Source organism: Sorex fumeus, unplaced genomic scaffold (genome assembly GCF_029834395.1).
Source record: "Sorex fumeus unplaced genomic scaffold, SorFum_2.1 ptg000037l, whole genome shotgun sequence".
Classification (NCBI taxonomy): Eukaryota; Metazoa; Chordata; class Mammalia; order Eulipotyphla; family Soricidae; genus Sorex; species Sorex fumeus.
In genome coordinates, this window is record NW_026606094.1 from 33225400 (window position 1) to 33369578 (window position 144179).

Here is a 144179-nt window from a genome sequence, read left to right on the forward strand (position 1 = left end):
ATTTCAAGGCTGAGAGAGAACATTTGGAAAAACACAAACTAAAATTACTTGCTAATCCAATACATCAGGTTTAATTTCTTTTCTCCCTCAATTGAATTGTGTACTTCTAAGATCAACCATGACAGTGTACCTGCCAAATCCTATTGATTACAATTTTCCTGTATTAAATGTGTGTCAATTATACATTATAGAGTAATAAAAATAGCTAAAAGTAGAAAGAATTATTTAAAATCTCTCTTTCATCCATCACTTTATGGCTACAAATGCTATCACTTCATTTTTTGTTATCCGGTAGTTTTCTCTTTCATTTTTATTTTCACTGAATAAGATCTGTTTGTCCATATCTCTAGCATATTTCTTTATCTATCTTTATATATCTGCATATATAGAGGTATCTATATCTGTAGATCTGTATTCTGATAGATATAACACAATATAAGCATTTTATATGCAGACTTGGCATTATAACTTTTGAATAGAATGAAAAATATGTAGGATAACATTGGTTTGTCCTTTCTCTCTTGCCACAGGGAGCTTAGGTTTATTGAGATACACCCATTACAGTGCTCTTGAGGCACTCCCAGTCCTCTGTGTTTATCTTTAACTTCCCTATGCTCTGCTTCCCCTATCTGTTAATCACCTATGTCCCCAAATCAAACCCTGTGACTTGTAAGATCTTTCTAAGGGCTCTGGATTTTGTATTTGTAAGTGAAATACTGTTTTTCTCTTTCCCTTATGTCCTTTGCATAGTTTACTGTAGAGCAATGTCATTTTTGTGTAGACACAGAAAGACAGTTAATGCTATGCTTTTGTAACTTGGGAGTTAATTGACTCTGAGTAATATTTACTCCTGACATCTGTCATATTTATTCAACTTACACATCAGTTGCCCTTAGTTCCTAGCACCCCAAAAGCCAGATCCCTACAAAGGGACTGGATGGACCCGGGACAAGCTATAAGCTACCCTGACATAGAAACAGGCCAAGTGCCATAAAACTTATAAGTTAAGAGCACAGTTGTGGACAAGCTCTGTCATGACCTAAAGAGAAGTGACTGGACAAGGACCCTCCTAGGGTTAGGAAGGATTAATCTGGTCTGAGACTATAGTTCAGTATCTATAGCAAGATGTCCCAAGGAGAGCCATGCTTTAAGGTTAACATATCTCTTACTGCATCCATAAAAAATGACTAGAAAGATTATTAAGAAGTAAATCTAAAATGGACTAAGGAAGGATAGTATGCCTTTGAATGGAATTATGCCCTTGAGCAGATCTCCTAGCAGGAGGAGATCTTTGTCTTAGAAGAGCTCCCCTCCCCCCACCAAGGAAGGGTTTTCATATGTTGATTGTGACATTGAACTATGTGTAGTTACCCTCAGCCTTGGAGGTTGGACTCTTGACTATAGCAGTGAGACAGGGGCAGGGCCACCAGGAAAGTAAGAAACGGGAATGAGGGGCATTGTGAGACTGGCATGGGTGCACAGTGAGATTGGAATAGGCACAGGGGGGAGAATGGAATAAACAGCTGGGGGTGAAGATTGGAATAAACGGCAACTGATCACCAACCAGCTTGGTGGCCCTGTTTCCTCCTTCAAGGGTCTGTTGTCAGCAGCTGCAGGCCCGAGTGGGGAAGATGCTCATGGCCACCAAACCCATGGCAGGAGAATGCCACACACACACACACACACACACACACACACACACACACACACACACACTTTGTAAAGACACAAAATATATCTATGAGGTTTTTCTGTATATTACATATGTTTTGCCATACATTTTCCCCTTGACAACAGCTTTACTCCTATGCAGCGATGGTTGCCTATGATGCAGACTAAGGCTCTTCCACCAGAGAAGACTGTCCCATTACATTTAGAAACAAGTGATTCTCAAACCACAGCCTGCAGGGCTCTACTTTGATTATCTGGCTCTTTTCTTCTAAACCATTTCTTCCACTACACTCCAGATTGTTTTTTTGACATGTAAATCTCCTTGATCCTCTCATTCTCCAAATAAATGTAACTTCTTTATTCTTCTCTCTGGTTCTATGTTAGGCCTCATATTGTTCATTTCACATGTCCTCTCTCTGCTTGTAGGAGATGTTGCCTCTTAACTCTATGAGGTCCTCACACTTTCTTTGACTTACCCACCTACTCCTTTTTCCCCTTATTTATGAAAGGATTTCTTTCAGTCTTTGTTTTTTTTTTCTTTTTGGGAGACCACACCTGGCAGTATTTAAGAGGCTACTTTCAACAGGGTGTTTGGGGATCATATCTTGGGGGACCTGTGGTGCTGGGCATATAACATTGTCATCTTGCTTTTGAAATGTGCACTCTATCCCTTTGAACTATCTCCCTTGATTTTACTTGCATTGTTTGTAATGTGTTTATCCACTCTCTGGATCTTGCACTCTATATTCTCAGTGCACAGAAAATACTGGCACATATCATCTGTTCAATAACTATGAGGAAATTATTATTAACACAAATTAAATTGAATAACTTAAAACAGGGCCAAGTTTCACATTCTTAAATAAATGGTTTATTGTCTTTCTATAGGTAATTTTCAAAAGTAGCAACAGCAAATGACTCAACTCCTTATGATTATCTGTAAAAACACAGAAGACAGGTATAGCAACAACACTAGTATATTTGTCAAAAATAAGTTTTAGCTATCCCATCTTTGCAATATTAAAGAATGGAAATAGAAACAGAGAGGTAGTACAAGAGCTAAGTCATGTTTGCCTAATTTTGTAGGTATATAAACTGAACTGAGAAAAACATGTCTGTCATTATTGCTTAAAATTGTATGTGACTTTGTTCCTTGATTTTGTGTGTGTGTGTGTTTTCAGTTCCTGTTATTTACATTAATTTTTTATTGGGTTTAGGCTGATACGTGGTGAATTATTCCTAATTCTGAGCTCAGGAGTCATTCCTGATTATGCTTGAAAAGACCATATGCAATGCCATGAATAAAACCTCAGTCAGCCACTTACAAGACAACTGCCTTACCCCTTGTACTGTATCTTTGCAACACATACATGTTAACTTAAAAAATTAATGTTACTATTTTTGTTTGGGGGATTGAGGAGATAATACTGGTGTGCTCAGGGCTTATTCCGACAGAGCTCAGGGAATCATACACAGTAACCAGACAAGCGTGCAAGACAAGCACCCTCTAACACTACACTATCTTTCTTACTCCTCTGCCAAAAAAGTAGAGGCTATTTTAAAAACCTATAAAGAAATTTGCCATGAAGTCTTAAGATAAGTTATACTTGATAACCTGTAATAAAGTTGTTTATGTATGTATGTATGTATGTAGTATGTAGTAAAGAAATTCCTATAGAGGATCAGGCTTTAGTAATGTTTTTTTTCCCTTTAAGTCAACACTGTTTTATATTTGGAGAGGGGGGTCACATCTGGCAATATTCAAGTGTTACTCCTGGCTCTGCACTCAGGAGTAGTGATTCATTTTTGATGGGCTGCTCTAGCACAAGAATAAAACTACATTTTATTTAAACTGAAATTGTTGCTTCAAAATGCAAAATTACTACTCTTCTTCCACTCCTGCATAATATTCTATTCTGTCATTAAATACATGGGTGTTATTTGTAGGACTCATGTCTAGGTACCAAATAGTGTTTTGTCAACTATAATTGTAACAAAGTATTTAGGTTTTTTAATCTTTTGTAATTTTATTGATTGTATAAAATATTTATCCTCCACAAATCTCCTTAAATAGGAGTATACATAATAGAAAATTAAAGTATGCTTCAAAAAATTTTCTTCAAATCAAAGAAAATAATGGAAAATACGTATACTCTAATTTGAGGGATTTGAATTTTCTTCCAGATATTTCCATAATTACTGTGGATCACAGGAATTACTTACATGAACCTCTTTTAATACCAGTTATTTATATAAGATAATCCTGTCACTTTAATAAAAAGCTAATATCACTAGGTGAGTTAGACCATAGCTCCTTCATCTAAGTATTATAATAATCTTGTTTTGCAGTATTTCTGTCTTCTCTTCTATGACGTAGTCTACAAGTAAGAGAGTAATTTGTGCTATACATTTTATACAAAGTTATGAAAAAGGAAAAATGTTTATAAAGAATATTTTGTATTTAGAGAACTTAATCAGAATTAAATCAGTGTGTGCTAGTATTTCTCTAAAGCCATTCTGTATTTGTTATTTCTTAGTATTAAAACTTCAACATTAGGAAGACCTGGGATGCTGGGATACCACAGATCCTAGTCATTTTTTTCACACTGAGTTTGGTCATGACCAAATAAAATCTGGGAAGCATTTTTAATGTGTTCAATTTTTTTGAGGAAACATTGTTTTATCAACTGAAAACATTTACATTTTTAGAAATGTATATTACCAAATGACATGCACCAACAAAGTGCCAATTGCCATTCCTCTTCTGACATATTTTTCATTGCATGAGCTCCTCCACTACTATCTACTTTGAGTAAAGGGCAACAGTTCATTTTTTAAATAACTGAGTACTATTCCATTACATACTATTCTTTAACCACTTACCTGTTTTCAGGAGCTTGAGTTGTTTCCAAATCTTGACATTTGTAAATAGTGTTGCAATGAGCACAGGTGTATGTGTATCTTTTTTTAAGGGTGTTTTTGTACTTTATGATATGTAAAAATTTGATGGAAAGTAAGAATAGGAGTGAAACTGCTGGAACATTTGGTATTTCTGCTTTTTTTTTCTTTTCCCTTCCCTTTGTTGTTTGTCTAAGATTTACATACTTAGTTGCATTGCTTAGACATTTGGTCGTGGTATGAAAAAATAACACATTAACATGACTTGCAGTCCCAACAAAATGTTTCATGGATTGCACTCTGCAGTGTGGGGCAGTGCAAGGGATTGAATTAATGGTTTCATACCTGCAAGTCAGGCACTCTACTACTGAGCCAATGTCTACCAACAGCCATAAAAGGGTTCTTTATCTCCACATCCCTGGAAAATGCTTAGTGTTTTTGGCCTTTTGATATAGATCATTCTCAAAAGCATACAGTGATTACCAACTTGACATTTTGATTTGTATTTCCTTGACAATATGTCACTACAAGCATTTTTTCTTCTACCTCTTGGCTAGCTGTATATCTTTGATGAAGAAGTATCTGTTGACTTGTCTTTTGCTGATTGGCTGTTTTGGTGTTGTTGTTTAGTCTCATGAGTTCTTTGTGTGTTTTGAATATTATAAGCTCTTTGTCAGATGAATGGTGTAAATATCCTCTCCCATTCAAAAGAATGTTTTTTTAAGCAATAGTTTTCATTGTTCAGATTTTTTTCATATTAAAATGTGTAAATGTTTTATTTTTTAATCATTTTTTAATTGAAAACACCATAATTTACAAAGTTATTCATTACACAGTTGTTTCTAGAATTTAACATTCCAACACTACCAGTGTAAACTTCCCTCCACTAATATCAACAGTTTCTCTCCAAATCCAAACCTGCCCCCTGAGGCACACAACAAATTTACTTTATATGGCTTATTCCAACAAAACTTTAAGAAATGGTGAATAGAATGACCAGAAAATAAATTAATAAGTACCAATTTGTGATCAGTACATGATTTTGACCTATGTAAATAAAATTAAAGCCATTGAATGCAATGTAATACAATGCGTATTCTCATTTACATATACACATTTGCAACTCTAGAATCTAAAGTATATTATAGTAAATTTTCTTTTTATTTGAATCTTGTTATGGTAATTAAAAATCATGTTTCATCTGTCATTAGTAAAACTTTTAAAGCAACTCTGTGTTATTTTATTTTGGAGTTTACATGAAATATGTATCACTGTATCACTGTCATCCTGTTGTTCATCAATTTCCTCAAGCAGGCACCAGTAACATCTCCTTCGTCCTAGCCCTGAGATTTTAGAAAGTGCCACATTAGAGACTCTTTCAGGGTCAGGAGGATGAGACCCATCATTGTTACTGGTTTTTGGCATATTGAATATGCCATGGGGAGTTTGCCAGACTCTGCTGTGTGGGCAGGATACTTTTGGTAGCTTGCCAGGTTCTCCAGAGTAAGAACTAGATAATAAGACTAGCTAACTTGGCTTCCAGGAGCTGGGTTTTATAGTCTCTGGGTCTTGACTGTTGATGGAATTACGCGGTGCCAGGGGCAGTTGGTGTGTGTAATGCCTACATACTGGAAGATGGAGGATCTGGGTGGAGGAGGCCCAGTCCCAATCCGAGCAGGCTTGGAGATCTATGCCCCAGGTCCCACACACCTGGGTTCCTCTGCCGGTTCCTTCATGTGTGAGGCTCATCTGAACGTGTGGAGAGTGGACCTAAGCATGGCTGTGGCTGTGGCTGGAACCAAAGGTCTTTTGTTGCCAGGGCTCTGCAAGGGGTGGGGAGGGAACTCAACCCACCCTCCTCCAAGGGGCCCCAGTAAGGACAGCCAGGCACAGAGGCAGGAGACTCTACACTGTTCTCTTCCAGGAGCTGGGTTTTATAATCTCTGGGTCTTGGCTATTGATGGGATTATACGGCGCAGCTCAGATGTTTAGTTTGATATAATTGCACTTGTTTATTTTTGCCTTTTTTCTTTGCTAATAGAGTCAAATCACCAAAGTCACATTTAAAGCAAATAGTATATTTTGCCTGTTTGCCTCTATTTTAGGAATTTTATTTATGTACCTTATATTTTGTATATTCAGGTCTAATATTGAAGTCTTTAATTCATTTTTCAATTAACTTTGTAAAAGGTGCAATACAACTATGGTGAAGTTTTATTCTTTGCATATTTTCAAAGGCATTTTTTAAACATTTTTCTCTCTCAATTTTTTTGCTTTGACTCTTTTATTAAATGAGCTGTCCATATCTATGAAGCTTTTCTTCTGGAATGTCCATTATATTCCATCGATCTGTGTATCTGCTTTTATTTAACTACTACACTATTTTTATTACTATGACTTTATAGTTTGGCTTAAAATCAGGGAATGTGATGACTCCTATACTCTTTTTTCTCAGGATCACTGTGAGTATTTGGGTTTGTGTCTCCAAACTAACTCTACTGGTATTTTTCCAGTTATGTGAGGAATACTGTTGAAATTTTTATAAGAATTACATTGAGTCTGTAAAATGCTTTGGTAAGATGGACATTTTGATGATGCTAATTTTTCTAGTCAGTTAATAGTGGATATCTTTCCTCATGCTTTCTATTTCTTTTATAGGAGGGTGCATTTACATCCTTCTATTTCCTGCTATTTGGAAAGCAAATGACAATGGATCCTTGAGCAGTCATTTAGATATGAAATGGAGCTAAGAATAATGCAAGGATAAACTCAAGTCTGAATTTCTGATGAATTCCTGAATTTTCTAGGCTATCTCTGAATTCTTACCTTCAGATTGCTTTTGGATGAAAGAGAAATAAAATTACTACTTTATTCTAATCCTTAGTTATTGTCAAAACTATCAGAATTATAACTGATAAACCTTGACCTCCAACATTTCCTTTATAAAACAGACTTACAATCAGAATATTTAACATTACAACAAACCATAAAACCTGCAAAGGTTTAGGTTGCTGAGCACCACAAAGTGATGTTAAATATTTAAAAGGAGAAGAAATTTGAGAATTTCAAAGAGATTCAGACTGCTACTGATTATCTAAAAATACAATACTAAAATTATAATGAGCTGAAGGTCATAATTTTTCTTAAGGAGATTTAGACATATGGTTTTCTAAATTCCATTTCACAGAAAGGAAAAAAAAAACATGGTTTAGTGGTAAATACCTGTTCTCTCTACAGTTAGTGTTAGTACTTAATGAGGAACTTGAAGCTCCAAAGAAGAGGAGAATATCACAGGGGTTTTACATGTAATAGCTGTCTGAGCTCTAAGGGCCTAGTTCACAGCCACAGAACTAAACTCTTGTTGACTGGAGGAAAGTAGGTTCTTTAGGGATATTTATCTTCAAACAGATGGAACAGATCTAGAGCTGTGTTTTGCTCCCAGACAAGAGGGTTGGCAGGAACTGAAACAAGAAAGTGAGACCCAGCCAGCCAGCTGGTTGGGATAAAGGCCAAGAGGCAGCCATACCTAGGGTCAAAATCCAAAATAAAGTCAAATTTAGGAAGGAATAAAGAAGGTAGGCAGCTCTATTTCAGAAAGTCAGAACACCATAGTGAAAATATTGACGCAAAAAAAAAAAATAAATGAAAAAACAAAACCCCAAAGGAAACCATTATGCTTTCAAGGAGTTTCCATGGTATCTGCTTGTCTAAACCAAAATTGATGAAGTCCGTGTGGGGGTAGGCACTGGGGGTTGGTAATGAAGGATAAGCTCTGAAGTTATTGAGAAGCTTAGAGTCTAGACCCTGGACATGAGAAGTCATAGGAGAACTATATATGGACTGCAGGCCTGGGCTGCCTCTTTCATGTGTGCCTTTACCCTTTTCCCTTTTCTGTTGTTGATGATGTTGTGATGACTGGGATTGCATACTCCTAGCTCAGGTGCTCACATACTTTAGTTGTGATACTCTCTCGGGGTCCTACAATATCAGTTGCACTGTTCACACCCTGAGTCGTGGGATTCACTGACACTGAAGGTAGTGGTGCTATACAACACACATTGGGGTTGCACTTCCCAGACGTGGTGCTCATCATTGGCTTTTGCTATGTCTTACTTTGTGGGGTGATAGCACAGCAGGTAGGGTGTTTGCCTTACACATGGCCGACCCAGGTTCGATTCCTTTGTCCTTCTCGGAGAGCCCAGCAGGGTACCGAGAGTATCTTGCCCACTCAACAGAACCTAGCAAGCACTCCGTAGCATATTTGATATGCCAAAAACAGTTACAACAAGCCTCACGATGGAAACATTACTGGTGCCCGCTAGAGCAAAATCGGTGAATAATGGGAGGACAGTGCTACAGTGCTATATTGTGAAATGTACACCCCAATATCATGGACTTACATACACTTGGCTGCAGAATTGCCAGAAATGGTCTGCAGTTCTGGGCGTCTCAAACAGCAAAGCTGCCAATTCACTCAGTGTGTTTGTGTATGCCCCAAGGATTGAACCTTTATGCTTGTGTTTATATTTTCATGGTGCAGACACCAGAGCCAGATGTCTGTGCCATAAAAATATGTCTCAGGCTCCACATGTGCCTCTTCCATACACCAACTTGATGGTATGGAAGACCATGACTAAAGCTAAGTTAATTTGGAGTTAGAATCTTAAGAGACGGGTGCAGTAAGAAGAAATAATGACTTTATCTCCACAAAAGGCGCTAAAAAGGTATGCTCATTTTCAATTTAGGATGTAGTTAGGTGGCAAAATTAGCAGCACCAGCAATCTGTGTAGTGGTGAACTAGAAAATGAAAAATGCGATTAACTAGAACTCTAGAACCCAGAGTTCTAGGCCGGGTGGTTTTGTAATGAAACTGCAAAAAGAAAAACAGACTTTAAAAAAATGTGATCTGGGTTTTAAGATATTATTTTGAAGGATCTACTAGACATTCAGGTGGAGAGAAAGACACAGTCAGATAACTTTCCATATTAATTCCAAAGAGTATTTGGAACTCTAAACACAATATATTTGAACTATAGCACCTAAGAGTCCAGAAAAGCACTATAATTGGAAAAATTGTGATGTTAATAAAAACAACAATTTATCAGTTTCTTTTTATTCTCATATGTACAGAAGCCTACAAATTTTAAACTCATTCAACGGCAGATCATTGATCACATGCCGAAATGATAATACAGTAGGTTATTAGAAGATCATATTTGTCAAATCAACTTCCTGCCCCATCATATTTATTACCTGAAGGAAAAACTTGCCATTTCCAGATAGACTAAAAAGGACTTCTATAATGTTTTTAGACATATGAGTGTTCTCACAGTAGTTGAAACTAGTTACATGCACAGAGTTTGAGGATTCAAATTAATGAATTAAGGAGGCTAAGAAGCTTATAAATCATGTTATGATATTGTGACTATAAGTACTTATCTTATTTAATAAGTCTTTAATACTAATACATAACACTGTATTTGTAAAATGTAGAGCTAAATTATCAACCATTTTTTTCTCACAGAATATATAGCTATAGATAACACCCAGTCGTATCTGAGGAACTGAAAACAATTCTAAATCTGGGGGTAGGGTGGGGGAACTAATCTACATCTTCTTTAAAGAAAGACAAAATGCTATCCATAGATCAGGAACTCTTGCAGATTTCTGAATGGATTAGCTGAAACAAGTTTACTTTCCTATGGATTAGAAAGAAGAAACCTAGTCTCATCATTTCATTTATGCTATTTCTTGTTCTCCTGCGCTTTTGTTTCTTCTTTTTCTTGCATTTTTATTTGATTTGTGCTTAAATAATAGCAGTGATTCCCAGTTATAATAGGAGACTTATTCATAGCCAAAGGTAGGGTCCAAAGACAAAGTACAACAGAGAAGGAAGCCAGATGACAACCACTGTAACTTATTTCTCCTGAGGAAGTTTATTAAATGTCTGATACTAGTCACTCTGGCAAGGTTTTGCTCTGATCCTCTTGCCCAGTAAGTGAGAGTCAGCCTCGCTTTTGCTTGGTGAGTGTTTTTAAATTGTTCATTCTTCTTATAAATTCTTTTTAGTTCTACCTTTCTTTAAGACATTTTACTAGACTTCTTTTTATCTATTAATTTTTATTAGACTTTCATGATTTAAAATCCTAACTTATTATTTTAAAACAATCCTAATGATTGTTTTATGTCTATAGCACACTGTACTATATCCACAAACAAATAAATATTCCCCCATCATTGTCCTTCCATTTTCCCTTGGCAACTCAGTTCTGTTATCAATATCTCAGGATTTATATTCAATAGAGACTGACCTTTGCCTAGTCTTTTTCTGTTTCTTTATATTTCACATTTGAGCTAAATAATCTGTTATTTGTCTTTCTCGATCTAACTTAGCACAACACCTACATCCCATTTGAGCTGAACTGATTTCATGTTTTCTCATTTCTGAGTGGTATTCCATTGTTTATATATACCATTTTGCCTTTATTCACTCATCCATTTAAAATATTGCTAGATGGGGGCTGGAGCGATAGCACAGCGGGTAGGGCGTTTGCCTTGAACGCAGCCAACATGGCAGACACAGGTTCGATTCCCAGCATCCCATATGGTCCCCTGAGCACGACCAGGAGCAATTCCTGAGTGCATGAGCCAGGAGTAACCCCTGAGCATCGCTGGGTGTGACCCAAAAAGAAAAAAAAATATTGCTAGAGTGAACATAAATGTACATAGATTTATGTATTCATGTTTTAATGTTCTTAGTATGAACACTCAACAATAGGATTTCTACATCACATAGAGACTATATAGAATAAATTCTCACAGGAGTGAATGTAAGCTTATTTTAATCACATCCCCAGCAGCATTTATTTATTATTATAAAATTATTCTTGCTGTCATTTGGTGATGCCTCACTGCTATATTGATTTGCACTTATCTGATAATCAGCCATGTTGGAAGACTTTTTATTATGCTTCTTGACCATCTGTATGTCTTCATTGTGTAAGTGTTTGTTCAGGTACTACCTCCATTCTTTAATGGTATTGTATCTTTTTTATTGCTGAACTTTGTGAGTGCTTTATATATCTTGAGTATTTGCCATTTGACAAATGTATGGTGTGTGAAAATTTTCCCTCAGTAGCAGGGTGTCTTTTCATTTGAGTTCTTCTGCAGTGCAGAAACTTTCTCATTTGACATACTCCACTTTCTAAAAAAAATGTGCAGGAACAAATTAATAGAAAAAGGAAGAGCCTCATTGAAATAAAAATAATTTGAGCTGTGAAGGATTTCCACCAGCATGGACTAAAGAACAACTTTAAAAAGAGAGTGGTGCTGTTGGTTGAGTTGGGGGGTTAGGGACTGTCTCCATTTCTATCCCTCAGACAGAGTGTTATAATATTCCATCTATATCCTAGCAAATTTTTAAGGAAACTCATGCATATACATGAGGGTTAAGCTGTAAAAGCAATGGGGGAAGAAGCATCATCTAGGGTACGCATTTTTATATGGTAATGAAAGAAACTAGAAGTTTGGAAGGTCTTCACTGCGCAGTCCCTGGAGCTCACATTGGTAGGCCAGGGGCCTGGGATTCTTGTCAGTACAAAAGTGTTCTTAAAGTTCTGCCTGAGTCTAATCAAGGCTAGTAGAACGAAACCTGAAGCTGTATCCTCCAAACTGCAAAATTCAGGCAGTCTGATTCTGCTTTTCCTAACCCCAGTCTCTCTCTCTCTCTTTTTTTTTTTTTTTTTGGTCCGGAGATTGGAGGAGTAGGAGTGAAGAAGAAAGTGAGTTAAGTTGCAAAAAGCTCTTTTATTTTTCACTTGTTTTATTTGTCAGTTGTGTCTTTTCATTGAAGACTTATTTGAAGTCATTATAGAAGAGTGTGAAACCTGTATGTTCCTCAATATATTGTTGGATTCAGATAGAAGCCTTTAATCCATTTTTAGTTGATCTCTGTGTACAGTGTGGAGAAAAAGGACCTTTCTTTCCTTCCCTCTCATTCCCTCCCTCCTTCTTTCCTTCCTTTCTTATTTCTGCCAACTGATTACCCCAGAACCATTTTTGGGAAACACTTTCTTTCACTTAATGCAGACAGCCCCTTTAAAGAAATGTGTGTTGATTCTTTTAGTTTCTGCTTTTGCATCATTTTTGTGCATCTCTGGCAGTGCTTAAGGGCTATGTCCAGATTGGTCTTTGTGAGAACCATGCAATGCTGAGGAATGAATCCGCCTTCCACATGCAAAGCATGTGCTCCTAGTTTTTGAACAATCTTCCTGGCCTCTGATATTACTACATTTCAGTATTATACACCTTATATTTATTAATCAGTTAAAAATAAGTAAATAATAAAACTGAGGTTTTGAATTTTAAAAGTGGAGTTTGTTTGCAGAGTTGACTGCCTCTACATGTGTGACCCTAAGCAAGTCATTACAGTTTTCTTATTCTCTGTAAATCAAAGAGGTGAATTTTAATACTTTGCAGCTGTTCAAGTCTATGGTTTCATCATACATAAATATGTAAATAAAAAATGTCCAGAATTGCATTTGCCCTATGATATGATTGCAATTCCTTTGGAAGTGATTCTCTTTTTTTTATTAAACACTCTTTCATATCTTGAATAAAAGTCAGAAATTATTATTGCTTTGTTTGTAAATAAATTGAGTGTTCTTCACCCCACCCCCCAGAATCCCTGTGAATCCTAACCACTGCATGCTTATTATTTGTACTGAACAATTCTGTTGCTCTTCTTTTTTCAAAAGCTATTTCCTTCCCTTCTTTATAAAAACAAATGAAAAAATAAAAACAAAAAAAATAACTACACTCATCCACAACCCTACTTACTTTCTTAGTTTTAATAATCACCATCTCAAGCATCTTATATTTTTAACAATTCAATATACTTAAGGGTGAGAAGCCAACATGCTTTAGACAATGCCTCATAGAGCTTTGGGCAAAGCTACTTGAGCAAACAGTTTGATCACTGAATAGTTTCTTGCTCATATCCTGCCCTGATGATGACAGATCCTATTTTCTGGTTTAAATGGGAGGGTTTTTTTCTATTCTTCTGGAAAATAATCAAGTGGGATAGAGAAAAATGGTTTGGCAGAATTAATATTGAAAAATATACCTGTGTCGTCTTCTTTATTTCCTTAGTTATAGAACCTGCTTGAACATTAAAATGATATTTAACTGAAATAAAACAGAGCATGGCAAAAGGGGAACACTGGATTAACATTATCTACTGTTATTAGGTCATCTTCAAATATAATTAAAAACTTATGACCATAAAACCATTTCAGTTGCACTAACAAAATAAACTTTAAGAATTTTGTTTTAAAAATTGGTTGTGTTCTCCCCATTGAAAAATTCCAGCATTTCTTTCATGACTTCATAGACTTCTATCTACTAAAAGTGTCATAAGATTATTGGGAATGTAAGGAAGAAAGATTAGGAACATGAAAAGATTGATGAAGAAAGTAGATAAAAGTAACTTTATGTTTAATTAAATAATTAGCAATTATTTAATTATTTAATCTGGTGATGCTAATGTTCATAAAATAGAAAAAATAATATCAAACTTGGCAGGACCTAATTCTATATTACTATAGAAAGATTAAAGGGAAATGATCTAAAAACTAGTAAAATCTTGCTATATGTTCCAAAAATTATGAGTCTTAGCTAAAACATTAATGTTCTTGTCTCTTCCTCTCAGAACTGTCTATTAGGCTGTGGACAGTGTTAAGGACCAAGTTTTGCTTATATGCTATTGAATTCCCAGCATCTATTTATAGGTGCTGTTTATTTATATTATAATGTAATAAACAGGTCTATTTATTAATAGGTGAATTATGTAAATATTATTTAATAGCAAATATTATTTTATTATTATATTATTTAACATTATATTCTATTGTGTTAATAGTAGCATTAAATATTATATTAAATAAACAATATTTATTAATAGACTTGTTTAGTGTATTATCAATAAATAAGTGCTGACGTAAAAGTGAATATCATAGGCAAGTAGATATAGCCCTAGTACTTTTACCAAGGAAGTATAGAGATAGCAATGTTTTAATAGTAAAAATAGTTTACAGCTATAAAGTGACTGAATTTTTGGAATAAGTGAAAAACTTCCTGAAATATCATTACTCATATAATTTGTTCAAAATTAATTATTCTGAAGTACTCAGTTAGTATGAAGATATCTGATTCAACAAAGTAGAGAGTGTCCATGTACTCATGGAGTTTATAATCTAATAGGAAGGATTATATTCCTATGAACTAAGAATAAATATTTAACTGAGGTAAGTGTTCTGAAATAAAAACACATTACTGAAATGTGTAATTCAATCATGATTGGTGTACAACTAGACAGATTTAAACTGAAGAATGAAGTAGGCATTAGTCAGACAAAAACTGGTGGGTGGAAGAATGATTCCAGGAAGAAGAGCAGACAAAAGCTTTTTCTTCTTTTTTTTTTCTTTTTTTTTTTTTACTTAGTGACCAAAATAATTTTTTTTGAGAAGAAACTAATTCTAAAGAGAATGTGAACTCTCTAGAGAGAGAAAGTACACTTGAGAAAAAAAGGCCAAAGGTATTCATGCCTTAAAGGCCAGGAATAAACCAGGAGTGCTGTAAAGTACAGGAGAGATTAGGTACCCAGTGTTGGGATGATACTGGCAGCTTTAGAATGGAGAGCCGAAGATGGAAAGTTTTGGAGAGAGGAAGTCTGGTCTTTAACCAGAACAGAAAAGTCAGATGCAGCTGGGATATAAAAGGCAAAAGGTGATGGCTAGATTGAACAAGTGTGAAAGTCATACAGATATTAGTAGGCCAATTGGAATCATTGAAGGTTTTTATGTAGGAGAATATGAATTGTGTTTTTAAACGTATGCTTTAGAAATTGGACAAAACTGGATTAATATACAGATGAAGATTAATTTTGGTATTTTACTGAGAGTAGAATAAAATTGTGTTAAATTAAAATAGAGCCACTGGAGATTCAAGAACATGAGAGATTTAAGATATTCAAAAGGTAAAATTGATGGTCTAGTGTTTGTTAGGAGTAGGAAAGGACATGAAAATAGGTGAAAGAGATGGATTGTCAGAGAAATAGTACAGCAGGTAGGGTGCTTATCTTGCATACAGATGATTCTGGTTTAATTCCAAGGACCCCATATTGTCTCTCAAGCCCCAACAAGAGAAATACTGAGCACAAGGGCAGGAGTAATCCCTGAATGTTGCTGGGTGTGCTCCCCACCTCCCCCACCTTAAAAAGAAAAATGTATATAAACAGGTAAAATGGGACTTTCTAGATTTTTGTTTTGAGCAAACCTGATTAATGTACCTTTAATTGAGAAGATTGATGAAGGAAAAAGGATTGAGATGCAGTTTTGAACACATTTAATCAACTCCAGCTAGCACGTCTAGGTAAAAAATATTAAATAGATTTGACTTTTGAAATCTTTTCCTTTATGTTTCCACCTGGTGCTTCAGTTCTTTCCTATTTAGTTGCCTTACTGAATTTCCTGCCATGTTATGTCAAGCATTGAAAAGATGTGGAAATCTTCCAAGGTGAAAAGGGTATTCTGTGTAATCTTCTGAAAGCAACCCTTGAAAGGGAAGGGTATATATGTGAGAGTGGCAGCAAGTGAAAAAGAAATGAAGAAGAAAGAATACAAGTGGGAAATTGGATATGAATGTGGAAGCTCTGTGCTCATGACCAGTGTTTTACAGGGAGTCTTACTGTACTTAGTGTTTTCAAGTGGATTTGGAAAATCCAAGTTAACTGTGACTAAGAAAGACAGAGACTAATAGAAAATAATGCTTTCCATTTTTTTTGCTGACTTTATCTAGGGGAACTGTAAACACCTCCATACAACTACCAATTTCCTCCAGTATTAAAAAAAATGTGATGTTGGGGTGGGAAGGAATGCAGAGTGGGACCCTGAGACATTGGTCAAAGGAAAGGGACACAGTGGTGTCCTAAGCTACTGAACAAAATATCAATTTTGTTTTCCCAAATTCTGTTCTTTTTAAAATGACTTGATAATTTCCTTTCAAAATGACTGGTCAATCCAAGAAAGCTATTAAATCATGAATTCCCTTCTCTTCATTATTCTAAGTTTCTTTAATCATATTTATTTTTCTATCATGTCAAAGTTTTGCTCATTAAGTTACTTCTTATTTTCCTTCACAGGATATATTGTTTTTAGTAAGTCATGGATTCTAAATTATATCTATATTTGGATTTTAGCTACCTAAAACAAATCAGAGACATTGACATTGGACAAAGTTTTGCCTAGCTAAAAGTAAATGAAAAATTTAACATGACTATCTTCTCCTCACTTCATTTCAACATATTACCCATGTTGATTTCTCTGTTAAGAAAGCTTATCAAATGAAAACCTATTCTAATGGAGCAACAGTATTGTGAAACTTCTCAATGGATAGTAGATGCCATATTTGTACATAAGTAATAAGTAGACTATTGTTGACTCAGAACTTTTTATAATAATTGATATGATCCTTTCACCAACCATTTATGAAGAAATCCCAATAGAAAAATGTTAAGCAATATAATATAAATATTAGATTGTATAAACACTTATATCCATTAAAATTAAATTCTTTTATTTTTAGTAACCATACAAATACATCAACATTTCAAATTAATGATACCTTTATTCAAGTTGCATGTTTAATGGTATGATAAAATTTCAAATTATTTACACTTAACAATTAGAATCTAATAATATAATTAAATGAATCCATAAGATTCTTATTTTTCATAATTGATTGCCTTACTTTCTTTTTTTTTTTTTTGCTACACAGCAGTGTTCAGGCTTACTCCTGTCTCTGCACTCAGGGATCACTCCTGGCAGCATACTGGGGAATTATATGAGGTGCCAGACTACAGCTGGAAAGCAAAGGCCCTATGTGCTAGGCCCTGGCCCCTAGAAAATCACAGATTTTTGATAACACCAATATATCATCAAGAAGAAGATGTGCTGAGGATATAGTTCAATGATAAAGCAATTCTTGGATGTATAGGACCCCAGTTTCAATCCCCAACTCCAGAAAAACAAATAAATTGTAAGGAGAGTGGATGCTAGAATGTTAAATAAAATAAAATAATGGAGTATCATAATGTTGAATCTCTGTGTAAAACAAAGAGTAGATAATATTGCTGATGTCTCCATGGAGGGAGACAGTGCATTAAGAACAGTGCAGAATGGGTGGTAGAGCAAATGTCTAGCATTTGCCAGGGTGTGAGTTCGATGCTCAAAACCATGATGCCTTCAAGCATCTTCATACAAGCCTTCATGAAATACTCAGATAAAAATCAGACAGTATATATACATATATATGTAGATATAGTCTTTCATAAGTATCTTAATGACATATATTATTTAGATAAATGAAAAATTAAATATTTCAATTTATTTTTATTTTTGTAATTTGGAGGCCAGCAAGCTAGTTTAAGGTGCTGGGACATATGTCCTTCATGTACAAGCCCCTATTTGAATCCCAAATCCACATGAGCCACCCTAAAACCACTATGTTCGGCCCTTGCAGTCCCTCAGAAAAACAGACCTGAGCAACAAATCACCAGGTTAACACCCTCCCATAGCTTGGGGAGAAACAACACTAGGGTTGCTCTTGTTAATCCCCCAGTACCACTAGGGGTGTAGCACTGTAGCACTGTCCTCCCGTTGTTCATCAATTTGCTCGAGCGGGCCCAGTAACATCTCTACGGTGAGACTTGTTGTTACTGTGTTTGGCATATCAAATACATCACAGAGAGCTTGCCAGGCTTTGTCGTGTGAGCGAGATACTCTTGGTAGCTTGCAGAGAGAGGTAGAGGAATCAAACCTAGGTCTGCCAGGTCAGCTGCGTGCAAGGCAAATGCCCTACTGGCTGGGCTATCGCTGGGTGATTTCCCCTTTTTAAAAAAAGAATAGAAATGGGGTGCTATTTCAAAGGTTGGAGCACATGCTCTGCATAATGGAGGCCTTAGGTATTGTAAAATATAATATGTACTATATATAATATATAACATACAGCATATCCATTATATTATTACATATATTATGTATGACATACCCATTAGATAATTATATATATTGAATATTATACAATATAGAATTTGGCTGATAATATAATACATATTATTTAATATTATATGATATTATATCATATTATATTATACTATACAAGGTATATAATACGTCCACTCCCCTGCATCACATGGTCTCTCAAGAACCACTAGGAATGACTCAGAAGTACTAGGACCAAATTCAATAGGGAAATTAAATGACAGTTAGTTAAGGCCTTTAAAATATTGAAGACATGCATGTTGTCTGAGAGAATCTGTGAACACGGGCATGAAGTTTAAATATGAAAGCAATCAGGCTAGAGACAACTCTGGAGGTAAGGCACTTGCCCAGGACCACGTATCTTACATGAGCACCACCAGGGGTCGCTCCTAAACACAGAACCAGGAAAAGAACCTGAGTACCAGAGGCTGTGGTCCAAGCCCATCCACTCCCTAAATAATAAAATAAAGTGATGAGAATTCAGGAACATTTGGGTGGGAAGAAAATTCAAAGTTAGAGTGGTTATAGAAAGTTGATAGGATTTGTTTTATTTTATTTGATGTTGTTTACTTTTTAAAGCATAAATATATACAAATATTTATACAGACTAAGTACATAAATACATAATATGTATTATCTTTGGTATTTTCTGTCCCTCTTCATGTACTTTAGGGAAGATTATATTTCTGTGGACTTTTTTGAAGGGTGGAGGTCATACACATGGTGCTCAGAGGCTACTCCTGGCTCTATGCTCAGGAGTGAAGTTGGGCAGTGCTCAGGAGAACATTTATGGTGCAAGCAACATGGGTTGGTCTTATGCGTGGCATATGCCTTAATTCCTCTATTTCTCTGGCAATAGACAATAGAATATCCTTCATTAAAACACACATACACATATACATATATACACACATCTTTTTTTTTGGGAAGACTATGCTTGCTGGTGGTCAGGGGATCATGTAGTGTTGGGCTCAAACCTGGGGCTCCCACATGCAGACTATACATTCTAACTCTCTGAGCAATTTCCACAGCCTCTACACATTTTTAAAATTAAAATTATAGTAAAATTTTATCTTTCCTACATGTGGAAATAAAATTTTTGAAAGAACAATGATATATGATGTCTACTATAAGACTTTTATTAAGGTGTTACATTATAGTGCTATAATTTGAGGAAAATGTTTAGAGAAAGCACCTGTACTGTTGTTTAGATTAAGTTTGTGGCTGGTTTTCAACCATCCTACAATTGAAAACAGGTAGCTGCCTGTGCAGAGATACTAAGAACCAGCACGTCTGTGGGCCAGAGGTTGAAAACAACTAGAATGTGGAATGTGCTTCGAGTAGCAGAAAATAAATTCAACTGGTTATAAAACTGTACAAAGCATAGAGGAAGCAGATACCAAAGTGATTTGAAATAATTATGTTATGGAGCTCTTGTTAGATCTATCCAGATTGCTTAACTGAGTCATTGCTTAACTTATGATAATGATATGGTAAAGTGATTTAGCTTATTGTTAATGACACATATATAGTGACACATGTATATAGTGACATATGATATAATGACTCATGTATGTAATGATACATTGTATATGTATTTGTATATGTATTTATTAGAAAATTTCATCATTGCCATTCTAGCCGATAGGAAGAATGACTAAATAATTAAATACTGCAGTGGGACAAATGAAGATCAGTGGCGTATTTAGAGTTATTGTCATTGCCATGAATAGAAGCTGGATACTTTTAATTCTATGAACTTAGTCTATAATGCAATAACATTTATTGCAACAAAGTATATGTGATTTTTGGTGGTGTGATTTTGTTCTTTCCTACTTTAAATCATAGAGCTGACTCAAATATGTCCACATAACATTATAATATGAGAAAGGGACCATTTTGATAAAATATTTTATTATTATTCAGAATAATAATATAATCATGGCTATAAAAATAACAACTTTATTAACTACAGAAACTTTATATACAAGTCAAAACCACAGTGTCACCTTCTTGGGTAAGCATCCAGCTACATCACAATAGGCAGCTTATCAATTTCCTATTTACACATAAGACAGTCAGAATATCCACAGTATTCCATTTCAGTTTTCTAAAGATAGAAACTCTCTGTGCAAATGGAATGATCTACTTAAAATTATGCTGTCAAGATATCTTGGGTAGAGTATTAATATTTTTTAATTAGTTAATTCTTCATTGAAACTTAGTTGAAGATGAAAGATAACTAAGTTCTTTTGAACTTTATTGTGGAAAGTAATTTATAAGTAGACTGTCTTATTAATTTTCTTTCATAAATCTGCTTACAAATGAGATGTATTGATTGAAAATCATTACTTTTGAACCTCAGTAAATTAAAAGCTTTTAATATGAGTTTATTAAAATTAAGATATTGCATCTTATTTTCTCCAAATTGCAAAGTAATATTTTTAAAACATTTAGAAAAAAAACAAGAAAATATCTGACAGCAATTTGCATTTCTTAACAGTGTCTTTTTTTCCAAGAGAATGTTGTGGCTATTCACTTTGTACAGTACCATTGGTACCAACAAGAAATATTCACAGGAATAAGTGAAACACAATTTCACTATCACATGCCATTATTGTTATTTTTCTTGCCTTCCAGTGTCTCACATTTCCCATAATTTGAAACACTTAGATAGCAAGCAAGAGCCTGTTAACACTAGAGACTGACTCAATATAAACCATTTTACTGAGGACCTGCCTACAGCAAACAGGTAAAAGACATTACATATTTTACAATAAAATTAAAGATGTATAAAAAGGATTATCATCCCTTCTGCACAGCAGAGGCATTATGACAAATATTTTAATTTTACATTTCTGTTTGTAGACATAGAAAATATCCACAATTATTAAATTGACTATTATTCAAACAGCCACAACAAAAATAGCTTTGGAAACTTCTAATTTAAATGATTATTTTGTCCATGATGTAAATAAAACAGTTTTTTTAAATAAGTTGAATATTTCTCTTTTTTTGTAGTTTCATAAGAAAAGAATGCCCAGAAAATAGTTAATTTCAACCAAATAAAAATGTTTATACCCTGTCCTACCAGCTAAAATACCATGAGTTGTTTCCTCATTTTCAATGCTGGTTCGACTGATCATAAAACAAAAGGAATCTCCCAGTGAGAGAGCTGCTTTCTTCACTAAATTTAATGGTTTTATTGGTTTCATTTTTGCAATCCTTTTAATAAAATGGAAAACACTGAGTTTAAATGACAAGAGTTAGCTACATCTTGTATAGAGATAATCTATCTCTCCACTGAAATTTCGAAGAAAAGACAAAAAATATTTTAAATGTGAGTATTTAAAACTATTCCTTTCTTTTTTTTTTAATGTAGCAGTACTGCTATTTATTCAGCCACTGATTAGCTGATTTAATTGGGCATGAACTCCACAAAACTATTACCTTTCTATGTTTTATAAATGTCAATAATATGATAATTAAGCAACACAATGATGGAAGTTTGCCAAGGAGAAACTGAAAAATATTGTTAGTGCAATATGCCCTTGAAAAAATTTTTTTTATTTTAATGCTGCATTATGAGAAACAGAAATACAAGCTAATAAGATGGTGTGGAGTGACAGCTTGTCGGATATTTTTGCAATCATGCTTCTTAATACCACCACATATCTTCTTAATTTAAAAATATATGGTGCAATTTGAATGACATTTCTGGAGTTATATTCTGTGTACTGAGCTCTTGAGTAAATTTTAAAATCATTTTACTTTAGCTACAAGTGTTCTATTGTGTTTTTAATACATCATTGAGTTCTGTTTTTAATATAAATCATTATTAAAAAGGTAGAACAACTGCGAATGTGGAATTCAAATTTTTCAAATACTTATTTTTAAGAGCATTAGTACAGGAAGATATTGTAAAACTTCAGATCCTATTCTATCAGTTCTTTGCCTTTTAAAATTTATTTTTGGTTTTAGTGCTCAAGGATCACTCTTGACAGTGTTTATATGAAGTACTAAGGATTGAACTGGGACTGGCGATATGCAAAACAAGTACCTTAATTGTGCTAACTCTCTGGCCACCCTATAATCCAACTTATTACAAACACATGATCTTTAGCTAAACACAACAAACTCAATAATAAAAACGGTGGTATGTCTATGACCATACAGAATATAACGTCTGAATTACTACATCACGTGATAAAAGGATGTACATAAAATGAAGTAAACAAGGATGTTTGGAAAGATTTTCTCTTTCATCAGGTTCCAATTTTTTTTAAGAAAATAACTAAGCACAGAGTTTAGATAAACTAGTTCCTTTTCCATTCCTTTTGTATTTTTTCATTTATTTCAGAGATTTTTTTAGGCTAAACATCATTCAAGTTGAGAAATTAATTTTGATTTCTCTTCTCTAATATGTAATGCATAATCTGATGAAAGTTTATTTGCAAGTTATTGGGGCTATAGAAGAATTTCCCTTAAGTTTAAAAAAATTAAAGATCTCGAGCCAGAAAATCTTAAAAAAAAGTCTACCTAAACATATTTTAAAGACAATAGTTTTAAACTTCTTCAATTAAATAGTTATCTGGGAATTTAAACAACATTTAGAAAACAAATTGAAATATTTTGCAAAATATTTTTCCTAAGTTAGTAGAAAATCAATAATACCGACATTTTTCTCCTTTTTTAATAATTAGAAATTACACAAAATACTAGGATGAAAAATCTATTTACGCATCTAAATTTAGTGTTACATAATTTTTGATTCATAACTGAACAGATCTTTAATGCCAGCCCCAAAAGATCATCTACTAATTATGTATGAAGAATGAAATGTCTTTTTTATTTCACTTTATATGGCACTTTGCTTAAATATTTCTACTGGTATTTTCTAAAAAGAATTCTTTTTTTCTTTCATTAAAAAAGACTATAGGTACACATGTTCAGAATACTCAGTGGTTACATTGGATACTCACAATTTTTATTCTAGTCCATGCACATGTGTAACCAGGCAAGTGTATATGGGTAAGTTGCTTTTGCAAAAAGTGTGTACCATTCTTATGGGATACACAGTGAGGAGGAATGAATAAAGTATAATGTATGGAATATATAAAAGGTAATATAATTCAATATAAAGTAACAATTTAAGGACACAGCTTAAATTTTTGTGAGATTAAAATAATGTTTAACTTATGTTTTATTAATTATTAAGAAACTAACCTTGGAAAGCAGCATGGATATTAATTGATCTTTTCTATTAAATCTTTTATCATCCAGCAAATTACACCTTTGCATTTTTTTATTCCATTCAAGTATCTTCAGGAGATTTGTTACTACACTTGCATGTACCTTAAATCACTTCAATATTTACAAAATAACACTGACAAACAGAACAACAGAAAAAAACTCATAAATATCAATGAGCATCTTAACAAACTTAACACTCAAGTAGTTTTCTTAGGATAATTTTAAGTGACATTTTAATTCCATACTCTCTGAAATCTTCATGTAAAGGATGTATTATCTTCATGTATTGATGGAACTTCAGTCAGACATCAGCTATGACTGTGATACCTTATATGTTAACATAATTTTATGTATCCATTTTGCATAATACGCTACTCTGACAAAAATACCAGGACGATTTGGAATAGCACATCCACGACCAGGAACAATGACACCAAGAACCATTCTCATTTTATGTTGTTCACAAACAAGTGGGCCACCATAATCGCCCTAGAAAGAAGAGAGGAAACAAAAGAGTATTATTTCAGAAATAATCATTAACATTTTCTATTTTAAAGGGATACACACACACACACACACACATATATGTATACATATATGTATATATTTTAAAGGGCAATGAGTACAACTGAGCTATAAGAGTCTATTCAATTGATGCACAGAACCATTTGTTTTCTCTTACAGACAATTCATGTAAGACTGATATATGTACGAAAGCTCAAAGTGTGCTATTATCTATAATATTTATTTTTAAATTTCTTTTTAAAAATAAATTACTTATCTTTTCCAAGACACTTATTCAAACTATTCATGCACACTTATCAAACGTATCTTGTTGAATGCAGACAATCACTAAATCATTTACAACTATTTGAAATATTGGATTTAATATTTATTTTTGCTTTCTTTGATGTTTAATACATGATCAGTTCAGGGAGTTTAGAAAATATAGAATATACAAGTGCAAAAGAAACTTATCTGTAATTATACAGATTGAATTGCTGCATTAAAATATACCTTTTATTTTCCTTCTCTTAATCTTGTCCCAGAATGATCTTATTAAGTTAAATAAAAATTTATGATAAAATACTGATAAAATACTCCTAGTTTATTATTTGGAAACTACCTTCTAATTTATTTTTCCAGGTACACTGAAAAAATGTTCCTCTGTTTGCTCTTGGTATTAATAATTAATAGTTACATTTGTATTTGATAATCTCTCTTTTGTAGAAGATACACTGTAATTTCATGACATATATGGTTTTATTGCTATATAATAATAGGTAGATAATAGACAAAAGTAGATCATTTTCTTTATGCTTTTTTCTGCACATACTATGTAATAATTACAAGTTTTTCAAAAACATGCACCCTTTTAAATATTGTAATAAATAATGCTTGACATTTTTGTATGAAGATGAGTATTTTGAACTATTCTCAGTGTGACTAGATGAGATAAAAATAAACTTCTGCAAGATTTTACTCTGTGATGCCCATGGAAAGAAAAGTGCTAACAACATTCTTGATGAGGGAAACCAAGATGGGAGTGAAGCAGAAGGTTAAATAAGAAGGAAATGTGGTTTATTCTAACAGACTTTATACTAACTGTGACTTCTGAGTTAATTAAGTTAACTGGGGTGAGGGTAAGGAAAGGAGATCAGTGGAGCCACACCCAGTACTGATCAGAGGCAACTTCCAGATCTTCCTGTTGGCCACTCCGGGGGTGTTCAGGGACCATGTGGTGTAGGGGATACCCAGTGTTAGCCACAAGCAAGCTAAGTGCCTTAACTCCCCTATCCTCAATATGATTTTGACCAATAATTAGTAATATAAGGTATTTTAATTGGGATGTCATCTTTATTAAACAAACATTTGAGAGATTAAAAAAATGATTAAATACTAATGGTTTCAGAGGTTAAAGCACCCTGTTTTAAATATCAGTGGTGTTAAAAAAAAAAACATTCTGGAGGAGGGAGGACTGCATTTTTGAGAAGTGGCAGAATCAAGTTGCAGTCTTGTCAAGAAAGATAAAGATAACAAGCATATGACAATGTAATGAAGACAACATTAACATTAAGTTAAAATGTCTGTACCATAAACTAGATTATAGGCTACTCCTAAAGAGCAGTTGTAAAAGAATTTTTAGTAATGGTAGTAAAGCAAGGATAAGTGCAATGCTTCTTAAATGACCTTTAAAGATTAGATTTTCCTCAAGACATTGTGTTTAAAGAACTCTTGAGACATAAACAAAATAAATGAAAGAATAAACAAAAATAAGCAATCAAAACTTTCTTCTTGGTATAATAATATAATATTATATAATAATAAACACAGTAATGTTGATTTACTAGAAACACCAATTTTGTAAGTAGTTATAAACATACAACCTATTACTGATTATAATTTTAAAGCAGTTCTAAAATTTTTTCACTTGGTATTATTTTTCATTTTAGGAATAAAGATTTCAGAACAATATCTGCTATTTCTGTATAAAACATGTATTTCAATAAACATTATGTTCCATACTTAGGATATTCCCTAACATGATAAAAGACATTTCACTATAATTGTACTATTCTATATTTGCTAAACATATGATCTACCAAACCACAGTTCCCAGGCTTCGAGACCACGTCTCTTTTATTCAAAATACCTCTGAAATAACTTGAACAGCTTGTCTGTGTAAAACAGAAATAGGAATTTTGCCAAGTTGAAACTATAGTTGTCTAAGAAATGAAAACATTCAAGCTTTAAAAGTCACAAACTTTGACCTTTTAAATTTTGCAGATAGAATTTGTTTACACATACACACACACAAACACACACACACACAGAGGACACATGCATGCATGGCATGTTCTGGCTTAACCACTAGCACATAATCTGAAAACAATATTATTAATAAAGTATATTCATTTAGACAGAATTTTGGAAGATGAGATACATCTAGAAAAATGCCAGTTATTTTATTAAATGGCATTTTAGATATTTCTATTTGAATAGCTTTTCATTACATTTGTGGTTGTATATATGGAATAGTTTTCCTTTTTGTTTTTAGAGAGAGAAGAATGTCATAGTTCGCTGCTAATGAAACAGGCTGTGTCACTTCTTATTAAAAGAAATCTACAATGAATATAGGATTATTCTCTAATTCATCTCTGTAAGAACAAAATGGTATATATGAGAAACTGTTATCTATCACATACTCCTTATTTTTAAAACTTTTTTTTACCTCACATGGTCCTGATACAATATTTTCAGCCCCAGCACATATTTCAGATTCATTCAGAGTCACCTTCCCTTGATGATACTGGCTACATTTCTCATTGCCCATAATAGAGAGATGTGCTACTCGTAGTAAACCATCACTGTTGATCACTAGAATGGTGAAAAATGTAGTGAAAGTTATTACCATGTTGTACGGGAAGAAAAACAATAAGCAAAAATTGTCTTTATAAAATAAACATAATGCTGCTATGGCTTTGTAAAAATTGCTTACATCCAGTGTAGCCCCAGCCATAAACACTGCAAGTAGTTTTTTCAGGAATTGTGCATCCATAATTAGGTAAATCAATGGTACTAACAAAATCATCCAGGATTGCAGGCCTGCAAAGAGAAACCATTATGATAAGCACCCTTTATTGCAGAGGTTTCCAAACTGATTTGGCCTATCATTCTCATTTCAAAAACAAAATTACTAAGGACCCCCTAGGACTCTAACTTCTTTAAGAAATAGACAGAAAATGCCCTCTCCACCCGCCTTTCCCCATATGAGGCTAGAATAAAGCCTCTGAATCCTTCTAGTTTCATACAATCCGCCACTACCATTCAGCATCTTACCCGCCCATCCTCTTGTCCCAAGGAAGTATTACAAACTTTGGAAACACTGTATACAATAAAATTTTATTGTATTCAAGTGAACATACTATGAGATAGTGTTAATATTTAATATTATATACACAGAATAAACAGTTATTAAAATTAAGGTTTTACTGGAAATACTGGTGGAGGGAGATTGACACTGGTAGAGGGATTAGTGTTCAACTGGTATGCTTGAAACAGTTATCAGTAACTGTAAGTCATGACTCTTTAATAAAAATTTAAAAATAAAAAAGATTCTATTAATATGACACTACAATGTTTCAGTTGCACTCAAAAAATATCAGCATAGACAGCCCGCCCCCCAGCGCCATCTTTACAACATACAGCCTAAGAGAAGGACCACATGGAGGGCAGGAACCACAGATCCCGGAGGAAAAAAAAAAAAACAGGTTCCAAAAAGAGCCGAGATCACCGGCAAGTCCCAGATGGGGTAGGTACCGCATCCCGCCTCCCCCAGATGGAACCCCGGTGACCAGAAGCCTCTACAAGCACAGCTCGAGTATGCGGGAACTAGAACTTTTTCTCAAAACCACGCGGCCGCTTATGCGGCCCTGCGACATCTCTCTATATACAAAGTGATCAATGGGAAGTAAACCACCCAATCTTTCTCCCTGAAAATCAGAGTTAAGTTTGGAGCACGGCCACAGCCCCAGAAGCACAAGGACTTAATGCAGAACCCAGCAGCTTGGAGCAGAAAAGTGAATGGACTATGCGTTAATCCAGGCCATCATGTCTGCCCAGAGAGGAAAGGGTGTTGTCCCATTCGCCCTCTCTTCTCTGGAAAGAAAGATGGCGACCACATGGGAGCCTTGTGGACAGCAGGTATGAGCTGGGGGTGTGGGGACGACTAAAACCTCATGGGAAGGGGGGCGTTCCAGTCCGTCCTTCACGCCCTACCGAGGTCACCAGTTGCCCCCACGAGCGGCTCTCCAGCACGGCCACAGCCCCAGAAGCACAAGGACTTAATGCAGAACCCAGCAGCTTGGAGCAGAAAAGTGAAAGGACTATGCGTTAATCCAGGCCATCATGTCTGCCCGGAGGGGAAAGGGTGTTGCTCCCTTCCGCCCTCCTCCCTCTGGAAAGAAAGATGGCGGCCACATGGGAGCCTTGTGGACAGCAGGTATGAGCCGGTGGTGTGGGGGCGACTAAAACCTCATAGGTCGGGGGACGTTCCGGTCCGTCCTTCACGCCCTACCGAGGTCACCAGTTGCCCCCCGCGAGCGGCTCTCCAGCACAGCCACGGCCCCAGAAGCACAAGGACTTAATGCAGAACCCGGCAGCTTGGAGCAGAAAAGTGAACGGACTATGCGTTAATCCAGGCCATCAAGTCTGCCCGGAGGGGAAAGGGTGTTGCCCCATTCGCCCTCTCCTCTCTGGAAAGAAAGATGGCGGCCGCATGGGAGCCTTGTGGACAGCAGGTATGAGCCGGGGGTGTGGGGGCGACTAAAACCTCATGGGAAGGGGGGCGTTTCCATCCGCTCTTCACGCCCTACCGAGGCCACCAGTTGCCCCCCAAGAGCAGTTCTCCAGCACGGCCACGACTCCAGAACACAGAAACCAATTTCTTAACTATCTGACTTTCAGTAGAAATACTTCCAGGGTCAATAGGTAAAATAGCAGAAATCCAAAACCAACATTTACTTCTTGAACCCAGGTGTAGAAAGCTAATCACTTCACAATGCTTTTTCAGCATGTCTGATTTGGGGGGGGGGAGGTAAACTCTAAATAATAGTGGTGAATCTTTTATTGAAACAATGAATCTAATCAAAGCAGATAGAGTGTTAACTAGAATTCATCTACCTCACAGGGACTGGGAGGGGTGGGGAGTGTGGTTTCATTGGGGTTCTTCATGGTAAAAAATAAGTACTGGTAAAGGGAAATGTGTTTGATATTTGCATGACTGAGACCTAAATCTGAAAGCTTTGTAACCTTTCCCACAGTGATTCAATAAATAAATAAATAAATAAATAAATAAAAAATATCAGCATATACATAAACTACATTGCTTGCCTATATCCAATTCTATTCTTCTCCATAAACTTGACTATTCTAGATAAACACTACAAAGTCCAATATATAGTCAATAATGCAAACATCTGAAATAGGCAGTGAAGAAATGAGTAACTTATTCTTTAATATATAAGAACAAGTAGTTAAGTTGTTTTTTAAATGGTTTTTACCTGTTAAATACAACAAAAATTTTCTCATTAAGTTTTTATTTTAAAACAGGTTAATTAGACTGCTAGTCTAACTTCATTTTTTCATTTTTGAATATTTGAAAATACCTCAGTGTGTGTGCAAATCTGCATGTAAGAAATGTATACATACATACATAGGACACGTGACCTATTTTTGCAGTGCATTTACATGAGGAAGAATAGCCACCTGGCTGAAGGTAATGCTTCAACTATCTAATTTAAATAAAAATCTTGTAGAAAGGAACTAACCTAGCAAGCTTCAGTAAAACCAGATCTGATCCTTCAGGCCCATATACCATCTGGGAAACGTTTAGAACCTGTTTTCTTTTTTCATCTCCTCTTCCATGGACATCATGAATTCCAAGCCATGCTTCGTAATCTTTCAGGTCTTTATTTCTAAGAATGAACACAGAATGTGATTTGTAATTGTGTAATGCAGTTCACATATATATGTATATATGTACATATATATGTACATATATATGTACATATATATAGTTATTTGAGTTTATAAAGGCAGATAAATAACCAAAATATAAAATGTAATTTAAAATGTAATAAAGAGCAACAGTATGGAAAGTCCTGAATGCTAATCACATAGGTAACTGAAAGTACTCTTGCATGGATAGAATGGGCTTGGAGATGAGTCAGAGGGCTAATGCACAAACAGTAGATACTAGAGACTGGGCCGGAGTGATAGCACAGCGGGTAGGGCATTTGTCTTGCAGGTGGCCAACCTTGGTTTGATTCCTCCTTCCCTCTCAGAGAGCCCGGCAAGCTACCGAGAGTATCCTGCCCACACAACAGAACCTGGCAAGCTACCCGTGGCGTATTCGATATGCCAAAAACAGTAACAACAAGTCTCACAAAGGAGACGTTACTGGTGCCCGCTCGAGCAAGTCGATGAACAACATGAGGACAGTGCTACAGTACTACTAGAGCCCTGGTCTAGATACCTAGTCCACATGGTCCCCACCCAGTCACTGCATCAAATAATCATTCCGTACTCCTGCCTCCAGCAGCGTGCTGGGAATAGCATCTGAGCAGCTTCATGTGTGGCCTAAAAACCAAAAACATTTACAAAACATTTTTTAATTGCTAAAACTCTAAATGGTTCTTAAAAAGATCTGTTCATTGTGCTCGTTAGGCAATAAGTCTTTTCTGAAAAAAAATCACAGGTCAAACATACAAATGGAATTTTACTAGAGATTTCCATTTTATCTCAGCTATGTGTTTGGTTTCTTAAGTGAGAGCATGAAGATTTATACTTAAAAATCAGCATGGGAGAAGCATGCTGTAAGTAGACTATAGACCAAACATGATTGCCACTCAATGCCTCTTTTGGAAACCACAACAACCCAAAGGAGAGAGAGAACAAAAGGGAATGCCCTGCCACAGAGGCAGGGTGGGATGGAGGAGATGGGGGGTGGGATGGATACTGGGACCCGTGATGGTGGAAAATGGGCACTGGTGGAAGGATGGGTATTTGATTATTGTATAACTGAAAGCCAAGCACAAAAATTTGTAAGTCTACAACTGTACCTCATGGTGTTTCACTAGTAAAAATTAAATATTAAAAAAATCATAGAAAATTAGGAAGATTATAAATGCTTTCTACTTATTTTTCCATAGATTGATTGTCATTGAAAATTATTATCAGGATAATTTTGAGGTTGGTTCTGCACAAGAAGAAAAAATTAAGTTTGTTGACAATACAAAAATATTTTTTGGTAGAAATTTTTTTTTAGAAATAGAGTGTAAGTGAGAGGTGGGGGCAAAGAACACTTGAATAGTATTTTCAACTCTTTCCTCTAAGTAAGAAAATTCATTCCAGTTAATAAATAACAATGGAGTCAAAATAATTTTTGCAAGCTAAGTCTAAAAATGTACTTTTTTTTTTTACCCACAACTAGTAAATCACTGTTAAATCAAGACGTATTCTAAGCCTAAAAGCTAAGTGAAACCCATACATATTTTTAAGGCTAAAAATAATGGTTTCAAAAATACTTTACCGAGAAGGGAAACATTGTCTTGCAGTAAGAATCCAACTTTCCTTTATCAATGATCCTCCACAGATATGTTTATTTCTGTGAGAAAGAGGAAAGAGAAACAAGTACCATCTGTGCAGAAATGGAGCTTTCCAATTAGCGCAAACCTATGCCTCTATTTATTAGACATCAAAGTATCTGAGAAGAAACTGTAGCAATAAACCCAAATGAATGAAATGGGAAGTCCTTTTAGAAAAATGACATTTCATGATTATAGCCTTAATTTTTAAATAATACAATTACAATTTTATGAAATCAACATTAGTTTTGTATTATTCCCAGTTACTACCCACAGAGATCTAGTACCTTCAGGCAGGGTTACATGTACATCCATTCTTGTGAGAAAAACATGTGTTAAAAATACAGGATAATAAAATAAATCAAGTGGGGGGGGGGGGGGTAGAAGAGTACAAGAAGTAATGGGTTAACAAGCATCAATACTTAGTTATACCAGTGATCTGAGTGTGGGGTATAGCCATACACCCAGAACACAGATTCAACAAAACTTGAAAACAGGAGCCCTAAACGGCAGATACTGAAACTTTGTAATGTGCAGAGTGGGGACTGGGGAAGGGAGGGAATCTGAAAAAACTGATGAAGGGAAAGTGACACTGGTGGAGGGATTGATGTTGATTTATTTTATGTCTAAAATGCAACTATCAGTAACTTTGTCAATATAGCTCTTTAATAAGTTAAAAAAATTTAGGGCATATATATGTATATATAGGATAATGAGAATGAACAAAAAACCCACCATACAACAAAAACAATTAGCCCTAATTTAAATTCAGTGTTTGATTATGAGAAAATGAAAATGTGACCTTTGATACTGTATATTTACATACTATTCCTTTCTTTCATGTCATTATTTTATTCTGATAACTTAGAAGTCTTAGAAAATAACTGAGATTAAATAATCTTAATCGCTCAGCATATGACCAACAATATAATATTTCACTTATAGAACCAAAACTTTACTAGCCAACTAGTAAATGATAAAACATGTGTGCAGAAAATACATACTAGTACACTTATTTGACAATATCCAAATTCTGTAAATCCATTATTTTTGGCAGAGACATAAAAAAAAGTATAACTCCTTATAATTTACATTTCCAGAGATTGCAGATGTTCAGTGTCGCAGAGGGTAATAGAAGATTCCCAGACTAAGACCACACTTATTTATGACCTGTACCACACAAGAGGATAAGAGTAAATAATAAGTTTTAATTCTTATTCTTCTTGGTATGTGTTTTGGAAGAATAAACAGCTGTTGTTGCTAAGAACTTAAAGTTTTTTTTTTTTTCTGAAAGTTTAGAGTACTCTGGTGAACAACTATTTCACCTGCTTCTTTAAGATAGAGACTTAGAAGAAATAGATACTTTCTTTCTCTCCTCTGAAAGAGGTTAGACTCAAAGGAAGAGAGAAAAATTCAAAACAGAAGACATTGTTTTGCTACCTGAAGAACAGAAATGATTTTCCAGGCATAAAATATGGAGGAAGAAAGCCACAGAGTGCAGTGGGCATAACAGTATAAAAGTATAGATAGGAAGAAACAGTTTTTAGAAAACAAGAACAAATATACTAAATCTCAGGTGCATTTAGGCCAGTGTTTCTTGGTGAAGAGATATTTCTATTTCCAATAGATACAAAGATCAACAAACATATTTTTAATATAATAATAATAGTAAGGGCTGGAGCGATAGCACAGCGGGTAGGGCGTTTGCCTTGCACGCAGCCCACATGGCCGACCAGAGTTTGTTTCCTCCGCCCCTCTCGGAGAGCCCAGCAAGCTACTGAAAGTATCTCACCCACACGGCAGAGCCTGGCAAGCTACCCGTGATGTATTCTATATGCCAGACACAGTAACAACAAAGTCTCCAATGGAGACGTTACTGGGCCCGCTCGAGCAAATCGATGATCAACGGAAGGGCCTTTTACTTTACTATAATAATAGTACAACAAATTTAAGACTTAGTCAAGAGGTAATTCTTAGAGCTGCTAAACTTAATTTTTCAGTAACATATTTTTCAAAATGCTTTTACACAAAACATCTCATTTTTCTGAGGTCATTCAGAAATAGAAGTGCTGAGGTCTACACCAGGCTCTATGTGTTAGGACTGCCCCCAGTTCTGCTCAGGAAGTATGCATTGCTGGGAAAGAATCATGGTTGGCTGCACATAAAGCAAGCTGGTGTTAGGGCTGAGAGGACAAACTACTGTATCTCCAGCACTGGCAAGAAATTTTTTATTCACAATAAATAGCTAAGTGGAAAGTTGCAAGGCTATTAAACTATAGTGTCAATTTGTTTACTTTTTATTAATGAGAATGTGTTCTACAATATAAATTTTTGCTATTTTTCATTAGAATGGCAATGGAGGAAGTCAGAAATTAAGAGCAAGTATAAAATGCTGATATGATTATATATAGCCATATTAGAAAATAAGCTCTTAATATTTTGGTTTGGGAAATTAAAAACAAGTGTGTTTAAACATCAATAGTGATTTTAAGGTATAAGAAGTACAGTTGTCTTTTTCTTAATCAAAATAGAGTGTCACATGTAATTAGGAACAATCAGCACATAAGGGACTTTTGTGAACATTAAAAAAAGATTTTTCTCAAGGTACAATTTGCAAAATACAGGTGTACACTTTAGCAAGCAAAGTTGTGATTCCCTCAGAGAAGTGTTTGGGCCAAGATCATAACCCACTGACCACACATTATCATAATTCTGAGAATATACTTTTGCTAATAATCCAAATCATTTTCATGCATTAATAATTACCTGTATTTCAAACTAACCATCCATCCTACATTTGTTCGCGTTGGAATTCCATTTACAACACGCAATTGTTTTGTCTTGGCACAAGATATCACAGGATCTAACAGAGAACCAAATGCAACATTTTGACAAATTATTTTTAGATAATCAGTGACTCTTAGCTTACTTAAGAACAATGGATTATTACACAAATGTAACTAATTTCATTGTACCAGAAGAACATTTTGGGGGCTGGGACTGGAGATAGTACAATTATGGCAGGCCTAGATTCAATCTCTTGTGCTGTATATTGTTCCCCAAACCCCATCAGGAGTGATCCCTGAGCACAGAGCCTTGAGCACTGCCAAGTTGAAACCCCCAAAACAAAACAAAAAAGAACATTTGGTGGGTAAAAAATAAATATTAGGACTTCAAGGCTAAATTAGTCTCCAAACACTGTAATCCACATCTAATTAAAGAAATTAATATTAAAAACCCCAATGAGTTTAAAGATAATGTATTAACATGATAGTGGTATTGTCTTTGCTCACTAAACACTAAGTACACATCCTACAGACCTTATGTTAATTCTCACTCAATAACAACAATATAAAGTAAAAAATGTTATGCATAGCTATAATTTCTAAATATCAATGAAAAACAAAATACTGTGTTAAAAAAAGTTATTTGTTTTTTACTTATCAATTTGTATCTATGACTGAAGAGCTATTTTTGACACCATACCAATATTACAAACACACACACACTCACACACAGAGAGAAATATAGAAAATGCATCCAAATGATGTCATTATTTTGTCAAAATAATTATGCCCAGAGGACACAGTATAGAATTCTTTGGAATAAATTTTTTCTGTGTTCCTTTCCTTATCCTTTATGTCCCCATCCATGGTCTAGAATAGTTTTCCATTTGCTTCCTCAATTGGGACATGGCAGGTGGTCTCTTAAATCAAAAGTTGAGTAACTTCCTTAAGCTTAAGAAATACATGAAGGGGGTATGGTGCAGCAAGCAGGTCAATATGTACCTGTGAGGCAAGTGCATCAGCAGCCTGATGGCGCATTCAGACTTCCACATACCTCAAAATTGCTGCTGTGCCTTTGGCCAGACACGAAAAACTTGGGGCAAAGTTTACCAAGAAAGTAGATGGCCAAAAGTTAGGTATTTGGGAGATACACCCACAAACCACCTCCGGCTCATCTATGTAATTGGAGACATGGCCTCTCTGGTTCCTGATTGAACTACTTAACGGCCATGATCCCAGAGACTCAGAAACGAACAAAAAGGCTGTTGGCAGAAATGCGTCCTGTTTCTGCAGTAGGTTACTGGTGCTGGGCCACTCCAGGTGGGAATAGGTTACATGCCTTGGCCTGTCCCCCCTGGCGGCCCGGTGACTGCCATCCTCCAGAGGCCACTGGGCAGTCAGGTTTGGGTCCACAGTGATGAGACATGCGGGACCTCACGGAATGAGGGTGGAGGCGGCCCTTTCTTCCCCACCCCAACGAGACCCCGAGTCGCCGTCCACGAACGGCCTCTCTGGCTCCCGATCAAGCTGCTTAATGGCCATGATTAAAGAGACTCAGAAACAAATCTTGAAACCCAGTCGCTTTTGGCAGAAATGCGCCCGGACCAAGCAGTAGGTTACTGTCACCAGGCCACCCCAGGGGGAATAGGGTGCTGTCCCTCCGCCTGCTCCCCCTTGGCGGCTCAGTGACCACCATCCACCAGAGGCCATTAGACAGTCAGGTTTGGGCCCGCAGTGATGAGACACATGGGGCCTCATGGGATGAAGCTGGTCCTTTCCTCCCCATCTCAACAAGACCCCGAGTCGCCACCCATGAACAGCCTCTCTGGCTCCTGATCAAGCCATTTAATGGCCAAGATCCCAGAGACTCAGAAACAAATTTCTAAACCCAATGGCATTTGGCAGCGATGCGTCTGGTCCCTGCAGTAGATTACCGGCGCTGGGTCAACCCAGGTGGGAATAGGTTTCGTGCCTTGGCCTGTTTCCCCTGGTGGCCCGGTAGCCGCCATCCTCCAGAGGCCACTGGATAGTCTGGGCCTGCAGTGACAAGACACGCAGGGCCTCATGGGATGGGGGTGGAGCCGGCCCTTTCCTCCCCAGCCCAGTGAGATCCAGAGTCACTGCCCACGAACAGCCTCTCTGGACCCTGATCAAGCTGCTTACGGCCATGATTCCAGAGACTCAGAAACAAATCTCAGAACCCAGTGGCTTTTGGCAGAAATGTGTCCGGACTCACAGTAGGTTACTATCGCCAGGCCACCCCAGGGGGAAAAGGGTGCTGTTCCTTCGCCTGCTCCCCCTAGACCACTCGGTGGCTGTCATCCTCCAGAGGCCATTGGACAATCAGGTTTGGGCCCTCAGTGACGAAACACGTTGGGCCTCATGGGATGGGGGTGGAGCCGGCCCTTTCCTCCCCACCCCAACAAGACCCCCCAGTCATTACCTATGAACGGCCTCTCTGGCTCCTGATCAAGCTGCTTAATGGCCATGATCCAAGAGATTCAGAAACAAATCTCAGAACCAAGTGGCTTTTGGCAGAAATGCATGCAGACCCTGCAGTAGGTTACTGTAGCCAGGCCACCCCAGGGAAGAAAGGGTGTTGTCCCTCCGCCTGCTCCCCCAGGCGGGTCAGTGGCCGCCATCCTCCAGAAGCCATTGGACAGTCAGGTTTGGGCCCTCAGTGATGAGACAAGCAGGGCCTCATGGGATGGGGGTGGAGCTGACCCTTTCCTCCCCGTCCCAATGAGACCCCAAGTCACCGCCCAAGAATGGCCTTTCTGGCTCCTTATCAAGCTGCTTAAAGGCCATGATCCCAGAGACTCAGGAACAAATCTCAGAACCCAGCAGGTTTTGGCAGAAATCCCTCAAGATTTAAGTGTTAAAATTTCAGAATTTCAAAATCACGCTGCCACTACTGCAGCCACGCAACATCATATGTTATTCTTAACCAGCAATAGAAAATAAATTGTCTACTGCTGCCTTTTCAGCAGATATGAGTGTTGGGGCAAAATCCCAAATAATAATGGTGAGTCTGGTGTCAAAATAATGAATTTGATCAAAGTAGAGAGAGTAATGTGGAAATCATCTGCCCCACAGGTAGGGGGAGGGTATGGGATGGGGGTACACTGGATTTTTTGGTGGTGGAGAATGGGCACTGGTGGAGGTACGGGTGTTTCATTGTATGATCATGACTTAAACCCAAAATCTTTGTAACTGCTCTCACGGTGATTCAATAAATAAAATTATAAAAAATGAAAAAAAAAGTAAGGTGGAGTTCACGCCCTATTCAATCAGCTAATCAGTGGCTGAATAAATAGCAGTACTTCTACATAAAATTAAAAAAAAAAAGAAATATGTGAAAATCAAATATAAGTAGTTCCCAAAAGACTTTCTGGAGTTGAGGATTAACTGAACCTCTCAAATTGTGTCATTTTTGCAAAAAGTCTTAAAGACAGTGCAGGATAGAAATGCCATATAACTTTACAACAATCTGGCTTTATGCTTTCTGACTTAGCTTCCCCGATTTAATTTAAGGGGTAGAGAAGTCTCACTTGGACAAATTTAAAAGAAATATAGATGTCTTTTCCAAAATCAAATATGGGCGTATTTATTTTTCTGATCAAGACTTCAATTTTGATGTCCAGTATGCAGTTGCCTTCAAACACCTTTACATATATATGTAGGCAAAGATAATTATAATTAATATATTTTAATGATGGGTGGGAATTAATATTCACAATAACATATTTTGTCATGAATTAAATAACAGCATCATTTCAGACACATACAGATTCATATATATTTTAAATTTTGAAAGAATACTTACGGTCTAAGTTGACTATTGTAGGTGTGGTATCACCTTCACCTGCAAAATAAATATATATAAATTCAATCACATAAATTTCTTTTATATAGAATAAAATCTGTATGCTGAAATTTAAATATGCATGAATTTTATAATTTTTGTAAAGTATTGATATCTTATTAAATGATAAAATAAAATAGTATTTCTTTGAAAAATATGTCTCACTCTTACTGGACGGGCTGGAGCAATAGCACAGCAGGTAGGGTGTTTGCTTTGCACGCAGCCAACCTGGGTTTGATTCCTCCATCCCTCACAGAGAGCCTGGCAAGCTATGGAGAGTATCTGCCCAAACGGCAGAGCCTGGCAAGCTCTCCATGGCATATTCAAAAAAATAACAACAAGTCTCACAATGAAGACATTATTGGTGCCCGCTCGAGCAAATCCATGAACAAGGGGAGGACAGTGCTACAGTGCTACTCTTACTGGACAATGTTAAAAGTTTATACCAACTGATAATGGATGATCTGAGAAAAGTCTTTTCACAACTCTGCAGGCAAAGTACACTCATGGTATTCTTTGATGGGTATTGGCTTGAGTTATTCAGCTGGCATTACAGAGCTGGCTCAAGATGCTCAATGTTAGAAATCATGATTACTTCACTCAGTATCACAAAATGCTTATTATTATTTGCAGAATATTCACACAGATACTTTTCCTTAAACTACAACATGGACTACTTTTATTTTTCATCAAATTTAGTTTCATATTTAATTGCTGAGGATAACCAAAATATCATACTCCCTCCAGGAATTCATCAGGAATAATAAAGATAGAAATCAATATTATCCGTGGAATGTGAAATAACAAAGTATAGCCATGTTTTCTTAGAATATTCCAGAGATTGGCTTTTTTATATGGTAGTTCAAAAACTATGGGGAAAAGAGAACACTGAAATTTCATAACCTAATCGTTTTCATAACCTCCCGTCTGGGGTTTAATTTACTAAAAAGAAAGAGTCAAAAGATGTGAGGATTTGAAAATACTTAGATCCAATAGTGAATGAGGCAAAAGATCTTTCCTGGAATTTAATGTCTGACAATTCAAAATTGATGGCATAGAATTTAGTCAGAAACCAGACAGATCGAACTGGTTGTTGATCCCAGAGATGCCCAGAACTCGAAGCAGCAACAAAATAATAATGGCTATGGATTCCTTTGTTTCAAGACATATTTGATACATTTTATGAGAAATAGCAAGAGATTTAATACATGCTACAGTGATTTTATTTATGCTCATTTTCCTGGTCCAGGTATTTTAAATGAATAGGGTAAAGACAAACATAAATTTCATCTTTTTCCTTTTCCTTTAGCTTCTTTGGGAAGAGACTTTTTTCTTAAAATGAGCTGAAACCAACATTTTAGTTCATTGGACTTTGATGATAATTGTGGTCATTAAAACATCAAGATTTTATCACACAAGTCAATTACTTAAAATTTCTACAAAAAAGCCCAAAATACAAAAATCAGCTCTAGATATTTATTCCTTATGTTTCTGTAACAATAATGTTTCTGGCAATGTAATTGCATAGTAATAAACTACTTATGAGTATCAAGTAAATAGATAACTAAGACTTATTTCCTTATCATTCCTCAATGAAATATTTTAATATTTGAATGTGCATACAGAATCTGAATTTGAGGTTTTGATAATAAATACCTAATGCATTAGTTTCCTGTGAACAATTCTACTTTGCATTTTAATATGAGTTCAAAATCAGATACCTAAAGGATTGAAGATTCTGGTTTAGTAGATAGGTTATGATTTTTTTAAAAAAGTGATTCCAAGTTCTTCTGTAACATGCTTTTTAATTTAACTTTTTGGCAGTATGGCACGAAACTATGTGTCTAAGCCTTCTCTATTTGACCCTTAAATGCCAGTCTCACTTACAGCTTCCTTTGCACTATATTTAAAACAGTATTAAAGTAAGGAAAAAAAACACAGACAATACAAATAATACTCCATATTGCTTCAACATATAGAGACAGAAAATATGTCAATCACAAAAGTTTTACTTATGACAAACACTTGTCATTTGATGCATGTATGTTTATGTACCCTCAGGAAAAAATATGAACTCTCACTAAAAACAAGTACATATTTCAAAAAAACTTATTCGTGGGGGCCAGGAAGATGATGCAAAGAATTGGAGCAAACACTTTGCATGCAGGAGGCCCAGGTTTGATAATCAGTGCCACATTGTCTTGCAAGCAATGTTGAAAATGAAAGTGACCCTCCCAATTAGCAAAGAATGGGATAGCCCATGAGCATCTCAAGAAAATAGTATAGCTGAGGCCAGAGAGCTAGTTTAGCAAGTAAGGTGTAAGGTGATGCTTGCCTTGCACTCAACTGATCCAGATTCAACCCTTGAATGACCACATATGACCTCCAAAACTCAACCAGAAGTGATCCATGAGCATAAAACCAGCAGTAAAAACTGAGAGCAACAGAGTGTAGACCAAAACCATAATAATAATAATAATAATATCAATAGGTATACACTGGGCTGGAGTGATAGCACAGCGGTAGGGCGCTTGCCTTGCACGCAGCCAACATGGCCGACCCGAGTTTGATTCCTCCGCCCCTCTCGGAGAGCCCAGCAAGCTACCAAGAGTATCTCGCCCGCACGGCAGAGCCTGGCAAGCTCCCCGTGACATATTCGATATGCCAAACACAGTAACAACAAAATCTCCAATGGAGACGTTACTGGGCCCGCTTGAGCAAATCGATGAACAACGGGAGGGCCTTTACTTTACTTTCTTAGGTATACACACCATGATATGAAAACAAACGTTATATATTCTTTATTGTTAGATGGAGTTTCCTAAGTTGCTAATTTCCAGTATGCCAGTAGTGTTCAGTGGCTTCAGAACTGAACCCAACAATACCTGGTCACATGTACATGTAGGCATGTACCTTAGCCCACATATTATCTCTTCATCCCCTATATATGTGAATTCTTAGTTTCAATGCAAGTCAAAACTTTATGAACATCACCTATATCTTCAAGCAAACATTATGTTCCCATTCCCATCGAAAAATTTTTTGTAAATATTAAATTATCATTTACAAATTACTCATAATTTGTAAATTATATGAGTAATTGCTCAAATTGCTCTCTTTAGAGACCAATTAAGGGTTAAAAACATTGTTTATATATAGGATGTTTTATAGGATTTTGAATATAAAAGCATTTCAATTAAAAATACACAAATGGATAAATAAAAGAACTGTAAATAATAAACAGAAATTATTGTCTAAGACATTGTACTTGAAGCTTTTATCTACTTTGATACCAGTAGTTAATACTTGAGATTGTTCTAAGGTCTGCTGTGTATTTATAAGAAAAAAAATATAGTATTTCTAGTTCTCCATTTTAGCATATGTGATCATCTTGAAACATCTTAAATATTATTTTGCAGTTACTTTTTAAAATAAAAATATATTTTTCAAAATATAAATGTATAGTGTGAATATGACATATACATTCTCTGTGGCTGAATAATTAAAATGTTGATATTCTAAAGATAAATTTTATTAGGCTTTCATCAAGAGGAAAATGTAAATAAATCCTGGCTATAAATATTCATTACAAATATGACAGAGTAAAAATATTTACTGAAATTAATGTTCAGAATATATTGAAAGAAATGAGTTATCTGCAATAGCATTTAATCAAACACTAGAAACACCTTAAAGTCTTTCAACAGCACATTATTAACTTTTAGTTTTAAAATGTTAGTTGAAGATATTTTTTGAAAACTTATAAATTATAAGAGCTGTGTGTCAGTTAGGTATATAAACTAAATCATAGTTCTCTGGGATTCTAGGGAAGAGTTTTGCTCTTAACTATATTTTTTAAGTTATAATAAAGCCAGTTGCAGATTTTACAAATCTAAAATTCTATCAGTACAACAATATAAACAGTTCTAGAGTCAAATTGCCTCTTTCCCATCTTTCTATATCACTTTATATTCTATGATATTCCATTATTCTTAATGTTAAATGAAGATATAGAGAAATAAACCAGTATTTATAAAAATAATCCTTTAGTTACTTTTAAAACATTACATTTCCAGAGAGTTAGATTTGTTTGCTTGTTTGTTTTAGTGAGTGTTAAAACTTGAAAGATAACTTCCATGAAGGAGCTTGTATAGGACCTGCACAATTCTAACACGGGGAATAAGATGGGCATGAAAAATAGGCTAATGACTTTGAAATGGTATGATTGTAGCTAATTAAATAAGAAATATAATATGAAATGGAACTTATCTGAAAACAGATAAAAAATTTATTATTATAAAGAATTCTTGATTAAAATTAGGAAAGTTTCAAATGAATAACAAATATGCTTGATCAATATATCTGAGAAGTTTTATTTTATGTTAAAATTTAATGAACTAGTGTTTCTGCTATTGTTGAGAATTTATTTCTTTAATTTCATGTAAACTATGGAATATATGGGTTTGTGTTTTATATTTTAAAACACAGTATTTTAATCTCTATTTGAGGTGAGTGAGTGTTTTCCTGGTGACACTCATGGTTTCAGTGGCTAGTCCTGGCTCTTTTATCAAGATGGTCTCAAGGCAGTGCTTGGGAGAATAAAATGCAGTGCCCATGTGCAACATGGCGGAAAGATGCAGGGATCAAATCATGGTTGGCGTCATGCAAGGCCCTGTAATCTTTTTTTCTTCTTCTTTTTTTTAATTTTAGGCATGATGATTTACATATTAAATAGGGTTCCATAGGACATTCCAGCACCCTACCCTCTGCACAAGTGTCTGCTTCCCTCCACCACTGTCCCAAAGTCCCTCCCCTTCTTATGTGGTAAACTTTCTACTGAAGACTAGTTCTCATTTTCTATTGCCTTTTGGCATTGTTATTCCCCTACTGTGATTTCTGTACTTTTTATGTGTGTTTTCTGGACTATATCTGAGATGCGCAAGTTTACTTATCCCCTGCTCTACGCTCAGAGGTCACTCCTGGTTGGCCTGGAGAACTATATAGGGCGCCAGCAATCAAACCCAGCTAGTAGCATGCAAGGCAAGTGCCCTCCTACCTCCTTCACTCTCTCTCCAGCCCGTTTTAGTATTCCTTTTTATGTTGATCTTTTAAAAACTTATTTTAAAGGATTTGTTAGTGATTTTCCCTCACAGAAAAACTATCTTAAGTCAAACTCTACTTTTGATATTTGCTCCTTGAGGGGCGAGAGGAAGAGGACAGGCTATAACCAGCAGTGCTCTGGGAACATATGGAGCGCCAGGAATCAAACCCAGGTCAGTCGGGTACAAAGCAAACACCTTCCCTACTGCACTATGACTCTGTCCTCTCAAACAAAACTCTTAAAACAACTGTAGCACAGTCCTCCTATTGTTTATTGATTTGCTCAAGCGGGCACCAGTAATGTCTTACAACAAATTGTGAGACTTGTTGTTACTATTTTTGGCATATCAAATACATCATGGGTAGCTTGCCAGGCTTTGGCGTGTGGGTGTGATACTCTCGGTAGCTTGCTGGGCTCTCTGAGAGGGGCAGAGGAATCAAACCCAGGTCAGCCACATGCAAGGCAAACGCCCTACCCGCTTTCCTATCGCTCCAGCTTAAAACAAAAATATTATATAAAATAGTGTTTAAAGATGTTTTCTATAAACAGTGTTAAGAGATACATAGTATATTAAAATGGTCTCTTGCCATTGAAAATCTTTGTAAGAACTCTGATGACATTCTTCCATTTCAAGACGTTATTATATACTATACTATTCTCGATACTTGATGCAAGTGATTTTGAGTCCAACTCATATTTGGCAATGTCTGGAGGTGTGTTGACTGTTGTGACTGGAGGAATACGCAGTGGATAGAGTTAGGAACACCAGTAAACACCGTACAATGCGCAGCACAGACTCCTCCAACCAGATTTATCCAGGCCAGACTTCTATGATTGCCAAGACTGAAAAGCCCTGATTCATTTCCTGAAGTTATTTCCAGACCAGATTTCTAATTCACACTCAAAAGTAGCACTGTATTGAAAGAGCCTAATTATTCAGGACCTCATCAGATTTGCCACAAATAATCATTTTCTTCTTCTCAACCAAGTAGGTGAAAATGGTTCCTTCTATTTCCACGATCTCATTTTTATCTTATTAGTAAGTTTAAATGTTGTTTCTATTTTATTGAAACATCTTACTAGTCATCTAATATTCTAGATGACTCTTTTTATTTATCTTTATAATTGTTTTATATTCTAAATACATGAGTTAATTTATAACGAAGTATTTCAGGCATACATGTATAATACATATCTTTTACTGTACTGCAGTAAAATTTTTGTAACTATGTCATCCTGAGCTCGGGGAGGTGGGTGGAATGTGCCAGACTTCTTGGACTAGAGAGTGACTATGGGGGTTAGTTGCTTAGTTTGTAAGCAATCAACCATGATTTGATCCGTGGTGCCACATGTGGTCTCCTACTTCCCCAAACAATGCCAAGAGTGACCTAAAACTTACCTCCCCACCCCCAGAGAAGAAAGTTCCAAGTTTACAGTCTTGAACTAAAGACGTGAAAAGGAAATGGAAGCCCTATGATCTCAAGTCTGTTTATTGATCTCAACAGAGAGCTCTGTTACATTCAGAGACTGAACAGGTAATAAGTTGGTAACAGGCTACTGTCTTTCTAGCTCGGACAATTTTAGAATCATGGTCATTTATTTCATCTGGCTTCCAAATGGGAATTTTTAAACATACGCAGAATTTTTCCTTGTCAGGAAGAAAGATAAAATGATATGTGTGGATGTGTATTGCTGTCCTAAGTAGCTCAACCCACCTATATTATTTGCACTTCTCAAAAAGTTGCCAATGGAAAGAGATGCAGCATATTTAACACATGTCACCAAAAAACTCACACTAAATATACTTACAACGAGAAATAGGGCAATAATCCCAAGGAATGAGAGGATTCCCTGTGTAACACCAAGGACCGTGGGCATCATCATCAGGATTTCGGCAATAATTCTTATTCAGCTTACTAGCATCTGGTTCCCAGAAGATGTGTCTGCATAAACAATAAGCTCTGAACATCACAAGATACTCATTCCATCCAAGAGAAACAAAATACTACTGAGAAGATACAATCTTAAAGCATAACTTTCATAGAAGATAAAACACAAGCTGCAAGTTGGTGTGAATATTCGTGATGTTGTTTGAAATTAATTTGTTTTTAATTTTTACAGTTTAGGAACATGTCCTCTAAGCTAATAATCTGAGATGTGGATTGCATACTTACCAGAGATGCAATGATAAGCTATTTTGTTCCTTTGTTATATTTAATAAATACAGAACTATGGTAACAAAACTATTATGCACAGACATTAGAAACACTGTACAAACAAGGACACAGAGCAAAGAAGATCAAGGTTATAAAAATGCTAGAAGATACAAGCTACTGCAAAAGTACCTCTTCATATCTCAGAAGCTTAACAATTCACTACCCTCCTCATTATGTCACAGTTCAGGAAGAAATACTAAGAGGACTAATAATATGCCAGCAAAATAACTGAATTCTAACGTATTATGGAGCATATAATCATAAAATAGTTAATACATGATAGACATTTTACATATTACATAAAATCTCATTTTACATCTTGTATTATAAAGAAAAATATAACCATGTCCATTCAGTATTGATATTTACTTTAATGACATAAATTAAGTCAAATTTTACATTCTGAACAAAGAAAGAAAAAGTATACATCCAACTGAATTTGTTTTGAATTATTAAGTGCTACTTACCATACATGAATGTAAAGAATGTATCATTTATTTAATTTTCAAGAGTTTATAAATAGCCTTTGGGTCTATCTTTCCAAACACAAGTTTATATTCTGAACAAGTAATAATAGCAAACCTATCTATTTACTTCATGCACAATTTACTGAGACAGATTATGCTCTTTAAGAAAACTAAAATTTGAAGAACTTAATTTGTTCAAGGTCATATGACTTAGTAGTTGAGCAAGAGTTTGAATACATAGTTCTTTCATGAATCAGTGTTCAAAATCAGCATGCAGTTTCACTCTCTTACAAAATTTACATGTCAATAATAAAGATACATAAGAAAGTATGATTTTATGTTTCAATAGTTAAGTAAATATTTAAGGTATGTATATAATTATATTTATTTTATAAATTACTATTAATAAGTAGTAAGTAATTATAAATACACTATATAGCAGAAACTCTTAAAATACTATATTTACCACTTAATGTACATGATCTTTCAAATTATTGTCAATTTTTTCTATGTACATATAATCTCTTTTGTGTGGAATCTTGAATGTGGAATCAAAATACACGCCAAATTTTTGTTGGTAATCCCTGTAGTACCTACCACAGTATATGAGTAAAAATATACTAAATCGAATCACTTATTGAAATTTTTACCTTGCAATGATATATAAGAGAATTATACTGAAAGAAAGAAATCTACACACCTGTGTAAGTCTTCCATGTTCTTGTTCCACATTGAACATGTTAGTCCAGATCGTGTTTTGGATAAATTGCCCATATAATTTTTGCCATTCCCACGATAACAATCTAAACATAAATTATATCAAAAAAAGAACAATAAATACTGGAAAACATACAACAAAAGTTTTTTTTTTTATTTGTTTAATTTTGTTTTTTGACCATACCCAGCCACGCTCATGGCTATGTTCCTGGCTCATGAGTTGAGGGATCACTCCTGGTATGATTCAGGGGGCCATATGGAGTGCTGGAGAAGGAAAATGTAAGGAACATGCAAGGCTGACCTAGGTCAATCATATGCAAGGAATGTGTCCTACCTATTGTACTATCGCTCATGTTACAAATATATGAATTCATGAATATTGATATTGACAAAAAGATTTAATCAAAGCACTCTGACATCATGCAAGTCAAACATTAAGATAAGTCAGATTAATGTGTACTTTTAGCCATTTTTTTCTTTTCACAGATGAAAATGTATGCATCAGATTAAAGATGTCATATTTGTTTTAAAAATGAAAGCGTGGCAATGTCATGTGCATACGTTTCTACAGAGCATTCTAGGAAAAAAAACCTGAAAATAAAAAGGATAGGATTTGCTTGACAAATTACAGAGAGAACACATAGTTATTGTTGGCACAGAACAGTCAAGATAGATATTGGCCAGAGATGGGGTCAGAGAATAATTGGGCTATAATTATATAGAACTTGTAGAAAAATGAAGGGGTTTAAACTGTTCAGGATAGACTGTTATCCAGAAAGAGAAGAAACCTGGGCCAGAGAGATAGTACCATGCCCAGGGCACTTGCCTTGCACGCAGCCAACTCAAGTTAAATCCCTGATACCCCATATGTTCCCTGAGCCATGAGTGACCCTTGTGCTCAGAACCCGAAGTAACCCCTGAACACTATCAGATGTGGCTCCCCCCCCAAAAAAAAAACAAACAAACAAGCAAACAAAAAAACCCAACAACCAAAACAAAAAGCGAACAAAAACAAAAGAAAAAACTCTGTTATAGAGATCCCGTGTGAGAAGATAAATAAGTTGATTCATGAGATGTAAATTGGCAGGGGCACCCTGGAGCTCCTTGGGAGCCCAGGAGTCACCATTAGTGTTAAGCTGTTATGTGGGGCAGTGGTGCAGGGACTATCAGGCCCACACTGTGATGCTGTCCTATGAGTGATTCCTCCAACCCCACATCACTTAAATTTTTACAGATTATTCTGGCTGCTGTCTAGAAAATAACCAGAACTTCTGACAAAGATCAAAACAGAGCTTAGATTTTCAATAATTCACGTGCGATTGCAAAATGATAGGAATGTGGATATTAGCAATACAGTGATGGAAGGTGGAATAAATTACTTTTGTACTTAGAAATATGGATATCAATGAAGAAAACAGCTGTGGATAAAGCAGAGGAAAGTCAGTTTGAAGTAGGTTTTAAAAAGAAATAATTTGTTAAAGATTAATAGTAATCATAGGCTTTAGACATTTCTTGCATAATGAACTGGAAGTAACAATTCTTGAATAAGTATGCTCTTTCATATAAATTTACCATGATGATCATGGTAATAGTCAACCTTATATCATCCTAATAATACTAGGGAAACTTAAAGCTTCACTACTTTAAATTTGTAAATGCATTTACATATTTTAACTTTTCATTACAGCCATTTTTCATTAACAATTCTGAATGCTGTTATAGAGGACAGAGGGGAAGAGTCTCCTTTCAATCAGTTTCACTGTTCTTTGGCAGATTTAAAAGGTCAGTTAGAAATAAATTTGAAACCAGTAATTAAGAGATTGGGTACCAGCTGGATCTTCTGTTTCTGTCTTGCCCTCCTATTTGCTGCTAATTTATAAGGGTGTGAGCAGATGAGAACAATGGCTGTAAAAGCTTCTGCTTTATATTATATATATATTATATATAAAATGTATATTGTTTATCATACATAATATATATAAACTGATACATGAGTTTCTGATTTACACAATATATATTTGTACATGGGCCAGAGCAACAGCACAGTCAGTAGGGCGTTTGCCTTGTACGAGGCCGACCTGGGTTCGATTCCTCCGCCCCTCTTGAAGAGCCCAGCAAACTACTGAGAGCATTCTGCCCCCACGGCAAAGTCTGGCAAGCTACCTGTGACGTACTCAAAATATCAAAAACCATAACAAGTCTTCCAATAGAGATGTTACTGGTGCCCGCTCGAGCAAATCGATGAACAACGGGAGGACAGTGCTATATTTATACATAATATACTTATACATTTATACATAATCACTGTCACTGTCATCTTGTTCTTCATCGATTTACTCAAGCGGACGCCAATAACATCTCTATCTGTCCCAGTCCTGATATTTTAGCAGCCTCTCCTTACTCGTCTTTCCCAACAATTGGAGGCTCTTTCAGGGTCAGGGGAATGAGTCCTCTTATAGTAACTGGTTTTGGCATATAAAGTACGCAACGGAGAGACGGAGAGCTTGCCAGGTTCTGCCCGTGTCGGTGGGATATCTCAGTAGCTTGCTGGGCTCTCCGAGAGGCATATATATATATATATATTTTTTTTTCTATGATTCGTTGCCTACTGTCTGAACTCCATCAAACATGGTGTGGTAATCTTGGAAAATGGGTAGGAAGTGTCTTACGATGTGTTGTACAGGGTCTGGGAAGCAGCCTGGAATGTGGCAAGGGTTGGGTAGTGGAGGTCGGCTGCCGAGGCTGGGTCCCTTGGGGAAGGGAGGGCTCTCGGCTGCCGCCTCTGGGGTGCTCCGAGTGAAAACAGTCTGGCGTGGAGTCTTATATATAGATACATAATATATCTATTTATATATAGATAATTCTAGAAATATATTGTTAGACGTGTTTTATTAGGTTTTTTTATAATATATTCTTAGAAAAAGTAACTAATAAAATATGAGAATTTAGACTTTAAATGTTAACATTTTATTACTGATCAACTCATTTAAGTCTATACATTAACAAATTAAATATCTGGGGAGATAGTACAGGGAGTAAGGTGCATGCCTTTCATGTGGCTGGTCTGAGTGGCCCCAGCACCACATATGATCCTCCACCACTGAGCAAAGCCATGAATACCCCTGAACACTTCCTGATCCTCAAAATTCCCAAAACAAAAAATAAATTAAATAGAATACTTTTAAAGTTGATGTGCTTTTACACTTTATAATCAAACGCAATTTTCATTGATCTAACATGAAGAGTGTTTAATAGTCACCTCTTAAATATGGGATACCACTTCAGAATAATGGACAATGATTTAGTTTGTTTTGGGTTTGGGGTCATAATCAGTGATACTCACAGTTTACTCCTGACTCAGTGCTCAAGGAACTTTATGTGGTGCCAGAGATTCAACCACAGAGGGCCAAATGTAAGGTAAGCACCATAACTCCCATACTATAGGAATTATTTATACTATTCTCTGGCTCAGGAAAAGTATTTTATCATTGTTATTATTGTTATTATTGGTTTTTTGCTTGTTTTTTTAAATGTAGAACTGCAACATAGCCCAATTATTCTCTGACTTCATTTCTTGCCACCTCCCTTGACTGCTCTGTGCCATTACAAATATATGCTGTCTCTCCAAGTTTTCAAGGAGTCTCGCACCTCATATCCTTTTCATTTTCAGTTTCTTCCTAGAATGATCTTTTAAAATGTAAGCACATGACACAGGCTATCTCCTTACTTGTTACATGTCCTCATACCATGTTACATACCATGTTACGTGTCTTTATACCACGTAAGATCTTCCCAAACCACTTAAATATAAAATAGCAATAGTCAGTCTCCTACGCCCTGTGCATTTTTCTTTCTAGCACTTACCACAAACGAGTGTTCTCACCACCATGCTTGCTTTTTTTTTCTTGGGTCACACCTGGCAATGCACAGGGTTCACTTCTGGCTCTGCACTCAGGAATTAATCCTGGCAGTGCTCAGGAGTCCATATGGGATGATGGGAATTGAACCCGGGTTTGCTGTGTGCAAGGCTAACGCCTTACCCGCTGTGCTATCGCTCCAGCTAACACCATGCTTGTTTTTCCTGTTCTGTTTGCTGAAAATTAGTTCCATAGGACTTTTTGTATTTATTGATTTAACCCCAGTGCCTAGAACTGTGTCTGGAACTACTGTATATACAGAGAAATGTTGAGCAAATAAGTGCATTTAAAAAATACGTAACACATGGTGATTTTGTTTGTTGATCAGCATCACCAGTGCATTAAGAAGTAGAACTTTTGATGTTACGTGAGTCCTCAAAGACATTTCCCCAGAACTGAATCAAGCCCATATTGCAAAAGGTCAACTATTACCTTGTCCACTTGACACGTCACATTTTGGAATTTGGGAACAGTAGCCAACTCGGTTGTTTGGATCAGTGGTAAAACACCAGGGTGACTCAGCCCCGTCTGGATTTCGGCAATAATTTTCTCTTAAGTCCCTAATGAGAACAAGCATGTTAATGTGAGTGGCTGAGTTCTTCTCATTACTGTGAAGTCATCACTATTATATTTCTAGAATTTCAGAATGTATGGAGATATGTAAACAGAGTTCTAAGTTTTAGACTTAAGACAGAGAAATTTAGAATTCAGTATATACAACTGACACTGACTGCATGAATGTAATAAATGCTGCCAGATATCAGTATTCTTTTGTTACAAACACTTCTGCTTCCTGAAAGAGAAATATTATTACATTCTTCTAACTCGTTCTCAGACTTGGACTCCTAACTGTTGGAATTTTTAAAAAACTAGCCTGTTATTTATCACATTTCTCTCTTCATATATAATGTAGAACAAAATACATTCCTCTTGGCAAAAGAAAAGCTATTATTAATAATCATTTTCTACTCTCATTTAAAATAGCAGTGAGCCTATTTAAACTTGTACAACAAAAAAGAAATATTTCTTCTTTGAATTTTGTATTTAATTTATTTAATTTGTTTTTTTTTATTTGTTAGTTACAAAGTCACTCTTTTAATTTGAGGGGTTCTTTTTTTGTCAGACCATATGATGCTTATAGGTTACCACGGAACTAGGGTCACTGCATGCAAGGCAAGCATCTCAAGTCCTATACTATCTCTCTAATGTAGTAGATTTTTTAATAAGAAAAACTACCTAAGAGTTTATAAGCATTAATATAAAATCAAGGCATAATTATAACAAAACTACTATATGAATTGTCAATATAGGACATGTACATTACTTTACCAATTAATAATTGAACACTTAAAGTTCTAAATAAGAAAATACTATATTCTCTCTGTGTAAGCCTAATATAAGGTTCACATTGAATAAAATGTGGAATTTATGATTTACTTTCTTGAACTTGTATTTGACTAGGACAAAGCATATTCTTTCCATAAATACCCCCCAGTAATCTAACTAAATTAATATTCAATCTTTTAAACTACAGTTTTTGCATCATTTAGGTCCAATAGAAGTATTATAATTTGATTAATACTCAAAGGAATCATTAGAAAATGAAAATAATTTAAGAAAGAAGCTTGCATTGACTAATAACAAAATCAAAAATACTATTTAGCTATATTGGTCCTGACACAAGAATGTTATTGATGGTTGTTAGAACACTGATTTCCAATAGTTGAAATCATTGTATATAATGTTCATTATTATAACTCATATTGCAGTTTTTAGCCTTGAAAAAAATTTTTTTTAACTAGAAAAGTTGAATAAAATATACCATTTATTTTAACAAATTGGTATTAGCTAATGTTTTAAATTTAGTTGGTACAAAATTTGCACAATAGATTTTGTGTAATATTTATACAATTTTCTTTTTAATGAGCAACAGCACTGTCCTCCTATTGTTCATCAATTTGCTCGAGCAGGCCCAGTAACGTCTCCATTGTGAGACTCCGTTGTTACAGTGTTTGGTATATCAAATATGTCACGGGTAGCTTACCAGGCTCTGCCATGAGGGCGAGATACTCTCGGTAGCTTGCTGGGCTCTCCGAGAGGGGCGGAGGAATCGAACTCGGGTCAGCCATGTTGGCTGCGTGCAAGGCAAACGCCCTACCTGCTGTGCTATTGCTCCAGCCCAGAGTTAAGTTATTTTGGCTTGTTAATTTAAAGCAACAAAATAAAGATAAAAAGTTATCAAAAACCTTTATGCTAATTTCCTTTTTTATGTATATTAGATGGGAGACAAACTCAATAGTACTGAAGGCTACTCCCAGCTTTATGCTCAGGTCTTGCTCAAAGGAACCTGGGGTGCGGAGATCAAACCCAGGGCTCCCACATGCAAAGTATGCACTCCAGAATCTGCTATCTTCACAGCCTATGTCTATTTTAAAACCTGTATCTTTAAACACTTCATTAATCTAGATTAAGCAAGAATGAGAATTGAGTTTTGTTCAAGTATTTTTCTTAGTTATTTCTCTTCCCTTGAAGAATTATTTATAATTACTTAGACAAATTGTGAAGTATAAGATTCATGTGGATTCATTAAGACAGTATTTTTCATCTCTAGTATTTAAAAGTGGTGTCATTTTTAAGAAATCTAAAGGATTATGGCAAATAAAGCTATATAATTTACCAGTATACTATTCTCTGCCTGACTACAGACAGTAACTCTGAGAAAAATGTTGAGTTAGGTTTTTACCAGTTTTATAACACTGCTAAATTTTTCCTTTTGATATGTATGTGTTTGGGGTTATTTTGCCAAGTAACCAGGAAAGAATGTCTTTAATTCTGGTAAAATGAAACAGTTAAATGATTGAAAATTACATTTCAACTATGAAGTATATGAATCAAACACCTATAAACATTTTTTCTAATGGTAAAAGTATAAGATAAGTTTCACTGGGTATTTAACATATAGGTATTCTTATTTAAGAAAGACAGTCTTTTAAAGTTAACAGTAAGTAAAATAAAAGACACATTGTTTCATTTTTCTTCACTAACAAATATTTGGTTTCTCTGATTTTTTATTGGTGAGGTGGAAAACACATGGATCTGAAAGAGAAAGTTGTGCATTAAATGAGAAAAACAAACCCAGAATCACAAGTATACATTTGTTATTGCGCAATAATAAAAGATGGATACGTACTATCTAAGCAAATATCATGAGTTAACCAAAAAAACAAAATGCCATAAAATATCTCTCCTCTGATGGATAGACCAAATAATACTCATAGTTCTCCATCTTGAAATGTTAAGTTCTCTTATTAAAAGCCAATTATATAAGCCAATATATGTTATTTATAGTTTCTATTTTAACAAAGTCACTATGAATGACAGGTGTGTTATACATTTTGAAGCAATCATTTTATGTTCCTCATAACAAGGTGGACAATTTAAAAACATATGGCAGTGTGGCCATGTCTGCCAAGTGGTAAAATAAAAGCAGCAATGACAAAGGCATGAACTATAAAACTGACATGTAAGGGCAATTTCTTTCATGTGATAGACCCTAAAAGTTCTTGTACTGCCCTGCTTTGTAACGCAAATCTAGAAATAACAGACATTCATGTACAATTTTTAAAGTAATTTTTTGGTTCAGGGCACAATTTTATTAATTTGCAGTGTTGGCTGATCAAGTATGCCCCTTCGTACAAGAGAAAAATCTCCCTAAAGTTAATCTGAAAATTTAAGAAGACACTTCTTTAAAACTTGCCTGATTATAATTATCATGATTTGTGATCAGATCAACTGTGATCGAAACCTAAGGACGTTCACAGTTCACAGTATGGTACTGGAAGCTGACTTAGAATCAATTAGGGAGCCTACTAAATAAACGCATGTCTGAGATTCAAATCACAGACTTAAGAAATTCTGGTTTGCAGGGGTGTGGAAATGTGAGAGCACACATTTTACGCATATAAGGTCCAGATTTGATCTCCAATTCTGATGAGGAGATTTAAAAAAAAAAATGAGTCTCTGGACCCAGTCATGCCTGACAACCACGAGATTCTTCAGTGTTCTCAGACAATCAGAGAGCCAAGGATAGAACTCAGCAACAGATTATATGCCTTACACATAGAAGACCCAAGTTCAATCCCTTGCAACTTTCAAAAAAGTCTCTGGGTGCATGAACCTGCCTTTTAACTGCTGATCGTCCCTGGGATGTAGATATTTTAAAGAGCCCTAACACAGATGTAAGTAAAAAGTAATTCCTCGGTCTCATTACCCCAAGGTCCTATGGAAATTTAAATCCATCCCATTTACTCACTTGCACTTGAAATTTTCAGGAGTTACGGAATGCTGGTGAGGATACTGTGAATCCCAACGTTGACATGGGATTCCATTCCAGATGGTATTGATGGTTCCCCGGTAACCTTCACCTTGACCTTGAATACATTCAGTCGTTTCTACTGGGACATTTGTGTCATTCACAGTACTGTGAGCTATTAGCATGAAGAAACAGAATTTTAAATAATACCCTTCAATTTTTCATCTACCTCTTGGATTCATTTGCAACTGTATTACCAGAGTTTTCTATTATGTAAGTTTTTATAATAGAGCACTAAAACTTTTATCATTATGACTATGTCACTCAAGTTTAAATAAGACAATGCAATAAACACAACTATGAGATTTCCCCATTTATAAAATAGAGTTTGGAAAAGTCTCATCTATTAGTACTTGAAATTCCAAACTTACATTAGTTTGAAAAAGTTTCATCTATTAGTACCTGAAATTCCAAACTCTATTTAGTTAAACACGACTTGTAAAGTTTCTCTATCTTTAATATTTAATTACGACATACATTTTCTACAAAACACATTTGTTTAGCACTGTAGCACTGTTCTCCCATTGTTCATCAATTTGCTCAAGCGGGCCCAGTAACATCTCCATTTTGAGACTTGTTGTTACTATGTTTGGCATATCGAATATGTCATGGTAGCTTTCCAGGCTTTGCCATGCGGGTGAGATACTCTCGGTAGCTTGCCGGTCTCTCCAAGAGGGGCGGAGGAATCGAACCTGGCTTATCCGGGCTGAGTTGGCTGAGTGCAAGGCAAACATCCTACCGCTGTGCTATCACTCCAGCCAACATTTCTTTAGAAATTGAAAAATATATAAATTTATATAAGACAATAAGGATATTTAAAACACTTTGCTGCAAATTTTGTCACAAAATATTAGGAAGTTCACCGAGATAACTGAAATGGTTGAGTACATGCATACTATGTATATAGCCCAGAATCTGATAGCCAGCACTGTATCAGAGCACCATGACAATGATCCCAAGAACAGTCTTGTGGTGACCCTGGTGACCCCCAAGCACTACTGTGTCCAAACTCCTGATTGTAATATAGGCTGCTTATCACTAGAAGCGGTCCTGGGCTCCCCAGCAATTGCTAGCTATGGACCCTTTAAAAATAATAAAGCAAATAAAATTAATGTTAGTACAGACAAAGTATTTATAATAATTTAAATCTCCAATATTTAAAAAAATTATGTATTTGTAAATTTATCTGGGGTGGGGATGGGAGGATTGAGATACATCCAGACATGCCAGGATGGAGCCAGGGTTGGCTGCAAGGCAAGCACCTTAATCCCTGAGCTAACTCTCCTGCCCCTTCAATTAAATTCAGAACACCAAACTAGTATATTCTTAAAAAAATTATTTGGAGGCATTTCCCCCCTGTATTCCACAATAACATATATGCTGAATAAAAAATATTTCTAAAATGAATTCACAATTATATTTTAAATTGTATTGATTTAATACATACACTAGTAATGATACTTATTATTAATTTACTCCACTCACTTAAATATATTCAATACTACTTATTTTTTCTTTTTAACCGACTAATATTTTTAAAAACACAAAACAGTTGTTCCAGATAAAATTTATTTCTTGGGACCGAAAGATAGTACAGCCGGTATAGTGCTTGCCTTGAACATGGCTGGCCTGGGCTGATATCAGAAGCACTGCCAGGAGTAATTTCTGAGAGCATGGACAGGAGTAACCCTTGAGCATCACCAGGTGTAACCAAAAATACAACAACAACAAAAAAATACATATCTCTTTCTAGTCCAACAATTTGAAAATTCTACCATAAAGATCTTGAAACTCAACTCAATGTAAAAAATTTGAAAGTGCCAACTTAAATTTTCTTTTAAAATAACTTTTATTTATTTGTTCATTGGTTAGTGGACCACACCCAGCTGTGTTCAGGGATCACTCCTGGCAGTCTCGGTAGACCACTGTCATGCCCGGAATAGAACTCGGGTCAGTCATCTGAAGCAAATATTCTACCCAATATAGTATGTCTCAAGCTCCGAAATTAAATTTTCAACAAAAGTGATCTCATTATGTTTTTTTTCCTCAAGAAAAAAATACCTCAAAAATTCTAGAGAAATTTAAATTCGCATATTTTTCTAAAGCACATAAAAATGTTAATGGTTCAACCATGAGAGCCAATGTTATTATAAGTCCCAGTTATCTCTATAATTTCAGTGGCCATACAGGATATCTCTAGATAAAACTCGAGTAGACATCCTCTAAAGTTTGAATAACTATCTTTGATAAATCCTTTCTAGTACTGTTGTGCCATTTCTCCAAGAGTGTGGTCAGAATTAGACATGTCATCAAAAGTGAGGGATGTCTTATGAAAGTGTTTCATATTTATTGGTATAAATTATTTTATAGTGACTCTCCAATTACATCTAATAGATTTTATTCTCACAGATAAGTATTACTTTATGCAACTGAATGCTCAGTTTCATGGAGTTCCATGAAAATTCAGTAAAGCCCTAGTTTAGAGTTATCCTATGAATCTGCTTGAAAGGGCAGAGGGATAAACATTCCAACTACGTTGTATGTATAAATTTCCACAAATTATCTTTAAAAATTTTACTTCAGCTCATTTTAAATGTGTTCAGTTTTTTGGCTTGATTTCAGTCAAGAAATGTTGTAAGTGAGAAATACCACCAATTAAAAGAAAATTCAAATAGAGAAGAGGACATGGCCAGTGTTGAAGCCTAAAATGGTCAGTGACAGGTGATGGCTTAGGGATTAATTTATATTGCTACCAAACATACATATGTATATATATTTGTGCGCATGTACATATGTATATATACATATAAGGGCTGGAGCGATAGCACAGCGGGTAGGGCATTTGCCTTGCACGCAGCCAACATGGCCGACCCGAGTTCGATTCCTCCGCCCCTCTCGGAGAGCCCGGCAAGCTACCGAGAGTATTCGATATGCCAGACACAGTAACAACAAAGTCTCCAATGGAGATGTTACTGAGCCCGCTCGAGGAAATCAATGATCAACGGGAGGGCCTTTTTACCTTTATAATCAGTTCTATAGAAATAAAATTTACTAAACTTAGAAACATTTTATATATACAAAGTTATTGATGATTAACAAATCCACTATGATTTGGGGACCTTCCAAAGCAGTGCTCAGGGAGTTGAGGGGTTACTCCTAGAGATACTTGGCCAACTAGACCAGAAAGTTTAATGCTAAGGGCCCAAGGATGTAGGCCTGGCAGTGCTGTCACTGTAGCAGTATGGAAAGGCATTGGGGCGCAGTGTGTGTGTGTGTGGGGGGGGGGAATATAGCAAGGGATATGTTTCTGGGGATCAAATTTCCTCCTTCAAGGAATGTATCCATGATCCCCGTACTATCTCTCCCACTAAGTCATCTATGATTTTAATATTATCTAAAAGACTTAGGTCGCTTAGATAAAATAATAATGAATAGTCAAGCCTTAAGTCATTTAAAGAGACTAAGCAAGTGTGTGTGTGTCTGTGTGTGTGTGTTTATAATGAACTTGTGTAAATAGTGATGACCCTAAGATAAATGGTAAAACTTTCTATTCACTTATTTTGTTATAAAAGCAAGTAATTATCCCTAGAATTTTATCAAGTAATGCTTTGCCGTTTTTGTTTTTATATTTGGGCCATTAGTTGTGCTCAGAGCTTACCATTCCTGGCTCTGTGCTCAGGGATTTCTTCTGGTAGACTCCAGGGACCATATGGGATTCTATAGATACAACCCAGGTTGGACATGAGCAGTGCAAGTACCCTGCCCAAATTGCTATAGCTAGTCTCTAGTTTAAACTTTTCTTAAAGAAGAAATGTTTTAATTTCCTTTTTCCAAGGACTTGTGCTCATGGGCAGCAAACCTATAATCTGAGGCCAGACATAGAGTCTAGACATTGGAGACAGCAAGAAATCAGCAGCCATACAAAAATATTTCCATTTATCTCATGAACTTTTGTTGCTTGTTAGTTTTCCGTGTGTGTGTGTGTGTGTGTGTGTGTGTGTGTGTGTGTGTGATTTGTTTACTGCTTATCCATTTTCCTTAAGCATTATATTACTCTGTGAACAGGTATACGAGAAACCCAATTGTGATGAGTTTCAATGTCATTCCAGACCACTTTCAGCTAGTCATTGGCCCATCATATCCCTCTGAGAACTGAACTGAAGACTAAGCTCATGAAAGATAAATATAATGTGCTTCTTGAATACTAGCATGATTGGCAACACACAAAAATAATGAAAACAAATGTTGTTGGGAGCCTGTGCTAGTTAAATATTAAGAAAGTTCTTGTCCTGGGGACGTGTTGTCTAAAGTCTGGTTTATAGAAACCATTGTCTTGGGGTTACACATTCTAAGAGCTGACTTTCTACTTTTTCTAGTGGGCTCTTTCTTTTGTGGCAGAACATGTTGCTCCGCTCCTCTCAGACAGCCGGGCAAGCTACTGAGAGTATCTTGCTGCACGGCAAAAACTGGCAAGCTACCTGTGATGTATTCGATATGCCAAAAACAGTAATAACAAGTTTCACAATGTTACTGGGCCCACTGGAGCAAATTAATGAACAACGGGAGGACAGTGACAGTGACCAATATATAACCAAGGAAAATATCATTGAAACTATGTAACTATAGAAAAACATCATTGATGTCTAGAAACCCAGTACATTCCAAACTTATGTATCCTGAACATTCCTGTATATTTTTCCAATGTATGCTTCCTTCTAGAGACCTATGAAAGTCTGTTGCTTGTTCAATAAAGATGCTGCATGAGCATTGCTTGTCCAGCTCTCCTTACCCCGTTGCCCTTCTCCCTTTGCCTCAGAGACCCTGTTCGACTTACCGGGACTTGGTAAAATATGACATTTAAATATGATAAAGTGTTTGGTCATTGTGTAATGGAATTTCCAGGAATGAAAGCAAGTTGAGAGAGTGGTTTCATCTATACATAAGGCAGGTTGGAGTCAAAACTTTGTGTGTGTGGGAGAGTGTAAAGTCTTATGCCTGTAGTATCAATATAGGATTATAACCGGAAGAGTCAGTAACCATAGGTAATCACATGATTATCAAAAACTATAAAGATAAATTATAAAATGAAAATATGATGATAGTTTTCTAATTTGAGGGTAAAGCTTACAAATTTGAAAAGCTTCTGAAAAAAGACATCAATATTTCTAAGTCAAAGTAAAGATCACTTGGGGGTACGGTGCTGTCAGCAGGTCTGTACCTGTGAGGCGAGTGTATCAGCAGCCTGATAGCACTGTCAGATTTTCAGATACCCCAAAATTGATACTACGCCTTTGGCCAGACCCCAAAAAATTGGGGAAAAGTTTACCACGAAAGTAAACGGCCAAAAGTTAGGTATGTGGGAGATACACCCACAAACAACCTCTGGCTCAACTATATAATTGGAGGCATGGCCTCTCTGGTTCCTGGTTGAACTGCTTGACGGCCATGATCCCAGAGAGTCAGAAACAAATCTCGGAAAACAAAGGCTTTTGGCAGAAATGCATCCTGTTCCTACAGTAGGTTACTGGTGCTGGGCCACTCCAGGTGGGAATAGGTTTCGTGCCTTGGTCTGTTCCCCCTGGCAGCCCGGTGACTGCCATCCTCCAGAGGCCACTGGACAGTCAGGTTTGGGCCTGTAGTGACGAGACACGCGGTGCCTCACCAGATGGGGGCCATCTCATGACCTCGGTAGGGCATGAAGGATGAGCTGGTACCACCCCCCTCATCCCAATGAAAGCCCAAGTCGCCGCTTACAAACGGCCTCTCTGACTCCTGATCAAGCTGATTAAGGGTCATAATCCAAGAGACTCAGAAACAAATCTCGAAACCTAGCGGCTTTTGGCAGAAATGCATCTGGACTGCATACAACGTGGCCACTGCCTCAGAGCTTATTGGAAAGCCAGGTATGAACCGGTGGTGATTGGGGCAACTGCAGTCTCATGGGAAAGGGGGTGGTACTGGCTCGTCCTTCTTGCCCTGCCGAGGTCACGAGTTGCCCCCCACAAGCAGCTCTCCGGCATGGCCATGGCTCCAGAGGCAAAAGGACTTAATCCAGAGCCCGGCAGCTTGCGGCAGAAAAGTGAATGGACCATGCCTTAAACCACGGTGCCATGCCTCCCCGGGAGGGAAAGGCTGTTTCTCTGTACCGCCTTTCGCCCCACCCCCACCCCCCGGACGGCAGCAAGGTGGCCGCCACCTCAGAGCTTATTGGAAAGCTAGGTATGAGCCGGAGTTGACGGGGCAACTGCAGTCTCATGGGAAGGGGGGTGGTACCGGCTCATCCTTCACGCCCTACCGAAGTCATGAGATGGCACCCATGAGTGGCTGTCCAGCAGGCCATGGCTCCAGAGGCAAAAGGACTTAAACCAGAGCCCGGCAGCTTGCGGTAGAAAAGCGAATGGACCATGCATTATACTATGGAGCTATGCCTCCCCGGGAGGGAAAGGGTGTTGCTCCCTTCTGCCTCCCCCCCACACCCCCAGCAGCAAGATGGCCACCACCTCAGAGCTTATAAGAATGCCAGGTATGAGTTGGTGTTGAGGGGGCAACTGCAGTCTCTTGGGAAGGGGGGCGGTATCGGCTCGTCCTTCACGCCCTACCGAGGTCACGAGTTGCCTCCATGAGTGGCTCTCTGGCACAGCCATAACACCAGACACACAGAAACCAATCTCGTAATTATCTGGCTCTTTGCAGAAATCCAAAATCACAAGGCTGCTATTGCAGCCACACAAGATTATATAATTCTCATAACCAGCTATAGAAAACAAAGTATTTCACCATGCCTTTTCAGCAATTCTGATTTTTTGGGGTGAAATTCTAAACAATAATGGTGCATCTTTTGTCGAAATAATGAATGTAATCAATGTAGAGAAGAGTTAAGTAGAAATCTGCCTCACAGGCATTGGGAGGCGTGGGGGTGGGAGGGGAGGTATATTGTGGTTCTTGGTGGTGAAAAATGAGTAATGGTGAAGAGAGAGGTGTTTGATCATGACCGAGACTTAAACCTGAAAGCTTAGTAACTTTTCCCACAGTGATTCAATAAATAAATATAAGAAGAAAAAAATAAATAAAATTATGAAAAAATAAAAGTAAGGTCAAGTTCATACCCAATTCAATCAGCTAATCAGTGACTGAATAAATAGCAGTACTCCTACATTAAAAAGAAAAAAGTAAAGATCACTTGTTCTAAAATATCAAGAAAAATATTTATCTGCTCATTGATCCCTCCCTGCCCCAAGCAGAGAGTCCCAGCAGCCGAAGACCTCCAGAACCAGTCACAACCATCATGAGTCCACTCTCCACACACATGAAGGAACTGGCAGAGGAACATAGGCATGTGGGTCCCGGGGCTGAGATCTCCAAGCCTGCTAGGATAGGGGCTAAGCATCCTCCACCCAGATCCTCCAACTTCCAGTAGGCAGGGGTCACACCCACCAACTGCCCCCAATGCCAGGTAATATCATCAAGGGCCAAGACCCAGAGACTATAAAACCCAGCTCCCAGCTCTCTTATTATCTCATTCTTACTTTGGACAACCTGGCAGGCTACAGAATGTAATCTGCCCACATGGCAGAGTCTGGCAAACTCCCCATGGCATACCCAATATGCCAAATACCAGTAACAATGATAGGTCTCATTCTCCTAACCCTGAAAGAGCCTTGAATATGGCACTTTTTTAAATCTCAAGGTAGGAAGAAGGAGACGTTACTGGTGCCTGCTCGAGGCAATTGATGAACAACATGATGATTGTGATCGTGATCGTGATAGTAATCCATAAAAACTTTAGCACACCATTCAGAGACTTGAATTGCTAGTAAAATATGCAAATAAATTTTATTTCAAGTTTTTTACTTTTAAAAGTAGCATCAGAAAACTCTCATCATTTGAACCATAATGAAGAGGTTCTTCTCCTAAACTTGTACTAATTATATTTAATAAAGTATAAAATCTTGAATATATTAGACATTCGATAAAAAGAAACAAGTCAAAATACTTAAAATGAAACCCAAATATTTGGAATTAAATTATTTGCTTACTTGATTCTAATTTTGAGGTAAAAAATGAAAACTTTTTTAATTCCCCACAATTATAGAACATAAAACATTACTACACTTTAATAAAATACAAATCATATTGAACAAATATAATTTTTCTTAGGCCTTAATATGTAGGTTTTTTAATATTATGTTACTGTAGTGGAAATTCCATCAGTCTGTTGCATTCTCTCAAAAAAGCCTAACTTATGAAAGACTCTAAAAACTGATAGACTATTATAAAAGAATGTAAAATATTGTAATTATTTTTGTCTTTCGTTTTAAGAATATATAACTTTAACATTTCTAACCTCAAACAATGACATTTTTATTCTTGTCTTTTAATTAATTGGAAATACTTATGGTTTTAACTGTAAAATCATAGCATTCAGCTAGCATTTTTAACTAGGATCGAGTCTTCTGAAGTTACTGCATCTGTATTTATCACAATTTACATCAGTTGCTAGAAATGATGCCATAAACAAAAACTACATATTCTGTTGGCAAAGCATGGGAGAAATCATGAAGGCAAATAAAGATATATTAGTATAATAAGCTGACGAATTTTAACCCATAAATAAATGTTAAGAGTTATGACACTTCATGCAGCTTTTTAATAAATATTATCTGATGAGGACTCTGATGAATGATTTATCCAGAAAGCATTTAACTGTGATATAAATGTGTTGTCTTTGCTGCCCACATACATACTTACTACTCAAGCAAAATGAGTTATTCCTGAATTGCAAAACAAGAGGCCCCTTTGCTGCCATAATGAATAAATATCAAAACTTGGTGCAAAACCAAAGCAAATGCTCCATGGCATTTTATTTGGAAAGGATTATTAAATGTGAGAAAGCTACTTCTTGGCTATAATATTTTAAGAAGGAACCTGACTAAGGTAAGGTTTTAAAAAGTCTCCATGGAGAGGGCCCTCCCGTTGATCGTCGATTTGCTCGAGCAGGCCCAGTAACGTCTCCATTGGAGACTTTGTTGTTACTGTGTCTGGCATGGAGAGATAGCACAGCAGGTAGGGTATTTGCCTTGCACGTGACCGACCCAGATTCAATTCCCAGCATCCCATATGGTCCCCTGAGCACCGCCAGGAGTAATTCCTGAGTGCATGAGCCAGGAGTAACCCCTGTGCAAAACCAGGTGTGACCCAAAAAGCAAAAAAAAAGTCTCCAAGGAGAGGCAAAAAGGGTTAAAAAAGACAAAAACAGCCCCTAAATATCAATAGAATCTGATCAAATTTAGTCAAAGTGACATGTTTTAAAATACTACATCCACAGATATACTAATATTTTTGCAAGTGTATCTACCAGATTTACACTGAAAGTGCTAAGAATGCTCTTCAGAGCTCCTCACAAATAAAACATTTTGTCAGGAATGTCTTTAGTGACAATTCTTTGCAAATTGATGCAAAGATATTTATATGATCCTCATTAGTTTTGAAGAAAGGAATATTTTCTTCAAAACTGATGAGGACTCTGATGTATGATTTATCCAGAGATAAATGATTTTTTTGATGAAAACACCGAGTTTTCAGCTTGGAAGTCCTTTAAAAAGAACATTTACTGTTGGAAGTTTTCATCAGCCTACTGCAACATGGCCAAATACAATGGATACCTATAGAACATTCATTGTTTTTGTGTGGCTGTGCAATAATCTGCTAAATGGTAGTAAATTTTGCAGTTTACATTTTTATTTCTTGGAAACAGAGCTTATTAACTTTTATTTACTTCTTGGGACAAATATCTTCTCCCTGAAGACAGTAAAACAAGTGATAACCAATAAAGAATGTGATCTGTTTCTTTGTGAAAGCCAGTCGCATCTTTGCAGACTCCATGGCCCCAATGCAAGGCAGCTGGAAAGTGTGACTGCACAGCATATTAAAGAGTCACATCCAAATATCAGCAAACTTCACATGAATGACAAGTAAATCCTTACATTTCCATTTCCCTTCAAAAAAAAATCTAGGTTTCCTAGTGTTGATAAGCTATTTCTTTTTGTTCCCTATAAGTAAGAACAAGATACTCTAAACATCACTGACAAATACTTGATTATTGAACCAAACCCAGTTATTGCCAGCTACTGAAGAGCAACTGAAATTTAGGATTTACTTTATAATGATTCCCTGGAGACTGAAAACAGTGTGTAAAGCTTTCTCATCAGCAGACTTATGCTCTTTAGGCCACAAAGGGCAGAAACAGACTCAATGTAAATTTTAAAGGCCTCTTGTTTTAAATTTGACATGGGAAAGTAGTATAAAGACATCCAGAATGTAGACCTCAAATTGCTTACACGTTTGTTTGCCATATGAACCTATATTCCTATCAGAAGGTTTTTCCTGGACTTTATCCAAGTCTTTTCTGGTATAAAAATGCTCAGGAGACAAGACTTTCATGAAAGATTTTCAACTCTTTACCCTATTCCTTAGAAGATGATTTGGAAAAGACTTCCACATATAAGATCATTCATTCCCTTGAGAAATGGTATTGATGACATTGTTTTTCTCTCTCAGAAAATAATAAGACTATTCCTATGAATCTCTTGGGCCTGGGATGAATTAATAAAGTGCTAAAAAAAAAACAGTTTAGCTTTCTCTAAGAAATAAAGTAATTCAGTAAAATTATTTTCCTAACATGGCCGACCCGAGTTCGATTCCTCCGCCCCTCTCGGAGAGCCCGGCAAGCTACCGAGAGTATTCGATATGCCAGACACAGTAACAACAAAGTCTCCAATGGAGACGTTACTGGGCCCGCTCGAGCAAATCGACGATCAACGGGAGGGCCTTTACCTTTTACCTTTTATAACCATATCTTAAAATATGTTGGTTGGCTGATAGTTGGTTACTTGGAAGAATAATTCCTTTTACTTATCATCAATGACAACTTGTACAAGTGAACTTGAAATTAAATAATAAGATATCACAGGTTAGACTGCTCAAACCAGTGGTTTTCAACTGCCAGCCGGCAGACAGGTTTCAAGGCCAAAAACCAAAAATGCTTTTTCTCACAATTTTGGAGGCTAGGTGCTCCAAGATCAAGTGACAACCAATCTGATTCCTGGTGAAAACTCTTTTTCCTAAGGGGATACTTTTGAAGATGTGGAAGGCAGAGATCTTGCCTTTTACCTATAGAACTATTAATTCTATTAGTTGGGCTAGAGCGATAGCACAGCGGTAGGGTGTTTGCCTTGCACGCAGCCAGCCCAGCCAAGCCGGGTTCGATTCCTCCGCCCCTCTCGGAGAGCCGGGCAAGCTACCAAAATTATCTCGCCCACATGGCAAAGCCTGGCAAGCTCCCCGTGATGTATTCAATATGCCAAACACAGTAACAACAAGTCTCAAAATGGAGACATTACTGGGCCCACTTCAGCAAAATCAATGGACTCTACCTTTATGATCTCATCTCACTTTACTTTCTAAAAGCAGTTATTTTGTTGTTCTTTTTTTTTTTTTGTCTGAGGCCACACCTAACAGTGTTCAAGGGCCACTTGCACTTGGTTCAGCAAGTTCAGCACTTGGGGATCCTTCCCAAAGATGCTTGGAGGGCTATGTGTTGCTGCAGATTGAACCCATGAGTCCTGTTTGCAAAGCATACAATCCAACACTCAACATACAAACACAGTTATATTTATAGTTAAAGCATCATTTCATGGGGGATGGGGTTGGAGAGCACACAACAAAGAGATTTCGCACAGAGGGTAGGGCGTTCGCCTTACAAGCAGCCAACATGGCCGACCCGAGTTCAATTCCTCCACCCCTCTCGGAGAGCCCGGCAAGCTACCGAGAGTATTCGATATGCCAAACACAGTAACAACAAAGTCTCCAATGGAGATGTTACTGGGCCCGCTCGAGCAAATCGACGATCAACGGGAGGGCCTTATTATTATTATTATTATTATTAAAAGATCATAGTTCTAAAAATGGGGTGTTGTGGAGTTCATGCACAATTCAATCAGCTAATCAGTGGCTGAATAAATAGCAGTACTCCTACATAAAAATAAATAAATTAAATAAAAATAAAAATGGTGTGTTATTTAATAGACAAAATTTTAAAGTTATGCATGATAAGTCCTAAAAATCTTCTTTACCACATGGGGGCTATATTTAACAATAAAATGGTGTGTACTACTGTTAAAAGTATAGATCTGAAGATAAGCATTCTCAATACTACACTGCACTGTCCTCCCATTGTTCACTGATTTGCTGGAGTGGGCCCAGTAACGTCTCCATTGTGAGACTTGTTACTGTGCTTGGCATATTGAACACGTCACGGATAGCTTGCCAGACTTTGCCTTGCAGGCGAGATACTCTCAGTAGCTCGCCCGGCTCTCCAAGAGGGGCAGAGGAATAGAACTCGGGTTGACCTGGTCGGCCACGCCCTATCCTCTAGGGCGTGGCAAACTCCCTATCCTCTGTGCTGTTGCTCCATCCCTTTCTCAGTACACACACATCAAAAGGTAAGGACAGCAGAAAACTCTTTGAGGTTATAGAGATGGAAGATTTCACATACACATTTGGGTAAGCATATACCTAAATATAAGCAAAAGCAAATATATCAGCACAGCGGTAGGGCATTTGCCTTGCACACAGCCAACATGGCCGACCCGAGTTCGATTCCTCCGCCCCTCTCGGAGAGCCCGGCAAGCTACCGAGAGTATCTCGCCCGCACGGCAGCGCCTGGCAAGCTCCCCGTGACGTATTCCATATGCCAAACACAGTAACAACAAAGTCTCCAATGGAGACGTTACTGGGCCCGCTCGAGCAAATCGATGATCGACGGGAGGGCCTTTTTTTTTTATCAAGTTATGCATAGTAGATACATATATAGGGTTTTTGCAACTTAATTACTTCAATATGTTAAAATAAAATGGCTTCAATCAATTAGGTATCTAAAGTTTAAAAAATAAAAAAGGAAAATAAGAGTAGAAAATTAAGGTATAACATGACAGATGTGTTTATTTTATTGGTAAACAAAAAACCATCAAGACAACCAATAGCAAATAAACAAAACTAGTGCAGAGAAAGATGAAATCTGAGAACAAACTGAGGTGACAGGATGAAGGGAGGAGGTAAAATTTGGGTGCTGGCAAGGTGTGACAAAAGCCAAGTTTTTATTTGAACTTCAAGCATAACAATAAAAGGGACATGAAAATCTACCACTTCTCTGTAGGTAATTTCAATTAATTAACAAATATAGTTTGAAGTCTGTTTAGAATGTTAGAGGTTTTTTCAAATACTCCTCCCTCGCAGTACACCACTTTAACATTTAGAAAGTCTGGACTGACTGCCTTTGGGGAATCCCAAAGCAGGAAAGAACTGGTTGTGAGTGGCAAGGTAGGATGTTGAATTACTTAGGCATGTATGTAGCACGGCGGTAGGGCGTTTGCCTTGCACGCAGCCAACATGGCCGACCCGAGTTCGATTCCTCCGCCCCTCTCGGAGAGCCCGGCAAGCTACCGAGAGTATTCGATGTGCCAGACACAGTAACAACAAAGTCTCCAATGGAGACTTTACTGGGCCTGCTCGAGCAAATCGATAATCAACGGGAGGGCCTTTACTTTACTTTACTTATGTATCTCCAGCAGAATATTTTGGGGAAAGGTGTAAATAAAAAAAACTTTCTTGTACTTTTGATAGAAATGTAAATTGGACTAGCCTCTCTGTAAAGCAGTAGGTAGACTTCTACTTATATTAAAAATAGATCTACCAGATGATCCAGCAATTCTACTCCTTGGTATCTACAATCCAAAAAAGATATATGCAAATTTAGGATCATGGCAACACACTAGTTAATAATAACAAATATTTGGAAACAACTAAAACAACCGAGCACCTCTGGGAATAACCTTGGTGACCCTGAGCACTGTCAGGCCCAACCATTAGGCTGAACCATTAGACTATACCTTCTGGCAGAATATTTTCAGCAATGAAAATGTTATTAGAATATTATTAAATATAAAATATTAGTCTCTAAACTACCATCCTTGCATCACTGGGTTGTCAAACCAATTTAAAAAAAATTCTTTTCCACTGTAAAGAGATAAAGTCACACATTTATCAACTCTGTTCAAATATATTAAAGTCTCAGAATGAATGCAAGCTATTACTGTTAAGAGAGAACAACAAAGGTCACCCTAGAATCTAATAATACAAAAAAAATGTGGAAAATCAATATTCTGTTACTACCGGGGAGTATAAACATAGGAACATAGGTGTGGCATACAAAATTCTAATACGACTCCCAAGATTTTCTTCAACTGATGCCCTGAGTAAGGGTTGAATTTGTAAACATGGAGTGGGGAGGGGTTGTGGGGTAAAGAATCTTATGGTTGTTTTTTGTTTACAACAAAAGTGAAAAGATATTTCAATTGATTTTAAATTACTTAAAGAAAAACCTAGGTGAGTCATTTCAAAGAGTTGTAGAGATTAGAGGCTCAAAGCAATAGAAAGCTATCCTTTCTGACCTTGAGGGAACATAGGACCATATGATGGTGATATGATGGGAACTATCAGGCTGCCTCTAGGATTTTAGGATTTTAGCACTGAAACCACAAGAAACTGAATTCTGCCAACAACTGGAGAACTTGGATATAGTGCTGAGCTTTAGATGCGACAGCTGGTGTGGTGGAGAATTGATCACAGCCTGTGACATCCTAAGGAGAGAACACACCTGCGCTGACACACAGACACCAGGAGATAATAAATGCATGATGTTTTAAGCCATTGAGTTTTAGTAATTAATTACAAAGCAATAGAAAAGGAATACACCGTTGAAACCACCACCAAATTACTTGATTTTAAATGATAAGTTTTGCTGCATACTAAACCAAGAGGAAAACTATTCTTACAGTATCATTTATGCTTTCCAAGTTTCTAAGATGTTAGTGCTGTTTCATTAACTTAATAAAACTTTGGTTTCTTTATATAATTTTACAAATTAAATACTGTTCTATAATGAAATTTCTAAGTTATTCTTAAATCTCAAAGGTTACTAAAAGTTCATTTATCTGGATCGGAAAGTTAGAATAGGAGTTAGGTGCTTGCCTGGTGTATGAGGAACCCCAGTTCAGTCCCCAGCACCACACTGTCAGCACATAACTGGAAGCCTCTTCCCAAGCACCATCTTTAAATGTGTAACCAAGGGAAAATAATAATTTTAATATAAAGTACAGAGACTTAGCTCACACATTCCAACATCATTTTCTTAGAACTTAATATCCTATAATCCCATTTTCTGTTTAAAATAGATAGAATTATCCCAGGATCTAGGAAAGCTCCCACTCATAAAACATCTCTGAATAGGAAACAAAACTAAAGAATTTTAGTATGTTTGTTGCAAAATTAGCCAATTTCTCTCTGTAGATTGGGAACTACTTAATAGTCGGAAAAATCACATTTATTGCACTTTTTTCCCACCTCTCCCAAATGTTTTCTAAAAGTAGCCATAGGTTGGTTAGGAAAAAGAGACACTAGCATGCAACTTTTTTTCAGTGTCAATCTGCCATTTGAAAGGTGACCACTGGGGAAGATATTTATAAAGAAAGGGGGTGTATATTTATTCGGGTCTAATTCCACAGCTGATTGAAAAGAATACTTAACAAACCACACACACACACACACACACAAACATATGCAAGCACACAAGTGGAAAGAAAACAATTGTTTTGTGACACCAAAATAGCCTAGAATAATGAAACAATTATCAAGATTTTAAGTCAATAAGTGGATCTAAACCAGTCTTTGCAGAGAAATATGTAATAGGAGTTATCTTTTATTTTAAAGGACAAAAAAGATGAATCAGTTTCCCTAGAACACTGTGTTCACTTTGAGAGCCTTCCAGATTCTGTCACTATTTCACATATGCCAGGCATATCCCTTTACTACGTGATTTGAGTTGTCCAAAACATTTTCTTTTATTAGCAGGTCTAAATGGGGAGAAATTCATTTGAGGAGTAGCAGAATATGGCTAATGCTCAAATATGTCTGTTCAAAGGAGTTTCCTCATCCCTGTTCTAGGGAAATATAAATACACCTATACTTAGCCACGTGTTCTCATAATTGCCCATTCTGGGTGCTGTATTGATCTTACACAGTTGTGTTTAAATATTATCTCTGTATTCATTTATCTTAGTAATATCCAGATAATTTATAACACTATTATTTTATATGCAATTCTACTAGTCAAGGCATTTTAGAATCTAGTTGAAAATGAATTCTACTCATAGAAATAAAAAGTGTATCTCTAATTAATATCCAGTATTATGACAGAGAATGGCACTATGTGAAATAATCATGAAGGAAATACCAATTATACAGATTTAAAGGGATCCAGCAAAGCAAATGAGCAAAGCTTATTAATGATCAGCTGGGGAGAGTTAGGTAAAGGATTGTAGGACTGCTGAAAGTCCAAGTGAGGTTGCCAGAGGGATAGTACAGGGAATTAAGGTGCTGAACTTGCACACAGCCCATCCAGGTTTGTTATCCAACACTCTATATGGATCAACAAGCCCCACCAGGTGTGAATTCTGAGCAGAGAGCAAGGAGTAAGCCATGAGCTTAGCTGGAAATAAACAAAAAGAAAAAAATCCAAAACAGTTAAATAGAAAGACTCCATAGGAGAACAAACAGAGAGTTAGAGCTCAGCTCTTAAATATTAAACCTGACCATTAGTAGCTTATATTAGACTTAATATTTTCCACTGGAGTTTCTGTCATTCACCAGAAGAGGTTCACAGTCTGTTGACAGCTCATTTATGACACTGAAGTAAAATGGAGTGAAAGGAGAAAGAATCAAGGGTAAGAATCTAAGGTCTTGACTTTTACAGTTCTAATGATACCATATTACTGTACCCTCTGATTTTTTTTTCTCTCACTGAGGATAGTTTTTCTCTTTTTCCTGATAGCATAAATGTTTAGGCTTTTATCGAAAATAAAACTGCTAATCATGTATGTGTCTACTACAATATTTTTGTTTTTAAATAATGGTTCTGTGAAAATTCAAAAGACTGTGTAGGATTACCTAACACATTCTTTAAAATATTAAAACCTACACACATTAAAGTATCAAGTAAAATAGTTGTTAACCTGTCTCACTAATAATCGCCTGCTAAGATCGAGTCTGGTAGAGGAAAAGGAAGCAATAAATTTGACCCTAACTTACCGCACATTTTAATTGCACAGTACTCCCAGGGGGTGTCAGGGTCAAGAGTATAGCACCATGGCCTCGGCTTGCCATCAGGATTGCGGCAATAATTATCATCAAAGCCCTTGTCAGGATATCTGCAAACCACACCAAGAAAAGTGTCATGTAAATCTGCCTGGAAACACCACCCAGTCTTCAGCCCACAAAATAACTTTTGACTTAGCTCAGATACTACAAACTGTGGAAAGAAGTTTCCTGTTTTACCTTACATGGACAGCTAATCACTAATTAGAAAATCCATGGGTTTATATATCCTGGGAATTCAAACAGCATCCCCTTTACCAGTAAGTTAGGATACTTTGGTACCTGTTCACCAGTTGTGATAACGAGATGAACCATCTCCCTTCTCAAAAGGTCCAATTAGGACAAATTATGTAAACACAACTGTGTAGAACACTCATTAACAAAATAAATTCTCTTCTCAGGCAGGCTTAAAGTTCATACTGCAAGTTAAGTTTCGATAGCTCTGTTACTAATGAGAGCTCAATTTTGGAAATAGAACCTTTCTAGGTCATGCCCTCCCCTCCACCATCAGTGCAAGAGACAAACTCCAACATACAACTTTCTCTCCCCTCCTGCCCCACACACTCCGTTTAAATTAAGTTGTGAATTGGTGACTTGATTTTAATTGCTACCATATCCTTTTCTGCTCTCACTTAAAAGACAAGAGATGCCCTTTAAAATTAGGTAGTAATTTTACTTAGAACAATCAACAAGCAAATGGCAGGGGGGAAAAAAGAGACAGAAAAAAATTCCAAAGAACAGTAGAGTTCGCACTATTTTCATGGTTAACCATTATTTTTTAAAATAAAAGGACATGTTATTTTTAGCCACTTAAACTCAAATTTTACTCTTAGGAAGATTTTTCCTGGCTGACTTTAGATTGACAATTTCAAAACATACTTATGTATAGCATCAAAAGAATCACGGGTTCAATCTTTCATTCCCTTTCTATGGGCATGACCTTTTCATGGTGTCATATATGTGACCCCTCTTTACCTAAGTCACCGAATTAGTGGCTCTAAAAGGGGATGGTGGGGGCTGGAAAGAAAGCACAGAAAGTAGGGTGCTTGCCTTGCATGTGACCAACCCTGGATCAATCCCTGGCAATACACATGGTTCCCCAAATCTGCCACGAGTGATTCCTATGGGCAGAGTCAGGAGTAACCCCTGAGTACTGCTAGATGCACCCAAAATAAATAGAGAGAGAGAGAGAGAGAGAGAGAGAGAGAGATGGGAACTAGTTTGAATTCAGCAACAATGCCTCCTCCTACAGCTTGGGCTGTCAAAGTTATCATTACCCAAAGGGTGTTATTTCTGCTGTGGAAGAGAAAGAGAAAGTTTCCATTAGTGATTCGGTTCTGTACAACTCTAATGGTTTTGTGTTCAGAACTGTCCTGATTTCTTAGATTTTTATCTAGCCAGTAAAAACCAGCTTCCAATATCTATCTTGCATATATCTCCCTCTACTCCTTTTTTCCAACATCTTGAGTCCATCAATATTATTGGAATAAACCAAATACTCAAGGGATTCTAAATTTTATGTTCATCAATGTATAAAAATTATCATGTAAAGAAGTATTTCATGGCAGTTTGTCATAGACTACATAACACTGTTTTAAACAAAAAAAATCATTTTTTAATAATTTTTGATGTTTTACCTTTCTGGTAAGAATTTGTGCCGGTGTGGAGTCTGATGATCCCAACGCTGACAAATCTTGCCTGATTCTGTATGATCCATGGGACCTCGATAACTTTCTCCATTGCAGGTCATGCATTCAACTAATAAAATTAAAGTATGGCATGTTAATTGCTTCTGACAGCAAAATCAAGAACACCACTGTTCCATTTAAAGAACAGTAAATCACCTGTTTAGTAAAGAGAATTTTTTTTAAAAAGCCTTACGTACCGCTTTAACTTTATATTAGGGCCCAATGCGCATAAATAGTGGCATAAAATACTCCCCATAGAACTTTTAATTTACTTTAATGGATTTTTTTATAATTAGTGTCACTCAGATTTACCAGAGAGTCAGGAAGCTGCCTATCTAAATTTGCAGTAAGTGTCCAAAAGCTACCTAGAAACACTAAGTTTGACCCTTGGAGACATTCCCCTTATAGGTTTAGAAAATAAGAAAAGAAAGAAGACTGATATTCCTTTTATTGCTCCTCTCCTTACCCTCCCAAATAATAAAAGTTATGATTTAAAAATAAGTATATATAATATCATAAAAAATAGATTTGAGAGACCAACTTTAATAAGAAATCTGGTACTCTTCAAAGAACAGAGGAATTCTAAGAGAGATTGGGACTCCTTTCTGGTAGTGAACATCCATATTCAATAGGTAGTCAAGCTTATATTCTTATCTCACTTAAACTAGAAGGTGACCTGCTATTGAACTCCTTATACTCACTGTTTTTAAAATGTATAAGCTGATCTAATTATCCGGGATCTTACTGATGATTCTATGAGGTTAATTAATAGTTCTTTCTGGCTGGACTCTTGTGTCACACTGAAAATTCTGAATTATATCAACTAGCTGAAAATGAGACTTCTCAAGCGGACAGGTTGATTTGTAGTGCTGCAGGCATCCTGTGGAATAAATCATTGCTTGGCTTTCCTACAAATCCGGCAAACTTCCCCAAACACATCATTTGTATCTGGTGTTTACTGTCCATATAACCTTATCTGAAAAGGGGAAAAGATATCAATTGTTTAGTTATCCACCAGAATCTAATTGAGTGAGTATCTGTAATTATTTGGGATCTAATATTCAAATAATCACTTTTGAAGCTTTGGTTTTTATACTATAATAGGGCATTATCTTTTGAAATTTGACACCATTTAACAATCCATCTAACTGCTTTTATATAATCTATAAACTAGACAAACGATCTAATTTGACTTCCCCTTATTTGATACTGAGATCTTTCACATGACGATCAGTTTCTGAACTGCATAGAGGAGAGATTCAAGAGTATATTGACATAATGTTCTAGTCAAAGCTGATTCCACAATGAAACACTCAATATAAGTTACACATTATCCTTCACCTCTGAATTAAAATGGGTAGGGTCTTATTTAGGTATTGTTTTTTGTTTTTTTGTTTGTTTGTTTGTTTGTTTGTTTTAAAAAAAAAGAACATAGAGTTTGAGAAAGTGATGTGGCTTTTATCATTCTTTGATCCTTTGTATTAAATTAAAAAGTAAAATAGTCAACATCAGAAATAGTATTAACATACAGTTTTTAACCTTGTATAGCCCTCAGGAATCAGAATCTACCTGCTTTGCTTCCTTCAACAACTGCAGTTATTTCTATTTCTTCACAATGAAATTGAATAAAATCACTTTCAGAAAAGCTGTGCTATGGGCAATTGCTATAAAAATTTCCCTTGAATTTAGGAGGTTTTTTTATTATTATAAAAAAAATAACCACACAAATGAAGCAAGTCCTTGTAAAATGACTACTTTCCAGAATGAATATGGTAGAATTGTTGCTTCTCCAACTTTAAGATGGATAAAACTCACTTCACACTCTTGTTAAAGGGAGAGTTGTTTTTCAGCAGATCAAGGCTGGGGTATGAATGACAACCTTCCGGGGGATGTTGATGGTTCTTGGTTCCTGGACATAGCGGTGAGTATTGAGTTTCAGATAATTTTTTTCTATTCTAAAAGTCTAAAATGTTTGCCAATGAAACTCTTTAGGGGAGAATATATTTCATTTGACCCTTAAAGGATGGATGAGTTGGATTATCTGTAAGAGGCAAAATACCTTACAATGGTACCACAGCCTGAAAATAGTACGTTTTACCTACAGTAAAGTGAAGAGAAAATTGTTGATGCAATTGTAGAACCTAACAAGGCTTAGAAAAATATAGAAGTTAGCAAGAATAATGTTAGATTTGGAAGGGAATGAAAGGAATTGGGGGGGGGGAACAAATGCTTCCTGAGATAGGACTGAGATGTTAAACATATGATAGTTAAATATCCTTTTCATTATTCACTTCTTTTAACATACATGAAACTATTTGATCCTTGCAATGAGAAAAACATAGCTCCAAAACATTTTAAGGAACTTACCTAAGCCAGAAAATGTCAAACCTGTGACTGGAACACAGGTCTTCTGACTCACAGTCCAGTGCTCTTTTCTTTCTCCCTAATTGCAATTTTATCCTATAGGTTATGACTTGTTTCCTAGACATTTTAACTGGTCGTCTTAATGGTAGACTCAGCAATAATATTAGAAAGTTGACTTCTTTGCTTTTTCAACATCTCCATTACCCTCTGTTTTCTGGTTTCCAATAGTAGGTTTCCATCCTGTTGATTCTCACCCATTGCAGAACAGAGAAAAGAGGTAGTGGAAAGCAGCTAGCTTGGATACTTGATACAAGGCTTTTTATTTTTTCACCATAGCATCAAACCATCAGGTTGTTAATTGAAATTACCTCACAAGTATTCTGAGAATCCTCCAGTTTTCTTAGCTCAAAGTCAATCAATATAAGAGTAAACCAAGTTTATCTGTTCCACAAATATGAAAGTATAATGTAAGGAACAAAGCAAAGGTATAATGACTGCTCTTGCTTTTGTGTTTTCTTTGGTTTGCTCTACTATTGTCAACAAATAATTTATACATTCCAGGAAATACTCCACTTAAAAAAAAAGAAAAATGCAGTTTCAGATCACATAAACTCAAACTAAATAAATGTTTCTATTTACTTTCTTTTTGAAAAAAGAGTGCTTGCATAAACAGTAGTAGGAAACTACAAAAACTATACTTGAATTCTGAAACAAGCAGAGTTATTGAACATCTTTCCCATCATATCAACCAAATTAACTTAATACTAAATTTGAATGTTTAAGACATAAGAAAATAATATTAATCAATGAATATCAATCGCATTTTTTCATGAACCAAAAGTTCAGATAAATCCCAAATATTTATTTAGCCAGCAGTTTCACATAGGCACAAAAATTAAATGTACATATATATAATGTTTGCTCACAGGCATTTTTGTTTAACTTAAATATAGAAAATTATTTAATCATTGCTATCTCATCCATAAAGATATAGCCTTATAAAATTGCTACTAAATAAACAAATGAAAATGGCTCATCCATCATCATATTTCACCATGCTGAATTTTGAGGTTTCTCTCGTACACATTAATAGGAATTTATATTAATTTATATTTTATGTATTATCCATTTTCCATAGAGCTCTGTTTCTCCATTGATGTATGAGCAATGATTTGTGTTTTATATTCTTTTCCTTAAGATCCTGTTTAAGACATCAGTCTTTGAACATGAATTTAAATATTACAGCCCCATTCACACCACCCATAATGTTTACTCTAGAGGGTCTGTGCTGGTTCACTTCTCTTGCAAGAGGTTATTCTACTGTCAGACCTTTAATTGTTTCCAGAAAGAACATATCTGTAACCTTTAGCAGTTCCATGGTGACCAGTAACATCATGTGCCATTAATATTAATAAGCAATGCCCTTTTCTAAGTGAGTGCAATGACCTCAAATTATTATAGGATATTAAAGATGTACATTCTAATGAAAGAAGGATTACTAGAAATAGGATGCTTCTGATTACATTTTTTTCCCCTAGAATGTTTATTCTGCATTGCCTATCAGTTCTGATCTGTGTAATTGTATTTTGATGAAGGCTATTCTTATAAAGCAGGGGTTTTTAAAAGAACATTTTCACAAGAATAGAAGATAATGTAAAGTTTGACCAAGTTACCTGCCCTTGAAAACTTTATCAGTTCAAACAAAATCAATTAACAAAATGCCTGGTCAATGGCTTTGAACTTCTAGAAAACTGTGATAGTGGGGAATTCCCTAAAATGAGGGTTTTTATTTTTCAGTGTGCAAATTCAAGACAAGCATTAATGATAGACTTATTCATACAAAACAGACTTGTTCATAATGTTATCACAGATCAGTTTATTATTTTTAAAAGAAGAGAAAAACAATGAAGAACTTAATAGCAAACAGAATATGATAAGAAATGGAAAGTAAGAATTTACAAACACATGATGCTGGCTCTTGCACATGAAGTCAAGAAATTTAAATTAACTCACAACAGAAAACAAATTCACCTTCTATGTGACAATTAGCTGACAATGACTCTGTTTATGTGATAAATATCAACCTAACATTCAATGAATGTTATGGAAGAAAGTGTTTCCAAAAATATTTAATTAATAACAAACAGGTAAGAAATCTTAGTACAAACCTTGGGCAACATTCCAGTGGCCTTCCCGACCCCCAAGTACTTCAAAATTCTATTAAAATTTTTATTAGAATTAAATCATTGTTTCATTTGGCTTTGAGAATTTTAGTTTCTGAGGGAATTTAAAAGCCAGACTATTCAGTAGCCAGATGTCTCAGAACACTAAAACTGCACACAATGCAGAAATGGTTGCTTCTCTAAGTCATCCATAGCAAAAGCAAGGGAAATGCCCGTTTGTGCTGCTGTGCAAGGATGTAAAAAGAGACACGCATGTTTCCCTCAAAACAGCTTGGGATCTACAACTGCTTTGATCTCTTCAGATACTCATCTAAAGGGTATTCAGTTCCAGGCTATGTATCAAAGTTAGTTTTAGTCCAATTTTCACCCAAACACACTGAGGTAGGTATCTAGTTCCCAACTCACGAGTTCTCTTCAGGATCCTTAGACCCTTTGCCACACCTCCTCAGAATAGGTTTGATAAAAATTTCTGCCAAACCATGTGTTGGATGAGTGGAATTTACATTACTCACAAAAGGTTACATTTCATTTGGCTCCTTTGGGTACTGCATGGAGCAGATTTTGAGGTATCTGAGCTCAGGACAGTGGAGGAGGAACCCAAAAATTTACTCTTCCCCCAGGGATGCCTCAAAGCTCTATTGGCAGTTCATACTGATAACTTGCTCCTCATTTTGCACTAATCTGATGAGAGCTTCCAAAACATCAAGTAAAAATGTTCCAATAAGTATCTATAGTTGCATTTGAATAAACAGCATATTTATTGTGATTAGTTTTTGTTAACCTTTCAAGGGAGTTGCAGTTCTACACAAAATGAGAGGGCAGAGTGCCCCCCACGCCATTCAGGTTCATTTACCTTCTGAACACTGAGGAATGTCACAGACTTCGTAGCGTACCTCTGGATTGCTTGTGAAACACCAAGGTCCCCCTTCTTCCCCTCGAGGATTTCGACAGTAGTTTTCCTGTAGATCTTTACCCCGATAGCTCGAAGGCAAAAAGCTAGTTTTAAAATGATAATCATTACAGTATAAGAGCATGCAACTTATTTGGGGCCTATCAGTTTACTATGTAGTTGGTCTATTTCTCCTGATTGTTGAGAAAGCCTTTATTCTATTTCAGACTTCCACATAATCTAACTTGAAATTTCTCATTACCATTCATCCTGAACATACTTCAGTTTCATAAACACTTAACAGAATTCCCATTATTTTCCATCATTGAGAATGATTTGACTGTGAATTTGCTAAGATCCAATCATTCTAGAATTTAAATAACATAGTTTGAACCACAATTGGAAAGTTCCACACAAAAGCAACAAATAATTGAGCAAGGTCACTGAGGAGAAAAACGAAGAAACACAGCGATCAGTCTTGAAATCTCACTATTACACTGCTTATCCAGACAAACACTTATTTCTTTATTGCTTTCTTAATGAGGAATATTTCCCTTTTTGTTTCACAATTGAGACAAAGATTGATGAAGTAACAAACTAATTTAGAATTGAATTAAACCCGGCCTCATATTTCAGATCTTTTACTTACTAACTGGAGACCAAAGCAGGTAATTTAAGCTCTTACTCACGGTATTCACTTACTTGTATATGATTTTACCATAATTAATATTTTACCATAAACCATAATTTATAGCATGTTCAAATTATATGTTTGTTTTAAGAAGTTCAAAAGGATTGAGAGTAATCAACACTTAAAAAAATAATATCAATTAATTGGATAGATTCTGCTTCATCTTTTTTGGAGTTAAGGTGTGCTCAGGGCTTATTCTTGGCTTTGTGCTCAAGTATCATTCCTGGTGGGGCTCTGGGTACTATATGGGGTTACTGGGATCTAACCTAATATAGTCACGTGCAAGGCAATTGCTCTACCCACTGAACAATCTCCCCAGCCCCACTGCTTAGCTGTCTTTACCATGGTATTAAAAGAATTGCTTTATTTTAAAGTTTTTAATATTTGACCATGCCTAGGAGTTGTTAGTACTTCTAGGCTTGTCTCATAATAGCAAGTCATTGGCCGTATCTAGACCATGCAATAAATTTCCTTCACTTAAAACTTCCACTATCCTACTTATAGTTCTGTCACCAGCTTAAAAGAATATCAGCAACATATCAGAAAAAACAACTTTTAAAAATTATTTGTATTATTTGTGGGATTGGCCTTGTGATGATGCAATTGTCCGCTATGTAACACTAGAACTTTTATTTTTGTTTGGGGTACAGCCAATTTTGTTCAGGGTCTTCTCCAGGCTCAGTGCTCAGGGGCTGTTCCTGGCAGTGTTTAAGAGTCACAGGATGCCAGAGAATGAAGCAGATTTCTGTATGCAAAGCAATTGCTCTAACCCATTACCATTAAGCTAGCTCCCTGGCCTGCAAACACTAACATTTGTTTGTTTGTTTTTCAAAATCTGGTTGTGGTTCAATATTCAGTTCAGTTTTGCTATAAATTTTTATTTCCAGTTTTACTCTTCTCTGAGCTCCACATAATATTTGAGTAAAATGCAAACATCATAGTAACAATACACACCATTCAAATATTTAACTTACCCATTGGTATTATAATTAAGAAATTACCATTTGTCTTTCTGATGTAACATAAAATGAACAGACCATGAATTAGCTACCAAACAACATTTTACATGAAATTTTTTATTTTGAGTTTAAATTTATATCAGAGGTAAATCTTCATGACATATGTTATCAGCCCAAAATACATAGTTAATTCCAAGAGACTGCCAACCATACTTTTTTAATGGCAACTATTATCATAAACATTCTAAAGTTTTCTAAAGTTTTCAGGGAAAAAATGAGAATACTTATCTTATTTCACTAGTATTTTATTTCAGAATTTCACTCTTTTATTTTGGATTATAGAATAATTTTTCTTTGTATCATTGTTTAAACTTTGCATTTCATTATTCCATTTCTACAACTTTTTCACAGTAAGATTGTAATAAAATACTGCTTTGTCTGATAGAATCAAAATTTTTATTTTAGATTTTTTCAAAAACCAATAAATTTATCAAAGTTAGTCAAGAATATTCTAGTTTAACTCTTTTTATGAAAACCTTGACATAATGGAATGGTAGAAATAAGTTGTTTGTAATTACAAACTCTATATTGCTATTCTGTAAGAACTGCCTAATAGTATGTGAATATAGCTCTTAAGACTATTTATTTCTAGTTCTCAATTTCCTTATGTATAAAATAAGTGGTGTAAATCATAAGATTCCTTATTCTGTATTTATTTAATAACAAATTTAGCACATATTAAATATCTTAAGTTTTAGAGAATAGTTCCATACATACACACATATATAAGCAGAAAAACACAATGTACACAAATACCTTTCCAGTGGATTTGTAAAGCCAAAACGAAGCTGTGAAGAAGTAATGAATGAATCAAAGGTTTAGTAAGAAAAATACAAGTAGAAAGGAAATCAGACAAATAGAAATTAAAGCTAGATATGGCTGAAAGATGAATAAAGCTGGAATTAATAAAATGGAAAAAATGAAAAGAAAGGATATGTTGCTTCCCATAATTATGCACCTTGCTCTGTATTCTACAAGAAGAGCAGTTTGAAATATCTCTTCTTGGTCTATGGTAAATTTCTCCCAAACTACCTAGTTGTCCTTTGTTCTCTAAGGTGTTTACTTTTATTTTTCTTTAATAATACTAGACCAAAAGATGAAGAATAACCCTGCTCATTTTCACCTATATTTTTCATTGAAACGACACTTACAATTTGGTACTATAGGTCATATGCAACTCAATAGGTTCTATATGAAATTATGTTCACATACCAACTTGTTTTGGTTCTTTGTCATTCTAAACAAGACTTTAGGAGAGCTGCATGAAGAAATATTTAAAATTGAGTTGCATACAAGTATAGTTTGAAATATAAATTGGATCTGTGTACTTGACTCCATTTATTTTAATATAAACTATGTTCATAGGAAACTTGACCTGTTTCATTATCTGCTTCATTAATGAATGCTAGGAAGCCACTGAAGGATATAGATGTAGATATCGGGTCACCTGATTTTCTGGTTAAGCTACTGTACTAATTTTGCCATCTATCATCATATTCCCATTAAGCCACTTGTAAAATATTTTAATTTAGGGAGTCAACAATAAATCACTCCACTAGACTGAGATGCATTTCCTTTTACCACTTAACATAAAGTTAATTTTTGACCAAGTTGTCTTATCTTAAAAGGATTTGATTATCATATTGGTGTTTAAATATAATCTAATTGACAGAAATTAAATTTGGTTGCCTGTAATACCAAAAGAATGATTAATATACAAGTACATTTTAACCCCAAACCTCTCTATCACAAGGAAATGTTTGCTGGTAAAATCACTGATTGGACTGCAAGGCCAGTTCCCAGGGAGATCTATTTCACATTTAGTCCTCTAGCAGAGAATTACAATCATAGAGAATTTAGGTTGAAATAAGACCTCTACTGGGTCAGTCCAGTGCACTATCCTTGTTGGCATCAGATAGATTGCAGTACTTTCTTTGTTCATGAAAATCTTAGATCTATCTATTTAAATAAAATGTTTTCTTCATTATAAGAATAATAATATCATGCAAGTCCTTAGAAGAGAACAAAAACAATTTTATTTTTTGTTTCGGTAATATAAGGATAATTTTATGTTTCAGAGTTATTCATGTAGAATTGGCAGTGACTGACTGTAAAAATAAGATAGATTTTTTTTAATCGAAACTATAAAATGGATCAGTTTGAGCATTGACTGACTGGTGTTAGGAAAAGATTGATCTCAATCTGGAGCAACCAACTCTTCTCTTTGTATGTGAAATATTTCACCTCTTTTTAGTTAAGAAAAAAACATTTGCACATTTATGCCTACCAAATTAAGGAGGTGGAATGAAAAAATAGATTCATCAAGACAAAAGCCATCAAATCCCTATTGCATAAACATCTCATAAGACGGTTCTACTATAGTCCACATGTTTCAGACCTTTTGTGTAAATATTAGTGTCACTAGATGAACTCAAACTTCATGCCTGTTCTAGTTATGCATGACCTTGAAAAGGTTTCATATACATCAATTTCATATCATAAAACAGAACTGAAAAATAAACACCTACTATTTGCTTTTTAGAAAATTGAATGAAATAAACTGTCCAGAAAGACACTTGTTATATGATAAACAAAAATTTCCAACATATCTAATAACCTGGGGTGGGTGGGGGGTGATACGGAGCTGTTCATTTTCGGCTTTTGAGCTACATACAGCAAGCTCAAGGCTATTCCAGACTCAATGTTTATGGGACACTTGAAGTGCTTGGCGTTTTATTTGTACCAGGGATTAAGCCCTTGTCTCCTGCATGCGCTCTCTCCAATTCCAGGGGAACTTTCTCTTTTCTCTCCAATTCCAGGGGAACTTTCTCTTTTTAAAATAATTGTACACATTTATTTTTATTATGTTTAAATTTGTTAGAATAGTGATAAGGTTTATGATATCAATGTTCAAAATTACTGTACCCACCACCAATATCCCCCATGATCTTCCAACAGTGTCCCTATGTCACTCTGGAGTGAACTCTTTAAACAAATTCAATTCCTATTAAAACTATTTGTGAAATTAGTCTTTAAAAACTATTGCTATAGTTCTCTCCACAAGAAGAAAACATCCAACCCCATCAAAAAATGGGGCAATGAAATGAACAGAAACTTTCTCAAAGAAGAAATCCGAATGGCAAAAAAGCACATGAGAAAATGCTCTACATCATTAATCATCAGGGAGATGCAGATCAAAACCACAATGAGATACCACCTCACACCATAGAGACTGGCCCACATTCAAAAGAACAAAGGCAACCGATGCTGGCACGGATGTGGCGAGAAAGGGACACTCCTTCACTGTTGGTGGGAATGCCGACTGGTTCAGCCCTTTTGGAAAACAATATGGACGATTCTCAAAAAATTAGAAATTGAGCTCCCATTTGACCCAGCAATACCACTCCTGGAAATATATCCCAGAGAGGCAAAAAGGTATAGTCGAAGTGACATCTGCACTTGTTTGTTCATTGCAGCACTCTTTACAATAGCCAGAAACTGGAAGAAACCTGAGTGCCCAAGAACAGATGACTGGTTAAAGAAACTTTGGTACATCTACACAATGGAGTACTATGTAGCTGTTAGAAAAGATGAAGTCATGAAATTTACATACAAGTGGTACAACATGGAAAGTATCATGCTAATCGAAATGAGTCAGAAAGAGAGGGATAGACATAGAAAGATTGCATTCAGCTGGGGGATATAAAGTAACAAAATATGAGATTAATACCCAAGAATAGCTGAGATCAGTACCAGGAGGATTACTCCATAGCTTAGAGGCCAGGCGGGCATTCTAGGGGAAAGGGCAGCTCAGATAGAGAAGGGAGCACCAAATAAAGGGTGTTGGGAGGATCCTCCCAGGAGGGGAGATGCATGTTGAAAGTAGACTATGGACTGAACATGTTTGTCACTCAATGCCTCTTTTGCAGACCACAACATCCAAAAGGAGAGAGAGAACAAAAGGAAATGCCCTGCCACAGAGGCAGGGTGGGATGGGGGAGATGGGGGTGGGAGGGATATTATCCATGGTGGTGGAAAGTGGGCACTGTTGGAGGGATGGGTATTTGATCATTGTATAATCGAAACCCAAGCACAAAAAATTGTAAATCTACAACTGTACCTCACGGTGTTTCACTAATAAAAATTTTTTTTAAAAAACTAATGCTATAGTTCTTTAGTGGGTAATCGATAGTTATATTTCTCTTCCATTAGTAAAATTGTTTACTTGTATTTATTTATTTGGAGACAACATCCAAGGCAATGCTCAAAGGAGCCAGCAGCCACTTGTGCTAATCTTTAGCCCTCAGTGGTGATATGATGGCTCAACGCTTGAACCCGCTGGTTTTGGAGGAACTTGTGGCACTGGGGATAAAATTTGAGAACTTGTGCATGCTAGGAATGTGCTCCCTGCAGTTATGGACTGTTGTATCTTCTCAAAGATAAAGGTAAAGGTAAAAGGTAAAGGCCCTCCCGTTGATCATCGATTTGCTCGAGCGGGCCCAGTAACGTCTCCATTGGAGACTTTGTTGTTACTGTGTTTGGCATATCAAATACTCTCGGTAGCTTGCCGGGCTCTCCAAGAGGGGCGGAGCAATCGAACTCGGGTCGGCCATGTTGGCCGCTTGACAGCGGGTAGAGCGTCTGCCTTGCACTCAGCCAACATGGCCGACCCAAGTTCGATTCCTCTGCCCCTCTCGGAGAGCCTGGCAAGCTACCGAGAGTATTCGATATGCCAGACACAGTAACAAAGATAAAGAAGGGGAATTTTTTTATTTTAAGTATGCTCCTCACACACTCAGCAAGATCTGTAAGTTTAGGATTTGAAGTATCATAATAGTTGGCCAATCTTAATGATAATTAATCTTTGACTAAATATTAGTCATGGTTCTGAAAGATGACTCAATAGGCTAGAGTATAAGCATTGCATTTAGGAGGCCCAGGTTCAATTCCTAGCCCCGAATGGTCCACTACGAACCACCAGGAGTGATCCCCAAGAACAGAGCTGGGATTAGTCCATCAACACCATGGCCCCAAAAGCAAATTAAACAAAAATAAGTTATGAATTCACATAAGCCACAGACTAAAACAATTTAAAGTTAATTTAGCTATAGATTTATGAAATTATGTTGAAAGACTAATATAAAATTTCTAACACACATGTATCCTCTTTTCTTCATGCTGTTCTTACCTGTGTTCATGTGGTATCATGGAATTCCAGGGCTGGCACTTGATGCCACTCTTAGTGATAGACACTGTACCCTTATAGCTGCCTCCTTTACCAATGATGCAATTTCTAATATAATCTAACAGAGATAAAGTAGAGAAAAATTTTATAACTATCTGTATATAGCAAAGAAAAAATAGAAATGAAATAAATTCTACTCAAATCTTTATGTAATCAATGCATGTTTCCTCAAATAATAAAATTTCTTGCCCAAGGCTGCCACTAATGTTTTCAAATGATGCATGTCACTACATCCCCAAATAAAAAAGATTATTAAGAAGTTTTCATTATTGAGCATACACCTGCATAACTGAGTTATGTCAGAGATTAGTCAATATATTTTAGAATAGTATGTATTTAGATTACATACCTACATACTTAGATTAGTCTGTATACTCATTTTATCAGGCAAATTTAATTTAGCAGAAAAATTGTCCAAATGTATTAACTATTTAATAAAATGTTTTTTAAATTAGTGAAATTAAAATGTATTATCAGTTCAAGTTATTTTATAAAAATAACTTATTCCTATATCAATAATATTGTGTATGTACGTTATAATAATTTTACATCAATTAACAGTTTTCAAAGTTACCAAAATGCAACAAATTATATATTCTTTTGTTGGTTTTTGTGCTATACCTGACAGTACCCTATGGCTGCTCCTGGCTTGTGCTCAGGGTTTGTTCCAGGGGGTGTTCAAGGAATCATGCATTACTGGGGACCAAATCCATCTGGCATGCATGCAAACCATGTATTCAGCTCAATGAGATCTCTCTCCCCCCAAAACTGTATATTCATATCAAATAATAGTAAGTACAATTACTAGCGAAAAAAAAAGTTTGCAGTGTGTCTTTTTTTCTGACAATGTCTGGATTGGAACTCAGGGCCTCTCATATGCAAGGCAAACTCTCAACCCATGAGCTACATTTGCAGATTCTGTAGATAATCTTACATATATTATGAGTTATTGATGATATGCATCATTGGTGTATATGAAAATTATCTTATTTTTCTAGCATAAACAGACTTAATTTTATATTAAACATTTGTCAATGATGAAACATCTGTATATATTGTCAAATACCTAAACATAAGACAGTATGATTAATAAACTATTAAAATTAAAATGAACACTATTATTATAGAATAATTTAGAATTGTTTCATATAATGATGTATTTTTAAATTCCTAAAAATAGAACTAATAATAGATCCAACAAATTTTTCAGTATTTTCTCATTTTGTTTTTATCAGCAGTCAACACTAAAAGTTGTTCAAAGTTGTTTAACTTTAAAATATTATCACAATCACGACCATCCTATTGTTCGTCGATTGCCTCAAGCAGGCCCCAGTAGCATCTCCATCGTCCTAGCCCTGAGATTTTTTAAAGACTTCCATATTAAAAGCTCTTCCAGGGTTAGGAGAATGAGACCCATCATTGTTACTGGTATTTGGCATATTGGGTACACCATGGGGAGTTTGCTAGACTCTGCCGTGTGGGCAGGTTATATTCGGTAGGCTGTGTGACCTTATTATAAAATATTATAGTAAATAAGATTTACTACTATATAAATATTTTAAGCTAAAATATAATATGCAACTTTCTAAAATGAATATGGAAAATGCCAGAATAAAATTCTCTGAAACAGATTATTCCAAGTAGTTGGTCATTATTTTAAGCTAAAACACGATATACAACTTTCTAAAATGAATATGGACAACACCAGAATAAGATTCTCTAAAGTGATTACTCCACTTAGCTGGCCATAGAAATAAATAGGGTAAGGGTAATCTAATTACAGAAAGTTTGAGGAAAGTTCTCTTTAAGCTAAATCGGCATTCTCAAATAAGTCAAGAGGGTCCAGTTTCATCGGAAAGCAGCTAAGGTTTTTACCAAGAATGCAGCAGACCCTGATTCGATCCCTAGCATCCCAGATGGTTCCCTAATCCCTATCAATAGTAATTCCTGAGTGCAGAACCAGTAATAATCCCTGATCAGTGCTCAGTGTGGACCCAAAACAAACAAAAAGAATTAAGTCAGGACCTTAATGCCATCTTTCTTAATATAACGATTGTCCACATAAATTCAGGATATAAAAGAAATCATAGGAAAGAATAGTTTGGCAGGAGATTACATATATTTTCCAAGTTATTATTATGACATATTTGGAGATAAGTTACCTTTGTTTTCATAGAGGTCGAATTCATGGCCAAATACTTTTTTCACTCCACTTGACATGCTATTGAAAGGGAACCAAAGGCATCGTTTTCTTGTTTTATCAAAAACAAAAGCCCTGAAAAAAATATCTGAATGAAAAGAAGGAATAATACTATTTAAACAGTTTTTTGAAAACTGACCCTACAGGGCCGGGGAGATAACTTGAGGACTAGGTGCACGTGTTTTGAATGCGAGAGGCCTGGGCTCTAACCCACCCAAAATCCAATAGTTGTAACTGACTATTCCCAGTGAGTGGGTACCTCACTGGAAATAGTCCCTGAGAACCACAAAGTATGCAACCAAAAAAATAAAGTGAGTCAAATATATATATATATACACATAATAAAAACATGTATGATATTTGCACCTACAATTTATGGAAAATAAAAAAAATAAGATTGTAGATATCTGTTTAAATATTGCATCAAATGCTATTTAGAATGTTCTAGTTCTCATGTGATTCTAAATAACTGAAGAGGGCTTAGACTAGCAAAATCAATAAATAGCACAGCCACTTGGATTGTATCTGAATATTTCAGATATTTTTAAGTACACAGAAATTTGGCAGATTTTGTGATTATATACAACTGATTATATTTGGAATCTAATTATTAATCTTCAAACTTTATTAAGAACATTCTAAAATACCATGTCCAAAAGTACATTAGAAAAATCAACTCCCCAGGAGATACTCATGTAAAATTAAGATCTGAAATAAAAATGTGCATACACAGCCAGAGCAATATTACAGCAGGTAGGGTGCTTGCTTTTCACAGGGCCATCTAAATTTGATCCCTGGCGTCCCATGTGGTCCCCAAGAACCACTAGCAATGATTCTTCAGTGCATAGCCATGAGTGATCCTGAGCACCAGTGGATGTGGCCCCAAAACAAAATTGCATATAATATATTATTTTGTAGAAATAAATATAAAGCTTTGAAACTGTGACATGGATTGAAGAGGTTGTGTAGAGGTAAAGGCACTTGCCTAGCACATAGTAAGCCTTGATGTGATCCCCAGCACCATTATTTGGTCGCACAAGCAATATCAGGAGTGATTCCAGAGCACAGATCCAGGAGTAAGGGTGAGTACTGAAGGGTATGACCCAAAACTGCGCCCCTGCCCCCCAAAAAATAATTATGACAATCTTGCTAAATATAGAACTACGTATTTAAGCTAATGCCCACAAACTTAGATTTACTTGCGTAATTGCATTATACAGGAAAATTAATAGCTTTAATAGCTTTAATTTTAAAGCTATCAATATCTAACAGCTATTAAAACCGAAACTGACAGGCTGAATAGATAGTATAGTGGATTGCACTCTGGCCATCTTGGGTTTGATTCCTAGCACCTCACATGATCCCATATGCAGAGCCAAGTACAGAGCCAAGAATAATCTATGGAAAGTCCTAGGTGTGGTCGAAAAGCCAAAAAGTAAATAAAAATGAATTGAAATATGTATTTTATGTATGAAAGAAAATTACTAAATATATCACTTTCCAATTATCATTCCTATACAATAATTTTATGTAGTATTTTTTCACTAAAAAGAAGTCTTTCTAAACAGACTAATAGAAACACAAATCTATAAACTGAGAACAGTAAATTAAAAAAAAACTTTTCAACATACTAAATGTTACCATTTCTTACTGTATAGGAATGACATTAGAAGTCTAAGCTGTATTAATTACATCAAAAATAGTATTAAGGGGCTGGAGCAATAGCATAGTGGGTAGGGCGTTTGCCTTGCATGCAGCCGACCTGGGTTTGATCCCCGGCATCCCATATGGTCCCCCAAGCACCACCAGGAGTAATTCCTGAGTGCAGAGTCAGGAATGACCCCTGAGCATCACTGGGTGTGACCCAAAAAGCAAAAAAAAAAAAAAGTATTAAAACACCTTTTTACCATGTCCATTTTAGTAACAATGTCATCTATTACAAGTATCTAATTGAAAAAAATACATTTTCTATGGTAAGAAATTTTTCTTTCATTCCATAAATTGTATTTTAAGAATATAATTCTCATGTAATTTTAGATTTTTTTCAGTTAACTATTCTTAGTATTTTAACAACTTCAAATAAGTTTTAGGGAAAATTAGATTTATAAAATAAATACTTAAAATATATTATTAAATTATTCTTAATACTTTACCCATTATATTGTGTATGTAGTACACTTTATTCTATACCCAAATAATTTTATTTATTTATTTACTTATTTATTTGCTTTTTGGGTCACACCTGGCGGTGCACAGGGGTTACTCCTGGCTCTGCACTCAGGAGTTACCCCTGGCGGTGCTCAGGGGACCATATGGGATGCTGGGAATCGAACCCGGGTCGGCCGTGTGCAAGGCAAACGCCCTACCCGCTGTGCTATCTCTCCAGCCCCCCTGCCCAAATAATTTTAAACCTTAGATTCATAAACTTTTTGCTTCATTAATATACTTTGAATATTTATTTGTAAACTAGCCTTTAAACATAAGAACAAGTCATCAAAATATATTTTAGTGGTTAAGACAGAATTCTTGATAAAATAGCAATAACCAGTAACAGACTTTAATTTCTTTTCGTGGACTGTAATCGTATGCAGAAAGATAAATTCCTTATTTTCTTATTATAGGGCATCAGGGGAGGATTCTTAATCACAATAAAACCATAAGAATTAAAAATGAATATATGTAGGATAAAAATCAAGCATATTTTAAAAGAAAATTTAAGATACTGAAGATAAACTGCCAGTCATCTTCATATTAAAATTAAGTATTACCATACATGAATACTATTTTTCTATGAATAATATGGCTTTGATAGGAATTTGCCTTGCAAGTGACTTCTAAGCCCAATCAAGAATATACAATTTGTCTCTGTGAATAGCAAGCTGATGCGATCTGAAATGTGGGTGACAAGATTTCCAGTATGCTGATTCAATTCACCTTTTACTCTCATTCCATCACAAAGTCAAAACGTCCCAGTAAAGTACTCCCTTATATCTACATGAACTGGATTTAAGCCATCAAATTCCATAAGCTGCATCTTCTTTTAAGTTTTACTTTGACTCTTTATCTTATGATCTTTCTTTCAAACATTTATTTTGTCTAGTTATCTTGTTGTTTATGGCATGGTGGCAATTACAATACCAGTACTCAGTTACTACTAAAAGGGGAAAGTCTCTTTCTTTTCTGTCCTTGAATGAATTTGTAAATTAACAATTCTTAGAGAGCTTAGAGAGCTTAGAGAATCAGAGATTCTGGTTATCTTTCTTACTCAGCACTGTTTCAATCTCTGTAAATTCAATATTATTGATACCTTCTGAAGAAAAACAGTGAGAATATTACATCTAATGCTCTCAAAATTACAGAAGCCTTCACCATTTTACTGTTCTTTTCTAAGCATTTTTATAATTTGACATTAGTTTTCAATAATTTTAATTCATAAAACAAGTCTGCAAAAGGTCCTTTAATTCATTGATAAGCTAATTTTATAGTATTATAGCATATACCTTCAATTATGAGTAACTAATATTTTTATGGATTCAAAGTACATTTGTACATTTACTTGGGATAGACAAAGGAAAATGACTCCATTTCTGGGTAAAAGATCATTGCCTTTATTTAGGCATTATTAACATGTGTTTTGCAGTACAGGTTGTCATAAATTTGGAAACTAAAAATAACAAGCAATTATGTCATTGAAGTATAATGTATTGTACCCATGAGATATGCAAAAAATGTATTGATCGAGTTGCATGTATAATAAGTACAGCAACGCTATTTTAGTATATCCTAAATAACACAAAAGAAGGGCTGGAGAGACATATCAATTAAGGCACTCGCATTTCATGCAGCCAGCCCAGATTAAAATTCCAGCATCCTATAGGTCCTCTGAACACCACCAGGAAAATGTTCTAAACACAGAGCCTGGTTTAAACTGGGTGTGGTCCAAAAATATCAAAAACAAAACAAAACAGGAAATATAATACAAAAGAACTTTTTTTAATTCTAAGAATTAGATTAATCTGAGAACTAAGGTATAACAATACTTTTTTTACTTGTGGATTCAGGTATGTGTTAACATTTAAAGTTAAATATAAAGTACCAGGAAGCAGACGGATAGGACAGGGGTTTGATCCCAAGCACTGTATGTCCACCCAAGCATCTTAGCCTATCATCCTTGAGGTGGCCCTAGTGACCCTAGCACTTTAGGGCACAAGCAGCATCATATCCTGGGACTTTAATCTGAGTGTCACCAGGGGTGTCCACTGCTTGGAAATCCCCCACCAAACTCTGGAAATCAGGGGTATTAAGGACAAGATTTGGTTCTCCTATTCCCTTTGCCCCCCACTTCCAATACTAAAGAGATACTTCAATAAATTCAATTATTCAGTTTCAAGAAGAAATCTCAAAAAATCTACACAGAATAATTTTCTTTAATTTATTTTTAACAATCTCAGCTATTTTATAAGAAAGTAGGGGAAAGAAACAAAATCATTGTCAGTATATACATGCAAAGGCGGTTCCCCAATCCCCTTTGTCGAAAAACATTTCCCTGAAAATGGCAGTTTGGCTATAAAACGCCTTCCAAGGAACTGTAAACAAATAGAAGGGAGATAAGTCTATCCTCTCCCCAAATCTTGTGAAAACCTTTTCTGATTATGATCTTTCCTCCTCACTCTTAGAGCATTACTAATATTTATATTCACATCATGTGTTACTACCCAAATATAATATAGCAGCATTTAAAAATTATAAAAAGGCATACAATCATGTTTAACACAAAAAGGGGAGTGGATGAAAGAAGGGGGAAATAGTTGAAAGTGAGGGAAGAAGTTTATGGAAAAGAAAATACATTTTCTTCTGGCAGTTTAGAAGAATATTCAGATGGCAAAGCAAAGGCATTTTTACATTTTATTTTATTTTATGGGGCTTCAATGTGAGCCCCATAGGGACTTCGAAGAGAAAAAAAGGCTTGCAAGCTGAGTCCCCTCTCCTGCTTCTTAAAATTACTCTATCCCATTTCACCTGAAACTTTATCATCACTTTCCCCTAGCTTCTTTTAAACAATCTCTGATGCTGACACAATCCACTAGCTTTTTATATAATTCTCTCAACACCTTTTATTTGAATCCCTAATGACAGTGATATAAGTTGCAGTAAATTTTGGCTGTTCCCCAATTTAAATTCTGAAAAATTCCTACACTCTTCTTGCAAAGGAAAAAAAATAAGTTTGAGAAAAGTAATACACAATGCTAGAGAGAGAAATGTCGGCCTTTTACTGCAATCGGTAAAATATTACATCAAGTTTATCATTTTGAGAGTAATTTAGGAGCTGGAGAGATAGCACAGTGGGTAGGGCATTTGCCTTGTACGCGGCCGACCGGGGTTTGATTCCCAGCATTCCATATGGTCCCCTGAGCACCACCAGGAGTAACTCCTGAGTGCAGAGCCAGGAGTAACCCCTGAACATCACCGGATGTGACCCAAATAGCAATAAAAAAGAAAAAGAGTAATTTATACTGAATTAAAAAATACATTATGATGTATTTTCAAATGTATAAGCTACATTTGAAAAAAAAAGAATATAATAGAACAACTTACTTGCAGGTGAATGGAAGTCCTTTATTCCTAATACATCTATTGGCACAAAGGTCTGGAGTATTCAATTTCTTGGTTTTTATCTTCAATAATGGATCTTCTTTAACTAAAGTAGTCTTGGCTGACTTTTTGAATTCATGAAGTGTGTTTCTTCGTTTCTTCTGTCCTTCTAATAATAGATAAATAAATAATGAGAACAAGAGGGAACACTTTTCAAGCATATAGATAGATAGATCTATATCTATATCTATATATATATATATATCTTCCCAAGAATCATCTAAAAAAAAAACTATCTAATGGCATACTAGACTTCTGGGGATTAATGGTGTAGTGATGATGTAGTGAGGCTGAGAATTATAGTTAGATAGTTAAGAATGAGAGAAGGATATTGTAATTAGGCAAAAACTAGTAACTTGTCATGTAGAGTCACTCTGCTACATTCTTTCAAATGAAGGATGATTTAAAAATTAGGACCGAGTTCACTCTAAGGAGAATAAGATATTCTCCAAATATATGAAAGTATGTAACAAGGACATATCATACCATGATTTGTAATTAAATTTTAAATTTCTTTCTATACTTAAATCTTCTTGTAAATTATAATAAAATTAGATAAAGTTAGTTCAATGATAGATGAGAAAATTCTCACTAAAAATGGTACCAAAGATTAATGCTTCTAAACTGTTCTCTAAAGCAATCCATTTGGTTCAGACTTTAGCCCTTCAAACTTGCTATAAAAATGTTTTCTGTGCTTTTGAGCACTATTTCTTAGTATCACTGAACTATTTATCTTGAAATCAAGCCAAATGCTCTAACTCAAATGTTTGTTAAATTTCATCCTTTAATGTAGCAATATCATTTTTCTTCATGAAAGTATTCTATAAGGCCTCTAGATAGTACAATATCTCCTTTTAAGACCTCAAAAACAGAACTAAAACATCCTAAATGCCTTAATCTTATGATAACTGTAGAGTAAAAACAACCCTTGCTACTTTATTCTAAATTTAACTGACGTTCCCAAGTTTCAACAGTGATCATCCTTTTCACAATGAGAATCAAAATGCTTAAGAGATTGCAATTCTTAGACAGTTACAGTGAACAGAACTGTACTGTTCTGCCTGACAATTCTTTTAAATAACCCTATAACTAAGACAGTGGCATTTTTGATTAGGGGAAAATGAACTCAACATCTGATTCAAAACCCAAATACCAAGCTTCAGAACTGCCACTCTTAATTATGATGCCATCTTTTTCTAAGAATTCCTAAAGAAGTTGGTTTATAAATACTATCTAGTGACTGGTTTCTAGCAGTATTGGTAGAGGACTGGATTGTAAAAAGTTTATGATGGTCCAATATGTGGTTATATGTGTCAAGAAAAGAGGGGAAAAAAGGACAAAGTTTTAGAAATATGACAAGCAGAGTAATGACATCACACTGTTTGTCAGTAACCACTAGCTCTAGTTGGTTTATTTGACATACACATCTACTCATTAATGTCTACCCTAACCTGAAGTCCACAACAAATAGCACAAAACATGAAGTCCTTAAAATTCCTGGTTCGTGGTAAAACTCCAGAGCACAATCCCCCAAAGATTGGTACTAAAAGATCTATAAAATGCTTTCATTTTAATTTTTTTTATTTAACAAAATGGAATGGTTCTGGAAGGACAGATATAATTTACAAAACAGAAATGCAATATAGAAACACAATTATGCAAATAATCTATCAACTTGTTATTTACTGAGTGTGAAGCAAATGCCTTGTATAATGTTGGTAGACAATCTGGTCATTATCATTGATTTGCCAAGTGACTTTAATTACCCAAAATGTTAATATTCCAATGACAATAAAATTTATCTCCTGTTTGAAATTAAAGAATTTTAGATCTGAATATATTATTAAGTAAATGTTTGGAAATCAATCTGATTTCAAATGTTATGAATATACAAAGTTTTGGTTTCAAAATGTTATCCTATAATCACTGCCATAAGAGAAAAGTCATTCAATGTAACATATTTCTTTTCAATTTTTGCTTTTAGTCATAGGTCCATGTGAATAGGAGTCAAACTTCTCTAGTAATTGTTTCTCCTTCTTTTATTATTTTTTGGGGAGGCATACCCAGAGGTGCTCAGAGCTTATCCCTCGCTCTGGGCTCAGGGATTACTCTTGGAAGTGCTCAGATGACCATCTAGGGTGCCAGGAATAAAACCTGGTTCAGCCAAGTGCAAGGTAAGAGCTTTCCTGCTGTACTATCACCCCAGTCCTTTTTTAAACTTAATGCACTATTTTCTAAATACTGCAATGTAATTACAAAATGTAATTACTGCAAAATAATCAATTGAATTCCTGTGAAAGTTGTAATATATCTTAGAAACAAACAGAAACTAATGGAAGCTGAAAATCTACTAAAAAACACTTCCTGCCAAAATAGAAATGTATATATATATTTATATATATCATCACATAATTTATATGTGCATGCTTTGTATGTAATATACAATATATACCTCAAATTATATAAACTGAAAATTACCATTGCAATTGGGCTGGTATATAATGTATTTATTATTGGTTTAAGTGTGAGAGATGAGCACAAGAATCAAATTCAAAAATGTAAGGCAAATCTTAATTTCATATATGCATTTTACTAATGATAATATCAAGTAAAATACCCTTGGTCATTCCTCTCATTTCTTTTCACAATCCCATGCAATACAAATCCCTTGAACTGAGGACTATTTTAGTCAAAAGGGTTCTCTGCAGGGTTAGTGGGATATTTAATTATAGAGATCCTCAGTTGTTTGATTGAAATGTGTTGATGTGTGGCTATACCTCTTAAAACATTCTACTCTTGTTGGCCGAAATTTTTTTCCATCACAATCTTTCCCCTAAAGATCAAAAATCATTCTGAAAAACAAAGAAATCTAGTACTAGATAATAAATAGGAGTAAAAAGTTTGGCACTTAGGCTAACAGAGGCAACGGGAACCAGATACCAAGATTCTCCTTTCACTATTTCTCATGATTTAGAAGCTTTCCCTTATAATTCAGTCATTCCTACTAGCTCACTGACTGATTACTCCAAAATGTGAAATTCAAGCTAGTTGTACATTATGTAATCCACACATGTATATGATTCATTTGTTCTTCAATAAAAGAAAAATTCAAAACAGAAGTATTTTTTAAAAAATCTGAAAATAAAAGTTATTTTGCTGAAAATAGCTTCAACTTTCTCTTCCATATTCATTAGCAACTGATGCTTGTTTTACTGAAAACAGTAAAAAAGACCAACTTAATTTGGAAGGAAACTCAGAAATATCTTTGGATCAGATTTTTCCCTACTATTTTGGTCTTTTTTACTGTTTATAAACAAAATTTTGAAAGGACATCAAAGGGTGAGAGATCACTGCAACTTTGTCATGTTTTCTTTACTTTAAAATGCAACCCTTTCGCCCTTTCTCCTATTATAAAAAATACATTCTAGGGGCTGTATTTTTTGAAGAGCCTGAAGCCCTTTATATTAGCACTGAAATCATTAGAATCTTCAAGAAAATCTACAAACAGAAAGCAGGGTCAAATGTACCAAGGTGCTTGAAGAAAGACACATTTCTCCCTCTGGTCCCTCCCCCTCCCCACCCTGCCTCACACTCATTTCTCTCAGTACCTCATATATTTTCTTCTTTGCATGGACTAACCATTGACTTCAAAGGAAAATCCTGCAAGGAAAGGATTTGCAGGGTGTGGAAAGAAGCAGGAATCTGGCTCCACATACTCTGAGTGACCTACCTACATGAATAGTGAGTGATTAACAGTTTAAAGCAACAAGATGTTAAGATGAAAGTATACAAATAATTAATAGAAGAGAATAGTTGTGACTAGAGGTTTTAAATTTCCCTAAGACAAGAATCATACATACAAATCCAAATGTTCATTGCTATTATTATCTGGGATTTGGATTTCACAAATGGACTGTCATCTACTCTCCTTTAGGAAAGACAACAATATCACAAATAAAGATGTGAAGAAAAAGGGGAATCATATTATATTTTGATCAAAGGTTGGTCTGGGAAGCATACCAATAAGAAGCAACATAAAAATGTCCCCAAAGGAGGTTGACAAAATGAAGTGTGATATACAGTGTGAGATTAGGGCTCATTCCTAGATATTTCCCTCCTTCATTCAATTACCTTCTTCAATATTTCACTTTTGTAAACATCACTCTTGGTCTAGTCTTTCAGTGTCTGTGTTTTCATGTCTTCCTCCACACAGACACCAAAAGAACCATAATAAAGTGTCCATTCAGTCTTGTATCCTGACAACTCAAAAGCTTCAGTAGTTGTCCTTGGTGATCTGTATAGAGATCACAGGTTCTAAGAATGAACCTCAAATGTGTGCATGTTACTCTGATCTGCCTTTCCCATCATAAGAAATACTGTTCTCCCTCATGCACTCTATACACCAGCCGTACAAGATTACTTGTTTTTTTCTCAATATACTTTTTTTTTAATCTGTGTCTTTTTGTTTGTGTTCAGCCAGTTGACTTCGATGCTGACAATTCTACTGCTCATCTTTTTGTATTTTACCTGTGTACCAGGTTAAGCAAAAGGGCTGGAGTGACAGCACAGCGGTAGGGTGTTTGCTTTGCATGTGGCCAACCTGGGTTCGATTCCTCCGTTCCTTTCGGAGAGCCTGGCAAGCTACCGAGACTATCCTGCCCGCACACACGGCAGAGCCTGGCAAGCTACCCGTGATCTAGTCGATATGCCAAACACAGTAACAACAAGTCTCACAATGATGGAGATGTTACTGGGCCCGCTCAAACAAATCGATGAACAATGGGAGGACAGTGCTAACAGGTTAAACTTTGTTTGATCCTTTCAGCTATAAATGAACTCTCATAGTATTATAGCATTCCTAACTTCAGTGGTTTCCTTACAGGATTTGGCAAAAGTTGTAAAGTTGCAGTTAATTTTTTTGGTTTTGGTGAAATGGTGTGTGTATATATATACTCAGCTATATATCTTAACTAGGACAAAAGCATAATTAAGGACTTTCACCTTGGTGTCCTCATGCAAGATGAGTTCAATAATGCCCACGTTACTACCAAAAAAAAACTTTTTTAAAAAAATACTTGCTCCTAGCATTTATTCAAATGTGTTTGTCAAATCCTAATATGTAGGTTTATTTCTTATTTGTTCTTTCTCATATCAACTATGTGGTTCTAGAAATTAGGTGCTCATTTAATGGTATTTCTGTTAAAGAGATTTGAACTTTATTTTTTTAGTATCAGTAGGAGTGGACAGAATGTAAACAATGTAGACCAACTCCTACAAAGTTGGCTTAAGTTCAGGATACTGAATATTTCTTAGGAAACTTTTCAATGCTACATCTCCATAATATAAATAGCTTATTTCATCTCATTATAATATCCATCATAATATTATTTTATAATATCATCTTGTTTTACATTGTGAAAAAATACAGAAGTTCATCAAATATATCAAAAAGTATAACCAAAACAAGTAAAATCTTAAACAATCACTATTAGATAATATAAAACATAAATCCTTTTCTTGTATGATTTAAGAGAGCTATTTATGTCTTCCATTTACCTTATTTAAAAAATAAAATATCAAAATAAATTTGCCACCAAAGGCAGGGTCTTTTCTGATGACAATTTTAACTACATTCACTTCAAGAATTAATCACAACATTTTTGTAACTCCCAATTGACTTTTCCTTGCTTGCCAGTACACTCTTGGGCTGCATTCTCCCTATATTCAGGAAACGCAGTCATTTCAACATTAGCCAAAGTGAAATATAATTACAAATGTATATCTCCTGCCAAAATTTCATAATGCATGCCAAAAACAAATAGACATTGTCTATAGTTGATCTACTGTTTGGGTTTTCTACACTGTGTTCCCCTTGCATTAACACAGATGATTTCAGATAACCATATTCTACTTCACCCCAACAGCACTTTAATCTTTAAACTAGGAAATCTTCAAAATACTGGATGATTTCATTCTATGCTCAAAATTCCCTAAACCAAAAGTGTCTTTGAAGATTCCATTTTAATGTAACACATCCAGCACAGTAATTGTTGATCTGTATCAACTTCCTTTTACCTCTTCAGAAATTTTAACTAAAAATTTTCAAATTGACCCTTCTCACTCACTATTGTCGTTCCCAATGGGCAACTTCATAAAACAGAAGAAAGCCAGGTAGTTGGTATCAGATTTCTTGTCACTGAGCAAAGAAGATTGCAAACTTTGTATTCTGTCAGAAAGTCTGAACTTCATAATTAACTGATCTCAGAATATACAACCACTCTCCAGTCCATATCACCAGAGGGTCATGTCTAACCATCTGGGCATTTGTTTCATTCTTAACATCTGGGCATCTGTTCCATTCTTTTACTCCCCTGTGCCTGTGAATGATGCTTACTACCTTCTCCCACTGGCATCCCAGCCACTACAATGATAATACAACCAAATACAGATGTTTCCTCTTACCCCGATAACCACAGAAAACTTCCCAAAGCGCCAAGTGAAATGTCTAAACTTTCAGGCAACGTGAACTCCCGCAGCACCCGTACCTAACCTGGAAATTCAGGAGTGTAGTGCGCGACTCCAAGAAGCAGCCCTGCAGCTCTACTCAGACAGTCATTGCCTCTCTTGCAGGATTGTTTCCAAAGGGCAGCAATCCATACTCAGAAGGAATGAGCTTTCAGAAGAGAGAATTTCTCTTTCATTTTTACAATATGCCTATGCACAGGGTACTGGCTGCCTTTCCCAAACAAAAACCTGTATATAAAGTCAAGCCGGCTCTGAATGCTGAGTGATGTAGGATAGAAGACTGTCATGGAAAATTGACCTCTGGAAAAAAGAGTTAGACCCTACTCTACTGACCATCATCCTTCCCTCTTCAGAAAAGATCCTCTGTTCAGAGTGAAACTTGTCTTAAGCAGCAAAGTCCCAACCAGTGTCAGCACTTCATTCCTAAAGCCCCTAGTCCACAACCATTAGGCTCTGGCAGCCCAGCTGGGGACCGGGTGGTGGGGGTTGGAAGATATACGAGGAGATGTGAATTATCATTTCTAGTGCTTTTTTTAAACAGAAAAAAAAACAGCAATAAAGAATGTGAAAACACAAGAAGTTTTAAATACACACACGCACAGACACAGAGTTCATACTGAGTTAAGAAAAGATGCTGGCAAGAGGGCAGAGTGTTGGGGAAAGGAAAGGCTAGCAAGAGAGTGAAAACTGTAAGTGAAGAAGAGAAAACTAACCTGCATAGGGGATGGCGATGGGGAGCAGGAGGAGATGGAGGAGGGCATGCTGCAGCAGCAGGGCTGGCAGAAGTTTGGTCACCCACATGGTGTTGCTGGATTTGCTGGCGGGTTCCACTGGAGAAGATGCCTGGTGAAAAGAATCCGGTTCCGACTCAATGCCTAAAGAGCCGGTCGGCTCTGAGCTGCTTTTTATTGCGATGAGCTAAGTTTGTTGTGTGATTAACTGGAAAGATCTAGGTCTGAACTCCCTCTTACGGTAAGAAACTGTTTAACAACAGCCCTCCACTCTCTTCCACCCCCCTCCGCTCTCCACTACCCCCCACCCCCCACCACCACCAAACTGATCCCAGCTCCCCTCCCTCCCTCCATTAGGAAAGAAACTTACAAAGAAAAGGTCACCTGGCCTGAGGCCAGCCTCAATTTGGAAGCTCGAGCTCCAGATCCCAGTGGCTCCTTTCCGAGTAGGGAAGGGAGGAGCAAGGCTCAACCCAATAGCTAAATCAAGGCACAGGCAGAGGACCAAGTCGCTCAATTCAAACAGGAAAATACATGTGTTTACACATCAATTTGGGAAAAGAGGAAGGGGAAGGCGCAGAAGAAGAAAGCAAAGAGCTGCCTGCGGTCCAGGGTGCCTTTGCTCCTACTCTGTCTAGTTTCACTGCTGGAGCAATCTAGGGATTCAAAACACTGACACGGGTTCCCTAGGGTGTCAGAGACTTGGAGGGAGGAGGGAGACTGGTGAGGAAGCTGAGCGCAGGCTGGTCCTGCCCCGAGAGAAAGCGGTTAGGTAAGAAAGGGGTGTGGTATTGTGGGGTAAAAACAAACAAGCAAAACCGAAGGACCCACAGTATCAGGTGGGAAAATTGCCCCTGGCCACTTTGCTCAGGGTAGAAACTTTTCCCCCCCCCAAAAGCTGTACTCAACTCCCCACTCTCCTCAAATAGAACTAATGGGGGGGGGGGGGGCAGAGAAGGGGGCGGAGGAACAATAGTAACAAACTCCTGTGTGATTTGGGATTGTGATAAAATCTGATAATGTTCTCTTAGAGTGTCTAAGAGACCGGGGTTATCTACCGCCTGTCACCTCATCTAAATGCAGCATAAACTAATTCTCCCTCTCGGTGAAAAATAAAATCGCCTCTCATTTCCAGCTCCAATCTCCCAGCTTCTCAAAATCTAAATGAAGAGATGAAGGTAATGGGGTTTCAGGGTAATTCGTGTCTGTTAAGTCTTTAGGGGCTCATTGCCCAGCTCACTCATTTTATTCAGAGGATTTGTTTTTTGCACCTCTAGGTGAATACTCTAATTTAGACAGGAGTTTCTTTTCTTATGTTAAAGTGGATTTTGAGGATAATTAGCCCCGCCCCCCACACACAACTATCTCTGAGTTGGCTACAAATAAATAAGGTACAGTTTCTCTATTCACAGAGGAAGAGAAAGTGGATAGAATGACTTGGAGCAGAGTACAGTTGTACAGAAGTGATAGCACAACTAAAACCTTCCACAGAGCAGCCCTCACACTCAGCTTTTACAGCTTCTCCCGCCCCACCCATCCCAGACTGAGAAAGGGGGGAAAAAAACCAGCTGGTTCCCTAAGGCTGTGGAATATCTCAAGAAGCCAGGGATTAAGAAAACTGCTTTTGAGAAATCCACTTTATATTATCTTTTTCGAAAGATAAAATACTTCTTTTACACCAGTTTCTCCTAAAAAACAAACCAAAGAAATGTAAAAATCATTTTCCTTGTGCTCCAGGTATTCTTTTGATGTTTCATTATACTTTGGGGGAAAATTTTACTGACCATCATCTATGCCAGTTACTCACTGACATCTCTTATGCCTCATTAGGGATTTGAAATCTTTTTTTAAAAAACTAGGGTTTTCTGTAAGTAAATTCTTGTAGGTAAGGACTGAAGAAACCAGTGTTTCTCTTAGTTTTCTCTCATTCTCTCAAAAATATAGAAGTGAGTTGTAAGAAAGTTGTAGTTACTCTTGTAAGTTTGGAGCAAAATCTATCTTGAATTTAGGGCACAGGAAGAATACATGTTCATTAGGTCACACGTTTTTCTAATTTTTATCATTAAAATAATAAACACTTAATTTTACATGAAATTATGTACTTTACATTTATAACTGGATTGCTATAAGTTGAAAAATTGTTTTCTCTATATTGAAATGACAACTAACATTCACTGAACTTCTCGTGTTTGCTAAGACTTGTGTCAAGAACTCCTGAAAACACTAATTCAATGTTTAGGATAAACTTACTGAGAAAGAATTGTTATAATTCCTATTTTATACCTGAGGAAGTCTGAGTAAATTACTTCTATTCTTAAATAGTTTGTCCATAAGATCCCTAAGGATTAAAGATTCAGGTGTGAGATTCAAGAGTTTTTCACACCCTAAGGATGGAATTAATTTCTCTCAGCACTATGTGAAGAACCATGTTTATTTTGTTCCTGATTATATTCACCAAAATTAACGTAAGATCAAACATGTAAGAGATGCTCAAAAATAATTTATAAAACTATCCAATATATAAATAAATTTAAATCTCCAGCCACTATAATGAAAATAAGCAACGAATGTGCAATGCTATCATTTTACTTCGTCTTGAAAGCAGATCTCTGTTCTTTTTAAATCATAATAATGAGGTTTTCTTCATCTCCTGCTAATTCTTTTATATGCCTTAGGAATTAAACTGTTTGTAGAAATCCCAAAAAGTATAAATTTCTTTTGATAAATTGAAATCCTATATGAAAAAAATAACTCAAATACTTCAGTTTGAATAATTACTTAAAGGTAGGAAGGTCTTCATTCCCATATCATATAATTTTAAATGTTGTCTTAAAATTGAAGTTTCTAGTATCCCACATAAATTAAATTTTTTTAAAGATTCCTTTTGATTCTTTTTTAGAAAGCTGTATTTGTCCCCCATCCCCATCTTTGGTTTTAAAAGTCCTATATTTCTCAAGCACAAGTGATGCTTGCATTTATATAATAATGAAGCTGATGTAATCACTTTGCAGGCAACTAATAAGTTCTTTGCTTATAGAGAAGTCATTTTATTTATTAAGTGTCTGGACTAGGTATTGTGTCTTTCTGTTTGCTGCTCCTACTCCTACAGACTCAGTTTAGCAACCTGGTTTCAAATCCCAGTTTCATTTACTAAATGTGTTATGAACAGAGAAAGCTAATGAGTCTCTTTATACCTCAGTTTCCCTACAACTAAAAGGAAACACTGTGTGTGAGGTACTTATATGCATCCTATGTCTATCTCTCAATATTGAAGTATGTATATTCAAGAGCTATTTTTTATTGTTCTTGCTTTTTTAAAGATAAGGAAACCTTGGGGCTGGAGAGATAGTACCAGACTTCAGTCTGTGACACCTCAAATGGTCCCCTGGATAGTTCCCCAGAATGATCACTAAGGACAAAGACAGGAGTAATCCCTGAGAACTGCTGAGTGTGGCCAAAAAAAGAAAAATAAAAAACAAACATGGTTATAGATAAGAAACTTGCTTAAATTAAATTGCTATTATAAGTGTTCTTCCTAAAGAACACCAAGTGTCCAAGTGTCACATCACTATTATTAAAAATGGTTACATAGAGAGAGATCCAAATTGAGAATTTCCAATATTCTTCCTGGCTTTGAAATTTGATGATAATACTTACCTAAACTTTTCAGCAGTTGCCATACGTTTATACATAATTCTTACCTTCCATATTTTTGAAAGTATAAGTTTTCATATTGTTTTTCTTTCCTGTGTAATCAGATATTTTCATTCCTTCCTTCTTTGTAGTTCTCAGCCTAGGAGTGGTATTTTTGTCATGGATGGATCCCCTCCTGAAGTAATTTTCATTACCTTTAATGTAAAAAATATTATAAAATTCATTATAATTTGTATTAATTTTCATTAGATAACATACTAAATCAGAAAATTTGCATAAAATGATGGTCCAAACATGAACTTACCTTGATATATCTAATGTGCTCTCATTTAAACATTTATGCACTTTCTAAAATTCAGATATTGAAAATCTACCTCAACAAAAATGATAGTATTGAAGTTGAGAGTCTTGGAAACTGCTTAGGTCATGACAGCAGAATCCTGCTGACTTTAAATGATTCTTCAGAAGATCTCTTGCCCCTTCTATCACATGGTAACACAGAAAAAAGGTGCCCTTTGAGGCTGAAAGCAGGTACTTGCTAGATAGCTAAATCTCTGGCAGTCTAATCCTTGGATGTCCAACCTCCAGAGCTGTAGGAAATAAAGTTAGGTTGCTTATTCACATCCCAATCTATGGAATTATACTGGTAAAAGCTCAAATGAGCTAAAGCATAGATGTCTCTTTTTTCAATTGTAGGTTTTGTTTTGTTTTGTTTTGTTTTGTTTTGTTTTGTTTTGGGTCCACACCTTGCAGTGCTGAAAGCTTAATTCGGCCTCAGTACTCAGGAATGACTCGTGGTGGTGTTCAGGGGGACATTTTGCGATGTCAGGAATGGAACCTGGTTCAGCCACATGCAGGAAAAATTACCTACTATACAATCTCCCCGGGCCCAAATACAATTATCTTAAATCTAAGAATGTTCCTAATGGAGAAAGAACATAGGTTCCAGAGACAAAAAATAGTTACTGTGTGAGCGCTTTTCATAAGCTAAGGTGTGTCTAATATCTAAGTTTCAGTAAAACTTTGGATCAACTAGATAACACTTTAAAATATGCGAAACAGATGAGATACAGTCATTTAAAAAATTGTGCGTGAGTGTTAACCATGGCCTCACAGAAACATGTACTGATCTATGCACAAGCAACATGTGGCATGTACAATCACTTAGGTCTGTACAATTCAGACTTTGAAACTTACCCCTTGCATGTTTCAACTTTCAGTAGCCAACATATAGCTAGCTGCCTCCTGTAGTAGAGAAATACTTATGTGGTAGGTTTCCACAAATGCTTTAAATTCTATTACATGAAGTTACTCTAATATAAGATGATAGGCATACATGTCAGATGAACTGTGACCCCAGACTCTAGCAAAGGGGCAGAACAAATAATTGTAAATATGTAATGAAAAGAAGTTACTAAAAATAATATGTATGTAGTGACATTTATTTTGAAATCCCCCACTTAGTACTTTACATAGTTTGAACAAGGATAACAGGACTTTAGTTACTTTGTCTTTTGAACATAAAGTAACTATGACAATCATTTGTTAACCATTGTTTGGAAGATATGTCAGCCAAACACTACAGACAAAAGCCCAGAGAAATTCATCATGAGAAAAATGTTTTTAAATAGGTATTTTTAACAAAACACCTGTCTACTAAGGAATGTGATGAAATCCATACACTCAATTATAATAGGGTCTCTGGGAACAAAAGTCTTTGTCTCTTACATAATAAAAACTGACCTAATTGAAAACAACTGACTTGAGAGCACATTACAGACATGTCATAGTGGTTTTTTTTTTCAAATTAATTCAACATTGATTAGCCACCCCAAAATCCTTTAATGGTTACTCATCCAATCATAGACTCTACCACTCACCCATGACTTCTGTCACCCTCCCAGGAAATCTGTTGCAGAACTTGTGGTGAGACCACAATGCAACATCCAGGAAAAGGACAGTAACAGTTAAAGTGTATATCATCACAGCACGGGAATTGTCAAGTACATAAGAAATGAAGCCTAATTCCTTCTCTAGAAGTATGTCATGCATACTTAAGCAGAAATCCATTTTTTCCCTCCTTATGCCATTCACTAATATCCATAAAGAAATAGCATGGTGCATATTAAAAAAAGAAAATTCCCCTAAACCCAAAAGGACAGTCAAGACTTAAGCTGTTCCTTGCCTGGTAGGAGGAAAGAGAAGATAGAACTGGAGAACACAGGGAAATTTGAGCTAAAACTGAACTCTATGATGCTGCATTTGCAGTTTTCTTTTCTGGGCCACAAGGGGCCATTCCCTAAATCCATGGGGCCTAGTTAAGTAACACTCATCACCTTGGGTATAGAGGCCCGCTTTTATGTATTTCCAGGTGCTAGCTGCTTTGTTAAATCTGGAGTGCCCCCAAACTTATAAAGCCAAAGCATTCCACACCTGGTATGTGGGACAGTGGCATATTAGTAAAATGTAAAAATTGGGGGAATTGATATTCTTTTTTAGTTTAGAATAAAACAGATGTAATAATTAGTGGACAAAAACACATATATTCACAATTTTTAAAACAACTGTTTAATCCATTTATTTTGCATCCTTCATGCCACATAATAAAATTGAGGGTGCTCTTTTATTATATGTACATGTTGCATGTTTATTGTGATCTGGGGGATATCTGAGGGCAACTCCATTTACCAGATGGCACTCAAGATCAAGAATTGCATTTCAAACTTGAGAGAAAAAAGCTTCACTTGGTAGATCATCACTTCTGCCTAAATGTAAAAGTGTGTCTTGCAGGGGATAGGTATATGAGTGTAGGTATTTTGTTATACTATAGCTCATCTGGACCACTGGCCCTAATTATAAATTTTATAAAGAGTTATTTAACTAATGCTATGTTAGCATGGTCCCATAGAATATATTCCCTAGTCTTGATACTTTTTTTGGAGTGCTAAATTTGTGTCACATTTATTTATTGTGTAGTAATGTAGTTTAGGTTATTAAAAATAGAATATAGGTAAGTTCCTAGTCTAGATAGGGTCCTCATTCTAAGTGGTAGAGTTCTTGGCAGACATCTCTCTCTCAAGTTTGAAAATATTTATACACCCTGGATCCTTGAAAGCTTTAGTGTACTATTGGACTATCAAACCCATAGTTTGATATCAAACCCACCAGAAATATCACTTAAATATAGTCATGGAGAAATAAATCAGAGGAAGGCAAATCTACAGTTCTTAAAACTATATTTCTTGATTGTGTAATCTACTATATTGATAAAATTTTGCAAGTTATAAAAATCTAATAATAGATTAAGAAGAAGAAGATTCTAGCATCAATCAATATTCTTACAGTACATCACTCTCACTGTCATTGTCCTCCTGTTGTTCATCGATTTGCTCGAGAAGACCCAGTAATGTCTCCATTTTGAGACTTGTTACTGTGTTTGGCATATCGAATACATCACGGGTAGCTTGCCAGGCTTTGCTGGGCGGGCGAGATACTCTCGGTAGCTTGCCAGGCTCTCTGAGAGGGGTAGAGGAATTAAACCCAGGTTATATTAGGAATAATACCTAATATGTTAAAATAGTGATGACATTTATTAACTACCTTAAAAATTCGGTTCCCTTCCCCCATAAAAGAAAAATATTCATAAAATATATATACTTTTTTGGCTTTTGGGGTCACACTCAGCAATGGACAGGGGTTACTCCTGGCTTTGCACTCGGGAATTATTCCTGGCAGTGCTCAGGTGACCATATGGGACATATGGAATGCTGGGGAATCGAACCCGAACTCCCTACCTGCTGTACTATCGTTCCAGCCCTCATAAAATGTTTTGATTCTCTTGTATATGAATGGAAGTTTGGGGTTTGTGAACATACCTGGCTGTGGTTGGGCCTTACTCCTCACTCTGTGCTCAGGAATTACTCCTTGTAGTGTTTGGTAGGACATTTGAAGTGTGGGATCAAATCTGGCCACCTCCTAGACAAACTCCTTTTGTGTATTTTTATTAACTGAATGAGGGAGGTTTCAGTCTCTCTCTTTAAATATTTTTTCAAAAGTATAAATAAATTTTATTTTAAAATGAAATATTTTTTCTTTTTTTTCCATTACTCAACTATCTTTATTTACTTTTTTTACCAGTCCAATTTTCTTTTTTTAATTTTATTGAATCACCATGAGATAGTTATAAGCTTTCATGTTTCGGTTACAATCACACAATGATCAAACACCAATCCCTCCACCAGTGCACATTCCCCACCAACAATATCCCCGGGATACCCCCTCCTTTCCCACCCTCCCCCAGCCTCCATGGCAGACTGATTTCCCATAATCTCTCTCTACTTTTGGGCATTGTGGTTTGAGATACAGACCCTGAGAGGTTATCATGTTTGGTCCTTTATCTACTTTCTGCACACATCTCCCATCCCGACCGATTCCTCCAGCCATCTTTTTCTTAGTGATCCCTTCTCTATTCCAGCTGCCTTCTCCCCTTTGCTCATGAGGCAGACTTCCAGCTATGGAGCAATCTATCTGTCCTGTGTATCTACTGTCTTTAGATATGTTATATTGTTTTATACTCCACAAATGAGTGCAGTCCTTCTATGTCTGTCTCTCTCTTTCTGACTCATTTCACTTAACATGATACTCTCCATGTCTATCCATTTATAAGCAAAGTTCATGACTTCATCTCTCCTGACAACTTCATAGTATTCCATTGTGGAGATGTACCAAAGTTTCTTCAACCAGTCATCTGTTCTAGGACACTTGGGTTGTTTCCAGATTTTGGCCATTGTGAACAGTGTTGCAATGAATATATAGGTACAGATGTCATTTCTACTGTGCTTTATTGGATCCTCAGGATATATTCCCAGAAGTAGTATTGTAGATCATATAGAAGCTCAATTTCTAGTTTTTGAAGGACTGTCCATATTGTTTTCCAGAAAGGCTGGACTAGTGGGCATTCCCACCAACAGTGAAAGAGTGTCCCTTTTTTCCCACATCCATGCCAGCACTGGTTGCTTTTGTTCTTTTGAATGTGTGCCAGTCTCTGTGGAATATTCAGGATTGGTCAGGGAAGGATGAAAGTAGATAAAGAACCAAACATGATAAAATCTTTTTTTTTCAAAAGTATTTATCCTAGCATTTCTCATAGAATTAAAGTTAGTTAAAAAAAATACTTATTCTAAGTTTTGTTTTCCCCCTTGTTTATTTCATCACACATTTGAAAGTTCCTAGAGGCAACTTTCTAGCTATCCATTATATCTTATGGCTCATCATCCTAATCGTTGCCCAAAAGAAAAGGTTGTGATTTGTTTGTTACTTGAAAAATATGTGCAAAATTTATAGTTTTAAAGCACTGTGATTGAACAGTTGTTCTCATGGTCTTGTTTGAATGTTTTATGATGTATACAAAAAGTACAAAGTTAAAATCAACTAGTTCAAGTCCTAACGCTATCAGTTACTAACCAAAAAACCTGCAAAAATTAATTGCCCGCGCCAGCATGCCTGCCCGGAGGGGAAAGGGTGTTGCCCCATTCACCCTGGCCTCTCTGGAAAGAAAGATGGCGGCCGCACGGGAGCCTTGTGGACAGCAGGTTTGAGCCGGGGGTGGGGGCGGCAGGGACCTCATGGGAAGGGGGGCGTTCCGGTCCGTCCTAAATGCCCTACCGAGGTCACCAGTTGCCCCCCACGAGCGGCTCTCCAGCACGGCCACGAATCCAGAGCACAGAAACCAATCTCTTAACTATCTAACTTTTAATAGAAATACTTCCAGGGTTAATAAGTAAAATAGCAGACATCCAAAACCGCGCAGCCGCAATAGCGGCCGCTCGACATCATTTAATTCTTAAACCCAGCTGTAGAAAGCAAATCATTTCACAATGCTTTTTCAGCATGTCTGATTTGGGGAGTGGGGGGTTGTAAACTCTAAATAATAATGGTGCATCTTTTATTGAAACAATAAATCTAGTCAAAGTAGATAGAGTGTTAACTAGAACTCATCTGCCTCACAGGAATTGGGAGGGGTGGGAGGTGGGGTTCTATTGGGGTTCGCGGATAAAAATAAGTATTGGTAAAGGGAAATGTGTTTGATATTTACATGACTGAAACCTAAACCTGAAAGCTCTGTAACTTTTCCCACAGTGATTCAATAAATAAATAAATTATTAAAAAAATCAATTGCTTTCCACACCCACAAAAATTATAAAAGCTGACATTAATTTTAGTTATGTATATTTCATAATTATTTTTATTATTATTGTTGTGGTTCTGGGGATCAAGTCTAAGGCACCAGAGATGCAGGATAAATTCTCTAGTACTGTACTATGTACTGGCCTTTTTTCCATAATCATCAATCATATTAACAGTTGAAAATAGTCATGCAAAGCATGTGGAAAATCTTTACAAACACAATTCAGTTTTGGTTATTATCCTTCTTGATACTGGAACATTTAAGATCACTCTTGGTGATTATGAGGTGGAAGTGCCAGGTCAGGACCAAATCTAGGTGGCAGGTACTTTTGACCTCCATAGGGAAGAATTCAAGCATGACTTAGAGAAAATAAAGAATAGAGAGAATTTGTTGTGTAATAGTATACGATCAAGTGTCAGAATGCAGGCAAACTCAAAGACTCAAAGACTGAGCTTTCTTTTTTTTTTTTTTTTTTGGTTTTTGGGTCACACCCAGCGATGCACAGGGGTTACTCCTGGCTCTGCACTCAGGAGTTACTCCTGGTGGTGCTTAGGGGACCATATGGGATGCTGGGAATCGAACCCAGGTCGGCCGCATGCAAGACAAATGTCCTACCCACTGTGCTACCTCTCCAGCCCCAAGACTGAGCTTTCTTACTGTGATAAATACTTGATTAGAAGTCATGCTGCCAGGTACTGCGGAGAGCAGTTCCATCTCTATAAAAATGTCTAGATTGTATACCAGGGCAAATTAATTAAGGGTGGAATATTCAGGATTGGTCAGGGAAGGATGAGGACTCTGGGATGGAGATTTCCTGGAGTCAATGTACCACCCAGATAGACCATATTTTGTCACTTGCAGGGTTTTTCATGACAGTTGTATATTGGCATGTGCAGGAAGGTGTGGTTTTTATTATGCAACTGTATTATAATAAACTGAAAGTTGTTCATGGTCATTTGTCCCTTCATCCCAGGCTTTCTTAGGGTGTTTAACATCTCAAACACTGCATTTAACTCTAAACAAAGCATCATGTGTATCACAGACAGAAGAGGTATACTTTCAAGCAAGTGGTGACCTCTGTGTAAGAGAACAATGAAGAGTCTCCTGCACCCGCGCCTGGCTGTCCTCGCCAGGGCTCCTTGGAGGGGGGCGGGTTGAGTTTCCCTCCCCGCCCCGAACAGAGCTCCAGCAGCCAAAGCCCTCCAGAACCAGCCACTACCATGCTGAGACCACTCTCCACAAGCATGAAGGTACCGGCAGAGGAACAAAGGCATGCGGGTCCCGGGGCCGAGGTCTCCAAACCTGCTCGGATCGGGGCTGAGCATCCTCCACCAAGATCTTCCATCTTCCAGTAGGCAGGGGTCACACCCACCATCTGACCCCCAGCGCTGTGTAATCCCATCAACGGCCAAGACCCAGAGACTATAAAACCCAGCTCTGGAAGTGCACGGCCGCATTTGCGGCCTCGGAACATCTTATTATCTCATTCTTATTTTGGACAACCTGGCAGGTTACCAAATGTTACCTAACCACACGGCAGAGTCTGGCAAACTCCCCATGGCGTACCCAATATGTCAAACACGAGTAACAATGATGGGTCTCATTCTCCTAGTCCTGAAAGAGCCTTGAATATGGCTTTTTTAAAATTCTCAGGGCTAGGACAAATAGACGTTACTGGGAACTGCTTGAGGCAATCAACGAACAACAGGATGATTGTGATCGTGATAGTGACCTTTTACATAATTTTATAATTCAAGTCATTTATACACCATAACTACACTGGTCATTTTTCTATCTCAATTAGAAAATACCTATATTAAATTGCATAGTGAAGACATACTTTGGCAGCACTGTAGCACTGTCCTCCCATTGTTCATCAATTTGCTCAAGTGGGTACCAGTAATGTCTCCATTGTGAGACTTGTTGTTACTGTTTTTGGCATAAGGAATACGCCACGGGGAGCTTGCCAGGCTCTGCCATGCAGTCAAGATACTCTCGATAGCTTCCCAGGCTCTCCGAGAGGGGTGGAGGAATCGAACCCAGGTCTGTCGCGTGCAAGGCAAACACCCTACCCACTGAGCTATCGCTCGCTCCAGCCCACATACTTTGGTATGTCTTCTTTATTACAAAAATCCTTAGTGTATAACAGTTATTTAAGCCAAAGTATCTTAATATTTTACAATGAATTTTAAGTGCCACTAAATATAAATTTAAGTTTTTCGTACATATTTATGTATTAACTAATTTAGTGAAGCAGAAAAAACCATAGAATTTTATGTTATTAAATATTACTGGTAAAAAGAGTATATATATAAGTAAAATAATTTGATATTTTAGAATGTAAAAAGCTTTGGGCATACACAACTTTGCATTGGCACTTTGCCTGGATAAATGTCATTAAAATAATTTCTTCTTAAAGTTACTTAAGGGAAATATAGCGTCCAGAAACTAACAACATGTGTGCTTTGTTCCATCCTAGCAGTAAAAAAGAGATTAAAAATCATTATGCTTTGTCCAAAGGATCCTTTTTGACTCAGTTTCCCAGTACTAAAACATTAACTGAATTTTCTTATTTTCAAACTATTCAAGCAGTCACTCATTTTATATTCAATACTAAAACAAACATGATTGAGTAGATATTGTTCACCTTTCAATTAAGTTTATGGCAGTCTCAGCATGTCCTAGTAACCAACAGCAATTTAGACCCTGGATAGCAATTTAGACTCTGGAAAATAAATAGGGATTATTTATTTTCACCTAATATATACAAAATGTTTGACATGTGTCTTCAAACAGCAATCCACCATTTACTATATGCACGTAGTTACATGTATCTACCCTTGACATTGCTGTTCACTATAAACTACTCTAAGAAAAGTCATCTTACCATTTAGTAGATTTCTATATGTGTTAGTGTTGAAAGTTTATCAAGTTGCAAAAGAAACCGAAAGTTTATCTTTTCTGAAGCTTCAAAGATTCCCTCATTCTCTGAAAAACATTCTTAGATATAATTTAAGACAAAAATTATAAAGCCCATATAAACTGATTTTCTATTAATCTTAATTTCAATTCAAATAAATAACTTATTGGTACTTGATTTGAATTAGCAGTAGTTATTAGTATGCTTTCATATTAGATTTGGGAGGGTAATTCTGGGGACATATCTATCAGTGTTCATGGGCTATTCTTGGCTGTGTTCTCAGGAGTTATCATTAGCCACACTCAAGGGACCATTGTGATGCTGGAATTCAAAATAGGCTGAGTTGCATGCAGGTACACACTTTACCTCTTATATCTCTCCATCCCCTGGAATTTTTTTGATAATTATAACAACATTAATCATATATTTATGAGTATATATTTAACATAAAGCCTAAATTTATATCTAAATATTTTCTGAAAGGGCTGGAGCAATAGCACAGCAGCTAGGCCATTTGCCTTGCACGAGACCGACCCAGCCAACCCAGGTCTAATCCTCTGCCCCTCTTGGAGAGCCTGGCAAGTTACCAAGAGTATCTTGTCCACACGGCAAAGACTGGCAAGCTACCCATGACGTATTTGATATGCCAAACACAGTAACAAGTGTCACAGTGGAGACGTTACTGGGCCCGCTCGATCAAATTGATGAACAATGGGAGGACAGTGACAGTGACAGTGATTTTCTTAAAAAAATTTTTTTTATTGAATTGCCATGAGATGTACAGCTACAAAATTGTTCATGACTGGGTTTCGGTCATATGATGATCCAACGCCTGTTCCTTCTGACTTGACATCTTTTGATTTTAAACAGTTATTTCTATAGCCACAGGCAAGACTTGTAAATACATATATGACAAGTGATAGTTTTTTCCAAAATGTTGATATATTTTTCTTCTTTTTTATTTTCCCAGTGGCACTTAGTAGTGTTTTGAGTCTCCTCAGGTTTGAACACCTCCCTTTCAGCAATGACCAGAGAGTCATGTGGTGCCGGGGTTGAATCTGGCTCCCATGAGCAAAGCATGCTCTCAGCCTTTTGATCAGTCTCCCAGGTCTCAGTTTTTTGTGAGATGGACACACCCAGCAATGTGTGTATATGTGGGGGGCGGGGCGGGGGGAAGAAAGATGGCGGGGGCAGGGGCTAGGGGAGTGGTGGACTCCCAATGGTACTAAGGGGATAATGAGATACCAGGGAGAAAACCTAGGGCTTCTGCACAAGACTACTTAAGATTCTTACATCATTTTTTAACACATTGTTCTATACATCTCTCTCTTCGTTGATTTAAAGACTTTTGCTTACTTAACTACTTGCTGAAAATGTTTCACAAATAGGCAGAAGAATACTTCCTCAAGGTGTTTCTGCCCTAATGCTTGAGCTCATGAATTTGTTACCTGAAGTATTAGCAGAAGGAACTTTGCACACATGATTAAGCTTAAGGTTTTTAAAATGAAGGATTATCCTGAGTTATCCACTTGGACCCATCTGTCATATGAGTTCTTTAAATCATACAGCCTATCTTTAAATCCTAGAAGTTGTACTTAGAGAGGGAAGAGGAGAAGACAAAGACAGACAAGCTGAAAGACACATAACTGAAGAAAGGTCACAGAAATGCAAATTACTGATTTTAATGGTGAAGGAAAGAGGTTCCATCTAATGAATTTGCATGGCTTCTAGAAAACAAAAAAAGTGAGAAAAAAGTTGGTCCATTAGAACTTCCAGAAGGAACAATGTCCTGCCTTCATCATCATTGGATCTTAGTGAGACCTTTATCAGACTTCTGACAGCATTAACAAAGATACTATTTATATGATTATAAGTCATCAGGTACATAGTGTTATAAAAGCAACAAAAAAAAGTACATGTGTCTTCCTGAGCAGTGTGTAAATTCTTTAAAATAGAAGTTAAGCCCAGTATTCTCTTATGCTTTTCCAAGTTACCTATTTCCATGTTTAGCAAGTGATCAAAAAATCTTGATGAAGTGATTTCTATAGGGAAATTTTTTTCAATATTTTTGTAGTACTTAGATCTTGATGGTGATCTTAACCTCAGAATGGTTTCTGTCTTTCCCCCAGTGATACATTAAGTGCTCTCAGAAAGAAACATTTTGCAATGTGCTGTTTATTCAAGTAATCAGGAGAAAGCACAAAAATTACACTTGACATTGCAGGAAGATTAGCAAACAATAGTGCTGTTTTGAAAGACAGAGATCTGTATCTTTGAAAGGGGAAGTTGCAAAACTGTCTTTTCCTTTATCTATTCAGATTCCTAAGGAAGGAGAGTTTTACAACTAATATTATTCTTGTTGGAGACCTTTATTGTCTGGCACTTCTCCAACCCAAGTTTATCTGATACCCTAAGGCTTTCCAGAGCCTCCTCTGGGATGCAAATTCAAAGTTCTTATGTAAAATGTAACAGAAAAATTAATGTAGCCCTGCAAAAATAATGCCAAATAACTTAAGGAGGAGCAGAAAAATAGTTATAGAAATTACATAAAGTGTACCAAGCACAAATGGGTTTTACTCAGACTCCTGGCCACATTCTCTCGGACCTGTGGCTGTAAAGAGAGTAACTGAAAATGTTTTTATCCTTCCCTCCCCCCTTTCTGTTGGCCCATTTACTAGGTCTTGGATGACTGTTATATTTACACATGTTATTGCAAACATAAATCATACGTTAAAATCTACTCCAATCCTTGCACCTGCCGGAAAATGACACTAATAATCTTTGAGTGCCCAATGTACTAATAGATATGAGGTCATAGAAAGAAATAGGAGACACAATCCATATACAAAGGAGAAACTATCTTCTACCAATAAGCCTGACAATGACAGCCTGAGAGAACCACTAGAGCTATACAGAGCTATTTCATGTACTTTCACATTTAATTTTGCATTTTCTTCCCTTCTATCACATTTTCTATGATTTTTTTCAAAAGTGTTTAGAGTTGAGTTCGCTCTCTCCCTTTCTAAGATAGTCTGACTTTTTGACCATTATTATGACTAAGTAATCATCTTTCATATTTTCAGTTTCTGCAAAGTTACTGGTTTCACTGTTTTCAAATTATACAATAACCCAAACACCATTCTGATTAATTTAAGATGTGGATAAGAAATCACGATGTTATTTCTCATTGATTTTGCTGTAAATAATTAAAATAAATAAATGTAGTTCATAAATTATAAGCATTTATTAGAGCACTTTCCACATTTCATAGTTTTAATATTTTTAAACTCATGATAAACATATATGTAGGTATTTTTAGTTATACTTTCCAAATAAGATAACATACTATTACATACACTTAGTCATGGCAAATCTTGGTGTGGAGTTTAAGCAATTTTTTTTTTTTTTGCTTCTATGTTACTGGGCTGGAGTGATAGCACAGCGGGTAAGGCGTTTGCCTTGCAAGTGGCCAATAAGGCCGACCAGAGTTCGATTTCTCCCCTCTCAGAGAGCGGGGCAAGCTACCGAGAGTATCTCGCCCGCACAGCAGAGCCTGGCAATGCCCGTGATGTATTCAATATGCCGAACACGGTAACAACAAGTCTCACGATGGAGATGTTACTGGGCCCGCTTGAGCAAATCGATGAACAACGGGAGGACCGTGACCGTGACTCACTCTTTGTTACTAACCTCTTCCACTAAAAAGAGTAAAGAGACTGCATAACTGTGTGTTGACAGGTTTTCTTCTAATTTGAATTTGAGTAAAATGTGAGCAATAGGAAGAAAAATATCCATTAATAATATAACTAATATCCCTCCATCTGGTAGATGGCAGTATGGATTATTCACTCATTCATTACTCAGGATTCTCTGAACCCTTGTCTATAACTGTATCATTTTCTGTTTTATTCCAGAACTCTATTATTGTCTATAAGTTTCTTCACTGTTGAAATCAAACTTTGATGTAAAATATTAGTTTACCTTTACATCTGCAATTATTCAAAGTAGTAATCAACTATTAGCGATTAGTTGAACTAATGAATTCAAGCAGTAGTCATTTTTCTTCTTAATTTTTCAAAAATAGGAAATATACCATTATTTTAGAAACTTATTAATGTGTGCTAGTGCACTTATTAATGTGTAATGTGTACGTATTTATATGTACTAATTCTCTTTCATATTCATCTTATGGTATGTTTGTATATATTATATATAAATATGGTACATTAATATATTTTTATATATATACCATCTTGTATATATTCTGTTAGACTAAATTTTCTCTGATCCTCTCTCAGAGCCAAAGAATTTAAGCCTATTCCTTTTCAAATACAGAAAGATGTGGACTGCTTGTTCAAGTGATTTGCCTCATTTCAGTCTTTTCAGTTAGTGTCTCTTCGATCTTAGTATGCCTTCCTAAATCTCCAAATTCAGAAGAGAAACGCCATAAACATGATCCAATTGTCTCAAAAGAGAATTCTGATCTATCTATCCAAAGAAATGTCCATTGGATTTAATCTAGTAATGAAGAGTCTACCATCTATTGACAGATCCTTTATGTTCACAATTGGGGAAAAATAATTTTATATAACAACATATAATTTAATCTTCAAAATAACCCCTGAGCTTAGTACTGTAGGGAGAAGAGTGTATTATTTCTATTAAGATGCCAATTTTCTTTCTCCACATTTGTTTTGTTCACTATGGTCTCTCAGTATCCACTAAGTATCACTTCTTCCAGCAGCCTTGTGAAAATTCTATTACATACTTTGTAAAAATTTATGAATAATAAAAATATAAAATGTACATAAATATATTTTATGGCAGTATTAAAATGATGTAGTAAAACTATTCCCACATAATAAATCCTCATAAATGCAGTGATTTTAAAGTGTTATTTTCCCATGTAATCCATTCTTTAACTTGTGCTTATAAAACTATGTCAGCTCATATATTTACATATAATTTGATTATGTAATATTTAGAGAGCAACATTTGGTCATCAACTGTTTAGTTTTAAAAATTTAATACAACATAATTGGGAAAAGTTTGTATCATTAAGAAAAATGAGAGTTGGAATATTTTTAAAAGACTACAGATATGTAAATCACATAGAAAAGCTTTTGAAATATTTACCCACATTTAAAAATAGAGATGTTTTTCAACTGGAATAAAATTTAAGTGCGATACCATCAGGATCAAGAATTATTGTCCAATAATATGTTTTAAATTAACTAAATGACACCTTACACTCTTTTCACATCTACTCTAGGAACCCCTGATCTTCATAGTTCAAAAAATATAAACAGACTTGTCAGACCGCACTAAATTTATTAAGGTTTGGCAGAATGCCTACAGGGAAGGGGTTGGAGGGAAATCATGTTTCAGAATCAAGTTTAAAATGAGTAAGAAAAATAACCTCCTGAAAGTCAGGCAGCAGAGCAAAGCAGGTTGCAGCTATCTGGAGAAATAATGAGTTCGCTTACTGTTTAACTAGCATTTACTTACCATTCTCTTTTCTTAAATTCTAAAATAGATTCACCTCAGCCTGCATTCTGTTCATTCTGGCAAATGTGATCAACATCTTGCTAGGGTTAATCTGTGTCATAAAAGTGATCTGTAAAGATTTAAGTGTAATATGAGTGATGCTACCATATACCCTAAAGGCTTACATTTATATTCACCCTATCTTGAATTTACCTATCTGCTCCCTAATCTTCTACTCCCTCCCTCTTCAGTACGTGATCTAAGTAGATTATCTATAGAAAATCAGTCCAGGACTTTTTCAAAATAATAAAGTAATAAGCATTTCTTAGTTTGTAATGTTTCTAGAAATAAAATGCATTAAAATCACAAATATTTAACACCTTCATTATGAAAATATAAAGAAAATGTACCTACACATGCAAATATTGACTGCCATGTTTTGAATGCACTGTAGCACTGTAGCACTGTCTTCCCATTGTTCATCGATTTGATCTAGCAGGAACCAGTAATGTCTCCATTGTGATACTTGTTGTTACTGTTTTTGGCATAAGGAATATGCCACAGGGAGATTGCCAGGCTCTGCTGTGTGAGGGCTCTCCAAGAGGGATGGAGGAATCAAACCCGGGTCAGCCACGTGCAAGGTAAATGCCCTACCCTCTGTGCTATGCCTCCAGCCCATTTTTAATGCATGCAGAGAAATTCTAAGTAGGAAATTCACAATTATTCCTCAAGATAAATTATACTTCAATGTTATACTTCTTTTTTGTTTGTTTAGGTTTGGGCAGTGTTGGGGGTTATTTTAGGCCTCACATGCTCACATGGTGGTGGTCAGGGCCTACTTCAGGCTTGTTGCTTTGGGAACAATGCAGTTCCATAGATCAAATTTGGGCCTCCTACATGCAGAGCACATGCTCTAGCTCTTTGAATTGTTTCACTGACTCTACTGTTATTTTTCTCAAGGGTTTATTTCTTCAGTATTTGTTTTTGTTCTTTGAAAGGATTTTGATAACTATTTACAAGAATCTCTGGCAATGGAAGATTTTCCAAAGTCATTATTTTTTTTAATTTAGTGATAATGTATTCTACCTAGGGATAAAATTAATAGTGATTCAAAGCAATGTTAAAAATAAGATACATCTAAATCTTCAAAATCTTCAAACTATTTTATTGATATAGTTCTGAATTATCACTCTTCTTCCTTACATTTTAAAAAATATTTTAATTGCAAAATCATTTGCCTAACATAAAACATGCCTATTTAAATAGCATGATTCAGTTTTAAGTATAGTCACAGATTTGTGAAGACATTATTACAACCTATGTTTAGTATAACCTTTTGGGGCCTCTGTAATGTGTGTGTGTGTGTGTGTGTGTGTGTGTGTGTGTGTGTGTGTTAACTTGAAGAATTTCTAGTTATACTGTTGGATAAATAGAAATTTATGAGACACATTTGCTTTGTGAATAAGTTTTACAATTTTTCATGTTGGACAGTTTTTCTTCCATGTCTAGTGTTTTGTGTATTCCTACATTTTAAATTATGAAACTTTGGGAGTTAGCATCCCAAACAGTGCTCAGGAGACTTAAGAGGCATTCCAGGCAATACTCAACCAAGAGAGCTGGATAATATGATGCTAGTGCCAGAAGACACACTGCTGATCAGACTCTGTGGGGTCAGGAACCACCTGGGGCACCACTGCAATATCATGATCAAACCCAATGGAGTTCAGGGAGCAATTCAATGCCAAGGAATAAATCCAGGGTCAGGTGCCTGCTAAACCTGGTGCTATCTTGTAGGATAACACTGTTTTATCCTTCCTGCATAGCCTCAGGTAGTTTAGGTTTACTGGGTTGTTCCCATCACAGTGCTCCCATTCCTCTGTGTTTATTTGTAACTTCTTTCTTTGTGTTCTGTTGACTTGTAAATATTGTTTTTCTCTTCTGCCTCAGTCCTTTGCATAGTTTATTCAGAGCAATGTCCTTTTTGTATGGACACAAGAAGACTGTATCTGCAATGCTTTTGTAACATGACTCTCAGTGTTATTTTCCTCCTAGGCATCTGTTCTCTCCACCTATGCCTCAGCTGCCCTTGTTTCCTAGCACCCCCAGAAGCAGGGTCCTGACTAGGGACTAGATGGAACCAGTAAGCTATGTGCTACCCTGGCATCGAGATGGGCCTGGCCAAGGTGCCATATGCTTAACTATAAGTTAAGAGCTTGGTCATGGAAAAATGCTGTTATGATCCAAAAAGTAATAACTAGATTTGGACCCTGCTAGAGTTAGGAATGATTAATCTGGCCTGAGCACTGTAGTCTGAGCTTGGGGCAAGATGTTCCCAGAGAGCCGCCCTACAGGCCTCAATGTATCTCTTACTGTGTCCATACAAAAATAACTGGTATTAAGATGTTGATAAAGTTATTGGACTGAGGTAAAAAGAAAAACACCTTAAAAGGTATTTTGCCCTTGGGAAGTCAGGAAGGACTTTGGAATACCTCAGGTGGTGTTTCCTTTGAACCTGGTGGGCCCTCAGGAAGGGCTTTCTTATGTTGATTTTGCTACCTGACTGCTTGGGCCCAGAGAGCAGAGGAGTTGGAGAGACAAGAGAGCTGGGGAGAGTGAGAAAGAGCAGGGCTTCGAGATGGAGTACAGAGAGACTAACAAGAGGGACAGAGAGAGAAGGATGTAGAAGAAGAATACAGGAGCAGACTCATGGAGAGAGAGAGCCCAGGCTCCGAGATCGAGGGCGGGAAAGATAAGTGGGAGAGACATAAGGAGATGGGAATGAGGGGCAGTGTGAGACTGGAACGGGAGGCTCAGAGACTGGGGCAAGCACATGGGGAGAATGGAATAAGGGTATCTAGTCAATCAACCAGCTTGGCCCTCGTTTCCTCCACTGTCTGCCCCATGCCCTGGCTGTCCAAGCTGGGCAAGTGACCCAGGGGGCCCACCCAAATGCAGGTGGTGAGGAGGAGAGCCTTCGGGGCCTCCCCCCTGGCCGCCCCTCAAAGATATTATACACTATCTCACTGGCCCTATTCTTACATTTAAACAACCAATTCTCAGTAAATGGTGATGTAAAGAAAAAAATGATGAAATTTTTATTTCAACAGAATATAAATTACTATATACTTAATAATGTTATTGATTAACTGTGCTCATGAGTAACCTAATTTTCTGCTACTACGGTTAAAAAAATGTGTTCTGGATCTCGTCCTGAAAATAGAGTCAATTTATTTTCTTATTACATCCACATTTATAATTTTTTGTTATACTTTGATTGTTGTTAATGACAGAAAGAAAATGACTTCTGAAAAAAATTAGGTTGTTTATAAATTGCTTTTTTTTTAATTTAATTCTTGAAATAAAAACAGGAGAAATCAACTCCTTTGCCTCCCACTGAATATATCATAACAACAGACACCCAAGATAAAATAGTCAAAACTCAAACAAATTTGGAGACTAAACTATTAAGTACATAATTATCCCCTGAGTTACAGATTGTGTATAAGTTTCACTAAAATAAAGTTTAAATAGTAAAAATTAAAATTTAATTTTAATTTTCTGCCAAGAGAAATATTGTTTTCATTCTTGCTAATCTTTTCCAGCTATTGCACTAACACTAATATTAAACTTCTCTCAAAATAGGGCCTCTGATTTCAGAAAAAAATGAAAATACCTAACAGGTCTATGATTGTCTGATGTAGAAAAGGCTATTGCCACTGAACTGTTTAGGTGTAGTATATATCAGTATGTTTTCCTGTATCATTATTATATTTATTATATCATATAAATCTGGACTCCGTGCCAGGCTGTTTTCACTCGGGGCACCCCAGAATAGGGCAAGTGAGAGCCCTCCCCACCACAAGGGACCCAGCCCCGGCAGCCGAACTCTACTACCCAACCGCTGCCACGCTCCAGGCCTCTTTCCTGACTTCCAACCCAACCCATTTTCCATAATTACCACATTGTGTTTGATGGAGTTCAGACAGTAGGCAACAAAGGTGTGTATATATATATATATATATATATATATATATATATATGTATGTATATGTATGTATACACCTCTCGGAGAGCCCAACAATCTACCGAGAGTATCCCGCCCACAGGGGCAGAACCTGGCAAGCTACCTGTGGCATATTCGATATGCCAAAAATAGTAACTATAGGGCTCATTCTCCTGACCCTGAAAGAGCCTCCAATCATTGGGAAAGATGAGTAAGAAGAGGCTGCTAAAATCTCAGGACTGGGTGGAATAGATACGTTACTAGAGCCTGCACAAGTAAATCTATGAACAATAGAATGACAGTGACAGTGACAAATCTGATATAGTAAAAACATAGCAAATGTGAGTTTAAAATATTTCTGAAGAAACATTTCAGCACTTAGGGCAAAAGAAAAATAGTTACTATAAATTTTTAATTTGTTATTTATCTTTTATTGTAATCAAAAACTAAAAGATTGAAAAAATTATTAACAAGTCAATAACAAAGTAGGTACTATATATTTTGGACAATCCCTGAAATTAACATGCAAATTAAAATTTAATTTTTATCCTATACCACAGGTGTTCACCGGGAAGCGTTTTTCTCAGTATTTCTATGATCTTATGCTATCATACATTCATTATGTGCTTTAATTTTTCTTGTTGTGTTTGTTTTATCCCTCTGCATCACACCTTTGACTGGATCATCATTCATTTTGAGAACTTGCCTTAGCACCTCTCACAGAAACAGACAAACAAAAACCTTGCTTTTTTGCTTTCTATCATGGCATTATTTCTTAGTATTTAATATGAGCCCAATTACATTTCCATTGGCTTGTCTACATTAATTCCTTCTTCCATTCAGTTTTTGTTCTATGAAAATATTTTGCGGACCTGGGAAAATAATTCAAGGAGTAGAGTCCATGCCTTGCATTATAAAGGGCTGAATATTTGATCCCTGAAAACACATGATTCCATAGCACCATATGGTGCCTGGAGAACGGTTGATGTAACCCAAGTACTACTCGGGAGTCCCCTTAAAAATAGGAGAAAAACTAATTATTGTTCCCTAATTTCTGACAGTAATAGTTTAGGCTATAAAAATAGACTATTAACTATGGCTGAAGATACAATGTCAACAAGGAAGACAATGGTCCTTAGTCATCTGGGATCTGGGATGGTGTATTTGTGGAAAAAGATAGTAAACAAGTCAATAATGATAAAGATGATTTCGACCTATCAAAATTTCTACGAAAGACATACAACATGGTAATATATTAGAGTGGTGGAATAGGGAGTTAAGGATGGCAAATTTGGATTAATTTAGACAAAGTGAAAGAGATTCTTAAAAAATAATTGTGAAAAATCTGGGGCAGGGGATTTAATAGAGAAGCAGCAAAATGTTTAAAGTTTTGATGTATTCAAAAGTTTAAACTTTAAGGTTGAAAGCAAATGTTTAAAATTGTAATTCCTAATAAGCCTGTCACCTGACCTAGTCTGCTAATTGTCTTCAGTTGCCTTCTGGTCATGTTAAGAAATATTTAGATGTCAGCTCTTAGTCAGATTAACAGAACACCATATAAATGCCCTCTTTAAACTTGCTAAGCCTTTTAAGAAATGTTTTGGGGGCTATAGCCATTTCCCAGATCATCAGTATCAGAATTTGAGTTAAGCAAGACCCACATCCTCTCTTTTCAGGAAATTTCAGTCATTAGTTTTTTGAGAAGGTCTTTTATCTGATTCCTTATACTTCCCTAAATATGTCTATTCAGACCACTTACATGATTTCCTTAAAACCACTTCTTATCTGTAAAACTGATGCAATAGCTGTATACACCTCTATTGAAATAGCCTGAGTTTTTGAGAGAGGCACTAACACACACACAAAACACACACACACACACACACAGAAACACATACAACTACACACACACACACACATCAAGTCAGAACTCTACTTATTAGTTCTAATTTTAGGAATGTGAACTTATGTTAATCTTGGTCTCTTTTATACATATATATGTTTGTATGTACATATTTATGTATAAATAGTGAATATGAAATGATTTAGTTTATAAAGCAATAATAAAAATATGAATATAATAGCACACAGAGCTAAGATAAAACTGTATGGTCACGGTCCTCCCGTTGTTCATCGATTTGCTCAAGCAAAATCTCGAGTAACATCTCCAGTAAATCCCAGTAACATCTCCATCATGAGACTTGTTGTTCCTGTGTTTGGCATATTGAGTACATCACAGGTAGCTTGCCAGGCTCTGCCGTGCGGGCGAGACACTCTCGGGCTCTCCGAGAGGGGCGGAGGAATTGAACTCAGGTTAGCCATATTGGCTGCGTGCAAGGTAAACGCCCTACCACTGTGCTATCGCTCTAGGCTAAAACTTTAATGAATGTTAAAAGAAATCCCTTTTTATTATGAAATTAAAGGAATTACTGTGCAATATGAAAAAACAACTGACTAAATATCTTCTCAAATTGTTTTCTGGTTTCTTTTCCCTTAGGGGCTGGAGTAATAGCACAGAGGGTAGGGTGTTTGCCTTGCACGCGGCCCACCCAGGTTTGATTCCTCTTTCCCTCTCAGAGAGCCCAGCAAGCTATCTAGAGTATCTCGCCTGCACGGCAAAGCCTGGAAGATTCCCATGGCATATTCGATATGCTAAACACAGTAACAAGTCTCACAATGGAGACTTTACTGGTGCCCGCTTGAGCAAATCGATGAACAACGGAATGACAGTGCTACAGTGCTAGTGCTTTCCCTTAGATGCTCTATGTCACAATGTAATCAAAATCCCTATCTCTTAGCCCATGCTTGTATCCTGATATTTGGGTATAAATAAAAATTTCAGACTTCTGCCTTTAGCTCTCATATCAAGAAAACATGATTGTGATCTCAGATCATAGAATTTAAAGATTGTGTCTAGAATAGTTATAGAAGAAACTGTCTTGTGAGCAGATACTTGATAAATTGAATATATGTCGATCTTTGCCTTACCACAAATAGTCCTTTGGGAGTAACTTCCTGAGTCAAGTAAAAGGTATAGGGACAATTTTCCAATCACCCTGCATTCTCCACTAAGGATCTCCTGGAGGTCAGAGCAGGTCTCTCCCCAAACCCCTTACACTCCCCCCACGTTTATTAGTTTCTAGCACATTTTTCAGAAAACACTAAAAGTTTAATAAATGCAAGAGTTTATTTTTCCATGGTATCAATATAGTGCTGAGGGAATTTTTAAATATGAGGGGAATACATGATTGAATGTGAAACTGTCCAGTCTTCATCAAGGGCTCATGGTCCAGTTTCTAAGGGTGTAGATATTCACATGGAGAAATCTCTGACCCCTGGCATCCTGTGGTTGGCGTGACTGGTTATTCTGAAAGAATTGCAATCATTAAGCCAACTGGGAGTCCTTGCCTAGTCCTGCAAACTCCAAGCCACCCATGATCAGGAACCTGGCAGCTTCCCCTGCAGTCTCTGCCAGCAGTGACTACAGTATCATAGAGCAGGTCAGAGCCCTCAAAGATCAAGAGAGAATCTCTTTTTGAAGCTATTATTTGCTGCACTGGGAGGTCTAGAAAAGAGGGTCTTTGCTGTGGTTGCTTTATTTATTTTTGTTTTGTTTTTCCTTTTTTTAAAAAAAAAAAAAAAAAAAAAAAAAACAAGTTCAAGCCAGAAAAGTGTATCGCCCATAAAGCAACCCCAGAACTTCATGCCAGAGGAATTTCTGACCAAATGAATGGTTTCAAATGCAGCAGCCTGCTACCAAGTTCCCAGCTTGCGATCTCCCTGGAATCTGCAGTTTTGGATTAACCCTCTGTTTAAAAAAAAAGTTCCTCATTCTAATGTCTCTGCATACCTATTGTCTCTGCCAATCTCGCGGACTCCCTAGGCTGGGTAAATGAATTTAGAGAACTAGATGTGTGGTCATACTCAAAAAATCTTTTGTTCGATTCCTTCCAAGTATATTTTTCAAAGAATGTAAGGGGAAAGTAGCAAAGTCTCTTTAAAAACACAAATTCCAAACACAACAGAAGGAACACAGGAAGTTTTACTGAGTAATTGAAGTGATTACATGCAAAGCACTTTCCCATAATCAAGGAGTTTCAAAGGAGAGTGGGAAGTGATTGACAGTGTTGGCCACCCTTGAAACTACATCCTGATTGGAGGAAATAATTACAACCAAGGAGAAAGAGATCCAGTACTCAATATCTCTTTATTTTCAGATCTAATGTGAGGGAGAAAGACAATAGAGAAAACAAAGCTTTGAAAATTTAGGAATCTTGATGACAGGGAATGAGAAAGTAGGAGACCCACTAAATTTACAGCAGATTTACCAATTTAAATTTTTTTGCTTTTTCACTTACTAAACACCTATTGCTGCAGATTGTGAGAAAAAGCCAAAAGAGTAGTGCTATTAAAACCGTTTGTTTGAGCGGTGAGCCTATAAAAAGATATTGGTAATGATGGATAGTAACTTTCCAAGAGAAGTAAGTGAGGCAATATAGAATCTCCCATGCCAGATTAAGCTTGTTATCTGTCTGCCAGAATGCTCACATATACATGTCTACAGAGAACAGAAAAATTTCAGGTGATGCAGGCAAGGTGTTACTTTTAATTCTAAGAATTTAGAGTCTTTTGGAGGAAAAGCATTTTGAAGTCTTGACTAAAAGAGTCATACATCTTGGTGGGCTGTTGGTACTTTCAAAAAAAAGTCAGGTTGTTTTTCCTTAATGCCTTGCAATATTTCTGCCTTTTCCTCAACTTCTTCTTCTATTCCAATTCTCCATGAATTCTTAATTTTTTAAGGCACCACTATGCCTAAAGCTTCCAAGATCCACATTTATCTTCTAATAGCTTCCATCCACCTATAGATAGCAGCTATTAAAAGTCTTTTAATTGTATACAATTAGAAATTATTTACTTATTATATAATTTTCTGGTAATTTCCAAGAATCTCAGAAAAGAATAAAAGTAGATAAACAGCAACATCATTTGAATATGTATTACAAGCCCAGTAAGAGGACTGATAAGCAAGCTACTTAGAGATGTCTACATTTCATTCTCTCATCAATAAAATGGTGAAAATATTAGAATAATCTACAAGATTATTTTAAGCCTGAAATAAAATAATGTACAGGGCTTATTGCAGTATCTAAGATATAGTAAGTACTCAATAAATTTTAGGCTTTTGTTATCAATATAACAGTTGTTTTCTCTGAAAAGTCTTAGTAAGTAGAATTCTGGTGAATAAATATTAAAATAGGTCTATGTCCCACGTTTTTTCCCAAGGAGAAAAATGGAAACTTTTCAGAATATCACCCATTCACAAGAATGCATTGCCAAAGCCAAAGGGGAGGGAACTCGAAAATCCTGAATGGAACTGGCTAAGCAGAAAGTATATTAGACTAAACAATGTGCTGGGGGATGGAGGGGAATAAGGCATTAGTAAGAAAGCATTGCTTTGGAAATCCTTGGTCACCCATGGTCATGTTGGATGAGCAGAGACTGATGTGGCCCAGCTGCCTTCCTCTCCACTGTTCCTTCCATGTCCCAGGCAATCATTATTCTAGGTAATATATAATGGAATACTTATCATAATGCTTGGCATTAGAGAGTTTATTAAGGACATTTTCTTTCTTTCCTTCTTTCTTTCTTTCCTTCTTTTTTCTTTCTTTTCATCTTTCTTTTCTCTCTCTTTCTCTCTCTTTTTTTCTTTCTTTCTCTTTCTTTTTCTCTTTCTTTCTTTCCCCATTTCTTTTTTTCTCATTCCTTCTTTTTTTTTTGGACCACATCCAGCAGCGTTCTGTGACGACTCCCTACTCTCGGCTTGGAGGGTTGTTCCTAGAGGTGTTCATAGAACCTTGATATTCTGTGGATTGAAATAAGGTTCTCTGAAACACAGCAAATCCCTTCATTTTCTTGAGGATTAATTTCTTATTTGTTTATTCATTTGGGAGGGTCTTGAGGCCATACCCAAAGTTGCTCAGTGGCTATTCCTCGATCTGTGCTCAGGAATAACCCCTGTTGGTACATGGGGGGCCATCATGCCAGGGATAGAATCAGAGTCTGTAGGATGCACATAAGGACTTTAATCCATGTACTATTTCTGGCCACATCTTTCTTATTTTTGAATACAAAATAATTTCAATTAAATATTAGACATATGTAAAGGACCCCATCACCATAACTCCATGTGCATAGGTTTCTTATTTTATTATTATTTTAAATAGCCACAACTGTAGCATAAATAGGTTAAGAAACTTTTCATATCCTGTTACTTTAGAACAAAATGAAATTAAAAAATCAAATTTCTTTATTCTTGCTCCAGTGATTTTATACATCTTTATGCTCCCTACTCATGACAAATCATGCATAGTGAGCTACAGACAAATCTACACTGAATTTGGATGATAGTGAATAAGGCTGCCTTTCCACAAGTGTATCCTTCCTATACACCCATCCCTGATGTAATTTGAGTCTCTAATCCCCATGAATTCTAAAGGTGACAGCAAGACTTTCTTGCTCTGTAAGCACCCTTAAGCAATCATGAGGGTGCCCAAGTCCTTTTGCCTGAAGGATCTGTGTTAGTGGGTATTTCTTTTGGAACAGGAAAGAAGATCCAAATGTATGATTTTTCTCCAAGTGGATATTAGTCCTTTTCTTTTTATCATCATTAGTTTTGTTTTTGTCCTCTTCTTTTTTATATTATTCTAATAATTTTCTGTATTTCTACATCGTCTCCATTACTGTCCTCACATTTTTCCTACACCAGAATGCTCGTAAAGTGTAACTTATTTCTTTGTTTAATAAACTTACTAATTAAAAAATCTGGGAACATAAACCCCTTTTAAGACTGCTCTAATCAAAATCATTTGTCTCCGGGACAAAGAGACAGAGTACAGAGGGTAAGTTTCTTGCCTTGCACGTGGCTGATCCCAGTTCTGTCCCTAGCATGGGTACTCTTACCATTGCTGAGAGAGATTCCTGATTGCTGGTTTTGAGTAAGCCCTGAGAAAACCCTGAGAAAGCCCTGGAATAAACCATAGTTGCAGGTCATTGCCCAAAAATCACTTCATCACTTGATCCCCCGTTATTTATCGAATTACTTGAGCGAGTGCCAGTAACGTCTCCATTCATCCCGGTTGCGTGCTAGCGTAGCCCAATGGTATCTGTTCGTTCTAGGAACATGCAGAGCCTCAAACCGATCATCAGGGTCTTGACGAAGAAGTCTGACCATCTTGTAGGTGGGCATCCACGCGATCTTTTGACATCCCACAGAATCCAGTCAGTAATGCCCAAAAATAAACAAACAAATGTCTTGTCATGTAAGACTTGCTGGAAAACCTTATGAATGTATACCTTGAACTTTATATATGCGTCCACAGAGTATCCACTCTCCCCGGAAGGCATATATTCCAGTTTATTCAGTGCATTCTTAATCATTTTATTTCATAACTCAACATCCACATTGAATTGTCATCTCTGTCTTCCAGACTAGAAGTACTTCCTCATCATTTGTATAGTGTGATGGTTAGAATATTTGCTGAGTTTTATTTAGTCTTCCCTTGCCTTTGTTGTTACTGATACTATTGTGCTGTCAGACACATGATAGTTGTGGTACATGCTCGTTTGTTTGGAGAGCTCATAACTTTACAGTGCTCACCCTGGGTGTCACATGGAGATTGCAGTGATACACACACCTGACTCCTCACTTTAGACTGCACACTCCATTATGCCCTGGGGTCCCAGAGAGCAAGCTACTGCAGTGGTTGCCTGAGAATCTGGTTTGCACTGAAGATCAAACTCATGCTCTCACACTTGCAAGGCAAGAACTTTTGCTACAAAGCCATCTCCCCCAAGCCTCTTTCACATGATTTTTTTTGTCTGACACTCTCATGTTAGGGTCTTAGATATTTGAAATCTAGAACTTTATTAAATAGTCACATATTTTCAGCTTGAGGCACATAGTAGATGCACAAAATATGAATGTTGAAAAATCCTAAACCATTTAAAACTAAATAAAAATAAAATTTAGAAAGCTCTCTATTACTTGAGATTTAGACCTATAGAACGCTTATTTTTTTCCATTAAAAATTATCTTTAGGGCCAGAGATATGGTACAGGGGTGAGGTTCTTGCCTTGCACACAGTCTGTGGTTCAGTCCCTGAAACTACATATGGTCAACTGAGCACCACTACAGAATATTTCTGAACAAAGAGCCAGGAATAGGCACAGTTAGATGTGACTTAAATCCTTCCACAAATAAAATAATATAGATGAATAAAGAAAAGAATGTGTTCGACTAATGTATATACCAGTTCTAGGAAAATGTTAATAATATTCCTAATAAGCTTGGTTTAACACTCTCTGTTTGAACATATGCTCTGAGTTTTATTTCTTTGTGTGAAAATGAAAATCATATTTATATCAAAGATAATATGTAAAATTAACAAACAGTGAGAAAAAGAAAACTTTTGGGACTAACCTGCTTTTGTAAACATATATGTTACTGTTGGTATTAAGAAACAACGGGAAGTGAATCAATAACTCTTGACTTCTCGTGGGAATCACATTCCCAGAAAGATTTGTAAAATATATTTGAACAATTTCATTTAGGTTTTATTTTTTGGGGGGAAGGCATGGGCCTCACAGACAGTGCTCAGCGGTTATTCCTAACTCTGTGTTCAGAAGTGACTATGGGGCCATGTACTAGGGATTCAAACCTATATAATTGATTGATTTTTTTCTAAAAACAGTTTAAATAATTTATTTATTGTTGTATGAAATGTAGCATTTTTATTGTAATGTATAACAATATTATAATATCATATAATAATGTAGCATTAGGTGGCTTAGGAGAATTAGATGAATGTAGCATTATTTAGGTGACTCATACAAAACAAGATCACAACTGATATAGCCACATTCAAGGCAAGTGTCTTATCCTCTGTACATTTTATGACTCCTTCATTTGTTCTGATGAAAGATTCAAATCCATATTTTGCTTAAAATGTTAATGAAGATGGAATATAATAATCTCAAAGCACAATAAGAAAAACTCGTCTCCAGAAACTTTGGTGACAAATAATTATCTTAGATGAAATCATTAAAACTATTTCACTAGAGCCATTCTATTAGATTAGATTTGATAAACAACCAAATCTAGAAACATTAGATTTGTCATTTTGATTCTATTCCAAATATTCCATCTTCTGAAATAATAACTTTGCACTAAGAAATAAGTTAAGAGTTAGAAAGAGATCTTAACAGGCGTGAGGTGACTGGAGTGATAGCACAGGGGGTAGGGCATTTGCCTTGCACGCGGCTCACCCAGGTTCGATTCCCAGCATCCCATATGGTTCCCTGAGCTCTGCCAGGAGTAATTTTTGAGTGCAAAGCCAGGAGTAACCCCTGAGCATCGCTGGGTGTGACCCAAAAAGCAAAAGCAAAAAAAAAAAAACCAGGCATGAATGCATGCCTGTATGAGGACACCTGAGTTCACTCCTTGGAACTTCGGGTCCTGTGAGCACTGAGTCATGAGTAGCCTTGAGCACATTCTGTATGGTGCTCCCCATGCTCCCTAAAAAACAGGTTAAACACTGTAATTTCTGTGTCATAAAATGCATCTATGTAGATGAGTGATTTGCTTCTATTCTTTAGCTGCATATAATTTTTAATCCCATATAAGATTTATAGACTGTTCTTAGCAATGCAAATAGATAGACATATACATTTGTATATATATATGTTCTCAATATATATGCATATATGAATATATATACATGCTTTGCTAAATTTAAATGCACTAGAACATTTAAAATTTTCTTACTTAAGTGTTAACATTCTTTTTTTTACTATAGATTTAGATTTCTTTATTTTTTATTTAATTAATTAATTTATTTTTTCTTTTTGGGGTCACACCCAGTGATTCACAGGAGTTATTTCTTGTTCACGAACTCAGGAATTACTCCTGGCAGTGCTTGGGGGACCATATGGGATGCTGGGAATCGAACCTGGGTTGGCTGAGTGCAAGACAAACACCCTACCGCTGTGCTATTGCTCCAGCCCTAAGTGCTAACGTGCTTAGTCATGACTATAAGATTCTCTCTATAATTTCTACTTTAAATGAAAAAGCTTTAAAATATGAGTATGAAAATAATACTTTTAATGAAATTTTATAATTGGTTCACTTCTAAAATGGCTTAAATAATATCATTTATTGCTATGTAATAATGTAGCATTGTTTATTATAATGTATAAAAATACTATAATATTGTATAATAATGCAGCACTGTTTAGGTGAATTAAGTGAATACAGCATTACTTAGGTTCATCATATAAAACAATTGTTTGATGAAGTCCTTAAGATCATACAAATGCTTAAATGGTTATTTAAATCATTCCAATAAAAAAAAGTAAGTGCTGATTACAAATATTTAAAGCTCAATAGGAAATATATTTCCTTTAAAAATTAGTGCATATATTGCTTTATTGTTTGAGGAAATAAATGGTAGCCATATATTTCATTGTGTTATAACCCTATCTTTTTAAAATAAATAACAGACTTCTATTATTTAGACAATGGCAAAAGACCTTGCACAGAATTTTAAATCCATTTAAACTGGCTTGGTTAGAAAATTTCCACCACTAGTACCAAAACATGAAATCAAAATGTAAATAAAGATCAAAGGCTTTGCACAGCTGGCGATGGTGGGGACTCAATTCACACCAGGCCTCATTGAGCAGTTAGCAAAATCATGTTTAATAGCTATGCTGAGTGTCAATGTCACTCTGAAAGTAGCACTGAAGGTTTGAGATAGAGAAGGAAAATAGGGAAAGGATTATAAAGAAGAAAGACTGAAAATCTTTAAAAAGAACTTTGTCTTATAGAAAAGAAAAAATTTTCGACTTCAAAAATTATTTTACCTATATAAGCATATTAACTTTGCAGATAATTACTCTAAACTGTTACTTGACTTAATAAACATTTTGATTTTCAAGCAAAACTTTGAATTAAGTAAACTTATGTAAGTCTTGACACACTGTACATCATCAATTCCTCTGTTTAAATCAAGCATGCAAATTCCTGATCCTGGCTAAGGATGAAGAATGAATTATATCTTGCTTATATGAGGTTTCTTTGTGCAATCTTCATTCATGGAATAATTCAAAGAAGGTGGTGATAAATATGAATCAGATTCTTTCAGAACAAGATTATTAAGCAAGCAACAATGGGTGAATCCCACATTTTGAGAAATAAACCATTCTCCCTGCTTCTCTTTATAATGCCCTTTAAAGTCTGTCTATAATACATCTGGTGTTTGTTCTCTTAGACAGAGAATAACTAGTAGACCACCAGTAATTTAAATTGTACCCTGTTCCAAGGATATTTGACATGTGGTCCCTTTGGAAGAACTAATGCAAAAAACTGGCTCTAACCCTGGAAATAAAGTTACTATAGACACACAGCAGGTTGCAATTAACTAATATCAAGAAGGTTAACCTGCAAATTTCTTTCTCAAATACTCACTAATCTCATTTGTGAACCATTTTATGCAGTTATAGAGAATGAAATAATAAGGATTATGATTTTAAACTTAAAATTTTATTTCTATGAAGCAAGAAAAAATGTCACATTAAATTAATAGCAGTCTATGAAAAACCACACACAATGAACTTATTTAATGCCTGAAGCTTATAGATAAATAATATTTTAAGGCCTTTTTCTAAAGTCATTCTCCAGCATTGTGATTTTTCTGCATGGATGGAAAAATTGTCTGCTTTCATTGCAATTTTAGAACAGAAAGGCCTAGAAATTGTGTAATTTACCACAACATTTCATAGAAAACTAAAACCCAGATCACTGAAATTATTTGCTGGAGTGTATAAGGTCACTTACTGGCAAATATAAACTAGAAATCTGTTTTCCTGATTTAAATACAACACTTTTTTTACAATATTGTCATTTCTCCCATAAAATATTTTGCATGCATCTTTGCAATTGTTCGAACATGGATGGAAAGGTTAAAATAGTTGCATATAAAACTTGGTGACATATTTTACAGAAATCCTTTTCTTTTTAAATTGTGTTTCAGGTACCATGGTTTACAATACTAGTAATAGCAAGGTTTACACATAAAATATTCCAGCACTACACCTTACACCAGAGTGTCTGTTTCCTTTGACCATTGTTCCCTTCAGAGATATGCTTCCTACTGAAGACCAGTTCTCAGTTTTTTTGAGCATTTGTTATTTCCTTGCTATGTTTCTTTATACATCTCATCTGATAGAGGTCATTGTCTGTTCCTCTCCTACTGACTAACTATTTAGCACTGTACTATCTAGATTCATCCACATAACAGCAAATTGCATAATTGTATCTTTTCTTAGAGTTAAGTAGTATTCCATTGTGTATCTATGTGTCATAGTTTCTTTATAGTCATCTGCTTTTGGTCACTTGAGTTGTTTCCAGATTTAGGTTATTGTGAATAGTGCTGCAATGTACATAAGAGTATAGCTATCTTTTTTGAATATAGTTTGTGAACACTTGGCATAAATGCCAAGAAGTAGAAGTGTTGGATTATATGGGAGCTCAATTCTTAGTTTTTCTGAGATATGTACATACTATTGTTCAGGCAGGCTGGGTCAGTCAAGATACCCACCAGCAGTACATCAGGGTGTCTTATATAAGTTCTTATGTTAAAAGATTTCCATTTTAGAAATATTTTTAATGTAGGGGCATATAAACAAAATTTCTACTTAGAGGAAGTCAATTTTTTAAAAATAGCAGAATTTTATATTGAAACATTTAGCACTTATCTGTGATTTAAAAAAATTACATTAGTTTCATGTTGCCTAATTGAAGAAAATGTTTAAACTAGTTTAGGAAGGAACATGTTGCTTCAATATCTTATAAATTATAGTGCACAATGCACAATAGATCAATAGAAATGGCTATGATATATTCTTGGTTTGAGTTAACATTCCGCGACACTCAGAGTTTATTTCCAGTGGCGTATAGAGAACATATAGTATCAGGGATTAAAACTGGACTTCCCCCCACGTGAAATACGCCCCTCAACCCTTTGAGCTATCTCCCCAACCCCAATACTTTCTCTTTTTAATTTCTGTTATTTAAAAACTTCCATTATGAGTTTCTTATAGAACCTCATTTTAAACTTAAAGCAAAAAAAAAAGTAGGATAAAATAAAAATTCAAACTGACCCAGAATATTAACTTATATGGCAAAATGAAATAACATAAATATGTAATTATGTTGATAACAATGCACTGATAATTCTAGTCATTTGTATTTACCCTGTGTTACTGTAGCTTCCTCTCCACGAGAATCACCTTCCCTTTCTTGCCTTCTACTTCTCTTTTCTCTTGGCATCTGGAGATAGAAACGTCATCTATCACGGATGTGGTTTAATCACTTAACTTTCTCCAAGACCAGCAAGTGCTAAAACATTACACAGGGTTGTACTAAAATAATTCTTTTTTTTCGAATAATATGTTCAAATAAGCAAAATTTAACAACAAATTTAATACAAAGAATGTGAAAATATTAGCTGAAATTTAGATCTTTAAACAGGGAATGAAATGGGCAATAGAAAACTTAATGTCTCTAATTAAAAAAATAGTCCCCATAAATATCCTTAATGTCATCTATAACTGATAGTTTCTTGCAAAGAAAAAATATTACAAAATATTACTTTCTGATCATGGAACTGTGACATAAATTTAAAAATTGTACTATGAATAGTTGGTCTTAAAAAGCATCTAAAAGCAGGAAATGTACTAAATATGAGTCAAAATTATTTTTAGCAACTCTTCCATACATGACCAAATTAACCAAAAATAAGTCTAGGCTGGTTGTCATGGGGGTTTTTTGTTTTAGAAATTCACTCTAAACGGAATATATCAAATTTTATATCAAATTACACTTCATGGTAGGAGAGAAGTCTTTCTAGATGTGAAGTGATAAAGTAGCCATGAAACCATAGATATTATTGGCATGACTAGTTGCTCCAATTCTTGAACTACACTTTTCTCATCTGAAAAGTATGGAAACTAATAAATGTCTTGAGAGTCGTTTTGAGTTTCACAAATAACATGTTAAATGCCTGGTGCAGAAGAGGAGTTTAATAAATGGTAGCTAGTATTATTAATGTGATTGGGGAACACAAGCTCAAACAAAGCAAGGAGGAAACTTCAGACACAGGAAAGAAATAAAAAAAAACCCACAATTTTGCTCAGTTTAGCTCTATTAAACATTATCTTGGCAAGAAGAAATCATTTCTGCAATGTAGCATTTTTTTTATGCAGGTGCAGATGCATGATTTATGTACTTATAAATAAATCCGGCTTTACACATGGTGGAGTATATAAAATGGTTTTTTCCTCCTCTGTGAATTTGTGATCATGGTGCTGTGTGTACAAAAGGTAGAATTGTTGAGAATTCATGACAATAAGATAGTGAAAATGATAACATCAAGAAAAACTTGAAATATTTTTAAATAATATCGAGCAATCATACTCAAGTCCATGATTGTTTTACTTTTTATATTTTTAATTATTTTATTTTGGGTTTTGTTTGGGGTCACAACAGCCAGTCCTCAGGGCTTACTCCTGACTCTGAATTCAGTAATTACTTTAGCAAGACTCAGGGCTTGACTAGGTGCTTCAATTAAATTCAGTGCTGGGGACTGAACCTGGATCAGTCAAGTGCAAAGCAAGTATCCCACCTGCTGTACTATCTCTCTAGCCCCTCATTTTACTCTTCTTAGAAATAAATAGAGGTATTTAAGCCACAATAATTAGTATTAATGTGCAAGAAATAATATTTTATAGGTAATTAGGGCATGCAATTTTTTAACCTAGAGTTAGTTGTGGTGTGCTATCACATAAAGATCTGTACAAGGAAAGTCATTAAAATTCTATGATAAATTTGAATAATTGCAAAGATTAAATTCTAAACATACTACAAGAAAAGTGTGCAAACGGATAATGTTAAATGATGCTAGCACAATATATATATGCATATATATATATGCATATGTATATCACTGCACTGTAGCATTGTCCTCCCATTGTTCATCAATTTGCTTCAGCGGGCCCAGTAACGTCTCTGTTGTGAGACTTGTTGTTACTGTGTTCGGCATATCGTCACGGGTAGCTTGCCAGGTTTTGCCATGTGGGCGAAATACTTTTGGTAGCTTGCAGGGCTCTCCAAGAGTGGTTGAGGAATCAAGCTGGCTTGGCAGGCCAGCAGCTTGCAAAGCAAACACCCTACCACTGTGCTATCACTCCAGCATGTGTGTGTGTGTGTGTGTGTGTGTGTGTATACATATATATATGTATATATATGTATATATATGTATATATATTTACACACAAATACATGTATATTAGATCATCATGTTAGACATCTTAAAGTCACAGTATTGTATGAAAAAACATATGGCAAAATGTAAATGATTCACATGCTATCTGGAAACCATTAATAAAACAGTGAACCTTGGTTTTGTTAATAATAATCTAGAGTCGGAGAAGATGTACAGCAGGCAAAGCTTTGTGCCTTGCATGCAGTCTACCCAGTTCAATCCTTGGCACTACATTCATTCATCTCCTGAGCCTTGTCAGAAGTGGCGCCTAAGCCCAGAGCTGAGATCCTAGCACCTGAGCACCACCACATGTACCAAAACATCCCAAATAAAAAAGTTTAAAAAACATAATCTCGGTAAGTGTGGCAGTGATTTGCCATCCTTTGTTTAATGTAACTTCACTTTATTTGATTTACTTTTGTTTATATAAACATGAAATAGGGTAGAGAGATAGAATAGTGTTTAAGGCACTTTCCTTACATAAGCTGACCTGAGTTGATCCCAGTATTCCATAGGGTACCCCAAACCCTGATGGGAGTAACCCTAAGCTCAAAGCTAGAGTTACTGACCTGAGTCCAGAAGTTAAGTATTGAGTAAAGCCAGGCATAGCCCCCAAAACAATAACAACAAAAGAAACAGGCAACCCATCCTTCAAAATATAGCTAACTTTTACACCTACTGTGCATAACAGATAAATGCTCAACTTTTCTAGTTGAAATTGAGATGGTAGCCTGGCATTGATTCAGCTTCCAGTCTTGCCTATATGTCCTCTCTGATCATCCTAATGCAACTCATGGTCAAGTTGGAAACAATATTTCCAAAAGTCTTTGATTGGCAAAAATGTTTCATTCACTGGTATATTTAGAATAAGAAAGCTACTTTCTATTAACAGTATAAACTTTTATGGGGTTAAAAAGATAGTACATAAGTCAGGTGCTTACTTTCACGTGGCTAACCTCAGTTTGACTGCCAGCACCACATGAAATTTTCTGGACACCACCAGTGGGTTATTCCTGAACACAAAACAAGAAGTAGCCTCTGAGCATCTCCAGGGAAAGATGCCTTTATATTTTATTTTATTTTTTATTTCATTCCCCAATTTTATTTTCACTATGTCACTGTCATCCCATTGTTCGTTCATTTACTTGAGCGGGTGCCAGTAATGTCTCTATTCCTCCCGGCCCTAAGATTTTAGCAGCCTCTCCTTACTCATCTTTCCCAACGATTGGAGGCTCTTTCAGGTTCAGGGGAATGAAACCTGTTATAGTTATTGGTTTTGGCATATTGAATACGCCATGGGGAGCTTGCCAGGCTCTGTCCATGTGGGCAGGATACTCTTAGTAGCTTGCCAGGCTCTGTGAGAGGCATATATATATATATATAGATATATATTTCCCCTTTATTATTTGTTGCCTACTGTCTGAATTCCATTAAACATGGTGTGGTAATTATGGAAAATGGGTAGTAAATGTCTTATGATGTGTCTTATGATGTGGAAAGCGTGGAGCATGGTAGCAGTTGGGTAGTGGAAGTCGGTTGCTGGGGCTGGGTCCCTTGGGGTGGGGAGGGCTCTCACCTGCCCCACTTTGGGGCACCCCAAGCAAAAACAGCCTGGCATGGAGTCTGGTCGCATGGTTATTTGGGCCTTATTTTATACTCCCATCTGAGAGGAGCAGCTGTGAGTTCTAGAGGGTGGTCGATGAGATTATCTGGTAATTACCAGATAATTTAATTTTATTTCCCTCAAAATTTTATTTTATTTTTACCCCAAATTATATTTATTTTTTTCCCAAATTTTACTTTATTAAAGCACCTCAAGTTACAAAGTTATTCATAGTTTGTTTTCTCTTTCTTTTCTTTCATTTGTTTTTTTTACATACAATGTTCTGTAAACTCACACAGAGGGGGCGCAGCACACAGCGGCGGTGTCTCTATCTCTCCCGCTGCCCGTGTTTGGTAGTCTCACAACTTCTTCCACCCCGGGGAGGTCGATGGCAATGGTTAGGCAGAGGAAGGAATGAGGGCCAGGCTGGTTGGTAGCAGTTTATTCTGATCCTCTCTTCATCTCTGTCTCTGCTCCCCTAGGCCCTATTTAGTCTCATTATATCTCTCTCCAAGAGGAATTGGGGGAACAATTACACATAGGTGCGGTCACAATCAATAGGAGTAGAAATCAATAGGGGTAGAAATCTTAGCCTCAGGGAAAGCCGCTCCTAAGACAGATCCTTTCTCAGCAGGAGGACCCACCCTAGAGCGGAATCCCAAGGGTGTGTCTCTCCTCTCCTTGTCCGACAAGCATATAAGCACATATGATATAAATCATTTTGTATGGGTACAGTAAGAAATATCTTAAACTTATAGAATTGCTCTCCTAGGGCCATCTTGATCTCAGACTACAGTGCTCGGGCCAGATAGTCTTTCCCATCCCTTGCAGGATCCTAGTCTCGTCGTTACCTTTGGATCATGACAGCATTTGTCCATGATCAAACTCTTAACTTATAGTTAAGAATCGTGGCACTTTGGCCTGGCCCATTTCACTGCCAGGGTAGCTCACCGCTTGCCCTGGGTCCATTCAGTCCCTTGTCGGGACCCTGCTTTTGGGGTGTTAGGAACTAAGGGCAACTGAGGCTTAAGTCGAGAAAGCAGATGCCCGGGAGTGAATAATATTCAAAGCCAATCAAATCCTAAGTTACAAAGCACAATGTTAACGGTCTTCCTGTATCTATCAGAACTTTTTTTATGACATCTTATTGTCTCATTCCTACTTTGGACAAACTTGCAGGCTATCGAATGTAGCCTGCCCACAGGGCAGAGTCTGGCAAACTCCCTGTGGCGTACCAAATATGCCAAATACCAGTAACAATGATGGGTCTCATTCTCCTAAATAGCCTTGAATATAATCTCAGGGCTAGGATGAAAAAGACGTTACTGGGGCCTGCTCGAGGCAATCGACGAATAAAATGATGATGAAATGAAAACTGTTCATAAGGCATAAGGAGAGGAGAAAGGCAATATTTCACTTATACATATAAAATCATAGATTTCTGGGAAACTGACCTTACAAATTAACAGTCTGATTAAGGGGAAAGCTGATTAACTGGATGGGGAGGAGAGCATAGGGAAGACTGTTTACAAATAAACACAATGGAATGGAAGTGCCTCAGGAGCACTGTGATGGGTGTAACCAGATAAGCCTAAGCTTCTTGTGGAAGAAGGACAAAGCAATGTCACCCTACATCCAATGTTCCATCACTGATCCTACCACCAGTGTCAACTTCCCTCCACCAGTATTCCCAGGTTCCCTCTCTAACCCCACCCCCAAGTCCCAGCCTGCCTCTTGCCAGGCACCTTTTATGTTTGGTTTTTAAAATTGGAGTTTCATGACTTCAGTGTTGTTAACTCTGTTGAATTTGTATAATTAGAGCTATCATTCCTTAACACCAGCTTTGTACCTGAATTCCTGGACCTCTGTCCCTGTTCTCATCTATCTCTTCTCCCCTTTCCCTTCACTCTATTTCTTTCCTTCTCCTTTCTACGCTCTGGGGACAAGGATTACCTAGGCATTTCCCCTTAATTACTTAATTACTTAATGAAGAATAATTTGCCTCTCTCTTATTTCTTTATAAAAATATCATTTTGATGGTTCCAGGGAGATAGTACAAGGGTCAAAGCATATTTCTAGCATGTAGTTGATCATGTTCAAGCCCTCACACATGTTCTTTGAGCATCAACAAGTGTTGCCGGGAAGCCTCCAAAACACCTTTGGGTATGACCCTGAAAATCGCCAGCACTGCAAGGCTAAAGCAGCACCACAACTTTGAGCATTTGCATTGAACTACTGACTCAGTTGTCCCAGATCACTGGGAGGGACCCCCGTCTCTCTAAGTACTATTTAGGAGGCCTGCCCCACAAGAGAAAAATAAAATGAAAATGATATATTTTTAACAGTTCTATCAACATATGATATGGTATTAAGTAATGAATAGTTTTAAGCAACAGAACCAGATTTGTTGCCTCTATCAAAAAGAACTGTTGGGGGCTTCAAGTAAGATATACATATGAATGAGTTTGCAAGACTTATAATATTAATAATGTTCACTACCATCCCAATGTTCATGTTTATGATTAATATTAAAATAGATTTCACTGATGTGCTGCTAACTTTAATACTGGAAAATCTCCTCTTATTTTCAAAGATTTATTCAAGTTTGCCTTTGCTTCTGCATTCTCAGCAGAGAAGGCCAGCCTCATGGGTGCATTGTGCAGTTTCAAGGGGCTTCTCATTCTTGATTTAAAGCACTGCTGTGGCCATCTTGAAATATTCAGTTTGGAGAGGGAACCAAGATTTTTTTTAAACTGAGTCTTACAAAATATGTATCTGTTCTGTGTTCATTAAAGTTCATTCTTTTTGTGTGGGTCCATTGTTTTTTTATCATTGCTTACCTTATTCTCTTATTTCTGACCTGGCTTCTTTGTTACAGCTCTCTCATCATCTTCAGTGGTCTTACTTGCTTAAGGTGAAGTTATTAGAAATATTTCTGGGCCTCATGTTTCTTAAGGCATCAGGCAGCCAGAATTTTGTCC

General features: G+C 36.1%; 1 protein-coding gene across 2 annotated transcripts; it reads right to left on the reverse strand.

The window, feature by feature from the left end:
• Window positions 1-20563: 20563 nt before the first annotated feature.
• Window positions 20564-102089, reverse strand: HGF (hepatocyte growth factor). 2 transcript variants are annotated; one of them, XM_056118592.1, is made up of 18 exons: window positions 101947-102089; window positions 94652-94817; window positions 89019-89131; window positions 86800-86914; window positions 79866-79993; window positions 74415-74535; window positions 72712-72830; window positions 55450-55624; window positions 51570-51697; window positions 47204-47306; window positions 45630-45763; window positions 38681-38719; window positions 34835-34931; window positions 32014-32088; window positions 30251-30397; window positions 27421-27527; window positions 27154-27299; window positions 20564-24410 (listed from the first exon to the last, which is right to left on the reverse strand). In XM_056118592.1, the coding sequence occupies exons 1-18, from the start codon at window positions 102032-102034 to the stop codon at window positions 24234-24236; spliced, it is 2178 nt and encodes a 725-aa protein (XP_055974567.1). In that variant the 5' UTR covers window positions 102035-102089; the 3' UTR covers window positions 20564-24233. The 2 variants fall into 2 exon arrangements, with proteins under 2 accessions (XP_055974567.1, XP_055974566.1); XM_056118591.1 differs by having other exon boundaries at window positions 79866-80008.
• Window positions 102090-144179: the final 42090 nt, after the last annotated feature.

What these genes read in the sequence shown, in the direction of transcription:
- HGF (XM_056118591.1), bottom strand. Translation starts at nt 102,034, where the DNA reads ATGTGGGTGACCAAACTTCTGCCAGCCCTGCTGCTGCAGCATGCCCTC. An exon ending in AACATGGAAGACTTACACAG is followed by an intron (nt 45,764 to 47,203) that starts GTGTGTAGATTT and finishes TTGTTTATGCAG; the next exon opens with ACACATCTTCTGGGAACCAG. An exon ending in ATGGTTAGTTTGAAATACAG is followed by an intron (nt 32,089 to 34,834) that starts GTAATTATTAAT and finishes TCTTTCTCACAG; the next exon opens with AAATAAACATATCTGTGGAG.